Source organism: Sinohyriopsis cumingii, chromosome 4 (assembly GCF_028554795.1).
Source record: "Sinohyriopsis cumingii isolate HCF-2022 chromosome 4, ASM2855479v2, whole genome shotgun sequence".
In the NCBI taxonomy this organism is placed as follows: Eukaryota; Metazoa; Mollusca; class Bivalvia; order Unionida; family Unionidae; genus Sinohyriopsis; species Sinohyriopsis cumingii.
In genome coordinates, this window is record NC_142964.1 from 91376740 (window position 1) to 91520918 (window position 144179).

At 36.0% G+C, this 144179-nt stretch overlaps 1 protein-coding gene and 1 long non-coding RNA gene across 3 annotated transcripts; both read left to right on the forward strand.

Moving 5' to 3' along the window:
* Positions 1 to 464: 464 nt before the first annotated feature.
* Positions 465 to 83648, forward strand: LOC149801665 (tubulin polyglutamylase complex subunit 2-like). Of its 2 annotated transcripts, none has more exons than XM_089955942.1 (9): positions 465 to 651; positions 15105 to 15184; positions 26295 to 26382; positions 40380 to 40520; positions 47384 to 47485; positions 66012 to 66175; positions 67818 to 67957; positions 71696 to 71770; positions 83186 to 83648. In XM_089955942.1, the coding sequence occupies exons 1-9, from the start codon at positions 585 to 587 to the stop codon at positions 83253 to 83255; spliced, it is 927 nt and encodes a 308-aa protein (XP_089812068.1). In that variant the 5' UTR covers positions 465 to 584; the 3' UTR covers positions 83256 to 83648. The 2 variants fall into 2 exon arrangements, with proteins under 2 accessions (XP_089812068.1, XP_089812069.1); XM_089955943.1 differs by having other exon boundaries at positions 472 to 679.
* A 19262-nt stretch (positions 83649 to 102910) lies between these two features.
* On the forward strand, positions 102911 to 110596 carry LOC149801666 (uncharacterized). Its single transcript, XR_016420704.1, has 3 exons — positions 102911 to 102982; positions 105404 to 107684; positions 110472 to 110596. It is a non-coding gene; the product is annotated as an uncharacterized LOC149801666 (long non-coding RNA).
* The last annotated feature ends 33583 nt before the right edge of the window (positions 110597 to 144179 follow it).

Genomic DNA, 144179 nt, shown 5'->3' on the forward strand with positions numbered 1-144179 from the left:
TAACTTAAAATTTCTGGGTGCTGATGATGAGACCTATAATTCTCCATGCATATCTAACCTTGGTGCAAGCTTATGTGTGGAGAACACCATATCAGCCGCGGCAGTTTGTTTACATACATGTACATGAAACACATGTTATTGATTCTGTACCAAATGAATCAGGTGCTACTTTCATTATTGAGTACTCCTGAGTCAAGCCTGTAAGAATGCTAAAATTGCATCAGTAGAAATTTGTCTATATTTTTTTAAAATTACATATAGGATAAGCTCTTAAAAGATATTTTTACTAAAATTTTAATTTTGATTATTAACCAATTATGAACCACCAAACCCGTAAATACTCTAGTATTTGTTCACCCATTTCTAGACTGGTTCACAGTTCTTCCGTATAATTAGTACCGTGTGTCCTGAATGTGTCCTCGAGTTAAATGTATACAAGATTATGTCCCCTTTGTTATTGGCTCTCTTCATAAAAGGTGATGGCGATGGCAACAAAGAACGCTTCGTAAAATTGTGTTTGTCAGTTTATAAATAACATTGAAGAGTCTTTTTTTTTTTAAATGTAGATAAGGATATCATTCAGAATGGACGATGCATCAAGAACGAGAAGTTTGATTGAACAACTTAACATTGGAATCATTAAATACCTTGGTAAGAGATCACCACAAACACTTGGGTGGTAAGTGTTAACCTTAGTCCTACAATGTAAGATATAGCACATGTTGTTTTTATTTACCCCCAGAACAAAAATATCAGGTGGTCTATCTTACGTTGTATGACTAGTGTAAACCTCAGTCACAAATGTAGGGTCCTAAATTCGTGTGTGTTTGATGAAGCGTAAATGGTCACGGGGGGCTCATTTGTCCTACAATGTGAGTAATCGACCCTGATATTTATATTTTGAGGGTTCCCAAAACAAAAATATCAGGGTCGATATCTTACATCGCATGAATAGGGGGCGCATTTACTCAAATTAAATATTAAAATTGTTGTTCTAACATTTAATACTAATATAGTGTAACCAAAGTGTATTCAATCCGGAGTATTGAATACTCTGCACCATTACTGTTATTAAAAAACTTCAAGACGAAATTTTTTGATCCTTATGGGCTTTTGTAATGGTGGGCAGGTACTAAACTGGGGGAAGAAAATAGTACTTTGGGTCCACTCGTCACAGTATAGGGTAGTATGAATTTTGTTTTCAACATGCATATCTTTTTTTGTGACATCATAGCATGCAATATTCAGTCCAGTTTGTACTGGTTTACACCTTTAGGTTGACCTCGTCCAGATATGACTGTGTACATTAACACTGAGTTAAGCTGTGGGGGTTTTATTCAGGGCATGTAAATAGTGACCTTCAAAAGGAATATTGACACATAACAATCCAAAAAAAGTGAACAATTTTTAAACGTATATGTAATAATAATGTATAAAATAACACCTGTTACTGAAGTTGGCAGTACTAAATGCATAAATGATCTTATGACTTTTACTATGTTTGGGGACTTGGGGATTTTGATAATATATAGGAAGTTAGTTTGCATGTACATAATAAGAAACATTTGACAAATGAAGCAAATTTACCAGCTATAAACTATAAAATAAGAACGTAAACAATTGGAAATCATACATACCTACTAATGTAAGTAAATAAAGTAGTAGCAGATAAAATCTTCTGAATAGAGGCAATCACTGGAATGGATTAAAAATTTATAAAAGTGGACATTATTTATCTTTAAAGTAACTAAATTCACCTTTTAATTGACACACACACACATGCACGCACACACATATGTTTAATGTATGGCATGAATATTTAGAATATCAACACCATGTATTACCAGCTGATCTCATGGCATGTGTGAGAGTGAATCAATAATATTCCATCGAAAATATGCACACTGAAGTGTAATATTTAGTAATTTCATCACAGATAATTATGTATATGAATTCAAGGCAAATAAATTATAGAAAAATTATATTAGGAAAGGTGAAGCACAATTATAGTACTTTATGCTTGCAGATTAACATTGAAAGATCAATAAACAGAACTGTATAAATTTAATTCTGTTAGACTTTTTTCATAATGCACTTTCTAAGATTAGGATTACTTCTGTTGCTGATAATGGTTGATCATCAGGAGTGGCATCCTTGCTGTCTTCATCAGAAGCATCACCATTGGTTTTATTTATCATAACTTTCTGAATAATTTCTGCATTAGAAACACTGCCTACTACTGGATAGTCATTATCAAAAGTGAACCATTCATGCACACTGTTACATGACTATTAACATCCCAAATTTCCTCTTAGCCTCGGACACATCCTTCTCTGAAATTTTTTTTTTATAAAATAAGTTATTGACATTGCTGATGTTAATTTGACTAATAGAAAAGCCACCCACATGCCTTTCTCTTAGAATTTCTCAATGGCATCCCAAGATTTTCCCTAAGGTTCATTACCTCTTTTGAACTTAGACTTTGTGGCATTGCCTGAACTGAACTTTCATTAGAAACAATCTGTCTACAAGTTCTTTTCATTAGTTTATTTTAAGTACTGAAGTTATGCCCTGGTCCAGCGGCTGAATCTGGAAGTAGTATTTTTTTGTGAGAAAGCTGGCCTTTATCTTCCCATCCCACTAATAAGGCTGACTGTGGGTGGGTGAGCAGTGCAATTGTCCAACAATAACAACACCTTTGGCAACAACTGCACATTTCTTGGGTGAGATCGAACTGTGAATTCATACCCTATCTCTTCCTCCAAATGAAAAATTAATTTTGCACAAACATTTTCATACTTGGAACAAATAAATTTATTTTTTTGGTGTTTGGAAAAAATATATGAAATTTTGGGGAGCCACACCACAGTCATGTTATATCTGAATTGGTGCTCAAAAGTGATAGTGCAGTTTTTTTAGAGTGTGTGTGTCATATATATATATATATATATATATATATATATATATGTGTGTGTGTGTGTGTGTGTGTATGTGTGTGTGTATGTATATGTATTGTTATGTATATTTGAATTAATTATATCTGATTTAATATATGTTTATTTCAATTTAATTGTTTGTCAGTTTTAATTTTTTTATATTTTTCATTACATGATATTGTAATGTAAGTTTATTCACTAGAGATGATACTTTTTGCAGAAAATAGTTTGACCATGACTGTTTGTTTTATAAATACCAGGTGTTGATCTAAATTCTGACCTTGTTTCAGAATTTGTAGTAACCACGTAAACAAGTTCAATTTTTATTTTAAAATGATTGGTTGTTGTTGAGGTCATGATGGGACTGTGTTTAAGATGTAAACATTTTTTTTTATTTGTTTATTTCTTAAAGTAAAATGATTGGTTTTCATCAGGGTCACACTGAGTGTACGTGACCTTTAACAAATATCTAATTTTTACAGGTTTTTAGAACATGATCATGTGACCCCCTGTTTACATTTAGAAGATGCTATAGCCTCTGTTTTGGAAAATTATTCTCATCAGAAGTTGGGCTGCTACACTGGAAGTTGTATGTTGTGCTGTTTGGAGTTATTTCAGATTACTTGGATTGGAGTTATTATAAATTATTTGGATTCAAAATGATTTAATTCTTTTTTATTCTGGAAAATACATGTGCTCATGTGAGATTCTTAATCAAAGACGGTTCTTATAAGAAATTTATTTAGATTTCCAAAACCAGAGTGATAATTCTTGTTTCAACAAGGAACTATAGACTTCAAAACTACAGGTTACAGCATACGTCATTGTCTTCCCTCTTGGATTCTTTGTCAGGATTCGAACTTGAAATCAGTAGAACATTTTGTAATTAGGACTTCAAAATTTTTTATTTGTGGACTATTCTTGGATTATATTTGGATTTGATTCTTAAAACCATAAGTTCATAATTTTTTTATTTTTACAGAATTTTCCAGGGAAATAAATTTTTGTATTTTTAAAAGCTTATTGTTTTCACTCTTTCTTGTGTTACTGTTTATTCAAGCCTAAACATGTGACATAAGTATATATATATATATATATATATATATATATATATATATATATATATATATATATATATATATATATATATATATATAAAGGTTCCGGTGACCTATATTTTACTGGTTTATGTTAAGTTGTTGTATCCAGCTTATGACCACATATATTTTTTGCATGCTGTTTACATACTATCCTTTGTGAAATCATGAAACTTGAGAATGCATCATTGTGAGTATTTCTCCTTGATTTCAGTAATAGATCAATATTTTATGCTTCAGTGACTTGGGTAAATTTTTGTGTCTGATGTTGATTTGTCATCATTGTTCATGCTGTAATTGTGAATTTATCATGATATACATCATTGTTCATGCTGTAATTGTGAATTTATCATGATATACATCATTGTTCATGCTGTAATTGTGAATTTATCATGATATACATGTATGTCATTGTTCATGCTGTAATTGTGAATTTATCATGATATACATCATTGTTCATGCTGTAATTGTGAATTTATTATGATATACATCATTGTTCATGCTGTAATTGTGAATTTATCATGATATACATATACGTCATTGTTCATGCTGTAATTGTGAATTGATCATGATATACATGTACGTCATTGTTCATGCTGTAATTGTGAATTGATCATGATATACATCATTGTTCATGCTGTAATTGTGAATTGATCATGATATACATGTATGTCATTGTTCATGCTGTAATTGTGAATTGATCATGATATACATCATTGTTTCTTGTCACACTCTTACAACAAAAGAAGCTCATCATGACCTCATTTTTATCTTTTACTGCTTTTGGTTTTTGCTTTAGCTCATGACTATGTCAGTTATTTCATGTTATATGCATACAATCCTACCGAGAATCATGATACTTGATGGTTGGTTACATTTTGTTAAGTTCTACACAGTCAGTTTTGCCAAAAGAAATTTCTTTCATCTTTATTTTATGCACAGAGAATTAGTTAAAATTTTGTGTTAAAAGTTCATTTCTTTGGTGTTGTCATGAAACTTTATAATTGGATACATCTCTGTGACTACAGTGCCCAAAAAACCAGAGGTCACTGACTGTGACCTACAGTTTTGTGCTTTCCAAACATGATTTAAGTATTTGTTTTTATGGAGTCTGGGAGGCTGAGTGGTCCACAGTGCTTGCCTTTACAGATCACTCACACATCTCACTTCTGTTAGTGCATAAGAAAGCTTGCTAGTAGCTTCTTGTGTGTTGGTGGTTCTTTCTGGGTTCTTCTTTCACCAGAATATATGTATAGGCAGTTAAGTGCTGGCAAATGTCATTTAACCCCACAAAACAAAACCCAGCCAATTGATTTTATGATTACAATGATTCATCCATAGTAGACCTATATAAATTATACCCTCCTCAGATTTCCTTTCTAAGCAATGCAGCTGGATGTAGGAATAAAAATGCTGTATGTTGTTTATTCAGTGAAAAACTACTGATGCAAGAACTATGCACTGCTGGCTATCACTCCAAGGTTACTTAATGGCCATGATTTTAACCCAGTCATATCTGGCTTCTAGGGGTGGGCAATGATAATAACTTTTCAAACAGTTTTTAGCAACAGTGGTTTAAAAAAATTAATTAAAAATAACATTAATCTGTTTATTATCAACCTTCTACATACCTCTACTTTGATATGGTAGATAAGGGATGTTCTTTATTTTCTTTATTCTTTTATGTATTTTTTGCCCTGTCATTGTAAGTAGGGACAGGTAGGTAGGTTGGTGGGTGGGTTGGAAGGTAGGCAGATGTTGCTTACACAATTTAGTGTATGCAATTGTGTTATGTGTTTAGGCTGTCATAAACAGTAACAAGAAATAAGCGTAGACAACAAGGTTTGTAAAATATAATAAATAATTTATTTCCCTAGAAAAACAAGGTAAAAATGAGAAAAAGAACTTACAATTTTAAGAATCAAATCCAAAAATAATCCAAAAATAATCCAAGAATTAAAAATTAGAAGTCCTAGTAATAAAATGTTCTAATGAATCTAAGTTCGAGTCTGGTGAAAATTCAAAATGGAAGGTAATGATGTATGCTTAGTCAGTGTAGTACTGATGTGTCTACAGTTCTTTGTTGAACCATGGAAAGTAATATTCCAGTTTTGAATTCTGAATAAAATTTCAATAAATATCTTTGTCCAAGAATTTTGTATGAGCACTTAAATATTCCCAGAGAAAAGAATTAATCTCTTAGAATCCAAATAATTTGAAGAAAAATTAAAATTTAAAAATCCAACTGGTCACAACAGAATTAACAGCTTGATGTCTAAGTGTTTAAAAATCTGACTAAAATTATTTCTCAAAACATCACTATTAAATCTGGCTACTGTGCAAAACAGATTCATCTATGAGGGTCAAGTGATCACTTTCTATTACAAGATAGAAGCTTTACATCATGTACTCCCAGTATGGCCTTGACTAAAACCAATGATTTTACTCTGACAAAGAATAAAAATAGAAGTTGTTTATTGATTCTGAATCAAGGTCAGGAACTAGGTCAGCTTTTAGATACAAAGTTCTATTATTAGGTGTTTACAAAAAAAAACAGGTCAAACTAATTTCTGGAAAATGTCAAATTCCAGTAAATAAAATTACATTACAATAGCATGTAATGGAATAAAAAAAAATAAAACTAACAAACAAACAATTAAATTAAATCAAATATAAATTAAATCAATATACATAACAATTGTGTTGATATCATACCAACTAAAAGTTCAAATTTGAAATTTTAGAATGAATAAAATTTCATACAAGATGTCAAGATAAAAGATTATAACAAAATCTTTAGCTGGAAAAGGAGCCAAGACCACTTTAGTCTGAATTTATTTTCTGCATAATAATGGCTACTGGAGACTAGTGAAAGGACGGGTTTGCTGTGTACCTAATTGGGGAGTACAGTGTGGTTACTTAATGGAGAAATGCATAATGGTACATGGCAAAATATACAATTTTAAAATTAGACATCAGTGTGCGATGTCCTATATACAACCATATAGTTTCTCATTTTAGCTCTACTGTCTATAGATCAGAAAGAGCCTATGGGATGGTTTGTTGCCCATAATCTTTCATTTGTCCATCAGTCTGTTTGCACAAGTTTGTTATCATTACTCCTAAACTACTTAGAGGATTGCCTTAAAACTTTACTTACACATTCTTCCCATGATCTAATTGGTCCTAAATGAAAATGGTACTGCTCGAGCGTTCATTATGGCTGCCACTGTGGCCATCTTGAAAATCTTATTGCTACTCCTCCTGTACGGATTGTCATATCAACATGGGGTTTCACTAAAAGACTTCTTATAATGTCCAGTTGGTCCTAAACGAAAATGATGTCAATCTGAAATCTGATATGGCTGACACAGTGACCATCTTGAAAATCTTGTTATTGCTAATCCTTCTGAATTTAAAGTAATATTGCTATGGGATTTTTAAGAGATGACTTTTTATGATGTATAGTTGGTCCAGAATGAAAATCATGTTGATCTGATATGCAATATGGCCACAACATGACCAACATTAAACCATTGTAAATGAATTGGTCTGTGAAATGCTTGATGATATGGATTAAAAGAAAATGATAGAAGCTTAGTACTAGTCTATATTTATTTCTATTATAAATAGTTATTATTCATAAAATTAAATGTATAAATAGCATGATGTAAAAAACATACTTAATTTGCATAAATTAAAATATTTACTATACATTTAGCTGGAGTTTTATTTATTCCCATCCAACCCCTGACAACTATCAATCCTGCCTGTTGTGTTATATGTTTGACTGGTATTTGCTTTATTCACACACACACACATAAACATACATAAATTCACATTTTTTTAAATTTCAAAGAAGTACATGTCTTCCACAAGTAGATTGAATATTCTTATTTAAATAATTCCTCCCACATCTCTTTTCTTAGTCACCACAAGCTTATCTCCCCCATTTTGCATCTCCATAGCAGAGCCATTGATGGTTTCCGGTAGGTTGAAACAGTTACAGGTGAAGAATCGGAGCCCAGCAAATTACTCCAGGCTCTATTGCAAATATTCCTCACTTGGTTAAAAGTTGATGAGCCTTGTCATGACATCACTAGAACCAGTAACTTTGTGCTGTTTGAATAAATCTTAATATCTCAGATGCCATTGAAATGTCATTTTCATGTAGAGAAGAAGAGAATAAATAAGATTTAAAAATTGAGTAAGTCTCTGTCACTTATAGCTGGTTTTGAAAATGTCATATTAAGCAAGGTTATTGTTTGTCATTTTAATAGTTCTTAATAAATGTGACTTTAAAGGTGAATGAGCAAATCTATGACACTCATATAGCTAGTTTTAACTTATTTTTAGGAGAAGCTAGGAGAAGAAACAATTATTGTTAGTTTCTGTTAATAGTTCTTTAATTTATTTGAATTTTTTGTTTATAGCAAGTGTCAGTAAAGGTAATGGATGATATGTACAGTCATGCAGTAATTAGAAGAATGGAAGAGAAACTGGTTAAGATGGTAAACAAAAGCCTTTGGATTAATTTGGAAAGTTATTGAGAGAACATCTCTAAAACTCTAATATGTATGCTTGGAATGACTTGAAGGTGTCCACCAATAATATGTATACAATATTATGTCCCATTTGTTATTCACCCTCTTCAAAAAAATGATAAATAAATAAAATAGATATATATTAAGAGAAAACTGCTGTAGGTTTATGATAAACTTACCTTGTTACTAGATGTGTTTGAAGGGAAAAAAAAGATGGCAGCCATGTATGGATGTTTCTAACACAGCTCCACTCAATTCAATGAACTTGGTGTAAAAACTGGTGTTAAATATGCTAATACCTATTGCCATAATTTATACTGTGGATTTATGACAATATTAAGTTAATGTAATCTACGGAACACAAGTGAAAATTTTAATGTGCACGTTTTCATTCATTCAAGTGAATTTGGAAACCTGTTTAAAACAAAGAATTTTAGGTTATCCAAGATGGCTACCGAAGTGGATTAATTTGAAATTGAACTCCATCTATCATATCTATTCAGTTGATACCAAATCAAACACATTATGCAAGTTTCTTTCAAAAGTTTATGGATATGTGCTGATCATATATAAGGATTATATATACTTTCTATCACTGTTATGAACAAGCTGAAAATATCAGAATCAAGGAAACATATTTAAATACCAGCCTTGTAGGTTTCCTACTCAGCACACTAAGCTCAATCTTTCTGCATCATTCTCTGGCTTTAGTATGTCTGATATACCTGAAGATCAGAGCCACACAGATAATCCCATGCAGGAAAGTCATGTTCAGAGTGAAAATGAAAACAATGGTGCAGATGATGATTTGGAGTTATCCAATATGGCTGACATTTATCCAGAATTCCTGAGGGTCAAACATAATAAATACAGTTTCACTGTGCATATAGATCCACAAAAGTTTGAGTTTGTAAAACAGATTCTGGATTCAGATCCGTGCATGACTTCATGCAGTTCAAGTGTTCAGAATGGTACTATCTACAGAACACAAGAGAAAAACTCTGACAGCTACATTGTATAAAACAACAAGTGTCTTACATATACAGGGGCTGAACTGTTTCACATGGTTAGATCATATTATCTGTAAATGTAGACAGGATGAGAATACCCATGCTAAAGGCAGTTACATGCTGACATCTACACCAGTAACTAGATAAGTACCAAACATGAAACAGCTCCTAAAATCTTTGACCTAGATGACTCAGGCAATAAAATTAACACTCCTCCAGAGTGTCAGCCATAAGTCGTGACCACAGCAATGATGGCATAAACCATAATGAATTCTCCATCATGTGTGTACATTAAAAAACACTTAGGAACTAGGAGGCCCAAATTGAAGAGTTAAAACTACAGTTACATGCTATTAAGTCAGCACAGGGAAGGATTAAAGAGCAAGTAACCTCATGTGAAATAGCAATTCAGACAGACTCCCAAATAGCAACAATGTCATGCTCAGACACAGACAATCCCAATACCAGCAAGAGAAAATGTAAAATGACCATGCAGATAAAAAACTGATACCCAAAGTAATCCTGCATTGCAAACAACAGTAACCCCCTCTCAGTCATTTGTCACACCTGCAACAGCCATAAGTGTACACCCATGGCCCTCAGCTCAGATTAGACAGGTCTGTTGCCTGCACCAACAACTGCGTTTCTCAGTGCTCAGACAAATGTGTCAACATCAGCTTGATTAGCTCACTCAACTGAAACACCAATTTCAGCACTTGTTCCTCCAAGATATGTGTCTGAAATACAAACCAGAGTCCAACACATGAAATCACAAGCCAGAAAAGATAGGATATTGAAAACTATAATACCAAGGAGACTTTTTAAAACAGATGTACAGAATAATGAATACTGACCTAACCAAATACAACCAAATTATTATTTTGGTAGGTGGAAATGATGCCAGTGAAGGAAGGTCACTCAAATCAAAACAAATTTTGAAAGTTTACTGTATGCTGCTAGGTATTGCAGTCCAGATACATGTAAAATAATGATATCAGGACTACCTCCTCGTGTGGACACCAGGGTGAAAGAGATATCCTACAGTATATTCCACAATACACATCTTTCTTTCTTCAGAACCAGGATGTCAACCTAAGTCTCTATCCCAGATACAAAATTCATTTAAGCAGAGAAGGAACCTCTCAACTACAGAGAAATATTAACATGTATGCCCCCATTTTCAAGCACTATAATGAACAGTACTGTCTCTGCTGTGGAGACACTGGGTATATGACACTTGTATGCCACCATAGCAAACAGATTGAGTGCTTCAGATGCCATAAATTGGACAAAAACAAAGGCTCTGTCAATAAATGTATTATGCATATTAGGAAGCTTGCAAAGAGGAGAATGCCAATGCTTCATTTACAAAAAATCTAAATGTACCTAGTGAGTTGTTGTTGTTGTGGGGTTTAATGCCATTTTTCAGCACACGATAGGCCATATATGGCGGCCAGTATTAATGGTGGAGGAAGAAACCGGGAAAACCCCGGAAAGAACCACCGACCCACGAGAAGCTACTGGCATGCTTTCTCACATATCCACATTGGCTGAATCTGAGACTCGAACCGGCGCAGACAGAGGTGAGATGGCAGTGATCCGTAACGGCGAACGCTTTAGACCACTCGGCCACTCGGGGCCCCCTGTACCTAGTGAGACTCTTGACTCTAACTATTCAATGGACACTATTGTAAATGCAAAAGTTAACAGACTTTTAGGGTCTGTATATGACTTTGAAGATGCTAATATATATGAACATTTAAATATAGAAAGAGGATGTCAGAATGATAAAAGTAGTATATAGACAGTCTCACTGAGTACCCTTTTGCATGAAGACATACATATAATTGATATGAAACTAAATACAAAAGGTTTTAAAATAGGTCACTTAAATGTACAAGGTATAGTGGGAAACATAGATCAAATTAAGTTAATGTTGTCTTCCAAGGAAAATAATATACATGTTTTAGGACTCACTGAAACCAAGTTAAATGCTAACTACAATGATAATCTATATCACTGTCAAGGCTACAATAAACCATTACGCAGGGACAGAGAGACAGCAGGGGTATGTGTCTTGTTGTATACATTAGGGAAGATGTAAATGCAGAAAGGCAACTTGACCTGGAGTCACATGAAATTGAGAGTATCTGGGTGGAAATTTCTCAAAATAACGCAAAATCATTACTAGTTGGTTTCATTTATAAGCCACCTACCTCCAAAGCAATTTGGAATAATAACTTTTTGAAAGATATGGAGAATGTTCTTGCACATAAGAAAGAAACATATATACTTGGAGATATAAATAAGGACCTTCTCAGTACTCAAATAAGGAACAACTGGATGAAATTTATTGAATCATTAGGCCTAGTCCAGCTGGTAAATGAGCCCACAAGTGTAACAGAAAAATCAAGCATTCTTATTGATCACGTTTATACCAACCTTCCAGACAATGTGGTTTGTGTTAAGGTTCCGAATGGTGGTCTTAGTGACAACTATCTTACTTTTTTTACAAGAACAGTTAAATGCAAGAGAAATAAGAAAACTACACACAAAACTATACTTACAGATCGTTCAAATTTTTTAATGAAGAACAATTTCTCAATGACCTATATAAAGTTCCATGGAATATGAACCACAATTTGGATGACATAGATGAAGCTCTGAGGGTGTGGACTGACTTATTTATGGATGTAGTCTCTAAGCATGCACCACTGAAAGTACATCGAGTAAAGAATGAAATCTAACCTAATTGGCTTACTTCTGAAATCCTAGACGCTATGAAAACATGAGACCAATTCAAGGATAGGGGAAACCATGCACACTATAAAGTATGGAGAAATAAAATAACAAGTATGATTAAAAAAGCTAAAAAAACTTATTATCAATCATTGCTTGAAAACAAAAAGAGCAACACAAACTCCATTTGGAAAGTCTTCAGTGAACTCACTGAAGGAACACACAGAGATCAGACAAATAAAATTCACTCACTTCTGGTAAATGACACCATAGTCACTGATGACACTGATATTGCAAATGTTTTCAATGATTCTTTCACCAACATTACCACAAAGTTAAAAGAACCAGTGATAGAAAAGAACTTTAATGAACTGAAAAAGTTCTGCAGCAGCAAAATCTCTAAGGAGATATGTTTCTCTCTCCCACCAGTATCAAAAAACTTTGTTAAAAAATGTCTCAGTGAACTTGATACTAAGAGAGCTACAGGACTTGATCAGATTGGTCCATGACTCATTAACTATTCTGTCTCTGCTATAGAAGATAGCATAACATTCATAATTTAAGTATTGCAACCTCATCTGTCCCCAAAATATGGAAAACTGCAAAAGTAACTCCTATTAAAAAATTTGGTTCTAATGATGACGCTGATAACTACCGGCCCTTTATCAATACTACCAAACTTGTCAAAATTGATTAAAAAACATGTCCATGACTCATTCTTGTCATATTTAACCAAACGCTGTTACACCCTAATCAATCAGGCTTCATGTGAGACTGCTTTGATCTCTCTAACTGATAAATGGCTTCAAGCACGTGACCAAGGTAGAATAATAGGATCTGTATTTGTTGATTTCAGGAAAGCTTTTGACATGGTGGATCATAAAATCCTTTTGAAGAAACTGAAAATCTACCAATGTGATGAAAAAACAATTAGATGGTTTACTTCATACTTAAAGTGAGAGAACAGAACATGTTTACATGTATATAAATAATGTTCTGTCTGAACCTGGAACAATTAGATATGGAGTACCACAAGGCTCAATTCTGGGTCCATTGCTGTTTATTTTATTTATTAATGACCTACCACTTTTACTAAGAGACTCAATATCGTCTACAGATCTCTATGCAGATGACACAACATTGATAGACATCCAAAACCCAAAGCATGAACTCAAAATGTCTTTACAGGATGCCCTAAACAAACTGGAAAGCTAGTGCACATGCAATGGCATGGTGGTAAATACTGGTAAAACTAAAATATTACTTATCTCAACATGGCAAAAAAGGACAAATCTTGATAGTGATGAACTATGTCGTACATGGAAGGATACAAATTTGCAAATGGTCTGTCATGATAGACTACTTGGTGTTTTGGTAGATAATAACCTATCATGGACTGAACATATTAAACATATTAGTAAAACAAAGTCAATTTAAGTTTATGGCTTCTCAGTAGGATAAGACATTTTCTCCCTGCAAGGCACAGAAAACTATTTTATAACAGTTACATACAACCCTATTTAGACTACTGTAATACAGTATGGGGTAATTCAATGATAAAAACATAGCAAATCTGGTACACTTCAAAAAAAGAGCATTTGGGCTAATATCAATCCAGAAAGAAAGCAAGGAAAATGTAGCTGGGAAGTTAAAAATATTGCCTATTAAAGACCGAGTCTGTTTGAGAAAAGCCAAATTAATGCACAGGATTTCCAATAACAGTGCTCCTGAATATTTGCAATCACTATTCCAGTATAGGCTACTTGCGATCCATGTCTACTAAACAGTATAAAATTCCCAAACCAAATAAGGAATTATTTCAAAAAAGTTTCCAATACTCTGGAACTTTGCTCTGGAATAGTATTCCAGTTGATATTAGAAATGCTCATGCTATTTCCTTCTTCCAAACCCAATATATCCAGTGGCTTCAGAGATGCAGATAAAATAAATACATTCCTTTGTATAAGGGCCTCAAGGTAGATTAGTTTTTAGCTAGATGTGTTACCCTCTTTAAATAAGGTCATTATTATTTGATTTTTGGTTTGGTTTGGTGCTTATGGGACTGCAACACAAGTAGGTTATTTAGTGCTGAGGCAATTGGAGTAAAGTGCCTTGCCCAAGGAAACACCATGGTACCTGACCCAGGCTGGTCCCATGGTAGGATTTTATATATGTGTGTGTGTGTGTGTTTGTGTGTGTGTGTGTGTGTGTGCATGCATGTGTGTGTGTGTGTGTGTGTGTATTAGAACCATGACATGAGATTTAAATGCCCTTTAAGACAGTGTGATATCATGGTAGAAAAACTGACATCATATAAGGAAATTATATCATATGGTCTTCTTTTGCATTATTTATTCATTTGTATATCTGTTATTATTCATGATGTTTGTGCTACATGAATTTCATTGTTTTGAGGAAAAGAAACTTTTTAAAAAATAGAATGTTTGTATAAATGTCAGTTTTACGCTGAAAGGGACATTTTACTGCATAGCTGCTTGTGTGTTTGGATGTCTGTATATCACGTTTTTGCTGATTACTTACCATGTAAATGGTCAAATGTAGCAGTGCATGTACCTTCATCAGTAAAATTTACAACAGCATGTGTTGTCGTTGGTTGATTGCTATTTTACTATTACCATTTCAGTAAAATACAAAAATCAAAATTTAGTATCTGCATGATAGTAAATTTATGTACATTATCTGCATGATGGTAAATTTATGTACATTATCTTAAGATAAAATTATTGACTCTTAAGTTAATAGTTTATTTTGTTACAGAAAAGAAAACTGGCGTGACAAAAATTGAAATGGATCCTGGCAAGCCAGCAGATCGTCATGCAGTGCTGTCATGGGAACAGGTAAAATTTCACAGTAAATTAACAGGATATAAGATAATATTCATTATGAAGTCTATTATGAAAGATATGAATGATTCTTAACAGTTTTTTTTCAGTAAAAATAATATTTTTATTATGTTATTACAAAGACTTTCACATAAGTCCACAGTTTTCATTAAAATGTGTACGGTACCTCATGGACCAGGACTGATTGATATTTTCATTTATCAATTAGTAGTAAAATAATAATGATTCATTTAGATTTATTGTTTATGGTTTTCCACAAAACATTCAAAGCAACATATGAATTAGGTAGACATCCTGTCTGTCCTTTTATTGTGGGTAGACACAAAATAATGGTTTATTTTTTGTTTTGGAGAAAATGGGGCAAAAAAGTCACTTACACACATTTTTAATTTAAGATTTAATTTAATTTAAATAACAAGATACATAACACACAAATAAATTCCAAGTTCCACTTAATAGAAAATAAAGTCAACAAGATGTAATGAAATCAAATTCTGTTGTAGATACTGTTTTTTTAGACTCTTAAAATAACTATCCCAAAACTTGGAACTAATTATCGTTGTAGTTTTTATTAACTTATTGGGTTTTTTAAGGTTAAAAACGATTTTAGCTTTATTGCTCATAAACCTGGAGATCTTATGAGATGGCCTTTTGTTCATTGCCTGTCCATCAGTTTTTTCAAAGTTTGTTTTTGTTACTTCTTCTAAATGGCTTGGAAGAATACACTGGAACTTTACACATACATGCATCTAATTGGCCCAAATAGAAAATTTGTGCCAACTGGACATCAAGTATAGTCACAACAGCTGCCATTTTGAAATTATTGTTATTGCTCCTCCTCCAGAGTGGATGGACACATGAACATGGGAGTTGCACTAAGGTTCTGCTCTATAGTTTCACAGTTTGCATAGAGTTTAAATTTTTTATGAAAAAGAATTTTCCAGGTTTTCCTCACTGGTTATCCGAATTATATAAAACAGATCTTTTATATCTTGGGTATTGTTAAAATAACTTTTAATTCTCTTTGTTTTGGTGTATGATTGATTGGTATAATTTGGGTAATAGAGTTTACAGTTTTGCCTTACTTCATATATGCACCTCAGAAAAGACTGCAGGCTCTTCTTGGTCATTTTCACTTCCTGAACTTTAAAGGTAAATTGAAAAAAAGATGAGCGAGCCTGATAACTTTTTAAAATTTTATACAGTTTATAATTAATTCATAGCACTTTCAGAAGCTTTATTGTTTAATCTGGCAATTTTTCCTATTTTAATAACTGCTAAAATTAGTGTAATTTGGAAAAGTTTAGGCTGATTTTTTAAGCAGAAGAAAGCAGCCATCTTATTAGCTGTCTGCTTAGACAGTGCATAGTTCTGATAATTATCATATTTAAGGATATTACAGTCATAGTACATAAAAGTAGTTTAATGATTAGTGGTGTACTAAGTGGGGTGCGAGGAGGGTGGTCCTCCCTGGTGACAGCCAGAAGGAGATGGGTGCCATCTGGAGAGTTGAAATACCAGTACAAGTTTCGAAACCAAATGAAAAATTTGCCAAAATAAAAGTTATTTGCAATTTGCTTATGACAGCAATGTAATCTTTAAAAATCTGCTTGCAAACACAATATATTTTTCTGTGTGTTTACATTTTAAAATTATTTGTGGGTGTGCCAAAGGAAGGATCTGCCCTGGGTGCCAAATACCTTAGGTACACCCCTAATAATGATACACCAACATTCTCTCCACTGTGCATATTGCTGGTGCAGACAACTTCACCTTGCACTGGACCTTCTCTCATAAGTACATAGTATTGTAGAGTGCTACCAGAAAGACTTTTAATGATGTCTAATTGGTCATATATGAAAATAGTGCTGATCTGATGTCATGTCATCCATCTTGAAAATGTTATTATTGCTACTCCTTAGAGGTGTTGTCTAATGTTGTAAAGTGCTTAGAGCTTCTAAAGATTAGGCACTATACAAAGTCCTCATTATTATTATTATTATTAACAGTGTTTCTTGAATAAAAATTGTGCTGATCTCATGGGGGCCCCGAGTGGCCGAGTGGTCTAAAGCGCTCTCCGTTATGGATCACTGCCATCTCACCTCTGTCTGTGTGGGTTCGAGTCTCGGATTCAGCCTATGTGGGTATGTGAGAAAGCTTGCCAGTAGCTTCTCGTGGGTCAGTGGTTCTTTCCTGGGTTTTCCCGGGTTCTTCCTCCACCATTAATACTGGCTGCCATGTATAGCCTATCATGTGCTGAAAAATGGCATTAAACCCTTCAACAACAACAACAACAAGCTGATCTGATGTCCAATATGACTACCATGGCAGCCATGTTAAAAATCTTGTTCCTACTCCTCTTTGATAGATATGTACATTAGATTTTCACCAGGTGACTTCTTATGATGTCTAGTTCATACTAAATGAAAATGGTGTTGATCTGACAGCTTGTATGGTAACCATGGCAGTCATCTTGAAAATCTTGATACTGCTAGCACTCCTTCTAAGTTTAAAGTCATATCAACATGGTGTTTTCACCAGAAGACTACTTATGATATCTATCTGGTCTCAAATGAAAATACTGCTGATTTCAGATAAGGCTGTCACAATGTACATCTGGAAAATCTTGTATGTCACAATTTCTCTGGAAAGAATGGTCATATCATTATGAGGTTTTCACCAAAAGTCTTTTGATTGTGTCCACTTTGTCCTAAATGACAATGGTGCCAATCTTACATTCAATATGACTGACTCAGTCGCTTATTTGAGATCTTATCACTCAGAATATCAAAGATGTCTTTTACACTTAGCAGTTGGTTCCCCAGGTGGCTGCATGGTATAAAGCACTCATCTTTACCAATCACTGTCATATCACCTCTGTTTGCATTGGTTTGAGTCTCGGATTCAGCCAATGTGGGTATGTGAGAAAGCTGACAGTAACTTCCTGTGGGTTGGTCGTTCTTAACAGGGTTTCCAAGGTTCTTCCTCCAGTTATTCTGGTCACCATATATAGCTTATCATGCACTGAAAATGGCATAAAAACCCTGAATAAACAATGACAACAACAACAAAAAACAACTTGGCAGTTAAAAAGAAGAAATGGTCTTATCTTGAATTCCTGGAAATTCTTTTTAGGAAGTAGAACATCAGTCCCTTATTTCTTCAGCCCAAAATTCCTCTGAATGACACAAGAAAGCTTGTAGTTTAAGTTACATAAACCTATTTTCATTAGGATAAGGATAAATTAATTTGCAACTAATAAAATAATTATAATTGAAATTTGACAAATTTAAAACAATTAAAAATAATTATTTTTTAATTCTTCAAATTGTTATAAATTGCCTTTCTCAGATCATGATTTTTTTAATTTACTGGAAATAATTTTATCAAGGTCTCAAAATAGCTTGAAAATCCAAACATATAGGAGATCGATGTTCTTATGTGTCCCCTGATAATAAATGTACTACATTTTTTGGTCAGATCCAGACCAGCCAATCCTAACAATATTATTGCAACTCGTATGGAAATGACCCTCAAACTATCGATTTACTGAAAGGACGCCATATATACAAAAGTCTGATTGTGGCCATTAAAATCTGATATTGGCTTATGCAGGTTTGGTCTTGATCCAGGTTGTAGACTCAGTCGAACCTGGATAATTTTACAGGGTGTACCTTAGACACATTAATTCACCCATGTTGAAATAAGCTGCCTGCATGATCAAGATTTTGCATAGTCTGGAAATATCCAGCAAATGAAAACATTAAGGTGAAGGGGAAAGTCAGCTTTAAAATTGTCCAATGAATTATCTCAGAATCATGTTTTTTCATGCTTGTGGAAAAACAGGAAAGGTGACAGTTAAATTGTTGGACATAATGTCATGTTGACTTGAGTATTCCTTATGGCAAGAGAGGTGATCATCACCGACACATGAATTTGAAATAAAACATAAAGATTATGTCCTGCTGAGAGATCTGGCCTTCATGGGATTTGCAACAGTTACTGTAGTTGTGAACCTGAATTGGTGAGCATTAAGGCAAAAGTGTATTATATAGACTTTTTTGGTTTTCCAAGTTGATAATAGCTGTTCATGATGCTTTATTATGCCTTACTGAGGAGATCCTTGTAGGTTTAACAGGTTTGTTGATCAAATAATGATTATATTAACACACCAAACCAGTAATAATGATTAGGCTGACACACTGAACCAATGTCATGGTCATCCATACTTAAAAAAGCATTAATCAAATCATTTTAAAATTAATATTTAAATACCTTGAACATAATAAATAAGGAATGAGTATCAGGTTTGTGCTTTGTATGCTAAAGAAATTATGGTATCATTCTTAGTGAACTGGTTTCATTTGAGCAGAACCATCTGCATACTGGGTACAGTATTAGTTTCCTTTTGCAGAATCTGACATGATAACCAGAAATCAGTAAGGATGCTTATACAACTTGAGTAGTTTTGTTCTGAAGTAAATGTTATTTACAACTGCTTAGATGGCCTAGTGGTTAGAGCATATGCCTTGGATGTGGGAGGTTGTGGGTTCGAACCCCAGTCGAGTCATACCAAAACTTATAAAAATGGTACTAACACCTGCCTCTTTACTGGTTGGCCTGGTGTCAGGATAATGTGACTTGGTGGGACATCATGCTACATGTCTGCGGCATGATGCCCTAGTGTTAGACATCACTAAAACCTGCCACACTGCAGACATTGTAGTGATATGACTGAAAAATTATTAAAGCTATGTTAAAAATCCAAATCACATGCTCACACACAAATGTTATTAGTCAAATAATGATGTGTTGATCAAATCACATAGTCCTATGTCCTAGTAAATTCAGTTTTAAAGTCGGACATGTAGACCTTTCCAAGATGCTAGTCCAAAACAAGTAGTTTTCCTTTTAGAACTAGTGCAGATGTTCATGCTTTAATCATTTTTCAACTTTTGTCTGGGCATACTGAATGCTTAAATCTTTTATTCATTTGCATCCTGTGATATATCACACCTACCATAAGTGGTCATTTATAACTGTCACATGTGAATATTTGCTAAGTATCCTGTTACAGCTTGACTGCATACTGGGCAAATCAGTCAGAACTCTTCCAACAAAACAAATCCTGTATGGTTAATTAGCTGTGTATTAAATAGTCTTGTTGTTATGTTTACTGAACCTGGGTATGAGTAGATTGCCTATTGATGACAGTGAAGCAAGTCAGTGAAGTTAAATTAATGAAAGACACTTTACTGACATTAATTTTCATTTCCTTTAGAAAGGTACATCGCTCCCATTTTCTGTTGATGATATAAACAGTAATGTGTTAAAAGTGCCATTAAAAGCAAGAAAACAAACCTTTATGAACTGATTAAATGGCAGTAACATTGTTTGAATTGAATGGAAACAATTTTACTAGTTAGGGAGCTGTCTGTGGTTAAATTTAAATAACAGAATGTACATTACGATCACTTAAAAAGTAATTGCTGAGCAATCTGATCTGTACTAAGTTAATAAAATGAGTTTCCTAAATTATTTTTGCAAGGAAGTTAGTAAGGTAGATTCAGAGAAGAAACTTCACATAAAAGTGTAAATATAAAATGTATGACTGCCACTGATTCTGAGCTAACTATTTCTCTGGAGAGATTTAAGCCATATTTTGTGGCAGCAAACCTGTTAAATAAAACCAAAGAAGCCCCAAAACTAAGAACAGAAATTTTCATAACTACACATTGCTTGAATCCACTGACTCGGAAGTAAAGATGTTTACAGCTATTGCAAGCAATGTCACAGATACAGCTATCAACTGCTGGATTATTGTTATTAATGGCTCAGATGTGTACATGGATATTCATTCAAATCTGGCTTCCAAAACAAATATGAATAATGTAGCCAAATGCATAATATCAATCTATGTTTTTGAAAAATCACACCTTTGAAAAAATAAATATATTGTACATGTATTTGTTCTTTCAATGGATTAAAATGCATACGTCTATCAAATCTAGGCAGTGATTTCAAGTTTGGGACACGTGCAAATGTGTTTGGGATAAATTAATTGTCTGAAACTACTTGTCCTGGACAAGTGGATGGAAAAAAAAATGGATCGTCCATGCTGACACAGTGTTTTTTTAATTAATAATGTACCACAATCTAAATACAAATATATATTTATTTTATAGGTACTATCAGACTTTGACATTGTAGATTGCCCTCTACACCATACTGTTGCATTCTTGGACTCTTTCCTGGTCTTGGTGAAGACATATTTGATACACAACCTGTGCTATTATCTTTAAAATGTTATATAATGTGACAGGTTTGTCATCTAACAAAATAAGAATCTAGCATATTTGCAACAAATATTTATATTTGTAAAAAATGTTTTCAAGTTTGAGAAATATAGAAGAAATATAAGTTGATGTTGGAAAAATAAAGTTATTCTTCCAAATAAATTTTTTTGCTCAGAGTTTTAAAAGGACAAAATTTCTTACAGGTTTTACTATATCCATTTGATAACCAATAAGAGAAAAATAAGTACTTCACAAGATATACAACTATAGAGTTTACTCTAATTATTCCAATGTAATACATTATATTGTGTTTGTTACCAGTTTTTGTTTGACTTATGGCATTATTTAAACTTCCCCACTCCAGTATGCAATCTTGGGGTTTATAGCTAATGCTGTGTCCATCCATATCTCTGTGTTTGTCTGTCTGTCAGTAAACATTTTTGTTTTGAAGTATACTGGTAATTGACTGTGTTTTAGCTCAACTCATTACAGTAAATATGGCAAGCAAGTTCTATAGAGATGACTTTTAATATTTTTTGTGTTACCATAGAAACAAAGTGTAGCATTAGGCATATAAATTGAAAGTGCTGCAACATAGGGTACTGGCACGAGTAGTATAAAACTGAGAGGACTGGACATCGGGTATACTTGGTAGGAGTCCTTTCCTTAGGTAGGGAACTATAGTGACATGTCATCTGTAGATTTAAACATTATTTACAGAAGTCATAGTGGAAAGTACAGAAAAAGAGATGCAGAGGACTGAGCAACAAGCATAAGCTTTTTTCGAGTTATCTCCTCATTAACAATATTGTTGTGGCTGTTGTGAGTAATGAAGGCATAATATTGCAAACATTGAAAGATGCTAATGTGATATTAAAAGGAATTGTACATACAATATTGTAATAATGCCAAACAGTAACTTGTAAGTATTTACAGCAGAAACATAGTACAGTATACTTGCAAAATAACAAATGAAAAGAAACGAAAATAAAGAAAAATGCAAAAGAAAAGAAAAAAAAAATGTAAAAGAAAAGAAGGAAAAAATGTGAAGATATTGGCATTGGTTATGGTGGTGGTAGTAGATATAGGGCTTTGTGGTATTGGTATATACATGTATTATGAATAACAATATTTTTGCAGTTTAGAGTGAAGGTGTAAGTAGTGATCAAGCAAAAATCTTGTTTGTAATTCAGTATTTTTTTACCACCTTGAAGATCTCTTTCAAGTGGTTGCCTATTAATAACACAGCTATGTCTGTAATATTTGACAATTCTTATTGTTTAGTTTCTGAGGGTTTTTGTATGGTTTAAGAGAAAATGCTTTGCACTTTCTGGCTAATACATGAACATCCTGTTGAATTAAAGAAGTATAATTGGTGTAAAATGTTACTGAAAACAGTAATGTGATGTTTTCACTGATTTAAAATAGAAGAGTTTGTGATCCCTAATGGTATTCTAAAATATACCATGAATGAAAAGACTCCTTTTTTCTTGAGCCCATCTCTCTCTATTTTATATTCTGCTGTGTTTAAAGCCTCATGTTGAGTAAGGTTACGGGCTTTGTTCAGCGCAGAATCAATTATATGTGTAGGATAATTTCACAATACAATATAATCCTTCATTACCTAATATAGGTCATAAAATTAATAAATATTATAGTCTCCTAAATTTATCCAATAAAACCAGCATAAAATCACTTTACAAAATTAAACCAATTCTCACTTATAGAAGACCCAAGAATTTGCAAGATTTTTTAATTAGAACTAAACAGACAGAAAATAAAAAAAGACACTTTTTGTCATCTAAATATAACAGACACTGGTGTGCTCAATGTGCAAACATAAGTACTTCTTTCAGTAGTGCTAATACAAAAGATGTATTTTCTCTACGTGATAACACTAACTGCATATCAACTGATGTGATTTATTTCATAACCTGTAAAAAATGTAGCATGCAATATGTTGGACAAACACTTCAACAAGTTTCTAAGAGAATGAATAATCATCGCTTTCATAAAAAAAATTATAGAGATCCTCAGTTTCAACACACTTTAACACCAATAATCACTCTCTACTCGATTTTTCTTTCATGCCAATAGATATTGTGCATGGTGACATGAATAGACTCATAAAAGAAACTTACTGGATTCATAAGTTAGATACTTTGTATCCTAATGGACTTAATGCCAATGCACTATATAAAATTGTATAATTTAAATTGATATATTGTATATCCTTTATAACAATATAATTATATGTATGACTGTTTGTCTCTATTTTATTTATTATTTTACTAAGAAACTAAATAGATTCTCATCATGCTTGGCATGATTCATTATGAAGCCAGGACAAATAATTCTGTGACAAGCTTGCTTGCCCCTTTTACCTTGGGTCAAGGTCATAGTCATGAAATATTTGCATTAAGGTTTAGCTAAAGTTTATTTCATAAATTCCTTGGCCTTGATGGATTTTCTTCGCACTTGGAATAAATCACTATGAAGCTAAGACTATTCGTTTATTTGCCCCTTTAAGCTTGGATTAAGGTCATGGTCATAGACAATTTGTTTATTTGCCCCTTTAACATTGGATTAAGGTCATAGTCATAGAAAATGTACGTTAGGGTTTTGGTTTAAAGCTTTTTCATTGGCTTATATTTCCAAAACCATTTGATATATTTTGTTTTTTTCTTGGAACAAAGCAAAGACAATTCTTACTGCAGCATGTTTGCTTATGACTTTGACCTTTGGGTTAAGGTGCATTTCCTTATCCTCTAAATGAATTTTGTTCATACTTATGATGACTCATTATGAAGCTAAGACAATTCCCTCTGCAACATGATGGCTTGCAACTTTGATGCTGTTGTCAAGGCCATAGTCAGTATTGATTAATGTTTCATCTGCCTTCAGCCAAATCTGCTTTGATCTTCATATTGTAACAGCAAATATGAAAATTGTATTCTCCTTCCCTCATGGCAGTTTGTAACCCCCTATTGATTTTAGAAACAAAAAGCATCAGGGACAGAAAACATGCACAAAACTTAGTATTTTTATTGATAATTTTTTTCTAACCTTATTATTATTGGCAGGGAGGCTCTAACACTGTCATCTTGTTCATGTTTCAAACCAAACAGGAATTTCATTACTTACATGGCCACCATATTTGCATGAATGAGTCTATTTTTTCAGACAATAGGTTTGATGCAGTTCATAATCTCAGATAAGCTCTAAATCTGTAACTTGGGGCATTTCATCCATTTGAACCCTTGTACATAAGAGTTACACATACACTGCTTGCCTTTTGATAGAGACATTATTACTTACCAATACAAATATTGGATGCAGATGACACATACTTTACTTTCTGCGCATCACTGAAAATAGACATTTGCAGGAACCAGAAAAGGACAAAGAACAGGCTTTTTCTTTTTCCTAAAAACTTCTACATGGTTTGAAATGCATAAAGTGTGAAAGTGTTAGGACCTCCTGATGACAATCAGGTTAGAAATTATAAATTAATGAATGATATGACTAAGTTTTGTGCATGTTTTATATCCTTGATGTTTTTCATTATTAAAATTGCAAGTTTTGTTTTACCGAATTCCAGGGATATAGAAACACCAATAATTTAAAATATGAGTATGGCACATTATATTCCTGCTTCATGTTTAATAGTCCACCATGTAAGCACTAGCAGAGTATGGTTGACTCAGGAAATTATTGACCAATGAGTCTTAGTGACTTGGACATTTGGTCAAGGGGTTTTTAAAATAAACTTGCTGTGCATAAACTTTTATTGGACATTTGGTCAAGGGAGTCCTAAAATTAACTTGCTGTGCAGAAACTATTATTGGACATTTGGTCAAAGGGGTCTTAAAAGAAACTTGCTTTGCAGAAACTATTATTTTCTTATGAGGCTAAACATCATCATAAAATGTAACTATTAGAACATAGAATTGTTTGGCTTCATAATTACCCCAAGTGGTAAAAAAAATCTTTGGTCAAGAAACTTGTTCTAAAACAAAGGTTATTCTGCAAAACTAGTTTCTTTTTAAGCCACAGTGAGTTTGACCTTTTGACCCTAAACTCAGTAAGCCTTTTCCATACCTTAAGTATAAGATCTCCACAAACATTGGTCAAAGTGTGTTGTCTAGAACTAAAGTTATTCTAGTAAACACATTTTTCTTCTTTAAGTGACAGTGATCTTGACCTTGAATTTTGACTCCAAAATCAATATATTGCCATTTTACACAATGTGTAAGTCATCCACATGTTCTAGTGAAGGTATATCGTCAAGAACTAAAATTTCTTCACAGAAACCAGCTTACAAGCCATCCACTAAGTTTAAACCAGGTCCGTGCTATAGAACACATGCTATTATGTGGAAACCATTTTTATTCTTTCAGTCATGGTGTCATTAACCTTTGACCTTTTTTATCCCTAAATCAATATTGTTTTTTCTTTCCCCAAGTGCAAATTATCCACAAAGTTTGGCCCAGGTACGTTATGTAGAACTTATGTTATTTTGCAGAAACCATTTTTATTCATTCAGTCACTGTGACTTTGACATCTTTACCCCATACATCAAGGGCTTCTTTCTTTCATCAGAAGAAACTTAACCGTAAAGTTGGTCAGAGGTAAGTGCTATAGAACTTAGGTTATCAAGGAGAAATGGAAAAGTTAATGGACACACTGACAGATGGATGGATGGACAGATAGTAGACAGACAGGGTTGTGGCTTAATACACAAGCTCTACAACACAAGATAATATGTTGAGGGAAGTTTGTAATTTGATTTTCATTTTTTTTTCTAGAAAAATATGTGTCTACTTCCTGAGGATTTGAAACAGTTCTATCTGACTACTGATGGCTTGCAACTGACATGGTGCTCAAAGATAGAAAGTAAGTGTATTGGAGAGATTTCTGATAATGAAAAGATGTGAATTTATGTTTTCATTTCTCAGGAACAAATAGGTAACATATTAACCTGTTTGTAACATGTACCCTGAGACCATCATACAGAAACTCCCTACCTAGCCCACCAAATATCACCTTTGCTTTATTGACCTTATTGATCTGCCCTATTAATCTTATTGATCAACCCTATTGATGATTGGCAAATGAAGTTCCAGTGCACTGTAAGATTGTAAGATTGATTTGCTGAGTTGACCATTCATGGTACACATTTTGCAAACCGTACTGCTCCTAAATAAAATTCATCATTACATAGAAATAAAGGTATCTTTATTTTGGTAAAAGATGTGGGAATTATTTTTGTTGGAAAATTTAAGCAACATGTTGGAGAGAATGAGAGGTAAAAGCTGAATTCCGAATTTTCATAGAAAATCTACACCATGGCTTTTTGCATGTTACCATACTTTACAGAATTTGTATGCAGTATGTAACATTTACATTCATGTATTTTCAGAACATTAAAATTACTAATTTTAACTCGGTAACTTGTTGCATTTTACCCCTTTTGTATATTTTATAACTAAAAATCCAGGTTGACTTAACAATAGGAAAATAGAGATCACTTTTATTGACTTAAATTTTGTTGCTGTCATTCATAAAAGTACACAGAATATACTCTGTTTCAGAATGGAGTGGAAAAGTTAATTTTTCTCCCGATATTAATGTCTTAGTTTAAAATAGCAAATGTATTGAATATCAATTGTGTTCCAACAGAACACTGTCACCGCTAACTTCAGCCTGTTCAGTAGACAATCTCATCTTGGTGTCTAGCCCCAGAGCAGATTCACCACGTCTTTGAGCTTATTGCTCAATGAATCACTAGGAACCTCAGTTGCATATAAAAAAGGAATTGGTGATATCTGGCAACCTTCTAGAGTTCTTAATCTCTCTGGTATGTACTATATATAATTGTCAAAAAAACCCAGAACCAAACCAAACATTGTTTGAATGAAATCACTTGCAATAATGCAGATACACAGAATAGTGTACAATAAAGAACAGAGAACCTTGTTTATAAGGGATAGTCATGGCACATGGCATTTTTAGAATGGTCCCAGTAAGTACTTAATGCTTAACCTTTTAATAGCAGCAATATCTTACCAAGTGCTATTGCATAGATTGTATTTTTTATGCAGAAAACCCTCATCCATTTGATGTGAATGCATTGTCCCATAAAGTGGAGAATAGTCAATAAGACACAGTCTACTCAAGCACATTGCATGCCTATGCACATAACAGTTGTCTTTTCCAAGGATGCTATGTTAATGGACATGTGTTGAATCTGTGAGCAGAGAAAAACTTATAATGTTGTTAGTGTTTCACTGCAATGTGATCTTCCTTCAACAAATATTATGTTGATGTTACACTTGTCATCTCTGTATTCTGTTTATACACCATTAGTCCCAGCTTACATTCAGAATTTGGTTCTTTAAGGGACCTCCTGGGTTAACATTTTGTATCCCACCCCCTCAACAATACTTGTTATGGGTACATATTTTATGTTAATGAAATAATGCAGCAGAAGTCCATCTCTGATATACAGGAAGTATGTACTTGTTTTTAATTAATTGTCTAAACACCAAATTCAGTCTTTTTTCACTTTTGTGTAGTGATAATTGTTCTTGTGACTTGTGCCACGTTGTTTTAGTAGTGTGTGCTTGCAATTGCTCCTCAAAAACGGTTTAACAATTGAATATAAGAAAACACCGGTAACTTCCCATTGTTTATGCACTGGGATGTATATAGCACACACCATATAAAACAACAGTTAGTTCACTTGTGACATATATAACATATTTTCATTATTGATTGTTTTCTTCCAGGAATTTTTTTCTTCAGAGAACATTGTTGGTACAGTCTTTAGCAAAATGTGGCCACAAGGACACTCACCCAAAATACCTCACTTGTTCAATATGCTTTCAAAGAATTCCTGTGTGTTTTTGTAAATTATGATCAACTGAAATCTGGAATTTAGCCAATGCCAGGTGCTTATATAGAGGGTGGAGGAAATTGCACTACCCCTTTTCAGGTTTGTCTCACTGCAAGATAATACGCTGTAATGGTTGGAAGAACACTTCCAGGTCCCAGGAGATTATGAGACCATTCTTTTTAGAGGGAATACATGTTGGAGAATTAGGTTGCCTCTCTTACAAAGGAAGAACACACCTCACATTCTGGGTGGTGTGTTGTCACCTCTTGCAAGGGAGGAGATACACCACTTCTAACATTTCTATGGTAGTGTTTCATGTCCTCTTGAGTGGGAGGAGATACACCATTTCTAACACTTCTGTGGTAGTGTGTCAAGCCCTCTTGAGTGGGAGGAGATACACCACTTCTAACACTTCTATGGTAGTGTGTCATGCCCTCTTGAGTGGGAGGAGATACACCACTTCTAACACTTCTATGGTAGTGTGTCATGTCCTCTTGAGTGGGATGAGATACACCATTTCTAACACTTCTATGGTAGTGTGTCAAGCCCTCTTGAGTGGGAGGAGATACACCACTTCTAACACTTCTCTGGTAGTGTGTCATGCCCTCTTGACTGGGAGGAGATACACCACTTCTAACACTTCTATGGTAGTGTGTCATATCCTCTTGAGTGGGAGGAGATACACCACTTCTAACACTTCTGTGGTAGTGTGTCATGCCCTCTTGAGTGGGAGGAGATACACCACTTCTGACACTTCTATGGTAGTGTGTCATGCCCTCTTGAGTGGGAGGAGATACACCACTTCTGACACTTCTATGGTAGGTGTCATGCCCTCTTGAGTGGGAGGAGATACACCACTTCTAACACTTCTATGGTAGTGTGTCATGCCTTCTTGAGTGGGTGGAGATACACCACTTCTAACACTTCTATGGTAGTGTGTCATGTCCTCTTGAGTGGGATGAGATACACCATTTCTAACACTTCTGTGGGAGTGTGTCATGTCCTCTTGAGTGGGAGGAGATACACCACTTCTAACACTTATGTGGTAGTGTGTCATGCCCTCTTGAGTGGGAGGAGATACACCATTTCTAACACTTCTGTGGGAGTGTGTCATGCCCTCTTGAGTGGGAGGAGATACACCACTTCTAACACTTCTATGGTAGTGTGTCATGCCCTCTTGAGTGGGAGGAGATACACCACTTCTAACACTTCTATGGTAGTGTGTCATGCCCTCTTGAGTGGGAGGAGATACACCAATTCTGACACTTCTATGGTAGTGTGTCATGCCCTCTTGAGTGGGAGGAGATACACCACTTCTAACACTTCTATGGTAGTGTGTCATGCCCTCTTGAGTGGGAGGAGATACACCACTTCTAACACTTCTATGGTAGTGTGTCATGTCCTCTTGAGTGGGATGAGATACACCATTTCTAACACTTCTGTGGGAGTGTGTCATGTCCTCTTGAGTGGGAGGAGATACACCACTTCTAACACTTATGTGGTAGTGTGTCATGCCCTCTTGAGTGGGAGGAGATACACCATTTCTAACACTTCTGTGGGAGTGTGTCATGCCCTCTTGAGTGGAGGAGATACACCATTTCTAACACTTCTATGGTAGTGTGTCATGCCCTCTTGAGTGGGAGGAGATACACCACTTCTAACACTTCTATGGTAGTGTGTCATGCCCTCTTGAGTGGGAGGAGATACACCACTTCTAACACTTCTGTGGTAGTGTGTCATGCCCTCTTGAGTGGGAGGAGATACACCATTTCTAACACTTATGTGGGAGTGTGTCATGTCCTCTTGAGTGGGAGGAGATACACCATTTCTAACACTTCTATGGTAGTGTGTCATGCCCTCTTGAGTGGGAGGAGATACACCACTTCTGACACTTCTGTGGTAGTGTGTCATGCCCTCTTGAGTGGGAGGAGGTACACCACTTCTAACACTTCTATGGTAGTGTGTCATGCCCTCTTGAGTGGGAGGAGATACACCACTTCTAACACTTCTGTGGTAGTGTGTCATATCCTCTTGAGTGGGATGAGATACACCATTTCTAACACTTATGTGGGAGTGTGTCATGTCCTCTTGAGTGGGAGGAGATACACCACTTCTAACACTTCTATGGTAATGTGTCATGCCCTCTTGAGTGGGAGGAGATACACCACTTCTGACACTTCTATGGTAGTGTGTCATGCCCTCTTGAGTGGGAGGAGATACACCACTTCTAACACTTCTGTGGTAGTGTGTCATGCCCTCTTGAGTGGGAGGAGATACACCACTTCTAACACTTCTATGGTAGTGTGTCATATCCTCTTGAGTGGGATGAGATACACCATTTCTAACACTTCTGTGGGAGTGTGTCATGTCCTCTTGAGTGGGAGGAGATACACCACTTCTAACACTTCTCTGGTAGTGTGTCATGCCCTCTTGAGTGGGAGGAGATACACCATTTCTAACAGTTCTGTGGGAGTGTGTCATGTCCTCTTGAGTGGGAGGAGATACACCATTTCTAACACTTCTATGGTAGTGTGTCATGCCCTCTTGAGTGGGAGGAGATACACCACTTCTAACACTTCTATGGTAGTGTGTCATGCCCTCTTGAGTGGGACGAGATACACCACTTCTAACACTTCTGTGGTAGTGTGTCATGTCCTCTTGAGTGGGAGGAGATACACCATTTCTAACAGTTCTGTGGGAGTGTGTCATGTCCTCTTGAGTGGGAGGAGATACACCATTTCTAACACTTCTGTGGGAGTGTGTCATGTCCCCTTGAGTGGGAGGAGATAAACCACTTCTAACACTTCTATGGTAGTGTGTCATGTCCTCTTGAGTGGGAGGAGATACACCACCTCTAACAATTCTATGGTAGTGTGTCATGCCCTCTTGAGTGGAAGGAGATGCACCACTTCTAATACTTCTATGGTAGTGGGTCATGCCCTCTTGAGTGAAAGGAGCAGCAGCACACTGTATGGATTGATGAGTGAGATGAACCAGGCCCTGACATATCTATATTGCCTGAATTGTCACCAGTCAGTGCTCATTGGGCATCAAGTTCATCTAGATGATCAGTCACTTTATGGTAACTGGTCAATTTGTCTCAGTGACCAGTCACATAGTAACCATGCAGTGGTCATCTCATACCAGTCTATGACTATTCACTGGTCATCACTCAGAAACCTCATAATAGGGGGATATGGATCAGACTGAGTTGCCTTCTTTCCCCACTATACTGCCACATTTTTGGCAGGATTGGGAGTCTTCCCATCAGGTCCAGACTAGGTTAGGGGATTGGATTGGTATACCATCTTCCCTATTATCCCAGTGAATCCTTCTGAAATGTATGGCCCTCCACCTCAGGGTAATTGGTCTTTGATGCCACCATGGCTGAATGGACCCAGAGTAGGTGTTGTTTTGGCTCATGTACTGACATAATGTCATCTGGAGGCATCCTCCATGAAGGCTTTAGGCATTGTATCATCTTTGCCATCCAGGAAAGGCAATCTGTCTTGTCTTTCCACTGGAAACTTTTCTCATACACAGAGCCCCTACTCATCCTGATGAGCAACATGCATTGGTGCAGAGTGCTCCTGTGTCACCACTGGCCCTGTGGGAGGGACATAATAATGTCCAATGGGGGGACAGTGATGCCCAACAGGGAGGGACACAGTGATGCCCAGCCACTCTCCTATTTGGAGAGTATAAGCTGATGGTGATGCCCTGTCTGTACTCATTGACTCCAATGAATTTGATGTGGAAGCATCTCTATTGATACCTTCTATCAGGCGCACTGGTTCCATCCAAGCTGGATGAGGAGGAGGAGATCTGATCCTTTTGAAAGGGCAGTAAACAAAACTTTTACCACCTCTTACCATCAACTTGTGCCTGAAATCATCAGGTGCACAGTTCAGTAAGATTCTTTCCATTTTGGAAGATCTCAGGGGCTCAACCCAACCAGATCTTTAGCCATATCCTCTATCCCCCATGACAGAACATTCTCTTAGAGTCATCTACAGGTCAAGATATTGCCTAGCAACATAAAGGGTGGACCTTTCCTCCCTTTACTTTGAGACAGATGGTTTCTGCCTTCAGCTACTGGGTACATTCCCAAAGTGGCCTATTAAACCTATTATTGGCTGTTAAATTCGTATGTGTTTCTTCATCTCCTTGTTTTGGAGATGAGAACAATTAGACTTTTTCTCAGCTGTCTTGCTCCACTGTTTTTGAACAAACCGCCAACACATGATACTCGCCAGTCAACCCGTTTATGCTACGATGGACCCTCATTAATTCCTTGACTCTCCACACTACATTGTGCTCTAGACAATGAACTAGGAATACATTCATCATTACCTAAATATAAACGGAAACGAAAAAAAAAACGTTTCAAAGCTGGCCGGCGTAGAACAGGAAGAATAATTCCAGTTATCTCCCTTATTTTGGCTCAACAATTTAAAAAAAAAAAATTCGACCGTTAATTTAGATAACCTAATTCAAATCCCTATTAATTTGTCAACCTTTGTGTCAGCTATCCAAGAAATACCTCTGCACATTGCATTATTCAATGCCCAGTCAGTAGGACCACCGGAAAAGCACACAGAAATAGTTAATTTTATCAACGATCAGAATATTGACGTATTTTTCCTGACAGAAACATGGCTAAAAACATCAGGCGATGAGCCCAAGTGTGCAGATCTAACACCCACTGGTTACTCCATCAAGTCATTCCCATGTAATTCTTGTGGAGGTGGAATTGCTGTCATCACAAAGAACTCCATGATAAAATGTCTTAACCACACCACAATATTCAATTTCAACCACACATCGTTTGAACTAGTCCAAACCACACTCTCACTGGAGCAAAGGTCAGTCCATTTTTTCTGCCTATACCGCCCTCCTCCTAGTAGAAAAAACAAGCTGGCTGACTCTCTCTTCTTGGAGCAGTTTCCGAATCTCCTGGACTATGGAAATTCGATAGGTGGCAACCTGAATATTCTTGGAGATTTCAACTTACACTTTGACTGTTCCAGAAACTCAAATACATCAAAACTCCTAGATTCCATTAATGTTTTCAACCTCAAACAGTCAATTAACCAACCCACCCACAAACATGGTCACATTTTAGACTGGATTCTTCATAGACCTGATGATAACATTCTACGGTCCTCCCTGGTATCCCATGACCTTGCATCAGATAACCTCTGCATTATATGCCATCTTGACGTATCAGTCCCTAACCTGCCACCTTTATCTGCTACTAAGAGAAATCTCCTTATGATAAATAGAACCAAACTCATGCATGACATCCAAGCTAACCTAACCACTTGCTTACCTCCTACCACAGAACAACTCGATAACTGCCTGCGTTCATTGCTTGACAAACATGCCCCAGCTACCAAGTACAGAGTATCAATTCAAAAGTGTTCTCCATGGTATAGCAGTGTTAGAAACCAGCTTCGCACTGCTAAAAGAGATTGCCGTAAAGCTGAGAGGCTTTGGCTTTCCACCAGACTCATTATTTATAAGCAAATCTATGAAGCCGCTAAGAAGAATGTCACCAATATAGTCCATGCAGTGAAATCAGCCCACTACACTAATAAGATCATGGAAAGTTCCAGCTGCAAAGAGCTCTTCGAGATTACTAATAAGCTGATGTCAAGGAACAAATCTACACCACTTCCAACTACCTTCTCTCCAGTCGACCTTCCAGACATGTTTGTTGTTGTTGTTGTTGTTGTGGGGTTTAACGCCATTTTTCAGCACACGATAGTCTATGTATGGCGGCCAGTATTAATGGTGGAGGAAGAACCCGGGAAACCCCCGGGAAGAACCACCGACCCACGAGAAGCTACTGGCAAGCTTTCTCACATACCCACATTGGCCGAATCCTGGACTCGAACCCACGCAGACAGAGGTGAGCCGGACATGTTTGCAAATTTCTTCCGTGACAAAGTACAAACCATTAGAGATAAGCTTGACATGACAATTTCAATTGACTCATCGTCAACATACAGTTAGAATACAGAATTTGAGTGGCAACCATTAGCAGCATTTGAACATATCTCTATGGATTTCGTACATACAATCCTGATGAGGAGTGCACCAAAGTTATGTGAACTTGATCCAGTTCCAACATCACTGCTGCTTGAGTGCTTAGATCCAGTATTGCCTTCACTAACTGATGTTATTAATACCTCTCATCTGGGGAATTCCCATCATTTTTCAAAACTGCCATTGCAAACCTCTGCTGAAGAAACCAACACTAGACCATAACGATTTAAAGAACTACCGCCCAGTTTCTAATCTCCCATTCATATATAAAATCTCAGAAAAGTTTGTTCTATCTGAGCTTGTATCTCATCTAAATTCAAACAGTCTTTTTAGCAATGTACAATCTGCATATCGCCCTTGCCACAGTACTGAAACTAGTCTTCTAAAAGTAGTTAATGACATTCCCTCTGCATTGGATAGAGGAAAGATTACAGTCCTCACATTCTTTGATTTGTCAGCAGCATTTGACGCAATAGACCATGATATATTACTTCACCGTCTCCAGCATTTGGCATTCATGATACAGCCTTACTGTGGTTCAAGTCCTACTTGGTCAACAGGACACAAATGGTATCTGCAAATGGAATACACTCCAGCCCAGTTGATCTATGTTGTGGTGTTCCACAGGGGTCTGTTCTTGGACCTGGTCTCTTCATTCTGTACACTCAGCTGCTCTCAAGTGTCATAGATCATCATCCAGTGTCTCACCAATTGTATGCTGATGACACCCAAATATACAACTCTAGCCACCCAACTGAAGTTGATGCTACCATCCAAGTGTAGAGAGGTGCATTTCTGATGTGAAATCATGGATGACATGTAACAAGCTGCAGATGAATGATGATAAAACTGAGGCCATTCTGATCACAACACAAAGACTTTCTCATTCACATCCTTTACCTCAAACAATAAATATCAGCAACACCAACATTAAATTCACACAATCAGTACGAAACCTAGGTGTTACTCTGGACAGTACTCTCACATTGCACCAACATGTCATGAACATATGCAAGGCTGCATATCTTGAGCTGAGACGCATCAGCTCCATTTGCAAATATCTTTCATTTGATGCCACTAAAACACTTGTGTGTTCATTAGCACTTTCAAGACTGGACTATTGTAACTCAATTCTGTCTGGTTCATCTCAATATCTACTCCAGAAACTTCAAAAAGTTAAAAACACAGCTGCTCGGATCATACTTAGAGTACCACAATCAGAGCACATCTCCCCGCTGCTCTGTACCCTACACTGGCTATCCATTCAGTCCAGAATCAAACACAAAATTTGTTCTCTGTACTACGTTTCACTGACAGACTCTAGTCCAACATACCTATCCGACCTCACCCATGTGTACACACCAGCAAGATACTTACGCTCCCCTTCTGACAATCGTATACTCATTATTCCCACTATGAAAACAAAGTCATATGGACAGCATTCTTTGGCATACCAGGGCCCAGCAACGTGGAATGAATTGCCCATTGAACTTAGACACAAAGACACAGTGATCACATTCAAGAGGGCTCTCAAAACTCACTTATTTCGACTGCAAGAACAAACTTAAACACCTAATAATGTTTCCTACCTTAAATATTCTCAGCATGTTTTTTTAATGTTTTCTAATTTCATGGTGTTTGTTTTTGTAATCATATCATTATATGTTTTTTATAATCTCTAGGTGTTGTCTAATGTTGTAAAGCGCTTAGAGCTTCCAAAGATTAGGCGCTATACAAAGTCCTCATTATTGTTATTATTATTATTATTATTATTATTATTATTGTTATTATTATATTCGTCTGCATTGCAACACATCTGGTTTTGCTTGGACTAGGAATTCTTCCAATTCTGGGTTCAGCCATTCAAAATCATTTCTGATCTCCAAGTTTTAGCCAGAGTTGTATGGAAACAGTAGTGTCATACCTCAATTACTGCAACTCCAATTCACATTGATGATTGGCTATCCATAATGTTCAGGTACAGTACCTCCATCAGGATCTGTTGTGTTGCTAGTCTACTACTAACTTTGTTGGATCTTTACCCACCCTGAAGAAGTCAGAGCTCACTCCATCTCAGGACTTTATTTACATGGGAATGTATTTCTTCACAAACTAGAACTTAGTTCAGAGTCCATGGGACTGGATAGAATGAATCCAGACACTTCAGTAAGCCCTCATATTTAGGACATCCTCATCTTTATCTAGTATCCCTATTGGGAACCTTGATGCCACTGCAGATCTTGTTCCCTTCAGATGTATCCATATGCACCATCTGCTGTTGCTCCATCTTGCAAAGTGAAAACTGCACCACATTCATTGGTAGATGAATCAAGACAGATTTTTGATACGGGTCACCTTGCATACACCTGACCCCTACTTCTATGTTTACCAATGCATCGGATATTGGTTGGGGAACTCATTTAGATCCAGAAGGTTTGACCCTCCAGGGCCATTGGACCCTGGATAAATCATTCATTTACATCAATAATTTTGAAATGAAGGCCATATCGCTAGAATTGCAAGAGTGCACTGACAGTAAGGGGTCGATATGATCATGGTTCAGTGATCTTCAAGACCTGCTCACAAAACAGAAGTTCCCTTCTACATACAGACATCACCTTTGCCACCTTCACGTGTGGCTCATTTCATGTTTTCATGCTGGGTTACCAACTGCATCATCCAAGGTCTGTGATGCCAGGTAAAGAATCTCTGTGATTGGTGCAGTAGGAACATGTTGATCCTAGGTGCCCCTCTGTGATTCCCAGTACAGACTTTATTTTCTTTTCAAGAAGAAAGATGTTCAGTATTGACTATTAAGGAATATAGAGCTGCAATTTCGAACACATTTATGTTAAATTCTTGCAGGGTATGGCAGTTGGTCCATATTCACACCTTGCTGATCTCATTAGCATTTTGAGTGTCTGAAATCTGCCTTCTGCTCTCTTACACCAGATGAAATCTGTCTTTTGTATTGAGGTCTTTGACCAAGCACCGTATGAACCATTGATTGGGATTCCTTCCAGGGTTTACACTCAAGACTGTTTTTCTGGCTTTGCAGTCTTCAAGAAGACAGTTAGCCTCATGCTTTATCTTTGACTCTTGCCATTTCTGGTTATTGGCAACCAGGATTTTTATTTAAATCATCTACTCTGGTAGCTCCACTACCCAGAGAGATCCCTCGTCTCAATCAAATCTATGTTGGTGATGATCAAGATAGGATGATATGCCTTGTCAGGGCACAATGTTCCATCTCAATACTCCCATCAGAAAAGGAAGGGTTGAACATCTCTTTCTTCTAATGGTCTCCATTGATATTTGGATTCCACCATTTCATGGTGAACTGTCACTACCATCAAGACCATATAATTCCCTTACCTTTCTTCATGAAAATTAAAAGCCCAAGAAGTTCAAGCCATTGCTGCTTCATTGGCCTATTTAAATCATCTTTGGAGCATGTCATGAAGGCAGCTCTTTTGGGATCATGTACTACCTACTCCTCCTTCTACCTGTGCTCTCTAGCACAACAGAGTGCAGCTTATTTTCCTTTGGGACCCATAGCACAGCATGAGGCCCAGAGAGACACTAACATTTAGTAAAGTGGATCTCTATCTCAGATGTTGAGTACTTTACATTTTTTGTTGTTTTTTATCAGCTTTTTTTATACTCATCAGCTTAGAACCCACCTAATTGACAAATTCAGCTTTGCAATAGCAATTGGTACAGTTTTGCTGATATTAAAATGCAGGTTTTTGTGGTGGTGGTGGTGGTGGCAGGTAAAACCAGTTTTAGCTATGCAATACTTACACATTACTATTGCCAGATGACCTTTTCCCACCCAGCTTTGATGTGCTGGTGTAATCGTTGTCTATGAAGAAAATTACTGTTCTGCAGGACAGTTCTAAACTTTGTGGGAGGATGTATTCACGTCGAATGGACAACTTGAAGGTTCTTTGGCATGAAAAAGTAAAAGTGTCACAATAGTGATTGATAAGTATTGCATAATTAAAATTAGTTTTACCTCCCTCTCCCCCAAAACCTACATTTTCATAAAACTGTACACAAATGCAGATTCTGATTAGTGTTGTACACATTTGATCATTAGTGCCCATATAAACACAACTGAAAATGGCTGCAACAGTCTGTTAGCTCGATGCCATCAGCTGTTTACCATTTGCAACTTTATGAACAATAAGTAAAAGGGGTGGGTTGGGTAGCTTACGTGACATTCTTGATTTTTAGAAAAACTATATAGGGCCAATCCATCAAAACTAGTTATCCAGAAAGTTATGCAAAAATATCAAGCATTTTTTACTGTCCTTATTTTGTCAAAGCAACCTTTTTCACAACATCAGGTACATTTAATGTTCAGTTTTACCACAGTTATTGTCATTTAAATTTTCAGTTTTTTATATCTCCAGAAGAAAAAGTTTTAATTTCATCAGAATTTGTTGATTATTTTCATTTCTTTGCCACAGACTTATGTTGGTGACAAATATCATACCATTGCTGATTTTCTGAAGAATTATGTACTGTTCCCTTTCGTACGAATGAATAGCATTACTAGTTTCTTCTAAGTACATATCTACCAGTATTAAGACTCTATAGTCTTTAACTAAGTATCAGAAAAGAGCAAACACCAAATTTTTGGGGGGCAAAATTTAAAGTATAATTTATTTCTTTAAAATACAAAGTGAGAAATTAAATTAACTTACAGATGGTGAATGAAATCCTAAATAGTCCTAGAATTCTATCACAAATCAAAATGTATCGAGTATTTCAAATGAAATCCACTGGTATTCCAAATGAAGTTCATGCTGTTGTTCTGATGTGCCAATAGTCTTGATAAATCAAAATGATATAATCCAAAATGTCTTTAAATGAATTTACAGTATGTCCCAAACAGCTACAAAATCCTTCAGTTTGAACACTTAGTAATTCCAATGAATAATTAAAAAATATAAATTTGAAATTCTTGTGTTTGGAAAATATGAATACAAGTTCCAGTAATATCGATTTCAGTTTTGTGAAGCAGAATGCCAGTCACATGACAAGTGTAAATGTTATAACAAACATGTTAGATTGTTAAACCAAAATATCAGAAAATGTGAATTTGTTGTAATCAGTTTTCTTGATGACAAACACCCTCTTCCTTCTTACATTGTTTACATTTTTGCCCCAGTGGTTTTATGATAAAATAGTGTATTTATGTGATGATAAACTCATGCCTCATAATAAGCCCAAGCTTGATGACAAGCTTAATGATAAGCCCATGACTGATGATAAGTGCATGACTGATGACAAAACCATGACTAATGATAAGACCAGGCTTAGTGATTAGCCTATGCTTGAAGATAATCTCATGCCTGATGATAAGCCCATATTTGATTATAATCCCATGGCTGACGATAGGCCTATGCTTAGTGATTAGTCTATGCCTGATGATAAGCTCATGGCTGACGATAAGCCTATGCTTGCTTGATGATAAGTTAATTCCCCATTTTTACAAAATGTTGGCATATGTTTACCAATGATAGCTTAGTGTGAATATAAGCCTAGCCTTTTTTGAAACATTTATTACACTGGTTCACTGGTCTTTTCATGTGAGAATTGCTGAATATTGTTTGTTAGTGTATTCATGTATGTGAATAGTTTAAAGTTAGTGTTTTAGTTGCAGTTAAATACAGCATAAAATAAGTTCATCTTATTTTTCTTTTTTACAATTCTTTAATGAAAACTGTAATTATTGTGTACATAAGTTGTTTCCCATGTCATACTGGAAAAATGGACTGATTTACTAACATGGTACAACATGCATACAGCAACAGTTATAATTTTACATACAAAGGTGTATTATGATAAACCATATTTTCATATTACATGAATATTTTTCACACATTAGTGTCACTTTTGAATAATTTTCAAGTGATGTTTCTGTTATTTTCAGATGGGGCCATTCCACTGGGGAGGATATACATTAATTCAGTCAGCAACCTTTTGAGGATTGGGGGCAGCTCAACTACCAGTTATGTCAATCCAAGTCTGCATGACCTTGACCCTGATTCTGATGGGGAGGAGGAAAGATCAGGTCTGATACCAATTTATATCTTAGTGTGATAAAGTAATAAGGTTTGCAAATAATGTTTTTGAGCTGATAGACCAGAAATGCCTATGTCATGGCCTGTTGTCCATGCATCATCTGGTCATCGGCTATAGCTACTCATAAACTAGTTGGAGAATTGCACAAATCTCTAAACAGAACTCCTTCCCAAAATCTAGTATGTTCCAAATGAAAAAAATGCATTTTCTATAACAATTATGGCCACCAAGATGGCTATGTTGAAAATCTTCTAGCTATTCCTCCTGAATTTATGGTCATATCAACATGGGGTTTTTCAGCAAAAGGCTTCTTATGATGTCTGATTGGTCCTAAATGAAATGGTACCAATTGGGTCTCCAATATGGCCAGCATGGTGGTCTTTTGGAAACCTGGTTGTTGTTGCTGTTCTTTTTGTTGTAGGGTTTAATGCCATTTTTCAGCACAAGATAGGCTATACATGGCAGCCAGTATAATTGGTGCAGGAAGAACACTGGAAGATCCAGGAAATAACCATGACCCACGAGAATCTACTGGCAAGCTTTCTCATGTACCCATGTTAGCTGAGCCTGGGACTTGAACCGACGCAGACAGGTGAGATGGCAGTGATCCATAACAGTGAGCCTTTTAGACCACTCTGCCACATTGGGCCCCGGAAACCTGGTTATTGAATACTGCTTCTTAATGGATTATTCATTTCTACATGTTTTATTTTACTAAAAGACTTTCTTATGATGTTTACTTAGTTCAAAATGAAAAAGGTGTCCCTAAAATATTCAGTATGGGCAACTATTGTGGCCATCTTGAAAATAGTATCCATATTCCTCCTGAATGAATGGTCATATTGAAAAGGATTTTTCACTAAAAGACAGAAACGAAAGTTTTGTCACTTTGATATAAAATATGGCATTGGTGACCAGCTTGAAAATATTAACTCTACTTTTCTTCAGCGGATGGTGGTATTAACATAGGGTTTTCAGTGAAAGACTTCTTATTTCAAACCCCAGTTTCATAGCAGTTGTGTGCTATCAGTCTTAAATCTTTCTATCACTACTTCTCCAGAATTGATAGTCTTAGTACAAGGAACTTTCTCTGAAACACTTCTTAAATGTCAGTGGTTCCAAACCTATTTTAGCTGCAACCCTAAAAAAAAATAATTTCTGAGCCTCACGACCCCATTTGCACATTTTGATAAGTATTGCAACTCTCAAAAAATAATCCTGGTGACCCTCCGGAATGTTCTCACATTCCTGATTTGGGTCATGAATGACCTGGAGGATGGGAACCACTGTTATTTGTAATTGATTTAAACAGTATTTATTTCCGTTAGTTATAATGGAAGGTACATAAAATTGAACAAGAGGTATCAAGGATTGAGCAAAAAACTTGAGTTTATTTTTTAGCTCTCTCCTTATTAACAAAAATATTTGCTTTTATAATGTTGCTGATGTCAGTAATAATGGCATAATATTGAAAGATCACAGTGAGATAATAAAAGAGTAATTTACATACAATATTGTAATACATGTAATGGCAAACAGTAACATGTAAGCATTTACAGCAGAAACATGTTGCAGTATACTTACAAAACAAATAAAAAAGAAAGACTATATATATATATATACACACACACAAACACACACACAAACACACACACACACACACAGACACACACATATCAAAGATATAGCAACTTAGTTTGAAGACGTAACTAATGATCAAGCAAATAGTTGTAATTATGTACATTTAGAATGCCTTTAAGATCTTGCTGACATCAAGTGATTACAAGGGTTTACCTATTAATAATGAAGTTATATCAATAATGTGGGGTAAAATTCATATTGTTTGATTTTTGACAGTGTCATATTTTGTACAGTCTAAGAGAAAAAGCTTTGGCTCACTGCAGGAACATCTATTGCTAAATGACAACCAAGTTGAAGTCTTGTATTCATAATTTGTCTTTCTTCTTAATAGCAATAAATTTGGACCTTTTTCAGATTTATATTTAAGTGTGATTTGAAAGTATCATTTTTTTATAAGTAGCTGGTTCTAATGAAAATGGTGCTGCTTATACCTACTGCCATTGTAGCCATATTGTAAATTTTGTTCTAGCTACTTTTCCTATTGTCCTATAGAGATGGAGTTTTCACTAAGAAACTTTTTATGATATCTAGTTGGTCCACATTCAGTGGTGGCCATCTTGACAACCTTCTTATCACATCTCTTCTTGAAGAGACAGTCATCGACACGGTGTTTTCATTCAAGCACGTCATTGTATGTAGCTGGTTCTAAATGAAAATTATGCCAGTGTTACCTCCTAAAATGTGAAAAATCTCAAAATACCTACTTCTTGTACTTGGATGGACCAATCATAGCTTAAAGAACAAAATCTTTAGACAGAGGCCCAGGGCTGGTGACTATAATAAATCACTGGCTCTTGCTCAAATTCCACAAGCCTGGACTATAATTAAATGCCTCTCTCCAGTATGGGTGGTAATGTTTTATGAACACAATCATCTGTACAGAATGCAATTGAATGCTCCACCCCACTCCATGTTTTTCTTTTGCTGGCGTGTTTCACAAAGTAGAATTCCATCAACCAGAAGTTCCAAAATTTATTTTAATTGTTTGCTTGCTTTGCTTCCTCAATCACCTAAAAAATTTAATCATACCTGAAGACTATTCTGACAACTAAAATAATCATGGTTCCTGATTTTTATATGTATATGGGGTAAAATCTGACCACAAAGAAATGCTGCTGCTGTTCACAAACTTGTTAATAATCTTCAATAATAATAATAATAATAATAATGAGAACTTTGTATAGCACCTAATCTTTAGAAGCTCTAAGCGCTTTACAACATTAGACAACACCAATAAGATGAAAAAACATATAATGATATGATTACAGAAACAAACACCATGAAATTAGAAAACATTAAAAAACATGCTGAGAATATTTAAGGTAGGAAACATTATTAGGTCTTTAAGTTTGTTCTTGCAGTCGAAATAAGTGAGTTTTGAGAGCCCTCTTGAATGTGATCACTGTGTCTTTGTTGTCTAAGTTCAGTGGGCAATTCATTCCACATTGCAATACAGGTTGATGAATGGTGATAAATTAATGAAAAAATTTAACTTTTTTTTGTAATGGTTTTATATTATTCAGACAAAAGGATTATACATTTTGTGTTCATATGCTAAGCTCTTAAACACCAATGAAGTGAAGTGTGATTGTTTCATTCAATCACAAGCAGATGGTCAGCCTCAGATAACATTGAACCAATGCTGAATCACTGCCAAAAGTAAGGAGTTTTAAAAAAATTACAAAACAGAGCTTGCAGTTAGGATTTTTTAATTGATCCATAGGATTACCTTGTAACATTTTTACTAATCCTGTTTAACTTTCACTCATCCACACACTTTTGTATTTTTTCATATACTCGGTGAACATCTTCTTTTCTGGATCAAAGTTCAGCCTTTCGTAATTTATTTTTCCAGGATTTCTGGCACACTCTTTTTGATCACATTTACGATTGAGCTTCTCATGGAATATAATTTCTTTTCTTTCATTGCAGCTGCTCACTTTATAAGAATTTCCACATGTTTTTCATACTTTTTCATTACAATCTTGGTTGTGGTGAATGTTCATCAAGAACTTATCAAAAAATAAAACCTGTTTGTTGGTATACTTCTGCATTATTAATTGAGTCGGCTGATACAACCTTTTCTGATTAGCCAAATTTTGGCACAACTTTGTTCAGTAATATATTTTGTATTGTCATTATTGAAATAAGTGTACTGAATCTGGGTACAAGGCTAGTTTGGCTTGCACAGTCACTGTTTTGACAAATGGCACCATTACTTACTAAATGCACAGAAGAGCACATGGTCATTTCTACTGTGGGCATTTATCATGCTTCATCAAATGCATTGTTTTACCACAATAAACAAGTCCATTTAACCATGACAGGGGATGTCATCCCATGTTTATTCAGAACATCCAGCACATGCCCACTTGTGAATCTGTGATAACTACGGGCAAAAATATGTACCAATCAAATGGATTTGTGATGGCTGAAGTTTTAGTGATCCATTTAAAAATTAATTGATACCAAACCCAGAAAAAGCATCAGTCACCAAATTTATAAAAAAACTACATCCACTGGTCCATCTATGTGTTCATTAGTACATCTTTCAAATGGTGGCTACCAAAATATCCCAGCCCTGATTGTTGATCTGTCCTAACAAAAGGTCATCACGCCCTGATTGTTGATCTGTCCAACCAAAAAGTCATCAAGCCCTGATTCTTGATCTGCCCTAACAAAAGGCCATCAAGCCCTGATTCTTGATCTGTTCAACCAAAAAGGCATCAAGCCCTGATTGTTGATCTGTCCTAACAAAAGGTCATCAAGCCCTGATTGTTGATCTGTCCAACCAAAAATCATCAAGACCTGATTGTTGATCTGTCCTAACAAAAGGTCATCAAGCCCTGATTGTTGATCTGTCCAGAGAAAAGGTCATCAAGCTCTGATTGTTGATCTGTCCTAACAAAAGGTCTCCAAGCCCTGATTGTTGATCTGTCCTAACAAAAGGTCAAGCCCTGATTCTTGATCTGTCCAACCAAAAAAGACATCAAGCCCTGATTGTTGATCTGTCCTAACAAAAGGTCATCAAGCCCTGATTGTTGATCTGTCCAACCAAAAAGGCATCAAGCCCTGATTGTTAATTTGTCCTAACAAAAAAGGCATCAAGCCCTGATTGTTGATCTGTTCTAATAAAAGATCATCAAGCCCTGATTGTTGATCTGTCCAACCAAAATGTCATTAAGCCTTGATTCTTTATCTGTCCAACCAAAATGTCATTAAGCCCTGAATCTTGATCTGTCCAACCAAAATGTCATTAAGCCTTGATTCTTTATCTGTCCAACCAAAATGTCATTAAGCCCTGAATCTTGATCTGTCCAACCAAAATGTCATTAAGCCATGATTCTTGATCTGTCCATACAAAAGGTCACTGGCATTTATATCATTGGCATCAAGATCTTTTTATTACATAATTTTAATGTGAATGAAACTTGAGAAAAAATTAGTTCACTTGTTAGATTTATAATAGTTTGTATTCTCATTACTGTTTACAGTATTTCATGGGATTTATTGTGGGTTTTTTTAAAATCCCATATTTGTTGGTCCTTTGATTGATTTACATTTTCCTATTAGAAATAATATTTATGGCAAAGATGTTTTTATAGGGTATTTGAATTCATCTTCTACTGCAGTCATTAAATCCTTAAAAATTGTGTCTCATGAATATTTTCATGAATAAATGTAATCCAGACTGAATATTTTCATAAATAAATGTAATCCAGACTGAATATTTTCATAAATAAATGTAACCCAGACTGAATATTTTCATAAATAAATGTAATCCAGACTGAATATTTTCATAAATAAATGTAATCCAGACTGAATATTTTCATAAATAAATGTAATCCAGACTGAATATTTTCATAAATTAAAACTTGTAATTTGTTTTAGTAACTTTGAATTCAATGTTATTAGATTTATAATGACCAGGAAAACACCCATCCCATAAAAGCAACAAATATGTCATTTTGTAGACATTGTCATCATTGGCATCAGATTATTCAAGTTTCAATAGTATTGTTGATGTAACAATAATCATGCAAAGCTGATTTGTTGTATCTTGTTTACATGTACTTCAGAGTTTTATACAGATAGTTTAAAGAAATCTGAAGTAAACAGATTTACAAATTTCTTACTGGAAAATTGGTATCATAATTATTTGATATCACTGTCATGTTTTATTTTATATAATCTTGTTATTAATGAAGCAGTGTAAATACCATAGTGAATATTATCCACTATTTCCAATTTGATGAAAAACCTTATACCATATAATCTTTAGTTTAGCATGTCTGTGCATTCAGTAATTTAGCTTTAATTTGCAGTCATTAAAACTTCACAGCATAGTAAATATTTTGTATTTTCCATGGAAAAAGATCTGTCTCAAAATTAAAAATATAAAAGCAAGAAGGAATGTGAAAATCACAGAACACAACACTCCATTGGAGCCATCAAGTATTTTTGTGTCCTATATTAATATATATATTTCATGGTGTGGTCCAAAGAGAAAAATATTTAAAGAAAGGGTCAAAAACTAAATTTTCTTTTATACCACAGATGAAATATTTCTGGTATGCACTGGTACATAGGAAAAGAAAAGTTACTTTTATTATATATGAAACTTGCTTCAGAATCAAAGCTTAGAGGATTAAATTCACTCTGCAGTAACCCTCCTTAAGTTCACTTCAGCTTCAATGGTATACATATATTCCCATATATTGCTTTAGCTCATAAAATGCTTGTTTTTCTTGCTTCAGGTATAACTTCTGTAGGCACACACAATAAATTATTGCAAGGCATGATGGGAAATTTTATATTTTACATGTGAAAATATAAGGCTATAATTTTCACATATGAAAATATATTAGATAAACAACTATGAAAATATTTCATTGGTGATTTTCTGTATTTTATATTCAAGTATAAAATAGATTACATATTTTACTACATTTTAAAATGAGATTCATCACCATATCTACCTTAAAAAAAGGAACAATTATACAGAAGGGCTCAATAGTCAGGGAATACTGTACAAAAAGCCAGTTCAAGCAGTTGTAGTAATGGTGTCTTTTGCTATTAGCTGCAGATGGTAAATCTTTTCCTATAGAGAGAGTGAGGTTGAAATAGATTAATCTTCAGTAAAAATTAAATGTAATCAGAAAAAAATCAAACAAATAAATAAATGGTTTAATAAATGACATCTGTTTACAGGATTGGAGCGTCCAACTTTTGACAGTCGCTGTAAACTATTTGAGATAGATCCATGTGATGGCTATGGAAAAGTGTGTTTGGTGTACAGAGACGACAAAGGAGGTGTGTATTAATGTAACTAAATTTATTCTGTGCCATTTACAGTATTAAGTACTGTGTACTTAAGGAAGAAGAGGACAAAAGAGATGCTACTCATTTATCAACTCTTGCTTACAAAATTTATTTCAAACTTTTCTCTACCATTATGGCATAGTTTTTAATTAATTTTTGCAACATATACTGCATTGTTCTATAGAAGTGAAAGTCATTTGCTGTCACGATGACTACACTGTTTACCAATGAGCTCTCCAAAAGTAATAATAATTCATATACCTGTGATAACTCATATCATGTAACTGTTTCTGTGATCTCTCAGAGGCAATATTTTACACAATTTTTTCAGTCTTATAGTCTAATTTTTTTTATTTCTTATAAGAAAATATATTTCTTTATCTAAATTTTTGCTGCTTCCGTTTGATATATTTATGGTAAATTTAACTGATTCTGAGTAGAGACATCTGGGTCTTAATTCATCACTACACATAAAATCAATATACAGTGAAACCCCTCAAAACTGACAACTCTTAGGACCCAATTTTTTTTCAGTTTTGAGAAGTTTTTGTTTTATTGAGGCTTTTGCAGATGTGAAAAAAAAGCTTCTGAGCACTTATGCAGTGAGACAGACTCATATCATATGAGAGAATCTGACATTTAGAATACTGAATTGTTATTCTCCATCAGCAAAATATCAAAAGCAAGACCACATGGCTGGTTAACAAAGTGCTGATATTTAATTTAAAAAATAAGCTAACAATGTTCTGTTGATCTTGTATCCAAATGGAAAGCATGAATGACAGTTAGATAATTGGCAGACAAACATAGACTTTCTCAAATAGCTTACCCATTTAATTATTAATGCATTTAATTAGCCTTAAAAGTTGACTTTTTTGTGTGGTGCAAAGACTTCAGGTTAGCCTATTGTCAGCCCAGGTCTGTTGTTTTAACCTCACATTCCCTTGGGGCATTTTCTGGGTCCTTGTCTCATAGATCAGACTACTACAGTGCATCTTAACAGTAATTAATCTGAACAGAAGCCTTTGGGTACATATAATGTTAAGTTGTTGGCTGTTGTTCAATTTTGTTTCCTACAAGGATAGGTGGAAAGCTATCTCACACTACAAATCAAATGATGCAATAGGCTATCATAGGGTCGAGTGGAAGGAGAGTACTTTGTTGTTGTTGAGTTTAATTATAGTGGCGTGCACATAGTTGTGCATGTACCACTTTTTTCTGACTGGACTGCAACCTGCTAGTTGTTCCTGGGGAAGGGAATGGTGCCACCTCCCCAGGAGAGTACTTGGGAAATTTTAATCATTTGATTACTGAATTGTCATTAAATTGTTATTAGTTGACTTTCACTTTTTTTATATTCAATCATTTAACCATTGACTATCTTTCACTAATTTAACTTCCAACCAAAGTCGAGCCTGGGTGGAACTTCTATAATAATTTAAATAAATATTGGAAGCACCCCACCCCACACCTACCACAGTGTCGGCATAACAACCCCATTACGCCACACAGATGCACTGGAATATATTGTCCCATCCTTCTTCAGAGGGGAGACTCTGGAACCATCACATTTTTTACTTTTCATGAAAAGTATAATTTCATGCTGGTGTTTGGGTCACTGATCATATTGCTGACATACTCATTGTAAGCAATCAAGCAGACTGTTTGAATAATTATTTATATATGCCGATATTTATTCCAGTCCTTTGCATGGTTTGTCTGTCTTGCTCTCTTGTATGCCTTTCTCTTCCTCCTGGAGAGTCATCTACGTACCTTACAGTTACACCTCTATACATTTTTGTTTATAGATGTGGTTAAGTCATGGTCAAGATATAAATGAGAATTCTATGAGCTTTGTGTGCATGGCAGTGATATTTGCTTTCCTCCATAAGTACATGAGTCCCTAGACTAGCTTCTTTGTGTTTGGAATAACGTTAATGTCGAGCATTACTATGCAGTGCTCACTGATCCAAGGTATAGGAGAGCACTTGACTGCTGGTATAACAGTACCAATTGCGCAAGTCCAGGTGGGCGGAGCTTAAGGTGTATGGAACATTGTATTCAGAATTAAAGAACAACACTAGCTGTGATTGGTGCATTATGTAAGAGTTGTACTTTCTGTTTGGCTTAAAAACAAGTTGAGTCTCTTGGCAACATGTGAGTTTGTGTTAATTTCTATCTAGATCATATTTTGTATTTTTTATGATTTTTTTAAAATATGGTACACATGGCTGAAAATGTGCTTGTTGTGACTAGATAACTCTTACCCCTGTCTAGTTCCAGTAGAGTTATCTCTCTTAAATGCAATGGAGTACCTGGTTATGTCATTGTCAAATTGACAATCTAGCATTGTTCTATATGACAGTGTGTGACATGCATGCCCAAGTAGGACAGAAAGTATATTTATTTCACAAAACATTAGCATTGAGGTATATGGAAAAACAATTGGTACCGTGATACCTAAAGGAAAGAATAGCCTCACAGGGTATCCATAGAAACGCATACATGTGGGCGGCATTTATGAACTATACTAGTTTGATGTAGGAAAACAAATGTGTGCTGAACACTTTTGGTCAAATATTGAAAGTTCTTTAAGAATAAAATGTATGAAATCTTTAGAAAATAGCACAAGATGGCTTTGGATGGGGACTTTTGATAACTATAGCTATGATAGATATAGACTTGTGTTACCTGATGCCTTTATGTATGTGCTGTTACCTCCTAGATTGGAATGCATGCAACAAAATAAGTTATGTAAACATAATATAGTTGATTTTGGCCAAATATTGGCTATTTTACCTGCAAAAGATTAAAAATCATGTCTACAAAAACAGCTATCTTGTTCTTGTAAGGCATGCCATAAACCAGGATAGAGAACACTCTAAGTACACTTGTAGATAGATCACTTGTACCATGTAGGATGTTCTGGTATGAGTAATTTTAGGTAATTTATTAAGGATATGGTATTCCTTCCCACTTTGATTTGAATTGTCCTGCTCTAATTGTCCTTTTTTGTTTTTTTACATTCTCCTGCTTTGAAATTGTTCATGTAGCTAGTTCAGTTCTCTTGCATTCCCTTTTGTTGAAGTAGCAGTGAATACCAACAAACTAAAACAGTTTCCTTAAGTCAGCATTTCCCATTGGCACTTGTATAAGCCCAATTATAATCTACTATTGACTTTCAATTAATCCTATTTCTTTCTGTCAAGCTGCTCTTGTGGAATTTCCATGTTTGGTCCAACATTACAGAATGATAACCATTTTAGTCACACAGTGCGTATTCATTCCATTCAAATCCACACTGTTCTTGAAACTTTGCATCCCATCGCAAGAATCCAAATTGGCATGAGATGATATCTGCATGGTTATGGAAGGCTGCACTCTACATGCCGGCATTGTAGAAAATATGAACTATGTGATATGAAAGAGCTGCGTCATCTTAGAAATTAAAATTACATGACTCTTGAGGTCTCCACTAAATATAGGAGTCTAAATGTTAGGTTCTCACTTTATCAGTAATGTATTTTGAGATAATTTAATTGCAATGAAGTTAATACAGGTTGTTGATGAACTCATCTATATTACATGGATAATGTATTCGAGGTTACCACACCTTATGTATATCATTCAGTTATCTCCCTTACACCAGTCATAACATTTCAAGGAAATAAAATCTCACATTTTCAGTGACTGGTTATGAAAATAAAGAGAAGATTTGTGAAGTATTATATTAGCCCTCAATCTTGATACAAATGTAAGTAGAAGCAATTTAATAATTTCTCACAGTAAAGTTTACAAGTTTAAAAACTGATAAGGTATGTTCTGCTTGGATCTGAGATAAGTTTCTCTCTATCTTATGCCAATTATTATTAAATTCTTATGTAGAAGAAATATACTTTATATGTATCTATATTATCTAAATTATTCACCCTTTTATATTAGATGGAAATGAACACAACTTCACTTGAAATTTGGGTCCTGTAAGGGATGTTATAGCACAGTTGCCTTTGGGCTGTCCTTGGACCTGTTGGGCCCTGCCCCATATATTTGTCCAACGTAAGGTCATCAAACTTTCACTTTTCATTTTTCGCATTGCTGATTTTGCCTCCTTTAATTCCTTTATCATAAGCTACCTCTCCCTTTTAGATAAACACTTTCCTCCTGTTTTTAACTCCATTTGATGTGCTATACTTAGTGTTTATATTTGGCATTTTTCTGTATTTTATTCCCCTAATTTCACCCCCCAATCCAACATAACCACTTAGAAGCTGTGATTTATTATATTTGGTGACTGATTGGCTTAATGAAACAATTTTATTCACATTACAAAGGAGGAAAGCTTACTATTTGTGTTACAAAGAGGATGGGTAGGTGGACCTTTGTGTGAGGACTGGTGGTTAGTGACCTCTTGTATCTGCAGATAGTGTAAAGTGGTCAAAGCTTATACTTTATAATAAGATTGTGGGTCATGTCCACCTGTCTCTGATGTTAAGTTCTGCACCTACCAAACAAATATAAATTCCTTTCTTTTAGGTGAATTGTACATTTTGAAGTAGGACAGGTACATTACTATTTGGTACATTAACCTTTGACCTAGTTATTACATAATATGACATAATGTGATTTATCCCATATCACCTATGTGAAGTTCAATAAGTGCTGATATGAATAAGATACAACTCATAGTTGAAAGAATTCATTTTATTTCAAAAGATGATTTTGATGGTGAAGCAAAAGTATGAAAACAAGTGTTCAAACAGCTCAGTGACATTTCTATACACATTCATATAAGACATAGGTTAGTACCTCATCAAATTGTTTTTCACAAGTGAGACTAAGTACATTTGTTACTTATAAAGTCCCGAACTATTTCACAGATTATTGGAAAAATTAAGGTTTGCTATAGGTATAACGGTACCAATTGCGCAAGTCCAGGTGGGCGGAGCTTAAGGTATATGGAACATTGTATTCAGAATTAAAGAACAACACTAGCTGTGATTGGTGCATTATGTAAGAGTTGTACTTTCTGTTTGGCTTAAAAACAAGTTGAGTCTCTTGGCAACATGTGAGTTTGTGTTAATTTCTATATAGATCATATTTTGTATTTTTTATGATTTTTTTAAAATATGGTACACATGGCTGAAAATGTGCTTGTTGTGACTAGATAACTCTTACCCCTGTCTAGTTCCAGTAGAGTTATCTCTCTTAAATGCAATGGAGTACCTGGTTATGTCATTGTCAAATTGACAATCTAGCATTGTTCTATATGACAGTGTGTGACATGCATGCCCAAGTAGGACAGAAAGTATATTTATTTCACAAAACATTAGCATTGAGGTATATGGAAAAACAATTGGTACCGTGATACCTAAAGGAAAGAATAGCCTCACAGGGTATCCATAGAAACGCATACATGTGGGCGGCATTTATGAACTATACTAGTTTGATGTAGGAAAACAAATGTGTGCTGAACACTTTTGGTCAAATATTGAAAGTTCTTTAAGAATAAAATGTATGAAATCTTTAGAAAATAGCACAAGATGGCTTTGGATGGGGACTTTTGATAACTATAGCTATGATAGATATAGACTTGTGTTACCTGATGCCTTTATGTATGTGCTGTTACCTCCTAGATTGGAATGCATGCAACAAAATAAGTTATGTAAACATAATATAGTTGATTTTGGCCAAATATTGGCTATTTTACCTGCAAAAGATTAAAAATCATGTCTACAAAAACAGCTATCTTGTTCTTGTAAGGCATGCCATAAACCAGGATAGAGAACACTCTAAGTACACTTGTAGATAGATCACTTGTACCATGTAGGATGTTCTGGTATGAGTAATTTTAGGTAATTTATTAAGGATATGGTATTCCTTCCCACTTTGATTTGAATTGTCCTGCTCTAATTGTCCTTTTTTGTTTTTTTACATTCTCCTGCTTTGAAATTGTTCATGTAGCTAGTTCAGTTCTCTTGCATTCCCTTTTGTTGAAGTAGCAGTGAATACCAACAAACTAAAACAGTTTCCTTAAGTCAGCATTTCCCATTGGCACTTGTATAAGCCCAATTATAATCTACTATTGACTTTCAATTAATCCTATTTCTTTCTGTCAAGCTGCTCTTGTGGAATTTCCATGTTTGGTCCAACATTACAGAATGATAACCATTTTAGTCACACAGTGCGTATTCATTCCATTCAAATCCACACTGTTCTTGAAACTTTGCATCCCATCGCAAGAATCCAAATTGGCATGAGATGATATCTGCATGGTTATGGAAGGCTGCACTCTACATGCCGGCATTGTAGAAAATATGAACTATGTGATATGAAAGAGCTGCGTCATCTTAGAAATTAAAATTACATGACTCTTGAGGTCTCCACTAAATATAGGAGTCTAAATGTTAGGTTCTCACTTTATCAGTAATGTATTTTGAGATAATTTAATTGCAATGAAGTTAATACAGGTTGTTGATGAACTCATCTATATTACATGGATAATGTATTCGAGGTTACCACACCTTATGTATATCATTCAGTTATCTCCCTTACACCAGTCATAACATTTCAAGGAAATAAAATCTCACATTTTCAGTGACTGGTTATGAAAATAAAGAGAAGATTTGTGAAGTATTATATTAGCCCTCAATCTTGATACAAATGTAAGTAGAAGCAATTTAATAATTTCTCACAGTAAAGTTTACAAGTTTAAAAACTGATAAGGTATGTTCTGCTTGGATCTGAGATAAGTTTCTCTCTATCTTATGCCAATTATTATTAAATTCTTATGTAGAAGAAATATACTTTATATGTATCTATATTATCTAAATTATTCACCCTTTTATATTAGATGGAAATGAACACAACTTCACTTGAAATTTGGGTCCTGTAAGGGATGTTATAGCACAGTTGCCTTTGGGCTGTCCTTGGACCTGTTGGGCCCTGCCCCATATATTTGTCCAACGTAAGGTCATCAAACTTTCACTTTTCATTTTTCGCATTGCTGATTTTGCCTCCTTTAATTCCTTTATCATAAGCTACCTCTCCCTTTTAGATAAACACTTTCCTCCTGTTTTTAACTCCATTTGATGTGCTATACTTAGTGTTTATATTTGGCATTTTTCTGTATTTTATTCCCCTAATTTCACCCCCCAATCCAACATAACCACTTAGAAGCTGTGATTTATTATATTTGGTGACTGATTGGCTTAATGAAACAATTTTATTCACATTACAAAGGAGGAAAGCTTACTATTTGTGTTACAAAGAGGATGGGTAGGTGGACCTTTGTGTGAGGACTGGTGGTTAGTGACCTCTTGTATCTGCAGATAGTGTAAAGTGGTCAAAGCTTATACTTTATAATAAGATTGGGTCATGTCCACCTGTCTCTGATGTTAAGTTCTGCACCTACCAAACAAATATAAATTCCTTTCTTTTAGGTGAATTGTACATTTTGAAGTAGGACAGGTACATTACTATTTGGTACATTAACCTTTGACCTAGTTATTACATAATATGACATAATGTGATTTATCCCATATCACCTATGTGAAGTTCAATAAGTGCTGATATGAATAAGATACAACTCATAGTTGAAAGAATTCATTTTATTTCAAAAGATGATTTTGATGGTGAAGCAAAAGTATGAAAACAAGTGTTCAAACAGCTCAGTGACATTTCTATACACATTCATATAAGACATAGGTTAGTACCTCATCAAATTGTTTTTCACAAGTGAGACTAAGTACATTTGTTACTTATAAAGTCCCGAACTATTTCACAGATTATTGGAAAAATTAAGGTTTGCTATAGGTATAACGGTACCAATTGCGCAAGTCCAGGTGGGCGGAGCTTAAGGTATATGGAACATTGTATTCAGAATTAAAGAACAACACTAGCTGTGATTGGTGCATTATGTAAGAGTTGTACTTTCTGTTTGGCTTAAAAACAAGTTGAGTCTCTTGGCAACATGTGAGTTTGTGTTAATTTCTATATAGATCATATTTTGTATTTTTTATGATTTTTTTAAAATATGGTACACATGGCTGAAAATGTGCTTGTTGTGACTAGATAACTCTTACCCCTGTCTAGTTCCAGTAGAGTTATCTCTCTTAAATGCAATGGAGTACCTGGTTATGTCATTGTCAAATTGACAATCTAGCATTGTTCTATATGACAGTGTGTGACATGCATGCCCAAGTAGGACAGAAAGTATATTTATTTCACAAAACATTAGCATTGAGGTATATGGAAAAACAATTGGTACCGTGATACCTGCTAGGGATGGATAGTTGGTCAAAAAGATGTGTTGTTGTATCTTGTTGGAAGTCGATGCATCCAATGTTGTTCACCACATTAATGAAGACTTGGTTGATAGGTATTGAGTGATTGTAGCCTGATATGGAGTCATCTGCTGAGTTAATATCCAGTAGGTTTTCATCTCCCCCTATCCACAATGTGTGGTCCTTATACTGAGAGTGGAGGTCTGCAATTTCTTCACAGAGCTCTTCTGTATAGTCGATATTGTTATCAGTGGTTCTATAAATACTTTGGTTTGGGTGGCAATCTGATGCATTTAGGATAAGTAGGATAAGTAAAGAGAATAAATAAAGTAATTGACCAGTTATGCATCATTTAGTCACCAAATATTATGTGTGTTTCCTCTGTAAGTGCAAGCTGCTTGGGAACATACCAGAATAAATCTGGTGATGGATACTTTGTTTATGGAAAATATTAAAACCAACAAATGTTCTGGAGATATGTATGATGGGGAAAAAAGTTATGAGGACTTGAATAGTGCATAATAAAATTTTAGGACAAATCTATATTCTAATATTATTGTATTTTATCTTTGGAAATGTACCCTACATGATGATCATATATATCTCACACCCAATGGAAAATAGTGTAGATTCAGACATGTTATTCCATAAAATACTGCACATTTTTAGAACATTTGTTGGATTTAATATTTTTAGTAATGTCATATAACTGTCCATATTAAAGTTATAACCATATTCAGTCATTGTAATTACACAAGTTTGAATTAAACTCATTACTGATGTAACTATACATGTGTGTGTGTTACATTTGGCATTCCACACATGATTTTGAAAATAATCTTTATTTTACATGGATCAGGCACTACACTGCTTTAATAAAAAGCATTCTGAACAAGTGTTTTAGAGAAGAATGATACAATATTAGCAAAAAAGTTAATCTTCTTGCAAATACCAATTTGTTTTCAAATTAAAGATAGGTCTTGCAGATTTTACACATGAGAACAGCATGAATTAATGACACATTCATAAGAAAGCATTATCAATGGATTACCATACTGCATCCTTATTGTAACATAGTTTGATTTTGATTTTAAAACTATCTGTAAAAAAATTACAGAAACCCAAATTAAAGACCCCATCCACTATTATAATGTGTCCCTTTCATGACTGCAAACAATAAGTTCTGCTGAAAATGTTTGTGAAAATATCCATTTAATACATATAACAACCACTATTAACCCTCAAAACACTAGAGAGTATACCCAAAAAAATAATATCATTGCACATTTTCAAAGTATAGGATGGTAAAATAAAATGGAAAGTTTAGCATATTTACACTCGGTGGTTTAAGGCAAGAATGAATGCGAGGCAGAAGGTATCACAACATTTTTATGCTATTTTAAGAAGCATAACAGTAATATAAAAAGAAAACATTTTTTCCTTGTAGTACAAGTGCACTTGAAGAAATCTCACCTCTGACTGCTTGTCTTGTAAAGGTATTTGTTTCTGCCTTTACTTTTTCAAGACATTCTTTGCAATTTCATGATTTTCCAAGATAGTGAAACTGTTTTTTTTAAAAACTTGATGGGTTTAACACTTCTAACAATCATGCAGCAAATGTTAACATATAATGGCAATGATCAGCAACAGAATGAGAGTCTTTCTTAAACCATGATTTAATTTGCATTGAGCATTTCCAACATTTGCAAGTATAATCCCAAACTGGAACATATAGGTCTAAACCTAATTCTTTTTTCCATTTCTACAGAATCGGCATTAAAATCTGCATTTAGAGTAATGCATGAGTTCAGTCATTTTGTAAAATGTTCTACTGATTGGCATTTTCACACCTACCTTGCAGGTACAAGTTGTTGTTGTTGTAGGATTTAACACCATTTTTCAGCATACAATAGGCTATACATGGCAGCCAGTATTAATGGTGGAGGAAGAACCCAGAAAATCCCCGGAAAGAACCACCGACCCTCAAAAAGCTACTGGCAAGCTTTCTCACATACACACGTTGGGTGAATCCGACATTCGAACCCATGCAGACAGAGGTTAGATGGCAGTGATCCGTAATGGAGAGTGCTTTGGACCACTCAGCCACTCAGGGCCCCTGCAGGTACAAGTTCATGCATGGTAACTTAAGATCCATGGGTCATACAGAAACATGTAAATTATGACATTAACTTGAATAACAATTCCAACAAAGACCTGTCACTATAAAAATGTGTGTGCTGCTAAATGATTCATAAGCATTTATAAACTATGTAACATTTTGTATGTTGTTGTTGTTGTTGTTGTAGGGTTTAATGCCATTTTTCAGCACAAGATAGGCTATACATGGCGGCCAGTATTAATGGTGGAGGAAGAACCCAGGAAAACACCGGAAAGGACCACCGACCCACGAGAAGCTACCGGCAAGCTTTCTCACATATCCACATTGTCCGAGCCCGAGACGCGAACCCATGCAGACAGGTGAGATGGCAGTGATTCATGACGGAGAGCGCTTTAGACCACTTGGCCACTCGGGGCCCCCATTTTTAAAACAAAAACTTTTCATCTGTGTTGAAGGCAAAGTTCTCCTCTTTGCTGGCCAAAATCATGTATTTGGCTAGAACAATAGCCTAACATAAATTTGGAAGTAAAATAAAAACAAATAAATCTGGAAATAAAATAAAACAATCATATGGTTAATTCAATGGAACAATCTTTATTATTGAACAACAGTTAATAAGCATCTGTTAAATTGTACCAAATTAATTCATAATTTGTGTATTTGTATTTTTCTTTGCATATCTGAATTGAGTGTAATGCATTGTTTTTCTGCAATTACTGCCAAGGGATGTAGCTCTTTAAGTTTAATTCATTTCTGCTGCATGCAGAATCCAGATACAGGAGCTGGTGAAGATGGTATGAATTATTTTTTTCTAAGTGTGATCATCAGTTTTGTTTCAAAAGAGGGTGGGAATCAGGTTTGTTTTTGTATTAAAAATGATAGTATCTGGCATTGGCCTATGGTAATATTCTGTAAGGATCAACTGATATCAATGTTTAAAATAAAAAAATATTTATATAATTTATAATAATAAAATACTCATATATATATATATATATATATATATATATATATATATATATATATATATGTGTGTGTGTGTGTGTGTGTAAAATATAAATCACTATAAAAAAAGAAAATTTAATAATTTCATAATTTATTTATTGAATATAATACATAAAATATTTTATGGTTAATTTTCATAATTGGTTCATCATATGACATTCAGCAAAATAGGGTTTCATTTAATTTAAAAAAAATAAGAGGTGTTGAAATAATCAAGAATTGTTCAGGTCAGAAAAGATATTAGTGAAAACAAAATGATTTTCTAAGTCAAATTGTTGGACATTTAATTTTGAAATGTCAGTATTGAATAGGTGGATGAGGCATAATTAAAAAAGTCATGATCTGTACCAAAAGAAACAAATGACTCTGTCCCTTTTCTTTTTTTTTGATTCACATTTTGTACCCGATGTTTTATTTTTCCAGTGATAAGATTAATCATACACAAGCATCTCACCATTTTTTTCTGATGTTATTATATGGTATCACGGTACCAATTGTTTTTCCATATACCTCAATGCTAATGTTTTGTGAAATAAATATACTTTCTGTCCTACTTGGGCATGCATGTCACACACTGTCATATAGAACAATGCTAGATTGTCAATTTGACAATGACATAACCAGGTACTCCATTGCATTTAAGAGAGATAACTCTACTGGAACTAGACAGGGGTAAGAGTTATCTAGTCACAACAAGCACATTTTCAGCCATGTGTACCATATTTTAAAAAAATCATAAAAAATACAAAATATGATCTAGATAGAAATTAACACAAACTCACATGTTGCCAAGAGACTCAACTTGTTTTTAAGCCAAACAGAAAGTACAACTCTTACATAATGCACCAATCACAGCTAGTGTTGTTCTTTAATTCTGAATACAATGTTCCATACACCTTAAGCTCCGCCCACCTGGACTTGCGCAATTGGTACCGTTATACCTATAGCAAACCTTAATTTTTCCAATAATCTGTGAAATAGTTCGGGACTTTATAAGTAACAAATGTACTTAGTCTCACTTGTGAAAAACAATTTGATGAGGTACTAACCTATGTCTTATATGAATGTGTATAGAAATGTCACTGAGCTGTTTGAACACTTGTTTTCATACTTTTGCTTCACCATCAAAATCATCTTTTGAAATAAAATGAATTCTTTCAACTATGAGTTGTATCTTATTCATATCAGCACTTATTGAACTTCACATAGGTGATATGGGATAAATCACATTATGTCATATTATGTAATAACTAGGTCAAAGGTTAATGTACCAAATAGTATGTACCTGTCCTACTTCAAAATGTACAATTCACCTAAAAGAAAGGAATTTATATTTGTTTGGTAGGTGCAGAACTTAACATCAGAGACAGGTGGACATGACCCAATCTTATTATAAAGTATAAGCTTTGACCACTTTACACTATCTGCAGATACAAGAGGTCACTAACCACCAGTCCTCACACAAAGGTCCACCTACCCATCCTCTTTGTAACACAAATAGTAAGCTTTCCTCCTTTGTAATGTGAATAAAATTGTTTCATTAAGCCAATCAGTCACCAAATATAATAAATCACAGCTTCTAAGTGGTTATGTTGGATTGGGGGGTGAAATTAGGGGAATAAAATACAGAAAAATGCCAAATATAAACACTAAGTATAGCACATCAAATGGAGTTAAAAACAGGAGGAAAGTGTTTATCTAAAAGGGAGAGGTAGCTTATGATAAAGGAATTAAAGGAGGCAAAATCAGCAATGCGAAAAATGAAAAGTGAAAGTTTGATGACCTTACGTTGGACAAATATATGGGGCAGGACCCAACAGGTCCAAGGACAGCCCAAAGGCAACTGTGCTATAACATCCCTTACAGGACCCAAATTTCAAGTGAAGTTGTGTTCATTTCCATCTAATATAAAAGGGTGAATAATTTAGATAATATAGATACATATAAAGTATATTTCTTCTACATAAGAATTTAATAATAATTGGCATAAGATAGAGAGAAACTTATCTCAGATCCAAGCAGAACATACCTTATCAGTTTTTAAACTTGTAAACTTTACTGTGAGAAATTATTAAATTGCTTCTACTTACATTTGTATCAAGATTGAGGGCTAATATAATACTTCACAAATCTTCTCTTTATTTTCATAACCAGTCACTGAAAATGTGAGATTTTATTTCCTTGAAATGTTATGACTGGTGTAAGGGAGATAACTGAATGATATACATAAGGTGTGGTAACCTCGAATACATTATCCATGTAATATAGATGAGTTCATCAACAACCTGTATTAACTTCATTGCAATTAAATTATCTCAAAATACATTACTGATAAAGTGAGAACCTAACATTTAGACTCCTATATTTAGTGGAGACCTCAAGAGTCATGTAATTTTAATTTCTAAGATGACGCAGCTCTTTCATATCACATAGTTCATATTTTCTACAATGCCGGCATGTAGAGTGCAGCCTTCCATAACCATGCAGATATCATCTCATGCCAATTTGGATTCTTGCGATGGGATGCAAAGTTTCAAGAACAGTGTGGATTTGAATGGAATGAATACGCACTGTGTGACTAAAATGGTTATCATTCTGTAATGTTGGACCAAACATGGAAATTCCACAAGAGCAGCTTGACAGAAAGAAATAGGATTAATTGAAAGTCAATAGTAGATTATAATTGGGCTTATACAAGTGCCAATGGGAAATGCTGACTTAAGGAAACTGTTTTAGTTTGTTGGTATTCACTGCTACTTCAACAAAAGGGAATGCAAGAGAACTGAACTAGCTACATGAACAATTTCAAAGCAGGAGAATGTAAAAAAACAAAAAAGGACAATTAGAGCAGGACAATTCAAATCAAAGTGGGAAGGAATACCATATCCTTAATAAATTACCTAAAATTACTCATACCAGAACATCCTACATGGTACAAGTGATCTATCTACAAGTGTACTTAGAGTGTTCTCTATCCTGGTTTATGGCATGCCTTACAAGAACAAGATAGCTGTTTTTGTAGACATGATTTTTAATCTTTTGCAGGTAAAATAGCCAATATTTGGCCAAAATCAACTATATTATGTTTACATAACTTATTTTGTTGCATGCATTCCAATCTAGGAGGTAACAGCACATACATAAAGGCATCAGGTAACACAAGTCTATATCTATCATAGCTATAGTTATCAAAAGTCCCCATCCAAAGCCATCTTGTGCTATTTTCTAAAGATTTCATACATTTTATTCTTAAAGAACTTTCAATATTTGACCAAAAGTGTTCAGCACACATTTGTTTTCCTACATCAAACTAGTATAGTTCATAAATGCCGCCCACATGTATGCGTTTCTATGGATACCCTGTGAGGCTATTCTTTCCTTTAGGTATCACGGTACCAATTGTTTTTCCATATACCTCAATGCTAATGTTTTGTGAAATAAATATACTTTCTGTCCTACTTGGGCATGCATGTCACACACTGTCATATAGAACAATGCTAGATTGTCAATTTGACAATGACATAACCAGGTACTCCATTGCATTTAAGAGAGATAACTCTACTGGAACTAGACAGGGGTAAGAGTTATCTAGTCACAACAAGCACATTTTCAGCCATGTGTACCATATTTTAAAAAAATCATAAAAAATACAAAATATGATCTAGATAGAAATTAACACAAACTCACATGTTGCCAAGAGACTCAACTTGTTTTTAAGCCAAACAGAAAGTACAACTCTTACATAATGCACCAATCACAGCTAGTGTTGTTCTTTAATTCTGAATACAATGTTCCATACACCTTAAGCTCCGCCCACCTGGACTTGCGCAATTGGTACCGTTATACCATATAGGACTGAAAAGAAAGGGTGGGGGATGTGAGAGTCCCAAGCAGATTATCAAAATTTGGGAAGTCATTGGCACTTCCTATTGTATCAAAGAGAATTTAGCATTTGTTACCTTAGAAAGAAAATTATTTCAGAAAACATAGGTATGTTTTAAAAACAATATGTTGGTAGATAATGAGTGTACACCGAAGTTAAATGAGAGAGAAAGATCAAGAATGGAAAATTCCATGGTGCAGTTAATGTCTGGTTCACAAGATGTTTGTTTTCATGAATTACTTGAGCACAGGATAATATTTATATTGTAATAATGTGAGTATTTAAGGATAAAATGATAGTACAGTACATTGATGTAAATTTTATCTTCATTTATCCTTTTCGAATGATTGATGTCCCCCATATTTGGAGGAAGGGTGACACATACAGTGTCCATTGCCCTTTGGATCCTTATGTGCAGCACTGAAGTTATGAGTTCTTTAATGTGCAATATTTAGAATGATTTCCAAGAAAACCTTAAGTAGTCCCTGACATAAATATCACCTTTCTGATACCTTTATGCTTAGGAATTTGTTGACCTCTATTTTCAACATTGTGCTTGCTGTTTCAGTTTTATGTACTGGTATAATGTCTGACCCAGCTTTATGCAAATTTATGCTGCATCATGAAGCTAAATAAATGACCCATTTAATGCAGTGTAATACCATGTTTTGTTTCAGCAATATGCAGGGCTCTGTCTGAAGTACATGTGTACATAAGCATAACCAGTGCAAATCTGGCATTTGACACACATACAGAAAACCCATTTAGATCTATTCCTGATGATTCCAACATAAATATAGACATATGTACAGTCTGCTCAACTAGAAATCCAGTGCCAAAATATTATAAAAGATTATAGTGGATCAAGTCAGTCAAGGCACAGCGGACAGGATAATCAATTGATATGTCATGTCTGAAGTATGTGATCTATATGCATCCTAGTATACAAGTTGTAATATCTTGCTCAATATACAAGTTGTAATATCTTGCATAATATACCAGTTGTAATATCCTACTAAATAAACAAGTTGTGATATCCTGCTATTTATACAAGTTGTAATATCTTCCTAAATATACGAGTTGCAATATCTTGCTTTATATATAAGTTGCAATATCTTGCTAAATATACAAGTTGTAATATCCTGCCCAAAATTCAGGTTGTAATATCTTGCTAAATATACAAGTTGTAACATCTTGCTAAATATACAAGTTGTAATATCTTGCTAAATATACCAATTGTAAGATCTTATATACAAGATATAAAATCATGCTCAATATACTAAGTAAACAAGTTTTACTATATTGCTAAGTATACAAGTTGTAATTTCTTGCTAAATATAGAAGTTGTAGTACCCTGTTAAGTATACAAGGTTTATCAAAATCAGTTGTATGTACAGTCATGAAACTTGATTCATACTATAAGGTACTACTCACTACAGGTAAAGTAGCTCACAGTGACCTGAATTCAACTCTAGTTGCTATTGTAGGTTCTTGCATTCAACTCAGTATCTTGGACTCTGCTGTGTGTGCAGTCATGACATTTGATGGGTAGTTTCTATATTATGAATATTAATTACCTGAAGGACCTGAAGTTAAGGTCACAATGATCTACCTTTCTTGTTCTTGCAAGGATTTTAAGAGAGCTGGTGAGAAACAGCATTCTGTGCAATTCTTGTTGTATATTATCATGTATATTTGTGAGATGTTATCAGTTTCTTAGGCTTAAATCTTTCCTAAATCAGTCTATGTTCCTGTCACATCAGTGTATTAGAAATTTTGGGTTTTAGGAAAAAGTAGATTAACTAAATGCGCTTTTATCATTCGTATTACAGTTAAACTGCTGTCAGTGCTAGCTACACTTAAAAATATATCTCCATGTTAGGGACAAATTTATAAATGTCCTCAGCAAAAAAACAGCTTTCTGAGTTTATTATTTAACACTTATCATTATCCCAAACATCTATTTTCACAGAGCACTAGAGACTTTATATTTTGTATTTATCAGTTAATCATTATTGGTATGAATTTAATCCTAATGAGACTAAATGTAGATACCTTTCTGTACCTTTCAAGTTGTTTACTCCTGAACGTTTGACTTTTTCATGTCTTCATCAGGGGTCTTAATCCTAATTGAAGTTTTATTGTGATCTATTCTTTGCAATAAACATGTGCAAGAAATATTTTTAAATGTGCCAAAAACCATTTAATTGATCTTTTTTTTAAATATATGCTTTTTTCTGCAAAACCCAACTGGTTTTACACTGTGGATAATAAAATGCTTGTTCATGTATATATAAATATGGAAATTTTCCAGGGTACTCCTTTACAGAGGCATGCCTGTCCATTAAGAAGAGATTTTTTCTGTCCCATGACTGTCCTAGGTTTCACTGTTACCAGAATTAAATTTCTTCATATCTTTGTGACATGCTCAGCAAATACCATGTTTGCTAGAGATGATATTTTTTATTGGAGAGCTGCAGTAGTTCAGACTGATTGGTTAGCATGCTGAACTCCTGGTCGAAAGAGTGCAGGTTTTAATCCTACCTTCAGACCAGCCTGGCTCAGCTACCATAGAGTGTCCTAGGGCAAGACACTTTATGCCAATTGTCTCTGCACTAAATAACTTACTGTTGTTGTGTCGTAAAGCACTAGACACAAACTTTTTATAGTAACCATATGTTTCATGTAACCATGATTTTTATAAGCATGGAAACTTTAGACTAAGGAATGTTCCAACGATGATTGTCATAATTATGCATAAAAAACAAATATATCATACATAATGAACTGGAAATCACATTATAATTTATTGTCATCAATAAATAATTAAAGCAAGTACAATAATAAAAGGAGCATTGATACACCAAATTTCCAAATATTTTATGGGATCCAGGATCTTACCTGTGTTAAAAGAAAGACAATAATATATATGGAGGTGTTGTTATGAGAGACTGCTGTATAAGTGTTTACACATTTTGTATTCGTTTTTATATTGCATGCATCCTACTACAAACATCATGGATCCAGATCTGCCATAGCATTATGAACCAGAAGCAGGTTTGGGTTTACACTCTTGACTTGAAGTCATACAGAGAATGCATATCAGAGAGTCTGAATTAACTGCACATCATTAAATGGCATATATGGGTCTATGCTGTTTGCAAGTGTGTGTAGATTGTAACAAAATGTAATGATCAAATGCATTGAGTGTATGTATATATATTTCAGGTAGCAGTGATCCTAGAATTGAAATCTGGTTCCTTGACCGAGGTCTGCGCTGGCACTACCTCACAGACTCATTCACATCCTATTATAGAATGATGATAATGCATCTAGGCTTGCCACAGTGGCAGTACGCCTTTACAGACATTGGTCTCTCTCAACAAGCAAAGGTAATTACAATATTTTTCACATCATAAGGGCAGGCAGCTGGAATAATAAATTTGTCAGAATGTTGGAGTGAGCTCATTATCAGACCCAGATCTGCAATTTCATAATGTACCAGCCAGCAGATCTGAGTCTGTGCATTTTGCTAGGAGTAATCAGCAGGACTAACAGCATGGACCCTGAATTGCCAGTGTATTATGCAACAGCAGATCAGGTCTGTGTTGTTTGTGTTTGGACTCAACTTGTAGGCAAGTATATATGGTAGACATATCAATAAAAAGTAGAGTTACATGTAATTTACACTTTGTTTTTCTGAAATTCATCACTAAGCATAAATTTTTTTAATGGCCATAAAATGTTTATAGAAGGAAATAAGAACTATGATAAATTCTCACATATAGGTCAGGTCCAACTGCAAACTGATTAGACCCAGATATGTTATTGCATAATGTGCCAGCAGATCTGTGTCTGTACAGTTACTGATTAGACCCAGATATGTTATTGCATAATGTGCCAGCAGATCTGTGTCTGTGCAGTTACTGATTAGACCCAGATATGTCATTGCATAATGTGCCAGCAGATCTGTGTCTGTGCAGTTACTGATTAGACCCAGATATGTTATTGCATAATGTGCCAGCAGATCTGTTTGTCTGTACAGTTACTGATTAGACCCAAATATGTCATTGCATAATGTGCCAGCAGATCTGTGTCTGTACAGTTACTGATTAGACCCAGATATGTCATTGCATAATGTGCCAGCAGATCTGTGTCTGTGCAGTTACTGATTAGACCCAGATATGTCATTGCATAATGTGCCAGCAGATCTGTGTCTGTGCAGTTAGTGATTAGACCCAGATATGTCATCGCATAATGTGCCAGCAGATCTGTATCTGTACAGTTACTGATTAGACCCAGATATGTCATTGCATAATGTGCCAGCAGATCTATGTCTGTGCAGTTACTGATTAGACCCAGATATGTCATTGCCTAATGTGCCAGCAGATCTGTGTCTGTGCAGTTTTCTAGGAATAATCAGTTGAACAAACAGTGTAGACAAAGATCTGCTATTGCAGGTTGTGACGGCAAGTCAGGATCTGTGTTGTTTCCAGTTCAGCTTGACTTTAATGCAACTTATAAGCAAGTATATCCGGTAATTGCAAAAAATTTAAGAAATTTTAAGATAACAAATTAATTTTGATCTTGGCAAAATATCTTTGATTTGTGTCCATCCATCTGCATATTTAATTTTAAAATGGAAAGCTTGTATAATACGGAATTATATGTACTTTTGTCAGATCACTTTATATCGGTTTTTCTTTATCAAAAGATGTCAATGAATTTGATTATCTTATAATCATGTGCATTATAATGATAATAAAGCTTTTAAATATTTTTGCTTACATTTACCTTTACTTCTCTCATAATGGGGAGGGGTTGCAAATACATTTCCATCTTTTGCCACTGAACTTGTATTAAGGGGCTGTATCTTTGGATGAAGGTGTGGTAAACACCAAATTATTGTCATTGTCATTATTGAATATTATTTAAAAGATTCAGAATCATGCCGTGCTTGAAGTGGGTCTATTTTTATATCTCTGCACAAAATGACAGCTCAAGCTTTTCCTTTTATCTTTATTTTTTCTTCAGCAATGGTTCAACCTTTATGCCTTGGTGCGCTTAGAACTGGACACAGAGATACCTGTAGATGTTTCAGGTCAATTAGAATCAAGCTCCTCAACCTCACAGCTGGATGTTGGCAGAGTATTCAAAGGGAAATCTGACAAAAAGTTAGATCCTTTATGTACTAATTTATATCATTCAGTTTTTCTTTGATAATTAAATAATTATTAACAAAGTTATGAGTATGATAAGAATATATAATGTTTTGGCATATATCTATTACGGAAAACTTTATTTTAGGATAAAATTATTCATGCAGATCAAATTCAGGCAAGCAACCTTTGTGTGTACAGGTCCAGTTTTAGTTTTGACTACTTCTAATTCAGAAAGCTAAGTACACCACTCCCTCAATAACTCGCGCCCTGATAACTCACGAACCCGCTTATAATGCGGTGTCAGGCGTGGATCCCATTTTTTAAACCCGAAAATACCCCAAAAATGTATCCCTATTTGTTGAACTTGAAGAAAATCGCGATCAAAATTGGTAACAGAAACTTTGATGTATCGCTCGTTTTATCGTTGAAAACGGTAGATAGGACCTGGAAATTGTAATCAACACTATGAAATATCAAATTTTTTACATTTTCTTTCCAAACGACATTCATAGTACACCACAATTAACGATATGTAAGGAAATTTCGATCAATGAAAATGTCACTTACGCCAAGTGGAGGCAGTACTGTAATAAATAAATACAAATTAAATAATTTTTTTATCAATTGAAATTTGTGTTCTAGTTCCATCTTTTAGTTCCTTTTAAGTATAATTGTCATAAGTGTAATGTGTCCTCTTGTAATTAAACGTAAAATGCGTCAATCTACTGTAACAGCTATGTCTGCGAGCGTTTCTCTGTGAACCTAATTAAGTGCCGACTGTGTTTTGATAACTGACTTGCGGAAGTATTTGTTGTATTGTTGCACTGAATTAAAAGCTGGCCTCCTTTATATTATCACATTAATTATGTCTTTTGAATAAAAAAGAAGGTGAAATAAAAGAAAAGTTAAAAGGCATAAGAATCGGACTAACTTAAAATCTAGCGGCCTCAGTCGTATGTCGGGTGAATTCATTTGATCAATCAAACACTGTAATAAACGTTAATGTTTATGTAACAGAAACTACCTTAAATTAACCGACTCTTTCATAACTGTGATCAAAGATAACAAGGCAGCAAAGCGAAAAGAATACTTCGTAAAATAAAGAGCTTGATTTCACAGATACTGACCATTGTGGGCAAGCAAGTTTCAGAGAATTCTTGAACTGGCATTTAGAGATATCCTCAGGGATGATAAGAAATTTCATTATTACTTCCAATGAAATCACGACATTAACATTGTACTAATTGAACAATAAATAATTGAGTTTCGACGTAGACGTGTCACGAAATAAATGTTGCATGTTTTTGAAAAAAAGGAATCTTGTTTGGTGGTGTATCAACAGGTAGTCTAGTTCCCAAATTGTGGACTACTGATTTGGCAAGATACTATTAAATACCACTACGGGAACCAGACTCATCAAGAAAACAAAAAGCAGTGATGTAATACACAGATTTTTCGCATACACGTGATGGTTGTTCAAACCAGTTGGAATGATCTTTCATATGTTGGAGATTTTGAGAGAAAAAATATTATTTAAACAGAATAACGAACAACTTCATTGGAAAAAGTGCATTATTAAAAATTATTATCGACTTGATTGTAAAATGAGGATTCAGTCATTAAACAGCCCAGTTCCCCAACGCCGCGCCCCCCCCCCCGTTTTCTCGATGTCAGAGCAATTTCTTTCAATTTTTGGAGGTCCCTCGGTAACTCGCGCCTCACTTATAGTGCGGTCTATGTTTGTGGACCCCGTTGTGCGCGAGTTATTGAGGGAGAGGTGTATGTTACTCTCTCTCTCTCTCTCTCTCTCTCTATATATATGTGTGTGTGTGTGTGTTAACCTCTTGGCTAGGAAGGTTTTTCTCCCATGATGAGAGGTTTCTCCTGTCCCTTTTGTCACTCACTGAAATTTCCCATGTGCACAATGTTGTGATTGAAAATTAAATTTTTTCTATTTATTTTCAAACATTGTTTCCAGTGTTATAAATTTATAGTAACACTGGTTCTGATCACATGACTTCAAACTGACTTAAGAAGAGCAAGATAATTCAGTTGCTGATTTCAAGCAGCATAAAACAATTAACATTCTTTTGATTCTGTTGGCAGGTTCAGTTTGGCTTCAGTGTGTGAAGTTTGCTCCGATGGCTTATGTTACTGATATAAACACTTCTGAACTTGATTTAATCTTCTGTAAACACCAATGCTTAAGAAAGTATACAAAACAAACCAAGACCAACATGATTAAATTCCTTGAAATACAAAATCAGCTATTTGGAATAAAACCACACTTTTAAAAGTCCATGACCTTATCAGCTGGAACATAATAAAGGAATACATTCCAGGGCAAAATGACTACTCCGGTGGCCGAGTGGTTAGAGCATCTGCCTCAGATGCGGTAAGTCTTGGGTTCAATCCCCAGCCGAGTCATACCAAAGACTTACAAAAATGGTACTAACAGCTGCCTTGCTTGGTGCTCAGCATTGAGAGGTTAGTGTAAGGACCGGTTGGCCTGGTGTCAGGATAATGTGACTGAGTGGGACATCATGCTACATGTCTGTGGCATGATGCCCCAGTGCTAGATATCACTATAAACTGCCACATTGCAGACATCGTAGCGATATGACTGAAAAATTGTTAAAGCTACATTTAAAAAAAGGTTACCTCCATTAGTCACAATTTAGGCCATGCAGCAGGGTGTGCAGGGTCAATTCTGCATATCCAATGACCATGCAGCTTAATGTATAGGGTCTATTCTACATACCCATAGGTCACGCAGCAGGGTGTATTGGTCCTATCCTATATTCCTATAGGCCATGCAGCAGGATATGCAGAGCCTATTCAATATACTGACAGGCCATGCAGTGGTTGTGTTGGGCCTATTCTATATACCCATAGGCCATGCAGGGTGTAAAGGGCCTATTCTAAAAATACCATAGGCCAAGCAGCAGGGTGTATAGGGCCTATTTTACATAGTCCATAGGTCATGCACCAGGGTATATATACCCATAGGCCATGCAGCAGGGTATATAGGGCCTATTCTGCATATTCCATAGGTCATGCAGCAGGGTATACATACCCATAGGCCATGCAGCAGGATATATAGGGCCTGTTCTACATACCCATGGGCCATGCTAGCAGGGTGTAAAGGACCTATTCTACATACCTGAGCCCACAGGATTGAGAAATAAAGAAAGAAGAAAGAAAGAAAGAAAGAAAATACTTTAACCTAGAATAAACATGGAGATATAAATACACTTTTTGAAAAGCATACATTCAGGTAGAGTCTTACACAGCTTTGATTCCTTTTTAATTCTGTTATAATAAAGTTTTGAAAATTCATAGAAAGATGTATGATATTTTCTAAACAGATGGAGGTCTGGAATGTCACACAAAGCCTCATACATGTTTGCTAGTAATTACCTGAAACCAGACATGTACATGATTTCAGTGAGGGTCATTACCTAGGTTGTGGAACTATTCACTGTATCTACTTTGTAATGATCTTCATCACTCTCCTTTTCTTGTCATTCTTTTTCTTGGAGTTACATGTACTTTATATGTCTAGAAATATCAATCAGTTTGACTAGTTGGCTTTTTTGCTCAAGTGCTGTTGAATCTTAAGTGTTCAAATTTAGCCAAAGGAGTGCAAGCATATACTTCAATTTGTTGTATATAAACAATAATTAATTACATCATATAATGTATGGAAATATAACAATTAAACCATTTCTTTTTATCCATCTTTTGCAGAAAACCAGTACCATCACAGACCCAGTCTCAACAGTCACAGAGCATAAAAAGAAAGACTACAGTTTCTTCAGCTAAGTAAGGAATTTACTATCATCAGTATCCTTATGTCAGTTCCCTTTCAAATCAAGGATTACCTCATGATACTGGATGTTTTCTAAAGAATACATTATATAAACATGATACATTTATTAAGTTTTAGATGATAATATTTATGATTTAACATGATAGAGTGTATTATTTTAATTAAAGTACACAATTATGTTGATTTACAAAAGTTTCTTGAAAGTAATTTTAAACTTTGAAAATGCTCTTTCAGCTGGATACCCTATAGTACAATACCTACTATGGGAAGTAATACCTTTCTGGTAAGGGAAGTAATTTGTACCCTCCTTTTAAATCTGAAATGAATTTTCAAATATTTTTGGGTAAATACATAGTGAAAATGCATCTGTTAGGAAAATAGCTTCAATGTAATGGTAAATTTTCAAAATTTGTAGAAAAACTCAATAGAAGAAAAGTAGTTAGCAGTAATTTTCCTAGAAATATCATTAATTATTTTGGAGATACAGGTGTTTGCCTTAAAATTTTGAGTAAATTCACAGTTTCTGTCAAAGGCTGATGAAATCGAGGCCATGTCCTTTATTGTATGCCATGTCATTATTGTGCACATAAAACTGATATTAATTTATCTTTCCCTTTCTTTCAACAACTTCTTTACAATTATATCAGTTTACCTCAAGAGTATGAATTATAACAAAAAAATTTTTTACTCACAGGAAATCAAAGCTAGAGAAAGAGGGTGACCATTTTCTCTCTCTAGTTCTCTAACAAAGGATCCCTGTTGTGCAAAACAAATTTGCAGCCTCATTTTTTAGCAGACATCATCATATTGAAAATAATAACTCCTGTGCTGTAGCAAATTCAGAAAATAAACATGCAAATGTCCTTACTTAGAGTTTCTGTGCTGTGAAGAAGGATATAATGGCGCTTGTACTTTACCGCTTTGATACATCACACACAGTGACATCAGTTCCTAAAAATGGCCACCAACTCGCTTTTCGGACAGCTAGTAATCTTTTTCTGTGTTATTGTTCTTACTGAAAATGATGTTCCAGGTGCTAAATTTGTTCATTTGAAAATAGATGAGCATTTTAAGATTCAGTTACAGTGATGGTTAGCATGCTGATGCCAGTCCAAGAACAGAAAAGTTAGCGTACTGCTTTAAAGGTGAGTCAAAACAATGACTATACATGTCAGGATAATATAGCTTGACCATAGGTAGTGTTTTTATGTTCTCTAGATGTTGATCGTTGAATGAAACTTCTTGTAACCATGTATTTTGTAAATTTGAATTTCGTTGCTCTAAGTGTTATAAAGAACAGAACTGTCGATTTATCTTACTGTCTATAGTAGGTTTTATGTATGTATGCATTATACAAACCATAAATCACATTAGATCAGAAAATGTGATTTATAACTGTGTTCTTGTATGGTTTTGTAGTTTAAAACAATAAAGTACCACATAAACCATTACACTGATATTTAAATGTACACAAAGTGCAATTTATTATTCTTGTTTTTTTAAATTAATTTTATTATTATTATTATTATTATTATTATTGTTGTTGTTATTGTTTTTCCAGTGTTTTTATAATCCTTTCAGTATTATTATTATTATCACAAATAATATCTGTAATTTTATCATAAATGTAAGAGTATGTAAGTACCGTATTTTCCCGCATATATCCCGCAGACGCAGATAATCCGCACCCTCATATAGTCCGCGGGTTTTGGGGTTTTGTGTAAAAAATCGTTGGCATAACCTGCACCTTTGTATAACCCACAACCATAGATTGATGAACTTTTTTGTGTATGTACACTCACCTGCCCAACATGCAAATTTGTATTTACGCTATCAAGTCAGTCGGCCCCGGTCCATATTCATCCCTCTGCATCAGTTCAAGTTAGTCACCCTGCCTCCACTATATTCCAGCTGGCAGCCGGCAGATTTGAATTTTGAAGCCAGGTACTTGTGAGCCGGATATGCAATGGTGTGAGGTCCTGAGGCTGAATGCCACAATTGTCAATTTCGAATGTAGCTCGCATGACATCAATTAACTACCGGTATTCAGGCTCGGTACACAGTGCTTGTGCGCGTAGGCTGTCTATAGGAGCTGTACCTCAACTACAGGCTACATAAACGCGGACATTTCTAAATAATCTTGTATTCTTTTTAATTGTAGATTCGAGTTTAAATAATTTCTTTCTGTTTAATTTAAAAAATGCCGAAACGAAAGTCTTACACAGCCAACTTCAAGCTAACTGCCATTGCGTATGCTGAAGTGCATGGCAATAGAGCCACAGGCAGAAAATTTGATATTGATGAGAGTGTAATCCGAGGTTGGAGAAAAGAAAAAGGAACGTTGGAGAAGATGAATCCACGAAAATGTGCTCGTCGCGGACCTGAAGCAAAATGGCCTCACCTTGAAGCTGACCTGAAGCAGTGGATCTTGGCCCAGCGGGAAAACAACCGACCAGTCTCAACAGTTGCCATCAAACTGAAGGCCAAACTCATGGCAGCAGAGAAGCACATTGATGATTTTAAAGGAGGAGTGCATTGGGTATATAAATTTATGAAGAGGAACCAATTTCAGTCAGAACACGAACGACCGTCGTCCAACGTCTACCCGAGAATTGGGAGAAGAAGATGGATGATTTTCGTGAATTCGTCGCCAGGGAAATATATTGAAATATTATTATGTGTAAAAAATTTGTGATATAGCCCGCACCCTTATATAACCCACACACCCCCTGCGGAGTTTGTAAAATCTGGTATAACCCGCGGGATATATGCGGGAAAATACGGTAATACATGTTATTGGTATACATATTAATGATTGTTTTTTTTAATGTTATTCTTTTTCTTCTTCTTCTCATTATTATTATTATTATTATTATTATTATTTTTATTATTATCACCACAAATAATCTCTATAATTTTGTCATAATTGCAAGTAAATACAGTTATATGTGTTAATGATTGTTTTTGATAATGTTATTCTTTTTCTTCTCATCATCATTATTATTATTATTATTATTATTATTATTGCTGTTGTTGACAGAGTCCAAGACTGCATCAAAGCAGGGAGAGGCAAGTTGATGTAGATGGTGGTAAATTATGTGACAAAAAGTTTTACAAAATCAAAAGCAACATCATGGAAGGATAATGATCTAATCAAATCAATACCATTTATGCCTCTCACTGGATGGGGTACTTTCCATCAGCTTATATTCCAGAACATTTTCACAAAGGACCTTTTCATCATCATATCATAGAGTCGGTGCAGTTTTTGTCCCCAGACCCATCAGTTGATGACAGTGATGAAGATTGTGCACAAGATTTGCACACCTCCAAACCTTTAAGAAAAGGAAAGGTATTTGTTTGAGAGCTGATATCTACAGAACATGAAATACTGTAAACAAAATGCCTTCTACTTTGTGAAATCCAAAGTTATGTCATCATATAGAGTGAATGTATTACATGATGCCACAGTAACATTATCCTATGATTTTGGTGATGTTAAAGATGCTGCTTGTACATGTGTAGCAGATTCAACCATGTTGCTGATTTGCCTTTTGCTGTGCTAGACTATATTAAGGATGGAAATGAAAATACATATTGTACATGCTGCAAATGTACATAGAACATTGGAAGGAAACATGAGAAACAGCCAAAGAAAGCACAGAAATCTCTTCATTTTGGTGCCAAAAAAGATCCATCATGTTATTAACTTTGATTCAAAGTCACCATTGTTTCAGTTAGCAACAGAAGAAGCCAAAGCATATGGAGCATTTGATACCATAGTGAAAACACTGGTATATGGATGTAAAATGTCAAATTTTGAATTGTATTGAACCTTAAAGTTGAATGCAATGAGCATTAAAATTTTATCACGTTTAAGTCAGAAAAGTCTTTGTGAAGGATCACTTTGACCTTTCTTCTTTTCTCCCCTCCCCCCCCCCCCCCCCCGTATCAGTGTTAAAATTTGAAAGGCTAGCATTTATGACTCAATGAGATTTTGCAAGGGCATTACAATGCTGTCCTGAGAAAGTAAACGTTTGAGCTACCAACCATAACTGTTTGATAGGAATCCGTATCAAATTATCATTTTCAAAGGGAAATTGATATGCATCATAGTTCAGAGATTCTAGGCTGTCTAAATCTGATAATAATGACTGTCTTGGGATAATTTAGGAACAAATGCATAAGATTGGCCAGAGTAAATTAAGGCATATACTTTGAAAGTAATGTGTATTTAAAGTGATGACCTTGGTCAAAATTCTTTAGTCTTACATTTCCTGAGAGAGGAGAAGGTTGGCTCCAAGGAAGCCTAAAAAGAACAGTGCTTTCCTTGTTAAACAAGAAAAGGGGACAAGGTGGCTGTCTTGTAAGAGAAGACAGGGTTTAGTGCTAGGACACAATTTCTGAAAGAGAACAGCATTAAGGTATGCAATTCTAATTTTCACATAATTTTCTATTTTTAATTGTTTGTTTTATGCAAATATGTTTGATATGACTAGGATCCATATTATGTATAGTTTATTCAATTTCATGGAAGTATGTTGATGCTAGAGTTGTTATTTAATTTATCTCTTTAATTTTACAGTTACTAGTTCATCGATAGAATTGACAATTGCATGCTATCCAAATGTTCATATGTGTAGGATTTCATAGGATTATATGAAATAATTTTCTTTGTCTGTTTGGATGATACTGATTATCATGAGTTAATGATACTCATATATTTATATCTGATTTTGTAATGTTTGAATAATCTTTAAGTTAGGGATTACTGTGAGCTAGAATTTTGTGAATTTTGTGCAATAGTAATCCAGCATGTGGTAGCGTAGATAAAGAGATACGGTAATGTTAGATACACTGCTCACATGTTAATTTATGGCCAGTTGCTGTGTAACAAAGGTGATGTTCCATTGGATTAGTTCAGAATTTATGCAGTGTTTGGGTATTTATTTTTGTATGTTATTTTCTGAGTAATGTAAGTGAGGGAATTTTATGTACGTATAGAAAGTGAGACGTAATGAGATTTAAGGGTAATTTGGTTCTTTAAGGAACAGCTTTCTGGGAGAGAGATGTGACAGTCCGAAGATGGAAGTCCAAAAAAGAAGTGACAAGTTCAGGATAAAGGACTAGGAAGTCTAGGAAGGGGTCAAGGAAATAGGAAGACATTGATACACCGTCAAGGGAAGAAGGTGATGCAGCCAGTAATGGACATTGTGCTCTTTTCACCACTCGTTATTATGATGAAATAAATCCAAATTAGACACTGCTATTAAATTCTGTTGACATAACTTAAGTTGAATTTGAATTGCCGCTATTAATTTGTTTCATTAAATTTGTTATTTTTCTTGTCTAAGGTGGCTTGTATTGCATTATTTCTTCCCAATAATCTTGCTCAGTTCTCTGTTGATATTCTATCTTTCCACTCTCACTGGGCTATAAAATCGAGGAAGGTCATTCCCTAGATAACTCCAACCAAATCCAGTTAACCACCCCTCTTACTAAGAGGGCGATGTTACAATGGATGACTATGATAGTATATCACTACAAAGACTGTACTTTAAATGAGAACCAATTTGAATTTCTAAAGTGTTAGAGAAAAGCTGTGATGTGCAGTCCAGCTGTTCCTAATAAACATGGACCTTATTCAGATTGGTACAAGAGCAACATACAGACCAATGGTTTAGAGAGAATCACAATGCAAGAACATTTTTATTGCTAATACTATTGGGGCATTAACCACTGATTTGAAATTGCCAGTGTGGGAAAACATTATTTCAGCTTCCACCTTTCTGTATGGCACAAGGAATGAATCACCTTATAACTTACAAACTGTGGAGTGAAATTAATTAAAACAGGTGTGTGGTTAAATCCAACTGAACTTGCCTGTAGCCCAGATAGACTTCTTTTAGATGCAGCTGATTCATCCAAAAATGGCATTGTAGAAATTAAATGTCCCAAAATTTTGGAAAACATATGAATTAAAAAAAGACCAGTTAAACAGATTCTGTCTGCATTGCAATGACACAGTGACATTTGTTCTAAAGAAAAGCCATCAGTATTGCTGTCAAAAATAGATGCAAATGGCTATGATGAATGTTCCCTAGTGCGACCTTGTGGTTTAGTCAGATGTAGACTGTATAATTCTTAGAATTAGATCTGATGAATATTTTTAAAACAGTATAATACACAAATTGATTGAATTTCATCACCAGTACATATGCCCTGAATATTTTGAGATGAAAATTCAAGGGATCTGCCCCCAATTAAATTATCTGAATGAAGTGTTGTTATATGTGATTGATGTTAGAAACATGGAAAGAAAGAGGGATGTACATAGGAAAGTGACTATTTCTTATATGTTTCTTTATGCATAAATGTTCAATATGCTTTACTTGATGTAATGCATAGGTATAAAAGAGTTTTATTACTTATGGCTGATGCATCAACTTACAAACTTTGCATATATATATCATACAAATATCATTATCATACAACTTATAAATATGTACTCTACTGAGATTCGAACCTGGGTCCATGGGTAAACATCACCTATGGCCTTGCCTGTAAGTAATGACCCCTATACCATCATGACCATGACACATCACCTTAAAATGATGCTACAGTGTCAGTGGTATAGGCATCTGTGCATAGCAGACACACCCACATATTGACCTAGTAATCAATTCTCATCTGTACACAGTTATTCTGAATTCCTAAGTCTGAAATGGAAGTATATAGAAATAACTATAGAGGAATAAAAATATATACCAAACAGAACCAAAAGTGCTCTCCCTTGATTCTACAAGAGAATTCTTGATAATAGTAACATAATTTTTATAAATACAATACAGATATCATTATCATATAGGTTAGAGTGTGTTTAGATTTATTGCTCTCAAAAACTTGTGACTAGAGATATGAATGTATTCAATTATGTGATGTATAACTATAAATAGCATAGGTATAATTATAAAAGGTTAAATGCTGCAGTACAAATTTTCCATCAATACTTTATGCATACTCAGTATTCTACATACATACAAATATTTCATGCAAGACCTATGTTAATTTAATGTTTTTCAATTTTGATCCTTCATTTACATTCCAGTTACTGACTTCTACCATGTCTTATATCACTTCATTAAATGAACTTTGCAATTAAAGTTTCTCTTTCAAACTTATAGTCAACCCTTGGTTGTCATCTTTCGCATGCATTCTGGTCAGTTTGTGGTAGGTTTTCCATTGCACTGTTTTCCATATGGGAAAGCCATGTTAGATGGTAGGCTTTCCATTGCACTGTTTTCCATATGGGAAAACCATGTTAGATGGTAGGCTTTCCATTGTACTGTTTTCCATATGGGAAAGCCATGTTAGATGGTAGGCTTTCCATTGCACTGTTTTCCATATGGGAAAGCCATGTTAGATCAATAAATCTGGTGATTGTTAGGATTGGCATATGTAACATTGTCATCTTCATCAATATCATCATGATTACTTCGATACACATCCCTATTATTGTTGATATTGCTGTTCCTCCTGACTGAAATGCCATATTGACCTGCACTTTTGAAATAAATATTGTTATTTCTACCAATGGTGCCATGATGAATGTCTTGAAAATCTTACTTTTACTGATTGCCATAATGGATGGCCATATTTACAAAGGGCTCAACATCTAGTTATCAATGAAATATACTAGACTTATTTTCATTATGCAGCAGTTGAAAGGAAAAACCAATGGTTGTATCTTGCTTTCCTTGAAATTTGTTTCACCTAATAGGGCTTAGTCCCCATGGGGAGATCTTGTAATTTCTGTTGACCATTAAGCAATCTGATTCCAGTGTGAATGATAACATAACTCACACCTAGATTAATTAGTTTCTTAGACTTTTAGTCAATGTATTTCACTAATAGTTACCTAGGTACTTTTTGCAATTTAAGATGTATAAATTTGGGTTATTCTAACTTACCCATTTTCTTGGGTATCAGTTTTCTTGGTTTCGGAAAACTGCATTTCCTTTGGTACTCTAATTCATTGGTCAGCCTTTCTTTCCATAGAATGATCATTTCTTTATTTCTTTCATCTTCTTTAAATATTTGTGTTTTGTAACAACTTGAAAACAACAAATATGTGTACCCAGTGAAAATTAGTTAATCCACAGTAATTATCTTTCCTCCATTGTTCTTACAGTTTGCTTTCAAACAAAAATTACTCTGGTATGATACATTTTTTATAAGAAAATCTCTTTTGATCATAGAAAATATGCTATGCCAATGAACAGTGGTAATCTTTGCATCAGATTTTCTCCATTAGCAAATAAAAAGGCATGCAGCAAATCAGTATTTGTTATGTTGCTGTTCTAGGGTTTAACACCATTTTTCAGCACAAGATAGGCTATACATGGCGGCCAGAAAAACTGGTGGAGGAAGAACCCTGGAAAACCCAGGGAAGAACCACCGACCCACGAGAAGCTACTAGCAGGCTTTCCCACGTATTCACACTAGCTGAGCCTTGGACTCGAACCCACGCAGACAGAGGTGAGATGGCAGTGATCTGGAACGGTGAGCACTTTAGACCACTCGGCCACTCGGGGCCCCCAAATCAGTATCTAAGAAAATTTCAAAATTAGCCTCTTGACCCCATGAAGCAGCTATCAGTCATCTGTCGTGCATTTGAACTTTTGAGCTGCTGATAAGTCTAACTGCTTACTGGGTTTAAAGCATTACTACTTTTGAGGTGCTGATCAGTCTAACTGTTCATTGGACTTCAAACATTACTACTTTTGAGCCACTGATCAGTCTAACTGCTAACTGGGTTTAAAGCATTACTTCTTTTGAACTGCTGATTAGTCTAATGCTAACTGGGTTTAAAGCATTATTCCTTTGAGCTGCTGATCAGTCTAACTGCTAATTTATTCAAACCATTACTACTTTTGAGCTGCTGATAAGTCTAACTGCTTACTGGGTTTAAACCATTAGTACTTTTGAGCTGCCGATCAGTCTAACTGCTAACTGGATTTAAAGCATTACTACTTTTGAGCTGCTGATCAGTCTAACTGCTAACTGGATTTAAAGCATTGCTTCTTTTGAGCTGCTGATCAGTCTAACTGCTAACTGGGTTCAAAACATTTCTACTTTTGAGTCACTGGTCAGTCTAACTGCTAACTGGGCATAAAGTATTACTTCTTTTGAGCTAGCGATTAGTCTAACTGCTCATTGGACTTAAAACATTACTACTTTTGAGCTACTGATCAGTCTATCTGCTAAATGGGTTTAAAGCATTACTTCTTTTTAACTGCTGATTAATCTATCTGCTAATTGGGTTAGAAGCATTACTTTTGAGCTGCTGATCAGTCTAACTGCTAATTGGATTTAAAGCACTACTTCATTTGAACTGCTGATCAGTCTAACTGCTAATTGAATTTAAAGCATTACTTCTTTTGAGCTGCTGATCAGTCTAACTGCTAATTGAATTTAAAGCTTTACAACATTTGAGCTGCTGATCAGTCTAACTACTAATTGGATTTAAAGCATTATTTCTTTTGAGCTGCTGATTAGTCTAACTGCTAACTGGGTTTAAAGCATTACTTCCTTTGAGCTGCTGATCAGTCTAACTGCCAGCTGGGTTTAAAGCATTACTACTTTTGGGCTGGTGATTAGTCTAACTGCTAACTGGGTCTGAAGCATTACTTCTTTTGAGCTGCTGATCAGTCTAATTTCTGATTGGATTTAAAGAATTTTTACTTTTGAGCCATTGATCAGTCTAACTGCCAGCTGGGTTTAAAGCATTACTACTTTTGAGCTGCTGATTAGTCTGACTGCTGATTGGATTTGAAGCATTACAGTGTTTGAGCTGCTGATTAGTCTAACTGCTAAATGGGTTTAAAGCATTACTTCTTTTGAGCTGCTGATCAGTCTAATTGGAATTAAAGCATTACTTCTTTTGAGCCACTGATGAGGCTAACTGCCAGCTGGGTTTAAAGCATTACTACTTTTCAGCTGCTGATTAGTCTAACTGCTAACTGGGTTAGAAGCATTACTTCTTTTGAGCTGATTATCAGTCTAACTGCTAATTGGATTTAAAGCATTGCTACTTTTGAGTCACTGATCTATCTAACTGCTAACTGAGTCTGAAGCATTACTTCATTTCAGCTGCTGATTAGTCTAACTGCTAACTGGATTTAAAGCAGTACTACTTTTGTGCTGCTGATTAGTCTAACTGCTAATTGGATTTAAAGCAGTACTTCTTTTGAGCTGCTGATTAGTCTAACTGCTAATTGGATTTAAAGCATTAGTAGTTTTGAGATGTTGATCAGTCTAACTGCTAACTGGATTACTTCTTTTGAGCTGCTGATTAGTCTAACTGCTAACTGGGTTAGAATCATTACTTCATTTGAGCCACTGATCAGCCTAACTCCTTTAAATACTGGGTTTAAAGCATTACTTTTGGGCTGCTGATTAGTCTAACTGCTAATTGGATTTAAAGCATTACTACTTTTGAGCTGCTGATTAGTCTAACTGCTAACTGGGTTTGAATCATTACTTCTTTTGAGCTGTTGATCGGTCTAGCTGTTAATTGGATTTAAAGCATTATTACTTTTGAGCCACTGATCAGTCTAACTGCCAGCTTAGACTGCCAGCTGGGTTTAAAGCATTACTACTTTTGGGCTACTGATTAGTCTAACTGCTAAGTGAATTTAAAGCATTACTTCTTTTGAGCTGCTAATTAGTCTAACTGCTAACTGGGTCTGAAGCATTACTTCTTTTGAGCTGCTGATCAGTCTAACTGCCAGCTGGGTTTAAAGCATTACTATGTTTGGGCTACTGATTAGTCTAACTGCTAAGTGGATTTAAAGCATTACTTCTTTTGAGCTGCTAATTAGTCTAACTGCTAACTGGGTCTGAAGCATTACTTCTTTTGAGCTGCTGATTATAGTTATTTTTCAAGTGATTGCCAAGTTTTGTAAATAAATTCAGAGATTAAAAATTTACAAATAAATTACACATATCTAGATAAGCAAATGTGAATTGAATAAATCATTTATTGATTTTAAAATTTAATGCCAAAAGATAAAATTAGGTTTATCTGACAAAATAAGATTGGCAAAAATTACCACATATTTATCAGACACTTATTCTAAGTGATGAAAGTTTGAATTTTCATTTCTTTTCTTGTATAAAATTCAAAACTATTACCATTTAAGTGCTATACTTTTATATAAGTCCTCCAGTCACAACAAATATCATTGTCATTTTCCTGCCTGTTAATATATCCATTCAGTCACTCGGTTATATCTATCGGTCTATCTATCTATCTATCCATCCATCCATCATCCATCCATCCATCCATCCATCCATCTGACTTTGCACTGAATCTATATGAACTCTGATGATGTTTTGTTTTTCAGAAATGTACAGCAGACTGGTATAAAAAGCAGTGTGTCAGCATCACAGGTTACAAATAAGCTTGCTAAATAGTGCATGGATGACCTTACTGTAAATTTATTCATGGAACAGTCTACAAATTAGAGTTTATATGGTCCTTACTCTACAGAAGTCATTGCTATGGAGTGAGTGTCTTCAGACAGATTCAAAGAGTGGTGTGCTTAAAATGACAGACATTCTTTAAAACAATAATGAGGATTATGTTATTGAAATCAGGAATATCAATTTTTATGCAACTACAGTTCCTCATTTTTATTTGCTGACATAGCATGGCAGTGGCAAAGCCTTGTCTGTAATTTTATTGTCTGCATCATTGCAGGTATTACTTCTTAAAAATCTGTATTTTTTCATGTAAGGAGATGATTTACTCATTACTTTTCATTATGACTCCTTTAATTTCAATGAGCCATTAAATTTATAAAAGCATTTTTTTTTTATAAGCTTGCCGTAAGGTGGAGTGTAATATGTAATGATGCTGTCCATTTGTCAAATGCCAGTTTTGTTTCTACATGGTAACTTGAGTTCTCCACCATCTACCAGACATTCTGAATGTCTAGCATGTGGTGTGATGAAATCTGTTAATGTTGTGGTCAAAAGGTCAAAGATGGAGGTCACTGTGAAAGAAGAAAAATGGTTTCCATCCACGTTTTCTGCTGTTTACAGTAACCAATCTTTGTGGATAGTTTGTACATGGGGGAATAATATGGAATATAAATTTATGTTGAGTCAATAGGTCAAAATGGTTTCTGCACAAAGATTTAAGTCCTTTATGATACATTGCAACCATGCTTGTTCATGACTTGCAAGTTGGTTGACAAAGAATCTGATTGATCTTAGGATAAAAGATCAGTCTAACTGCCAGCTGGGTTTAAAGCATTACTACGTTTGGGCTACTGATTAGTCTAACTGCTAAGTGGATTTAAAGCATTACTACTGTTGAGCTGCTGATTAGTCTAACTGCTAACCGGGTTTAAAGCATTACTTCTTTTGAGCTGCTGATCAGTCTAACTGCCAGCTGGGTTTAAAGCATTACTATGTTTGGGCTACTGATTAGTCTAACTGCTAAGTGGATTTAAAGCATTACTACTGTTGAGCTGCTGATTAGTCTAACTGCTAACCGGGTTTAAAGCATTACTTCTTTTGAGCTGCTGATTATAATTATTTTGCAATTGATTGCCAAGTTTTGTAAATAAATTCAGAGATTAAAAATTTACAAATAAATTACACATATCTAGATAAGCAAATGTGAATTGAATAAATCATTTATTGATTTTAAAATTTAATGCCAAAGGATAAAATTAGGTTTATCTGACAAAATAAGATTGGCAAAAATTACCACATATTTATCAGACACTCATTCTAAGTGATGAAAGTTTGAATTTTCATTTCTTTTCTTGTATAAAATTCAAAACTATTACCATTTAAGTGCTATACTTTTATATGTATCCAGACCAGAGGTTGTGGAAGGCCAGCACTTAAATTATGGATGAGGCCTACTGATTTTAGTGTCAAAACACCCAAGTTCACTTTGCAAATGATGATGAAGGTCATTTTAACTGAAGAAGGTTACTGCACAAGAACTCAAGTTTTCTGCCATATTATCAAACTTTGTGGATGGCTTGCACTTTGAGTTAGGAAAAGACCTATCAATTTTGGAGTCAATAGCTCAAGATCAAGGCCACTGCAAGAAGAAAATTGGTTTCTGCACAAAATGTCAGTTCTTGACCATGTAGCTGACTAATATTTTGTGGCTGCATTGCACATTTAGTAAAAAATTTGAAAAAGTCAAAGTTCAAGGACAATTTGAATGAAACAAAATGTATTTGCATAATAACTGTAGTACTGGACCATGTATCCAGACCAGAGGTTGTGGAAGGCCAGCACTTGAATTATGGATGAGGCCTACTGATTTTAGTGTTAAAACACCCAAGGTCAGAGACATTGTGGCCGCAGAAAAACTATTGTTCTCAAGTAGGTTCCTTGACCAAACTTTGTGGATGGATATCAGTACTGGAGCCTAAAGGTGAAGGAAAGTATGAAAAGAAAATGAAGGTTTCTGCACCTAAAATTTAGTTCAAAACCACATACTTGGAGCAGATGTTCAGACCAATAAGACCTGTTGATGAATAAGCTCCAGAAATCAACCATACCCTTCAAATGCCTCCATAGAGGACCATTTAGCATGGGGTAGGTATAAGATGTAACATTCACAGTAATCTTACGTGTCTTGAAGAACTTGTGACATGGGAGGCAGCATACTTGTTTCCTTGTTGTTCAAAGCTTTACTTCAGAAGAGTAGAATTTTACCATGTCTTTTTTTAAATATTCTGACTTGAATTTGGCTTCTACTACATTTACATGTATGGATATATAATTAAAAACAAAATGAAAAAAAAACATACACCCTAACATTCACACTGTCACGCAACCAGGCTGGTATTAAATTACAAGATTTTATCTCAGAATGGTAACAATACAAATTATGAGCTAGTACATTCTATTTATGAGACAAACATGGATGATGTCTCCATGTTTTCTCTACATCTGTTCAGTTGTACAACTGACCTGTATAGTTTTTCAACCTTTTGTTGCATCAAAAAACTTCTGAAGTAAAATTTGGATATTTTGATGCCATATAAATTTGGCAAGCAAGAGTAGAAAATTATTGCTCATAAAAATCCAGCAGAAGAATATTTGTACAAGAAATTGTAAGTTTTGGAATATAAATTCTGATCCATACAACAGACGATTTCTAGAACTACTCATTAACTAGATGGTTATAAAACAAATGCTCACAATGATCTGTTCCATTTTTACCATAGTACACCTGTCATCATCAATAATGTGGATTTTGTTTATAATAAACAGATTTGTGGCAATCGAAAATTTAAAATGAAAACGAAGCAGTGTTGTACCTTTTGTACAGTGGTTTGCCATAATGAAGGATTCTTTCCAACTTTTTACAACGAATAATGCACACAAACTGATTGACCAAATGTTGCTTTTTCCATGAGCTTCTTATATCTTAGATTTGATTGAATCTTAAATCTTTCTTTTATTACAAAGAGTGAAGATTTGTCTAGAGCCATGAACATTATGTTTCCATTTCCAAAATGATGATATTGTTGAAGAAATATCAAAATACTATAGGAAATTGTTAGTATATTTTCTTTACTTTCAAACTTACTAATAATTCGTGTTCATCCGAAAATCTTTGAGGAAGTACATATCCATTTGATCATCATCTGAAGTTATTGTTGATGTGGTCATGTATGCACATTAACTCATCTTAAATGTTATTTGTTGTTCAGTATTTAATAGATGTAAAATAACTAAAATCTATTGAACCTTGATTATTGAATGCTCTGCCCCTTAACTGTGATAAGAAACGTCCAGACGAAAAATATCGATCGTTATGGACTTTTACAATGGTGACCAAGTACTAAGCTGGTCAAGAAAGGAGCATGTTGGGTCAAAGCATCAGGGTATATAATTTAAAAAATTCAGCATGTGCAGTTTTCATTGTGACACCACAGCGCACGACATTCAGTCCAGTTTGCATTGGATCACACCTTGTGATTGATCTAATCCAAAAATGTCCACATACTTTAAAATTGAGTTTTGCCGAATGTGTTTGTTGAGGCATATAAATAATGACATTGCACAGGAATATGGATATATGAGTCAAATAAAGTGAATAATTACCATTTGAAGTTATCTGTAATCAAATTCTTAAAAACTAAACCCATTACTTAATAGCCGGTATTTAATGCATGCAATATGCAATACATTATATGACTTTTACTATAGTAAATGATTGAAAACAATGTTAACCAGATTCAATATATCCTGTCAGAAATAGTCTTCAATCGATGAAAGTTCTTTTTTCCATAGGGATAAGGTATAAACAAGAACTTGCCAAAAGTTATTATAGATACATTTACTGATTTTTATCATTTTGATTTTCTTCTCACTTAAATATCTAAGAGCCTCTGATTGTTCTAATGTTTCTCCTATAAACCACATTTTGTCACAGGCATCATTTACTTTATCCAAGCAATTTTTATATAACAAATAATTGAATACAAATGATTCCTTTTAAAACTTTTTTCTCCCATAGATGTTACATGTGTCTTGCTTTTTACCAGCTCACTTTCACCACCCCAAATAAATTTAAAAACATAAATTGTTCAGTTTATTCTATTTATGTGGGAGGATCTTGTAGAGCTGAGAAATGAAGAATAAATTTAGGCAAAGTCAGTGATTTTATTAAAGTATTTTTTCCCAGTAAGTAATAAATTTCTCCTATCAAAGCAGTTTAACAGCTTTTTCGCTTCTTGTATAATAGAGTTGTTTGATAACCTTAAAATTTATGGAAAATTATTTCTAATAATCTAAAGGTAAAAGTAGACTAAGTAGTATGAATTTATGGATATATTTTTGCATCTGAGAAGTTTTTTAATTTCCTATCCATATGGCTTTAGAATTGGAGACAGCATATTGGATTCCTGAGATCAAGGAAGAGTCGTTAAAAGTCTTCATTGTGGACGAACATAAGAGAATGTAGTGAACCATCCAGTATTTGAAAAGCAAACGTGTATACGATCTAATCTAAATCCATTTCCTTATTTGAAAAAAATTATCTGATCTTTTTTATATTTTTTAAGATCCATTGAAGTTAAATTCTGATGATAAATAATAGAGGTCTCTCAGCACAGCAGCCATCTAGAAAATCTTTTTATTGCTACTAGTCCATTATGGAAAGTAACATCTTGAGATGAGTTTCGGAATATGTTCGCGTGGATCACTAAGGACCTGTACAGTATCCTCAGGAATGATTTGAGTGGACTCGTAGGGTATAGGTATCGCATGGGTCTGGACACAGTAATTTAAACGATTAGGAAAAATGTAAAGTAAAAATCTGCCAGTAATATATGGGGAGCAATGCCGCAAAGCTGCATGCGATCACCAGGAACGAATTCCTAATTTTATAGTTGGCCGCAAATGTGTCAAAAATATGTTACAGTCGAGACAAACTGCACGGGTATATCTCACAGAGGACTTGGAACAAACGTTTTTAAAACTGCTCAAGCCCATACGTGACACCGCGGAAGAGGTAACGAAAGTTGTGGAAACTACCACGGTGATGGTGGGTCTGGTTGCCAGGGTAGCCCAGGTAACTAAACAAGTGCCAGAACCGATGGAGAAATACCAATAAGGCACCTAGGGAATGGAGGAAGACGTCAAAGCTGCACTTGAGAATATTCAACCACCATTGCTTACACATGTTCCAGTCAATGTTAAAATCACTACAGCAACATTTTACTGAGCCAGATTGTCAGTGAATCTTTGAAAATCATAAAATGTCGTTACTAAGATACATTTCACGATTGAACAGGTCATACAGAAAAGCCATCAAATATCCAATATGTATGGACCAAATGAGTATAGATGGAAATTACTGGGTTGCCCGATGTTTGTTAATTATAATAGAATACTTGAAGCAGCTAAAATAAAGAAGTTGACGTCGATGAATGCAGTGCAGTATGTAGAATGTACGCAAGAAGTAGGTAAGTGAAGACTCAGAAATCGACCTTGCGCACATCAACATGAAACACAGATTTAATGTTTTCCACTCCGCTATTTCAACGAACAATTATAAATAGAAAACTAGTCTCTCTCTCTCTCTCTCTCTCTCTCTCTCTCTCTTACACACATACACATACACAAATCTAGCTTAAACTGTAAAATAACATCCATTGTGATTGCATTTGCTTATATAGTCTCTTTATGCGCACCAAATTAACAAAATCTGAATTGCTTAACGATTCTCGAACAATTTCAATCTTTATATTACAAAATGCATGAATGGTCTTAATTCTGACCTAATAATTTTATTGAGCCAATCAACAATTGGGGCCTGTATGATACCTCTTCGGGACAAACGAACTCCTAGTTTTACGTGATATTTTCGTGTCCTCCGTTCAATTTAAACACGTGACGTACTTGACCGAAATAGTTGATAACTTGACCTAAGCAATCAGCCTTGATTCATGAATGGAATTTTTCCAGCGAGCGGTACATATACTCTACACGTGCGACGTGACCTCAGCTTTGAAGTGCGTTATATAGTGTTAGAATTGCCAATCATAATAATAGTGTCATTAACCCAAATGACTTAAATAATAATATACTATAAATTTAATAGATGAAACATATCCGCAGCAATACACTCTTTGTTTTTATTTCGTCATTGACTAGTGTTATGTCTTTCTATATGGTTTGCTATAACCACTACTAAAAGCGGACGTTTATACATATATTCGAAGTACTACAGTAGTATAAGACCAAGTCTGCATCGTACTCTGTAAGTGTGCCGGTAGTAGTCATGCAACCCAGTTCCAGAAATGCCTTAGTTTTCTTGAAAACGCATATTATATTAATGACATAATGAAGCAAAGGGCATTATCAGCTTTAGAAATTAAACTCTGCTCTTACGTTAGCGTCTATAGCATATATCCCAATTTTTAAAAAGCAGTTGAGTTTGCAATAGATCTGTCATAAATCATTGACATTCAAACGTTTGTAAACCGATTATTCAAACTCCATTCAGCCATTATACAACTGACCATATCATAGTTCACGGGTTCCTGGCAGATAACATTAATACCGAAAAAATCTAGTGTTCATGGTCCAAAGTTTACAACTCTGGTTTACGGGTGATGCATAATTACATGCCCATTTTGAAAGTAACCCTAATAAAAATGTCGGATCCTTTCAGAAGGAAGATATTGATATACAAAATGAAACGGTACAGCCTTAAAGGCCGGAACCTGTGCAAAGCAAACCATGTATAGGGTCAGTAAATTCAGTTAACACTCTAACTTCGTACCCTGTATGTTTGCTTCCTGCACAATATAAGCTGTGTCTGTTCTATTTATAAATGAGTGAAAAGGTATAAAAGATGCATTATTTACATCCTACATTGCCAATGTCAAATCTGGTTGCTCCTGTGGACTTCCCATACGGTGTCTGAAAAGGCGCAACTGATTATGGTTTTAATTGTATACGGCGCAAATGTAACTAGATTAACATGATCTCGTCTGGGGGACTGAAAGCTACGAATGTATAAAGAAAGAAAATAAAGAAATACAAGTAGAATGTAAAGTTTCAAACTGGTTCGATACCGCTCCGGTGGTCTAGTGGTTAGAGCATCCGCTTCTAATGCGGGAGGTCGTGGGTTCGAACCCCGGTTGAGTCATACCAAAGACTTACAAAAATGGTACTAGCAGCTCTGCCTCGCTTGACGCTCTACATTAAAAGGTTAGTGTCAGGACTTGTCGGCCTGGTGTCATTATGATGTGACTGGGTGGGACGCGATGCTACATGTCTGCGGCATGATGCCCTAGTGATAGACATCAGTATAAACTGTCTCACTGCAGACATCGTAGCGATATGACTCTGCAAACATCGTAGCTATATGACTCAATAATTGTTAAAGCTACGTTAACCACCCACCCCCCCACACACACACACTGGCTCGAACCTGGCGCATAAAGATTTTCTGTGATATGGCAATAACAGCAACTTAATTGGGTGATGCAGGAAATGCAAGCGGTGTAGGTGTTACTTTGGTCATTAACGATTTTGTGGAATATTAATAGGATTTGATGTAAAAGCTTTGTGCTAAAAGTTGATATCCATCAAAGTTTTCCAAAATAAATGTATCTGCCATTCATAAGCTGTACAGTGTCGACGATATGGTAAGTGAAGCAATACATGACTATGAGGAGTTTATAGTAACTATGAACAAGTACGGGGGGGTTCATAGATATAAATGAAATTGGGGGAAAATAACATTTCAGCGAATTAATACGTCTGAGATAAAACAAAGCTGAACAACGAGGAAATCAAGAAAAACTATCTGAAGAAATGGATTAAATTGAAAGAGATATGAGAAAGAAGAGAAAAATACGTTGGAGAGAAGACCTAATTTGTAAAAGAGATCCATAAAAAAAAACATTGGAGAGAACACGTAATTTGGAAAAGAGATACAAACACATTAGAGAGAAACCTAATTTGGAACAGATATTTAAAAAAAAAACGTTGTAGAGAAGACCTAATTTGGAAACGATCAAGGCAAAGATACATATAATTATGATACAATCGATGGTGTGAAAGAGAACGAAGTCATTTTAACTAATACAATTTACGATGGAACAGATATGCTGTCTATATCTCTACAATATATTATGTTTACGTATATATATATATATATATATATATATATATATATATATATATATATATATATATATATATATATTAATTTCTGATTTTTGCAAAAGTTTAATATGGCTAAAATTGAATAAATAATTTGCTTTTTCGTGTTTTAACCATTCTTATAAAATGGAAATAACGCATTTTTAATGTGTCATAGGAATCAACAATATCCAGTCACAGGCACTTGATTCAGGGGGAAATTAGTGTGTACTCGCACAAGATAACTAACTCTCGTATGCCACTATCTGACCCATCGATTGCTCCGTTCTAATTCTTCGATATTATCTGCGCATTTAGTCACTTATAACTTATACTACATTAAAGAAGGCTTTCCACGTTAAGTACATTACTGATTCTGAACGGCCTGTTTTACGTAAAGTTTATCCGTTGCTTTGTGTCCTGTAAATCTTGGCACCGAGTGAATGCGGTTAGATCGTGATTACTTCAGTGATTAGTTATTTCTTTGAGTGTGTCATGTCAAATATCGGTGTCAATCACTACATCTCGGTCCAAGCCGTCAAAATATGCAATCGGAACATCCTTGGTCTTTTCCATCAAGTCGTTTCTTTTGTGCAAATATTTAAAGGTCACGACCACTACTATAAACATATAATATTGTAAATGAACATATTAGTTGAATAAATGTACGATATTTTATTTTTTAAATGATCATGGAAAAATAAAATTAATTTGAATTGTTCTTATTTATGGGTATACATTTTTATATATATAATGCCCAATAATCGCTCCGAAGAAGACGGGAAGTTTACTGGTGGATCTGTCTGGAATCTGATCTCAATTATTAGTTCCGGTTCAGTACACACGAATGTAGTCCCAGCCTATTTTTAGAACATTTTTCCTGTCTCCTTGTGGTGGTGATACAAGAGTTAAACTTATGCATTGTTAGTATTGATTTAAAGGTAAGTGTTTATTCTTTAGAATTTGAGCATCATGACGTGGTTCTCTGTGTGTTTTAGGCGGAAGTCCACATTGAGTAATGAGGCAATGATGATGGTCCGGCAGTGAAAAAAATCATAATTTTTTATTTAAAAAAACAGGTAAAGGGATCAAATATACTTTCCCCAGGTATATGTATCGTTGGATGTAAGAAAACAGCAAAATGAAGTAAGATGAACATGCACTTCATTTTATTGTTCGATTTGGTTAAGACATTGATTGACGTAGTGCGGCATTGTGGCCTAAGGTGATATTATAGGCATTCTAAGGTGATATTATAGGAATTCTAAGGAACCACTTGTCTGTATGCATTTTTAATAACTCATAATAAATATTAACTGACACTCTTAAGATTACACCAGAACTATTAACACAGATTATTTGAATTTAACTTTGTACAACTGATCTTAACATGCTTACATATCATACATGAGCAAATGTCCTTATATTTCAGAATGTTTGGGATCAGAAGTAACCTTGTGTTAATTGGTATGGGTAGCGCTAAATTCTCCCTGAATTAAGTGTCTCTGTATCCGGTTCATTCTTTCCGGTGACTCTTGAATTTATCATAGACGCTAGACATGCTTGTACAAGTTTACATATACAACTGAACGTTGCGTGCCCAAGTTTTTGATGTTAGAAAAATGTATAAGAAACCAGTGGAAATATACAAAACAAATAAAACCTCTGCCTCTTTGTTACTAGAAATATTTCAATTAAATACATTAGATTTGCAGCACATACATAGAATACTACACTTTAATGGTAGTGTATTCTGTCAAAGAAACAAATATGGATATTATTCTACATTGCTTCTCAGTTAGTCGAGTTGGTATATGTACGTCTGGTGGACTAAAGTCATGTTCATGAAATGAAAAGGAAAAACAAAATTATAAAAAAGAACTTTGGAAGAGTTTGTGTATATATGTTGAGATATTTTGTTTCGGACAAGTTCATATTTCCCAAGGTCAAGTTCAATTTTCTAGTCAGCTTGTCCTGGGCAAGTTGAATTTCATAAATCGTATGTATGTATGTATGTATGTATGTATGTATGCATGCATGCATGCATGAATGCATGCATGTATGTATGTATGTATGTATGTATGTATGTATGTATGTATGTATGTTTCTTGGCTGCATAGCGTCCAATAAGTATTCAGAAAACATAACAAAGATAAGGGCAACTTTCTATGTTGGAGTATACCTTCTATTGTGGAGTATACCTTCTGTGATGGAGTATAAAAACCTCAAGGTTGTCTTCATAAGTCGACTGTTGCGACATGTATGAGGGTGCATCACGCTTAGTTTGCATACCGAATCAAATAGATTGCATAATTGGTTCTTACATCATACATTTTTATAGATCAATTTCTTCGTCGTGTAGACGTGTCAGATCAGTCTTGTGGCGGTGTCGAAATAATGATAAAAACGAACATCCACAAAAGAACTAAATCAATTTCACAGATAGGAAAAAATTCGGAAGCAAAAGCGTTCAGATACAACTATTATATTGTACATGTACAATAATTACAATAGATATGGCATCGTTGAGGCACACGTTCCTCTAAGCAAATCTTGGTAATTGCAATTCGAACAGAATGATTGGCACCGTGCCTACGTTCTTCGATTGTTTGACAAATCATCGATAAATCAAATTGATCTGTTTGTCAACCATATTATTAATAATCCAAAAGAAACTTATTAATAAATAATATCATAGCGCTATATAAAATGACCGTTGAGTGGCAGTTTAGAGTGATGTCTAGCACTGGGGCTTCTTGACGCACACATATATCATAATGTCCCTCTCAGTCATTTTTATGTATATTTGATTTAATTTATATCTGATTTGATTGTTTGTAAAAATTCTTTAATAAATATTTTCTAATTTAATTATATGTCAAAATAATGAAGTTCTGTTTACTAGGAACTCGATACTTTTCCAGAAAATAGTTTGACCTTGTCTGTTCATTTTAGTAAACACATAAGGCTGACCTAGTTCCCGACCTTCATTCAAACTTAGTAACAGCCACGTGAACAATTAATTTTTAATTTATTTTTATTGTGGGAATAATAAGGTTCAGATTGAGGCTGTATTAAATACATTACCCTAGGCTTGTAAATAGTTTCAGTGAAGTAAACACCTTTTCTCGGAGTAAAATGATTGCTTTTTATCAAGATCATGATTTTTTTAATATGTAAACATGATCACGTGATCCTCTATTTCGCAATTAGGCATTTTCAAAATTGCGCATTACTTAGTTTTAATAGTGATGCTTAAAGAGAGATCTCACAGTCTGGGCTTTAAAACGCTTGATGTCTTGTCGTTTCCTTCTGTTGTAACCAATTTTCGAGTTATATGTTAATTTTTCTTCAGATTATTTGGATTCTAAAAGATTAATTCGTTTCTCTGGAAGTATTTTTGTGCTCATACATAATTCGTGAACAAAATTTTTTTATTTGGATTTCCAAAACCGGAGGATTATTTCTTGTGTTTCTACAAGGAACTGTAGACAACAACATTGAACAGGATACAGCATACGTCATCGCCTTCCATCTTTGATTCTTCGTCGGGACTCGAACTTTAATTCATTAGAACATTTTATTATTAGGACTTCTAACATTTTATTCGTGGATTATTCTTGGATTTTTTGGGGGGTGGGGATTTGATCCTTGAAACCGTAAGTTCTTATTTTTCATTTTTATCGTGTGTTTTTTTCCAGCTCTGAGGTCACGTTTTTATGTTAAGAGAACAAATTACATGTAGTTCCAAACACTTGGCCCCAGTACTTTGTTAATTTTCATAAATGACTGAAGTCAGTCTAATTGCATCTCTTGGAAGTAGTGTTAAACTAAGCACAATCCTTTCAAAAAAGTGTTAATATGTGTTCTTACAAAGTGTAAAATTGCCGATGCTTATTGGAGAACTACCGTTATCAAATCTTCATTTTCACAATTCCATAATGCTTAAGCAGCAGGGAGGGTGAACAGACCACTAAACAGAAGTGATCGTTTTTTTTTAAATAAAAAAAAGTTTAAATATAAAAAACCCGGAACTTGTGACGTTTGGCGACGCATGTGACTGATTTCCCATCAACAGCTGGCAATAAAATTTATTTTGTATAAGTCATGCCTTTGTGCGATTTCCAGTCAAATCGCAAGCTATAGTCATGAATTGCTACCGACTTTAAATTTAACAACTGGTTCAGATATCTTTCAGAGACATAAAGGTGCGCGGTTTTTCGGGTACACCGGTTGACCGAGGTATATGTTTTCCGGTGATACCTATCACGGTACTTTTTCATTGTCCCGTTTCGTTGGTAGTTTCCGTTAGTAAGGAATGTACGGAAATTTCTGACGAATCTTGTTACGACTTTAATGATATTAACAGCGTGTTTTTATTATTCATGATAAAGTAGTTCAAGGTATTATCTTTGATTTGTGTCCGTCACAAAGTATTTTTGAATATTACAAAGGATAATTATAATCATGATCCCTTCTTCATCCCTTCATCATAAGCTTGACGCCTGTCACTTTGTTATGCATATTTAGTTTGTATTGTGTACTTGACCTTGGTTCATTATTGAGGATGGAGCTTTTGTGCGCTGCTAGTATTTCTCCTGTCTATAAGTTAAAAATAAATATTTAGTTGGTTTTGAGTTCAAGATCTTGCTTTGATTGTGACCTTATAATTTTCTAGAAGCCAACGTCTTTTCAAATTTGATAGGAAAATGACCAACATCCTGGTCATCTTATTATGTTGTAGATTTTGCTGTAAGCGTGTTGGCAGGAAAATTATTCATTCCTATTTTTATTTCAGTCTGGATTCACTTTTATCTGTTTTCAGGTATAATTTGAGACCAATTATTTATTTAAATTATCGTTTGGCATTACAAAGTTCTCTTTGACATTTTGAACTAGAACAATACTTTTGGATTATTGAGGACTCATTCAAAGACATTCTGGATCATGTCATTGTGATACATCAAGACTATTGGTACATCAGCACACACAAAATTTTAATTAATTTTGTTGCAAAATTTTAATTCATTTGGAACACTCTATACCTTCGTCTTGCGATATAACCTTTAGGATTATTTGCAATTTAGTTCATACTACTGTTAGTGACTTAAATTTTCACTAGTATGTATTCTAGGGAAATATATTTGTTAATTTTTTGATAAACTTGTTAGTTTTGCTTTTCTGTTACTTAATTTAAGACCATAAAGTAGTAACATTTATGCCAACGCGGTGGCCAAATGTAATGTTGTGAAACATATTCGGAACAAATCAAATGTTAGGAAAAATTTAGGATTAAAGAAAACTGAAGAAAAACAAGCAACAACAAAAATTAATCCCAACCAGAATCACATTTCATGTTTGAACACGTTTATAGCGTATGCGAATGTGTTAAGTATATGTATTCCTTTTTAAGAGAGCAAATCACACTACGATTTTCAGGATCGCATTTGTTTTCAGTCTGAAATTTACGTAATTTCTCAAGTGCACGATATATTTATTCATTGTTGACTAAGTGTGCTTTATGTTTACTGGCCCTCTCTACAAATATTTTTCCCGGGTGTTGGCATCCCACTCCCACTGTTGGCGTCCGCCTCGGATGCGTGAGGTCGCGGGTTCAAATCACGGCCGAGTCATACCAAAGACCTTTTAAAATGGTACTATCATCTGTCTCGCTTGGCGCTCAGTGTTATTAAGAGGTAATGTCAGGACTAGTCTGCCTGGTGTCAGGACAGTGTGACTGGGTGGGACATGATGTCACATGTCTGTAGCATGATGCCCAAGTGCTAGACATCACTATAAACTGCAACACTACATGCATCGTAGCTATGACTAGAATTGTTCAATGCTACGTTAAAAATCCAACACACACACACACACACACCATGTACACTAATGAGGTAATCTTGCACCTGATTGGCTAAATTTTACCATTCTAGAGGCGGTATAAGGCTAATTTTTACCATCCTAGAAGCCGTATTTTGAATTTGATTGTGATAATATATAAAAATTGGAATATACGCTTATATCATTAACATTTCGATAAAATTCGTTGATGATCGAGATCCATGATTGCGAATATGGTGATCTTGCATCTAATTTGCTGAGCTTGTTACCCTTCTGGAAGCCATATTTGTGATCTGAGTTTCATCAAACTTGAAATATTGGCTCATATCGTGATCTTGGATGGGTTCGATAAAGGGTAAGATTCAGGTATAATCAAGCTGTAATCTTGCATTTGATTAGATGACCTTCTGAAGGACAGATATCTGATCCTATTTTAGACGTGGAATATATGCTTCTAAAGATCTCAGATAGCTGCGATAAAGATTGCAATCCAGTCATTGTTTTGAAGTTATTGTGAATCCGATTGGCTGAGTTTGTTACAATGGAATCCATAATTCTGAACCGAATTTGATTACAACTGGAATATGGGTTTCTATCATCGAGATCTAGAGTAATTTCGAAAATAATCTGGTCAACAGATATTAATGCGGTGATCTTATACTTAAGTGGCTGAGATAGATTTCACTTTTGAAAGCATATTTTTGAGTTGTTGGAATTAATATCAAGATCGAAGAAAATTGTATTATCTTTCGAAATAACTTTTATCAGAATATAGTAAATTGGTTTAATCGACATGATAGAAATGTTTGTAGGTTGTTGACATAGGCCAAATTCTTGCAGTACTACATAAGCCTGTTTTGTAAAACGGTCATCTGTTAAGTTATATAATAAGGTGAGAGATATCAGGGCCACTCTAGCCTCTTCTTTATTTTTTATAATCAGATTTTAGTTGTTATATAATTATCGAGTTTTGTCCACTTTGTGAGACTAGCTTCTACAAAATGACCAGCATTATGCAACATTATGTTAATAGTCACTCCAGGTCGCTTCTGATAATCATCAGATTGGCTGTATGTAATGGGATGAAGAGATACCAGGTAAGATGACTGATACAGATAAAGGTATTAGTGTACTAATTAAATTCTTTATATATTTTCTGCTTTTTCCACATTTGTGACGAAATACGGTGCATGAATCTAAAGTTCAGGTAACTAAGACTATTTTACTTATTTTAAGCACATATTTAAAATCAGCACAGGTTATGTTGAATTTTCTTGTAAAAAATATTTGCCTTTGAAAGAAACACTCAAACTTTAGTGCAAGTGAACTTTCAGGAATCACAATTACACCTGTGTGCTCTGTCGTCCAACGCAAAATCGCAGCTGAATACACATTATACTTTATGTTTTTGCTTCGTTGGTTCTTTCTATTGGACGCAAGTAATATTATTGCTGCTTAGCAAATCTCCAGAAACAATCACATTGACGAGATTAATGCTTTTTTTTTTTAAAAGGACTACAGGAAGAAACAATAACAGTTTATTGGATCAGTGTTTGTAGTGATACTTGGAGATGATCAATGATATAAGGTTGGGTAGAAGATGATTCGTTAATCTGGTCGATCTTGGGTAAGAGTTTCGGAGCCTGCCGCACCATAAGCCTTAAGGAAATATAACATGCTTTCCGGATAGAAAAGTATTCTGGTTATGTGCAGATTGTTGAGCTCTTTTCGCAGCGTAACTCGAACACAATTTACCCGAACATTTAAAACTATCAAGAAAGCTTAAACGAAATGAAGAAATATGACGTTAGCACTTCGACTTTGCTAAGTTCATGTTCGCTTAAGCTTGACACACTGAATTCGATTTTTCAAATAATATTTCTTACTTTCAACGTTTAAACCTAGAGCTGCCAAGTTGCCAAATGCTAACATGATATTATTATGGGCAGAGACGGATTACAATACATCTATATGTATCTAAGCACGCATATACATCAACATACATGATCTTTTCTTATCAGAAATGAGCAGGGACTTTTTAATTAGACCATAGCCCATTTGACTATCTTGATGCAATGTTAATTTCAAAGAAAAGGAAAAACAAACATACGTCATGCAGAACACTGAGTCTCGCGGTTTCGACATTATGGGTTTGCAAAAAAATAAAATAAAGCAAAGATGCCATTGAATTCACCCAGTCGCCAACCACAGACAAGACCTTTTGTCGTTGTCTGTATACAATGTACAATTGTCTCCAATATTAAGCACAATCATCTCAAACATATGAGCGTGAGGGGGTCTTAGAGTCATTAATGGATGTGTCGCTTACTCATTATGATTGGTTAGTCACTATTTACTTATGGTAACTCTTCAAATTATGTCAAATCACGTTTCATTGAAGAGAACCTGTCAAATGATACATTTCCGCATGTAAATTGCATTGCAAATCATAAATAACCCCACCCCCGCATTTCGCACGAATTTCTCTTTCTATCATCGTTACAATGGAAGAAGATGACTACTTCAATTATTGTAACTGTTTACAGAGCATATCATCAAATTCGTTGCAAAATAGACAAGAAAACGTACAGCATTAGTGCAACCAGATAAGACAATAACATGGATCATCCTTGATGTCTAAGATAAAACAATATCACGAAGCATGTCATCCTTAATGTCTAAGATAAGTCAACAGCATGGAGCATGTCATCCTTGATGTCATAGAGAAGGCAATAGTATGGAGCATGTCATCATTGATGTCACAGAGAAGACAGTAGCATGGAGCATGTCATCCTTGATGTCATAGAGAAGACAGTAGCATGTAGTATGTCATCCTTGATGTCATAGAGAAGACAATAGCATGAAGCATGTTATCCTTGATGTATAAGATAAGTCAGCAGCATGGAGCATGTCATCCTTGATGTCATAGAGAAGACAATAGCATGGACCATGTCATCTTGATGTCATAGAGAAGACAATAGCATGGAGCATGTCATCCTTGTTGTTTAAAATAAGACAATAGCATGGAGTGTGTCATCCTTGATGTCTAAGATAAGACAATAGCATGAAAGTATAACGTATCTGATATCTAAGATAAGACAATAGCATGAAACATGTCATCATTGATGTCTAAGATGGAATATGCATATCTCGCAGATTTTAAACATTTTACAACGATGACCATGCAGGTACAAGCCAATAAATAATTTTGTTTTCGCTGATGTCAGTTTCAACTTTTTGTCTTTCTCAGAGCATATTGTAGTTTCTTGTTTATGTATATGATTTGCTGAGAAATGTAACCCATAACTCCACGACATTGCTCCTTCTGGCTGGTTAACTCCTTATATCTTAACGGACGTAAATGAACATATTCTATTCCGATTTACTGACATAAGTGACTGTCATAAGATCGAATAACACTGCTTGTCTTTTTTATTTATGATGTAAAATATGTGGCTGTCATGAAGTCTATTTACACAGCTTGTTGTTCCGTACAAGATGTAACAGATTTGACAACCATGAAGTATATTTACACAGCTTGTTGTTCCATATCTGATGTAACAGATGTGACAGCCATGACGTATATTTACACAGTTTTGCCGGATGTGATGCATCATATGTAAGTTTCCACTCCGTGTAAACAGGTCACCGTTTTTATGCCAGAGTGATGTATCATATGCTATTTTCCACGCAGTGTAATGTCTCTCCGTTTTATGGGCACTTTTACAATGTTTGCAAAGCTTGATACACGCTCTATTTTATATCGAAATACCCAAGATCGTGGAGTGTTTGTACGGTGCAGATGTAAAAGTCTGCTTGCATGAGGTTTCAGAAGAAAGAATGTTGGTCTCTCAGTATAATAATAACAAAAATACAAAAGCTTTTTCTGCCCGAACTACGTAGCATTAACCGACGTGATACCACATCAGGTTTTGTATCAAAATAAACACTGGCGTAGATTCGCGTGCACAGAACATAGCGAACTCGAGAAAGGAGTAACTATACAATGCCGTACAGATAACAAAACTCACCAATCGACTTTGAGATTATGAGCTGACTTTTAAGTTTCCGAATTCTTTCAAGAGTACTAGTTATGTGCGTTTCAAGAGCCCCGTTTCAAGGTCCTTTCACCTGGAATGTTTAAGTTATGAGAAATGTAGTTTTAAACATAGATTGTCCAGCTTTCTGAATCATACATAAAAGATAATCTAAACCTCTGTGTACATTATTTTCAAATAAGTTTTTACAGGGATACATAATTGCGGGGACATGTAATTTTCACAAGCAAATCTTCTGCCATTTGTGGTACTCGTATACTTTGAGGCCATTTGGAATCGGTTCACAATTAATACTTCCAGTTCAGTACCAACGAATGTAGTTCTAGTCTATTTTTAGAACATTTTTTCGTCTCTCATTTTGGTGGTGATAGAAGAGTTTTATTTATGCATTTTTGGTAGGGATTTAAAGGTAACTGTTTATTCTTGATAATATGAGGTCAGGGTGTTGTTGTATGTGTGTATTTCGGCGACAGTGCACAGTGAGTAATAAGGCCTTGGTGATGATCCGGAAGTGAAATCTGTGTTCTGTTTACATGTTGATGTGTTGACAGTTCAGCATCTAAAAAAAGAGCAGGTCAACCTTTGACGAGAACTTCACCGTGAAGTCATCTTTGAAGGTATTTTAGATTAGCATATGATTTGTATTGATTGTCACACAGTGGAAAGGTCAGTACTGAGAAACCAATGTAGAGAACATATAGTAAAATTAATTGTGTCCTATGTCCATTTACGAGCATGCATTGCATTAATTTTTCTGACCTAGGGGAGGCAACTCGAAAAATACACATGCTAGAAACTTATTTAGATGGATCATTTGTTTTTCTGATACTGTAAATTCCACAGGCCAATAAATAAATTAGAAAACGCAATCACAGAATCTAAGACACTTTGGCCAATTATACTGTCATTAACTCATTGCCATTAACTCAGGTTTTTTTTTGTTTTACTTAGTGTGATCGATGATGTTCCACGCGTATGAACAACTTATCTTGTGACACAATCGATTTTTTCACCAACGCGATTTTTTGCAGATTCATATATACACCTATTTGTCTTGGTCAAATGAAATTTTATCTTTCAAAAAGTGAACTCTACTGGAAAAATCACCTTCATTTAATTAGTGAAAACTATTCAGGTCACTTGAAACTTGCATGTTTTACTCAGACAACAAAACTCATCACTTTCAACATTTAAAAAAAAATGATCGATCCCTCCAGGGATATATATTTTATGTGGGGGAAACAAACCAGAATAACATTGTCCATGAATATTACAGTATTATAAAACAGCAATAGTAATGCGACATTTTCAATTATATATATATAAACGATCATACTTAATTTCTAAAGGCGTTGAAGAGTGACTTCAGAAACTGTATTGACGGAGAGTGTAATTTGCATCTTTTTGTGAACTTCTCTTGTTAACTCACATTGATTAAACAAATTAAAAAGATCCTAAGGATTTAAACATGAAATTTGGTCTAAATGAAGACAGTAGAGCGTGACAGACAGTGCATGGCGTGCATTTCTAACATGGAAAGCGCAGCCATTGAATCATCGACGAACACACCGAGACCAAAGGGGGAATCGGCAAAAGGTAATTCATACGTTTGTGTTATGTACAGATCACCCAAGTGATTATAATGCTTAGAGTACCATTGCTATTGACAGTTTTTATTCACCATCTCTGTGCCTGTGTCTGTTCCTTTCGGTTTAATTGTCAGTTTTGCCGTCATCGAGAGAGAGAGAGAGAGAGAGAGAGAGAGAGAGAGTCTTCATACATCGATTATGTAAAACAATGCATCAAATAGATTACGATATGGCAACATCTGGTGTGTGCCACTTGGCCAAGGACTTTAAAGTACAGCTCTCTAGTCTCGCGAGGATATATTTGTTCATTTTTTCTCCGTTCACGTTACATTGTCAGAGCCGTGCATACATTTTCTATATTATACGGCTTTATACTACACGACACGTGTATCTAAAAATAGTAAAGTGTATTAGGAACTACTTTGTAAGCAAACAATGTAAGCTCATTTATTACATGCTTTAGATTTTGGTTTATTAGATTTGTCTGTGGATTAACTAAACAAGCTTGTTCTTCTTCATTAGCTGGTAATAAGAATGGCAATAAAATATACTTACATTTTTGCATCTTGAGTTTTCTCAAAATGTGCTAAGTTGCTTCTGAAAATTCGAATTACATGGCCCATGTCATGAAAAAGCTGTCGTGGGTTCCAAAACTTGATAAATACTGCAAAATTGTACTGTAATTTCGGCTACATTTCGAACAGAAGTCACATTCTCCTTACTGCCCTCAAAACGAAATGAATGTGATATTCATTAGCGTGTTTTGCTAATTTCAAATAAAAGAATTAACATTTTTCGCACATTATGATTCTAAGCAATCAGTGCTAGTCCACTGTTCAAATCACATGTACATCGTACGGAATTGGCTCAGCTAATAAATCCGGTCCATCAAAAGCCGAAAACAGAATTGAGTTGGATCAACAGAAAAACAAAATCCATAAATTCCAGACCAACAGGAAAAGTTTTTTCAATAGGCATTCATTCAAAATTTGACTCCAAATTTCAGGTTTAAGTAGATCAAACCAAGAAGTTTGTTTTTAAACTAATGACAAGCACGCTACAAAGTTCAAAGGTCACTGTGCGGTGCTATATGCACATTAATATTGCTACTGTGTATTGACGAATCTTCGATTGTGCATTTATTTTGAAATGAACCATAAATTCAATTACTTTGCTTCTTGTAGTATATTATTTTATTATTGTGAAGGAGAAAATTTCTGGCGATCTATGAAGTACACATTAACTTGGTCAGAGACCAATTAAGTAGATTTATGGGGACATGCGTGTATCAAATTGCCATACTGCCATGATCGGTAATGTCTTTTCGAGGGTAGAATTGTATTCTTCATTAAGCATTCGTTTATTTAGCCAACAGAAGGCTAGTGGAGACAAAAGCTAACTTCGATTATATAGTGTAAATGTCAGAATTGAAAGATTTCAGAACACTGTTACTCAAACTACAAGATCAAGTTAACCACGACTTTGGCGCTTCGGGTAAAAGGCGGCAGATATATTTGATTCTGGCTGGTTACGCTAAATTAAGGGTGCGTCTTTCACACGAAACTCTTTGGGCAGTAAATATTGTCTTAATCGAAATTGACATTAGTCTAAGCTTTTCTGCAAGGGAAAACAAGTGTGAGAGGACTCCAAGAATAAATTTGAGAGAAATTCTTTCGTAAAACTGTTGTCCAAGAGGACTGTTGTCGAGGAAAACCGACGAACAAATTTGGCGGTAGAAGCGAGGAACGCTTGAAAGCTCAAAGGTATTTGTCACAATTTCATGTAATTTGTTGATGCCCATATATAATGCTTTGCTGAATTTATTTACTTATATTTTCATGAATCTATTTGCTACATTCGTATATAAATTTGCTTTATGAAGTAACACTGTGTTGAGTTTATGCATAGGAAGTCGTACCTTAATCTTCTTTAGATAAGTTTGACGAATTGTTTGATTTTGTCGTCTTGCATAAGAATTAGGTTCTAAGAATTTCATGCATTACATTAGTTAATATGAGTTACGAGAATCGGTGTGAATTCACCGAATTTAGAAGATTTCACGTATAATTAAGGTTAAGTGTGTATTGACTGAAATTAACGTTGTTACGCCATGAAGCGTGATTTCATGTATGTATAGACTTGAATGTGTGTATTCGCTGAACATGACGTAGTAATTATATAATGTATTTCATTAATTCACTTGTGTAAATTGAGGCTGGCTTGGAACCGTTACGCCTCGTTTGGTGTTAATGCATGATGAATTGGTCATTAAACTAACTAGGATCATTATAGGACATGTGGGGCCGACTGATAGCCTTGGCATCTGTTTAGCACCGATAGGAAGATCTGATAACGAGAGGGGATAATGCAAACCCCTGTATCATAAACAACAGAAAATTTAGGTTGTCTCTATTTATATTTTTTAAAGGGAGAAAATAGCTCCTGTGACGTATTATCTCTGAGACGTATTCTGACACCTATCCTGTGGCGTATTATTTCTGAGACGTATTCTGAGACGTATCCAGTGACGTATTATCTCTGAGACGTATTCTGAGACGTATTATCCTGAGATCCAGGTATCTGTGAATCTACGTGCTACGCACAGAGTTGAGGGCCGAAAGTGGCAAGACAGAGGGAAGTCGAAGGAACAGCTGGTATAACGGTACCAATTGTGCAAGCCCAGGTGGACGGAGCTTAAGGTGTATGGAACATTGTATTCAGAATTAAAGAACAACACTAGCTGTGATTGGTGCATTATGTAAGAGTTGTACTTTCTGTTTGGCTTAAAAAAATGTTGAGCCTCTTGGCAACATGTGAGTTTGTGTTAATTTCTATCTAGATCATATTTTGTATTTTTTATGATTTTTTAAAAATATGGTACACATGGCTGAAAATGTGCTTGTTGTGACTAGATAACTCTTACCCCTGTCTAGTTCCAGTAGAGTTATCTCTCTTAAATGCAATGGAGTACCTGGTTATGTCATTGTCAAATTGACAATCTAGCATTGTTCTATATGACAGTGTGTGACATGCATGCCCAAGTAGGACAGAAAGTATATTTATTTCACAAAACATTAGCATTGAGGTATATGGAAAAACAATTGGTACCGTGATACCTAAAGGAAAGAATAGCCTCACAGTGTATCCATAGAAACGCATACATGTGGGCGGCATTTATGAACTATACTAGTTTGATGTAGGAAAACAAATGTGTACTGAACAGTTTTGGTCAAATATTGAAAGTTCTTTAAGAATAAAATGTATGAAATCTTCAGAAAATAGCACAAGTTGGCTTTGGATGGGGACTTTTGATAACTATAGCTATGATAGATATAGGCTTGTGTTACCTGATGCCTTTATGTATGTGCTGTTACCTCCTAGATTGGAATGCATGCAACAAAATAAGTTATGTAAACATAATATAATTGATTTTGGCCAAATATTGGCTATTTTACCTGCAAAAGATGAAAAATCATGTGTACAAAAACAGCTATCTTGTTCTTGTAAGGCATGCCATAAACCAGGATAGAGAACACTCTAAGTACACTTGTAGATAGATCACTTGTACCATGTGGGATGTTCTGGCATCAGTAATTTTTAGGTAATTTATTAAGGATATGGTATTTCTTCCCACTTTGATTTGAATTGTCCTGCTCTAATTGTCCTTTTTTTTTACACTTTCCTGCTTTGAAATTGTTCATGTAGTTAGTTCAGTTCTCTTGCATTCCCTTTTGTTGAAGTAGCAGTGAATACCAACAAACAAGAACAGTTTCCTTAAGTCAGCATTTCCCATTGGCACTTGTATAAGCCCAATTATAATCTACTATTGACTTTCAATTAATCCTATTTCTTTGTGTCAAGCTGCTCTTGTGGAATTTCCATGTTTGGTCCAACATTACAGAATGATAACCATTTTAGTCACACAGTGCGTATTCATTCCATTCAAATCCACACTGTTCTTGAAACTTTGCATCTCATCGCAAGAATCCAAATTGGCATAAGATGATATCTGCATGGTTATGGAAGGCTGCACTCTACATGCTGGCATTGTAGAAAATATGAACTATGTGATATGAAAGAGCTGCGTCATCTTAGAAATTAAAATTACATGACTCTTGAGGTCTCCACTAAATATAGGAGTCTAAATGTTAGGTTCTCACTTTATCAGTAATGTGTTTTGAGATAATTTAATTGCAATGAAGTTAATACAGGTTGTTGATGAACTCATCTATATTACATGGATACTGTATTAGAGGTTACCACACCTTATGTATATCATTCAGTTATCTCCCTTACACCAGTCATAACATTTTAAGGAAATAAAATCTCACATTTTCAGTAACTGGTTATGAAAATAAAGAGAAGATTTGTGAAGTATTATATTAGCCCTCTATCTTGATGCAAATGTAAGTAGAAGCAATTTAATAATTTCTGACAGTAAAGTTTACAAGTTTGAAAACTGATAAGGTATCTTCTGTTTGGATCTGAGATAAGTTTCTCTCTATCTTATGCCAATTATTATTAAATTCTTATGTAGAAGAAATATACTTTATATGTATCTATATTATCTAAATTATTCACCCTTTCATATTAGATGGAAATGAACACAACTTCACTTGAAATTTGGGTACCTGTAAGGGATGTTATAGCACAGTTGCCATTGGGCTGTCCTTGGACCTGTTGGGCCCTGCCCCATATATTTGTCCAAGGTAAGGTCATCAAACTTTCACTTCTCATTTTCAGCATTGCTGATTTTGCCTCCTTTAATTCCTTTATCATAAGCTACCTCTCCCTTTTAGATAAACACTTTCCTCCTGTTTTTAACTCCATTTGATGTGCTATACTTAGTGTTTATATTTGGCATTTTTCTGTATTTTATTCCCCTAAGTTCACCCCCCAATCCAACATAACCATTTAGAGGCTGTGATTTACTATATTTGGTGACTGATTGGCTTATTGAAACAATTTTGTTCACATTACAAAGGAGGAAAGCTTACTATTTGTGTTACAAAGAGGATGGGTAGGTGGACCTTTGTGTGAGGACTAGTGGTTAGTGACTTCTTGTATCTGCAGATAGTGTAATGTGGTCAAAGCTTATACTTTATAATAAGATTGGGTCATGTCCACCTGTCTCTGATGTTAAGTTCTGCACCTACCAAACAAATATAAATTCCTTTCTTTTAGGTGAATTGTACATTTTGAAATAGGACAGGTACATACTATTTGGTACATTGACCTTTGACCTAGTTATTACATAATATGACATAATATGATTTATCCCATATCACCTATGTGAAGTTCAATAAGTGCTGATAGGAATAAGATACAAGTCATAGTTGAAAGAATTCATTTTATTTCAAAAGATGATTTTGATGGTGAAGCAAAAGTATGAAAACAATAGTTCAAACAGCTCAATGACATTTCTATACACATTCATATAAAACATAGGTTAGTACCTCATCAAATTGTTTTTCACAAGTGAGACTAAGTATATTTGTTACTTATACAGTCCCGAACTATTTCACAGATTATTGGAAAAATTAAGGTTTGCTATAGGTATAACGGTACCAATTGCGCAAGTCCAGGTGGGCGGAGCTTAAGGTGTATGGAACATTGTATTCAGAATTAAAGAACAACACTAGCTGTGATTGGTGCATTATGTAAGAGTTGTACTTTCTGTTTGGCTTAAAAAAATGTTGAGCCTCTTGGCAACATGTGAGTTTGTGTTAATTTCTATCTAGATCATATTTTGTATTTTTTATGATTTTTTAAAAATATGGTACACATGGCTGAAAATGTGCTTGTTGTGACTAGATAACTCTTACCCCTGTCTAGTTCCAGTAGAGTTATCTCTCTTAAATGCAATGGAGTACCTGGTTATGTCATTGTCAAATTGACAATCTAGCATTGTTCTATATGACAGTGTGTGACATGCATGCCCAAGTAGGACAGAAAGTATATTTATTTCACAAAACATTAGCATTGAGGTATATGGAAAAACAATTGGTACCGTGATACCTAAAGGAAAGAATAGCCTCACAGTGTATCCATAGAAACGCATACATGTGGGCGGCATTTATGAACTATACTAGTTTGATGTAGGAAAACAAATGTGTACTGAACAGTTTTGGTCAAATATTGAAAGTTCTTTAAGAATAAAATGTATGAAATCTTCAGAAAATAGCACAAGTTGGCTTTGGATGGGGACTTTTGATAACTATAGCTATGATAGATATAGGCTTGTGTTACCTGATGCCTTTATGTATGTGCTGTTACCTCCTAGATTGGAATGCATGCAACAAAATAAGTTATGTAAACATAATATAATTGATTTTGGCCAAATATTGGCTATTTTACCTGCAAAAGATGAAAAATCATGTGTACAAAAACAGCTATCTTGTTCTTGTAAGGCATGCCATAAACCAGGATAGAGAACACTCTAAGTACACTTGTAGATAGATCACTTGTACCATGTGGGATGTTCTGGCATCAGTAATTTTTAGGTAATTTATTAAGGATATGGTATTTCTTCCCACTTTGATTTGAATTGTCCTGCTCTAATTGTCCTTTTTTTTTACACTTTCCTGCTTTGAAATTGTTCATGTAGTTAGTTCAGTTCTCTTGCATTCCCTTTTGTTGAAGTAGCAGTGAATACCAACAAACAAGAACAGTTTCCTTAAGTCAGCATTTCCCATTGGCACTTGTATAAGCCCAATTATAATCTACTATTGACTTTCAATTAATCCTATTTCTTTGTGTCAAGCTGCTCTTGTGGAATTTCCATGTTTGGTCCAACATTACAGAATGATAACCATTTTAGTCACACAGTGCGTATTCATTCCATTCAAATCCACACTGTTCTTGAAACTTTGCATCTCATCGCAAGAATCCAAATTGGCATAAGATGATATCTGCATGGTTATGGAAGGCTGCACTCTACATGCTGGCATTGTAGAAAATATGAACTATGTGATATGAAAGAGCTGCGTCATCTTAGAAATTAAAATTACATGACTCTTGAGGTCTCCACTAAATATAGGAGTCTAAATGTTAGGTTCTCACTTTATCAGTAATGTGTTTTGAGATAATTTAATTGCAATGAAGTTAATACAGGTTGTTGATGAACTCATCTATATTACATGGATACTGTATTAGAGGTTACCACACCTTATGTATATCATTCAGTTATCTCCCTTACACCAGTCATAACATTTTAAGGAAATAAAATCTCACATTTTCAGTAACTGGTTATGAAAATAAAGAGAAGATTTGTGAAGTATTATATTAGCCCTCTATCTTGATGCAAATGTAAGTAGAAGCAATTTAATAATTTCTGACAGTAAAGTTTACAAGTTTGAAAACTGATAAGGTATCTTCTGTTTGGATCTGAGATAAGTTTCTCTCTATCTTATGCCAATTATTATTAAATTCTTATGTAGAAGAAATATACTTTATATGTATCTATATTATCTAAATTATTCACCCTTTCATATTAGATGGAAATGAACACAACTTCACTTGAAATTTGGGTACCTGTAAGGGATGTTATAGCACAGTTGCCATTGGGCTGTCCTTGGACCTGTTGGGCCCTGCCCCATATATTTGTCCAAGGTAAGGTCATCAAACTTTCACTTTTCATTTTCAGCATTGCTGATTTTGCCTCCTTTAATTCCTTTATCATAAGCTACCTCTCCCTTTTAGATAAACACTTTCCTCCTGTTTTTAACTCCATTTGATGTGCTATACTTAGTGTTTATATTTGGCATTTTTCTGTATTTTATTCCCCTAAGTTCACCCCCCAATCCAACATAACCACTTAGAGGCTGTGATTTACTATATTTGGTGACTGATTGGCTTATTGAAACAATTTTGTTCACATTACAAAGGAGGAAAGCTTACTATTTGTGTTACAAAGAGGATGGGTAGGTGGACCTTTGTGTGAGGACTAGTGGTTAGTGACTTCTTGTATCTGCAGATAGTGTAATGTGGTCAAAGCTTATACTTTATAATAAGATTGGGTCATGTCCACCTGTCTCTGATGTTAAGTTCTGCACCTACCAAACAAATATAAATTCCTTTCTTTTAGGTGAATCGTACATTTTGAAATAGGACAGGTACATACTATTTGGTACATTTACCTTTGACCTAGTTATTACATAATATGACATAATGTGATTTATCCCATATCACCTATGTGAAGTTCAATAAGTGCTGATAGGAATAAGATACAAGTCATAGTTGAAAGAATTCATTTTATTTCAAAAGATGATTTTGATGGTGAAGCAAAAGTATGAAAACAATAGTTCAAACAGCTCAATGACATTTCTATACACATTCATATAAAACATAGGTTAGTACCTCATCAAATTGTTTTTCACAAGTGAGACTAAGTATATTTGTTACTTATACAGTCCCGAACTATTTCACAGATTATTGGAAAAATTAAGGTTTGCTATAGGTATAACGGTACCAATTGCGCAAGTCCAGGTGGGCGGAGCTTAAGGTGTATGGAACATTGTATTCAGAATTAAAGAACAACACTAGCTGTGATTGGTGCATTATGTAAGAGTTGTACTTTCTGTTTGGCTTAAAATAATGTTGAGCCTCTTGGCAACATGTGAGTTTGTGTTAATTTCTATCTAGATCATATTTTGTATTTTTTATGATTTTTTTAAAATATGGTACACATGGCTGAAAATGTGCTTGTTGTGACTAGATAACTCTTACCCCTGTCTAGTTCCAGTAGAGTTATCTCTCTTAAATGCAATGGAGTACCTGGTTATGTCATTGTCAAATTGACAATCTAGCATTGTTCTATATGACAGTGTGTGACATGCATGCCCAAGTAGGACAGAAAGTATATTTATTTCACAAAACATTAGCATTGAGGTATATGGAAAAACAATTGGTACCGTGATACCAGCTACAGTGGAAGTGGAGTGAACCGGAGAAGCAGGTTATGCAATTGTGACTTCGATTGTTCACTCGATCCTATGATGAACTAATTTTATAAGTAAAACATATCGGCTACTTTATTGAAATATATCTGTGTTTTTGTCATTGGGTGAAAGTTTTATTTCTAGAAGTATTGTATATTTCTGATATAATGAATTCTCACAGTTGTTTTATGTAATTGATTAAATTGTTGTTTACATGTACCGGGGCTAGTGTTGTTCTGTTCTGTATATCTGCTGAGATCTCTATTCCACCTATAAGTTTCACCACTTATATTGATATTTACTCGAACCGGGCAATAACATCGAGGGCGGTCAACCTCTAGACAACGAGAACCAAATTAAGCGGACACCTTGAAAGAAGGTACAATCCGCCAACCCACAAACCTCTTGCAAGAAGAGGGGACTTTGTATAAGGTTTCTGCAAACTGGACTGTGGGTCGCATACAATTATTAAGCCTTAGGTAGGAAAACGAAATGAATATATAACGAAAAGTTTACTGCAATTTGTACGGGAAAATATGAACTCGTTTTTCGAAGTAATATTGCACTTTCAAGCCGTGTAGTATTACTTAGAAAATCTCGGTCATATATTCCCATATAAATATAATAACCAATTATTTCTGCAGAAACATCCAACGCAACCTGTATACGTACCATGAGAACGAATTGGGTTCATGTTGGTTACTTAGTTCAACATATCCAATAATGATTTGTATTTTCTTGTTATGTTATTGTTTAATAAATCACTTAATGTAAAAATATACGTCGGCAATTCGATGATGATGCTCACGCGTTTCGTGTTCGAGGGCGAGTCATCTGAACCATTCCCAATCACCAGTAAGGTCAAACAACGACGTGTATTGGTCGAAACTCTCTTCAATATCATATCCTCTGCCATGGTTACTGATGCCTCCCGTGGCTATGACAATTGATTGATATCAGATACCGGATTGACGGGAAGCTACTCAGTCTCAGGAGACTGCAGGCGAAGACGAAGTTGCAAGAAGTGACTGTTCGCGATCTCTTATTTGCTGAATGCCAAATCTGAGTGTGACATTCAACCCTTTTTTGACCATTTCCCTTAAAATTATGACAATTTCGGTCTCACAATCAATATTAAGAACACAGAGGTGATGCACCAACCTGCAACAGGAAAGCCTTACGTAGAGCCTACCATCACAATAATTGGTTAAATATTCCTGGCAGTGGACACGTACATTTACTGCGGCAGCACACTGTCATGTTCAGTCCATATCAGTGATGAAATCAAAGCCAGAAAAGCTAAAGCAATTGTGTCATTTGACAGACTGTCTTCAAAGATACCATTCTACAGACAAAACTGAAGGTTTACAAAGCCACTATGTTAATAACCCTGCTGTTTGCATGCGAAACCTGAACGCTGTATAGATGCTATGCCAAGAAACTGAACAATTTTCATACGGACTATCTGAGGAAACAGATTAAGATAAGATGGCAGGAGAGAGTCGCAGACACTGAGGTTCTCACACGGGCCGGCATTTCAAGCATCCACATTCTGCTGATGAATCATAGATGAGATGGGCATGCCACGTCGCAAGGATGTCAGAAGAGCGACTACCAAAGAAAAAGTTCTACGGCGAGCTAAAGGTTGAAAAGCGACCTCAGTGTGGTGAGAAGAAATAGTTCAAAGATTCTATGAAGTCACCCTTGAAACACTTCAATATTAACCCTGAGCCTTTGGAAGAGCTCTCACAGGATCGCTCCACCTGGCGCATATTCGTCCAGTCTGGAGCTAACGACTACGACTTTGAACTGAGAATTGGAGAGGCAGTACATCAATACATGAGAACTGCAGCACGTCTTCTACGGATCAAGCAAACCAAAGCGGCGTATCCTAAGTGTGATACAGTCAGTACAGAGGACAAATTGGTCTGATCATCCACTCAGGTACTCACAGAAACCAAACCAGATAGTGATAATATGGCCATCTTCGTGCTCAGAGGACGAAGAACGACATGCGAAGCGTATCCACAACATTGTGTACATAACTGATTAAAACATGATTTAAGCGTGGTACATTGAGTTACTGAAGAAATGTGGACCCACGCAGTGTTCCTCAAATCAAACTATGTAATACATTTTCCCAGGTAATATATGTGTTGTCTCGCCTTTGTTCAGAGAAAAATGCGAGACAAAAGTTTTACTGGTGTCGTCGGCATTGGTGTAAACACAATGTTGGAGAGTTTGCGCAAGCCCATAATTCAGAGTATTGTGCAGGAAACCGCATGTCGCTGAATCCTTGTCTGCACGATAGCATACAGCGGCGTGATTAACAAGAATTTGTACATAATCTTGTACAATTCTTAAGGCACAAATTTTGTTCAGTTGCTCTATTTTTGTCCATTTCATTTTAATTATCAAATTTTAGCCTCTTCTATATTATTTTTAAGATATTAAAACTGTTTCTCTGTAACTTAAATTTCGATCCATATTCTCTGATTATAGAGTTTACACCACACAAAACTATTCTCTTTTAATTATTGGACTCCTTGTTTGCAATTTCTCTCTTCGGCCTTTTTTCCTGGGTTAATATTTAAAATATAGCCATGTTGTCGCAGAATGGTTCTGAAATTGGAAATGTATGACATCTCTTAATATAGGTTATTTGACTTTAATCTGTTAGTAGGTTATATTGGCATGCATTTCTCGAGTGGAAACCATATACTAAAGTTGGCAGTGGTTAGAAAAAAGTATGGTTATATGGACATCCAGCTTTATACAGTTTATAAGTTATTGAAAATATGAGTGAGCCAGTTTTTTGTGTGCAGACTTTCAAAGTAGTATTCCTGCTACTAGACTAGTCTTTTTTGAACTTGAGATTTTCAAAAGTTTGAATTAAAGTGGTTTATTGAGCTGGGATGTTAAGACAACTTTAAAAAAAAAAAGTTAAAATGGTTAATGATCATATGGTGGTGAGTTAGCGTTTTTTGAACTGGTTATGAGTATTTTTAACAGGTGTAAATTGAATGATCAAGTCAGGTACAGCATTTTCTATATACCATGATCTTTTTCAAAGTAAGTTTTAATAACATTGAAAATAAAAATTACAAAATAACAAAATATTATTGTAACTGTCATAAACGTTGGACTCATTTAAATTTCTCTAAAATCAGTCTCCAAGTCGTTTAGTAATAATTCTATTTTAGTTTTGCTTATTCATAAGTCTTGATTCTTTTCTTACTTGACAGTGTACAAATAGTGCAGGTGCCCCGAGTGGTCTAAAGCGCTCTCCGTTACGGATTACTGCCATCTCACATCTGTCTGCTTGGGTTCGAGTCTCGGATTCGGCCAATGTGGGTATGTGAGAAAGCTTGCCAGTAGTTTCTCGTGGGTAGGTGGTTCTTTTTGGGGTTTTCCTGGGTTCTTCCTCCACCATTAATACTGACCGCCATGTATAGCCCATCGTGTGCTAAAAATGGCGTTAAACCCTACTACTACAACAACAAAAAGTTCTCATAATTGTTGGTGACTTCTGAATCAGTGAACCCAAAAGTTTTTATTTACCTAAACATAATTCAATATATATATTTCATCATCAATTGCTTACCGGTGTATGAAAATAATATCTATAATTTTTATCACATATTTATGCACAACACCTTCCTCATTCAGCAAATCTAAACTTCACTGACCTCCTCCAGGCGGGATGCCACATTTTCCATAGCAGATCCTTTTTCTGCAATCCGGGATTGGAATAGTATAGCTCCGTATATTGCGTATATTAGAGCTTTGATCATTCTTCTTGTATATTATCCACTGAATTATTTTTTGTTTTACTGTTTAATTAATTTTTTGTTATTTACATATGTTTCAATTATACCACTGACTTTATCAGATTTCTTGTTCATCAGCCATTGGGTTAATTTTGTTTTGTTTATATATTGATTTATTTATTGCCACGCCATGTGTTTTGCCAGATTAGACTTATGTTTTTCGACCGCTATACTTTGATACTCCTTATATGTTGCCTACTTTATATTCTGAGGAGATTCACAGTTTATATAGAACATTATTTTTTCCGGAGCAAGAATCAAACTAGAAATATCTCGATCTGAAATACAACTAACTCTATGATTAGTTACTTCCTTACTAACAATGTTATGGTTACTCTATGATAGCATGCTAACAGACATGCACTGAGCGTTCCGTTATTGATTACATGTCGGTGTGTCTTTGTTTTATTATCTCTGCACTTTGAGACCAACATTAGCTGTTACAAGGACGATTTCAATTTATCATTGTATGTTTGTGCTGTAGTAGTAAATAAAGATTGCGGTGAAAATAATTTACCAGTGATTTCTGTTTCAGTTATTGTGAGTGTTATATTTCTGTGCAAAATATAAGCTAATAAATTTTTGTAAATTGTTACTCTAATAGTAGACAATATTTCATACTGGACTGTAGGAAAGTATTTATCACGCTTCCGTTATAACATACAGCAAGAGATGATTTTAAGTAGTACAGGCTCTCATTTGAATAACTACAAAACTTTATTTCATTATTCTCAACACTTTTAACACCCTGGATAATATTCCATAATCAAGGTCTCTAGCCTAAAACTAAGTGGTTTCTTTTAAACAAAACTTTATGAAACTTTATCTGACCCAAAATGTTTGTACACGGTTCTTCACAACAATCTTTTCTGATTTAATAATGGCTACAAATGTTATAAATTTAAATCGATAAAAGATTTTAGCGTGTTCTGATTCTGTTAATATTGGTCAATCTACTAGAAAATAGACATTAGAAACACCAATTTAGAGAAGTTTTATATATATCATCCAAGAGAGTAAAATCTGTAGCCGTTTCAAAGTTCTATATTTTTTTGGATCATTACCGTCTCCGGAGAGACTTAAAAAGGGCTATTAAATATTTAAAACTCTCGACTATTAATATAACCGTTATCACCAGATGATAATTACTTGATTCATGTCCTTATAACATTTGCATGAAATTGTTTAGTTTAAAGTGATTGATTCAGTTTGGATAATAAGCCAAGTATTTAACGAAAACAAATGTTGGCTGGTCGTTTCAGTTCAAATGGCACTCATAGGTTTGAAAAAGCAGTCATCATGATGAATATTATTTGGTATAAAAAAAAAACTTTTACAGAGGTTAAAAATGGAGGTGAGCCAGCTTTTTAAAATGCTTAAAAGTATAAGTCATACCTATAGAAGAGAGCTTTAAACAAATATATGTCGGTGAACCAGGGTATTTTTATATTTAAACCCCCAACAAGAATGTATCCCTAAAGAATAGAATATGGATATATACATTAGTTTCTTTAATAAAAATCCGGTTAAAATTGGTAATAATCCAAAGAGCTCAAAATGAATTTGAAATCTCTATAAAAGTGCTTGAAATATTGGAAAGGGGATACAGCGGAATGGACGTCCATGTCGGGGAGCGAAGCGCACACGAGAGATATTACATTAAACAAATTCGAGCAACAGAGTAATGGAGTCAGACATGCTGACATTATCATATTTGTTTCAAGTCGATCAGTGAAACACCTTACCTCCTGGGTTGACAACATATGTGGAAGGCACAATTACGTTGGAATAATGGTTTATCAAAATTTGACCCGAGACAAATAAAAAAAAACATCACTGACAGAAATGTAGCTGTAAAAATACTAAGTGTTTTTCCTTTTTTGAATAGTGCATAGGCAGGAGTAATGAATAGGGATACCCTAGCGTCAATGGGAATTAGCATTACAGAGATCCCTGGGACACTCTAGCGTCAATGGAAAATTAACATGGAGAAAAATCGTGGGACAATCTAGCGTCAAGGGGAATTTAACATGGGAATAAATCGTGGGACTGTCTAGCGTCAAGGGGAATTGAATATGGAGAAAAATCGTGGGACTGTCTAGCGTCAAGGGAAATTGAATATGGGATTTTTTTTTTATTTAAAAAAAAAAATAAAATTTTTTTAAAAAAAAAGGGTAGGCAATTGAAAGTCATTCTCTTTTCGAGAAATGTGGGTGGCCCTGAAAAGGGCCTTTGGGTTTATGTTAATGTATCCATTAACATAAAGGGCACCGCATTGGTCTTCTTCTTGTCCTTAGGCTGCGTTTCACTGTTGGCCCGTAAATCAGCACTCTTTTGAGGCATCCTTGTCTTTCTACGTAGATCCTACGTATCCACAGACTGGTGTCTGTCCTGTGGACAACAGTCCACTTAGACCGGACATACATGAGCATGTCCGTCCTAAACATCACTGAAGACACAAGGGTGGATGATTCGACTGTGGTCCAAATCTTGAAGCGACGAGAACAGGTGAATCAATGCAGTGAACTGCGCTTATTTATAGGTAGAGGAAGGACTGAAACGGATTGAGTTCATTCACCAATCCGAACACGCGTTACAAAATTCAGTCAGCCCGCATCCAATCCGAAGAGAGCAGTCTGTGACGTCACGTGGTCTATATAGATTCGCTAGCGCTTGTGTGCAGTCAATCTATGCGACAGTGATTCAACATGACGGAAACTCAGAAAACGATCCATTGGGGTGCACCAGCAGGGGAGACCGCCCAAGGGAACCCGGACTTACTTTCAGAAGAGGTGAATTGGGATTTTGTAGATTTTCTTACCTCGCAAGAATTTGTTCCGGAACCTTCGTTACCTTCTTCATTACCGCAAGTGGAGAATTTTAGACAGAGACAGAAAGAAGAATTGGAGAAATTTATGCAACGACAAAAGGAAGCGGAACAAGCTTTTCTCTTACAGCAGCAGCAGCAAGAAGAAGAGGTAAGAAAAAAACAACAGCAACAACAGCAGGAAGAAGTAGCAGCAAAGAAACAATAGGGTGAAAATCAAACGGTCACGGTACTGTTGGACATTTTAGCGGAGTTAAGAAGTCTGAAACAAATGTATCAGACTTCTTTATTACGACCGAAGAGAATACGACCTTCCCGAGCTAAACACGTTAACCCTGTGACTAAGCCTACCGTACCACCCTTAGTGATTTCAACCCAATCATCATCAACATTACGCAGTCCAGAAGTAGGCCTTGGCCGTGGCAAAGGCTTAAGGCAGTTAAAGTTGATTGCTTAAACTCACCCCTACACCAAAAAAAGGCCCTTTTCAGGGCCACCCACATTTCTCGAAAAGAGATAGCCTTTCAATTTGCCAATAACTCAAAAAAAACCCAAAAAGAAACAACCCATTTTACCCCCTATAGTACGTGTCTTTGTATGAGTGCGTGAGTGTACGTTCTTATTTTAAAATCAAAACTCAAAGACACTTACCTTATATAATTAATTTATTCTTTTATCCATTGTTACAATCCAATTCACAATTCACAACAGAACACTTTAATTAAAAGTTCATTTACTTCTTCTTTCTCCTTGTTTAGTCTCTTTGTTTTTTAAATTTCTTCACCGTCTTTTCCTCTTCTTCCTCCTCACTTTCTTCCCTTCTTTTCTTCTCCTGTTTCTTTTTCTTTGCCTCTTGTAAATAGAATTGTCTTCTTTCTTCGTCTTCTTCCTCTGAAGAATCCCTCTCTTCCTCTGAAGAATCCCTCTCTTCTTCTGAAGAATCCCTCTTTTCTTCTGACTCCTGTTGTTTCTTTTTTGGGCAATCTGGAGACCAATGTCCTTTTTCTTGACAATAATAGCAGGTATCTTTACTTTTGTCTTTTCTAGCCCCTTTTTTTCTTTTTTGACGGTCTGGACACTCTGAAGACCAATGCCCTTTCTTCTGACAGATATTGCAAGTATCTTGACTTTTATCTCGAAAGGAAGGAGAGTAGTCCGTAGGCTGGTCTGAAGAGAATTTTCTAATGACCCCTCGCAAAGCTCTGATGAAACGTTCGATTTGGCTAGTCTCTTCCATCGTTGTGCTCGGTTTGAGAGTGAAATGAATAGTGAAAGGACAAGACACACACCCTTTTTATATACGCTGGTCTGCCATGACTATAAATTAGTCTATGGTGTCTAACTTGAGTCATTTGACGTTTTGCACTCAAGATGAAACGATCCTATTCATTTGAGAAGAAAGAAGAAGAAAGTAAGAGGCAGAAACGTGATCTATCGCCTCGTACCAGGGCTGAAATCTTGGCAAAAATTCATGCCAGTGATTTTGAAGAGGACATGAGTGAACCAGAATCCGAACCCTCTAAACCAAGTTCGTCACCCTTAGTCAACCCTGAAAAATACTATTCCATTCGAGAGACGGAAAAGCGCTCCTCTAGAAAATTTAGAACCACGGCTTACAAATACACAGTGAAGTTTAAAGATTTCAAGGCTGAAGTGCCGTTAGAGAAAGCAGAAGTGTTCATCACTGGGGTGTGGGATTCTTTGCTCACCACACTCAAGCGACAATGTCAACCCAAAGAAGACGATCGCTTGAGACTTTCCATACAACACGACGGTTTGAAATCCCCTGTTTGGATCGAGTTTAGTACCCCTGCAGAATTGACCGCTTCCAAAGTCATGGACAAGATTCAACACGTACAACAATCTAATGACCAGTTTGACATCACCGATGGAAAAGCCACACTGGACATGACCCATGTCTCTCCTCCTCAAGGGACTGGACGCAAAAAGATGTTATTGGTGGACGACCTTCGCAACACCAAAACAAGTCTCGTCCGAATTAACAACCCTCATGACCAGATGTGTTTAGCCCGTGCCATCGTGGTGGGACGAACCTATGCGAACAAGAACGACACGGTAGAATGGAAAAGAACCTGGAGAACTATTCAACAATCCGACCGAGCCAAACAACGAAACGAAGCAGAACTCCTGTTACAACAAGCCGGACTGTCCAAAAACATACCCTGTGGCATTCCTGAGATGCAAAAATTGCAAGATGCCCTAGCTCCACGATACACCTTGAAAGTGCACCCTCAAGAAATGCGCGGGCCTCTGTTGATTCGAGGCCAAGATTTTAAGGACGGAAAATACATTCATGTTTATTATCACGGTGACCATTTCGATACTATTACCAGTATCACTGCATTCCTGCGATACGGTTATTACTGTGAGAAATGTGATTATGGTTATAATAATAGAGAGCAACACAAGCATTGTGGATGGAAATGCTCAGGATGTTTGGCCTCTCCACCCTGTCTGAGCGAAGAACCAGTGCCTTGTTCAACTTGTCTGCGCACGTTTGTCAGCCCTACCTGTTACCAACAACATTTGAAGACGCAAGGTTCACAGAAGAAATGTGCTTGTCAACTCCTGAGATTGTGCCCTACGTGTGGACAAGGCATATGTACCAATACTGCCAAGGCACACGTATGTCGAGGAAAGAAAAAAATGTCACATTTGTCACCACATCGTGGACTTGGAACACCAATAATACGTGCAAAAATACCAACCTCCACCAGAGAAAGAGGACGGTCACAAGAAGAAAGGCAATTTCATCTTTTTCGATTTCGAATGCATGCAAGAGACCGGTATTAACATTCCTAATTTCTGCGTGGCTCATCGAGCGTGCGAGAAGTGCATTCAAGAACCTATCTTCAGTCATTGCCCTCACTGCAGCAAGATTCCTGGAGGGCGTGAAAAAATCTTTCGGGGACCGAACACGTTAGCCGATTTTGCCCAATGGGTTTTAGACCCCGTCGACAAGACGTGGATCCAAGAGGACATCGAACGTTACGGAGATTGTCATCGTCATGCCACGGTGATGGCTCACAATTTCTCCGGATACGATGGACAGTTTCTTCTCAGATACTATACGGAACATGGCACCGAGCGTCCTAAAGTGACTTTGAACGGAGCCAAAATCATTTTCATGCAAGTGGGACAAGTACAGTTTAAAGATTCGATGAGCTATTTGGCCATGCCTTTGAGCCGAATGCCTAAAACGTTTGGAATGACAGAAATGGCTAAAGGGTACTTTCCACACTTTTTCAATACGGAAGCCAATCAACACGCCGTTCTACCCCATTTACCTGAGGCTCACTATTACGACCCCGACAACATGCGTACCGAACAACGAGAAGCTTTCTACGCTTGGTACCAGGCTCACGCCTCGGACCCTTTCGACTTTCAGGAAGAAATGCTAAAGTATTGTCGTTCCGACGTGGACATTTTACGGCGTTGCTGTGGAAAATTTCGAGAACTGTTCATGGAACACGGAGGGGTCGATCCTTTGAAAGAAGCTTGCACCATTGCCAAAGCGTGTTCCTTAGTGTATCGACAACGATTCATGCCTGAAAACACCGTGGCTGTCATTAGTCCTCAAACGACCCACTATGTCAAACGTCAATACTCGGTCAAAGCCCTACGCTGGTTACATTACTTGTGCGACAAGGAAGACAAGTGGATTCAGCATGCTCGCAACGGAGGGGGTGAAAAGACCATCGGAACGTATTCGGTAGATGGCTGGGACTTAGAAAACCCCAAGATCGTGTACGAGTTTAACGGTTGCTTATTTCACGGATGTCCCGTCTGTTACCCTGACCGTGGCACTAAAAATCAGTTTTTGCAACGAACCATGGAAGACTTGTACCAGGACACTTGTCAGCGACGCCTAAAGTTAGAACAGGAAGGATACCAAGTGGTGGAAATGTGGGAACACGAGTACGATCACCGTATGAAAACCGATCCCGAGTTTAAACGCCTCGTGGAAAGTCACCAGTTCATGGACCCGCTGAACCCAAGGGATAGTTTGTACGGAGGAAGGACCAATGCCACCTGTTTGCTGTACCAAGCCGACGAAGAGAAAGGAGAAGAAATCAAATACTTGGACGTGTGTTCGCTGTATCCCTACGTGTGCAAATATTGTCGCTTTCCTGTAGGGCACCCGCAATTGTTAACGGAACACATCGACCTGAAAAACATTCGACAATACGAAGGCTTGATCAAGTGTAAAGTTTTGCCTCCCACGAACCTATAACATCCCGTCTTACCTCACCATTGTCAAGGCAAACTGATGTTTCCATTGTGCCGTACTTGTGCCGAAACGTGCAACCAAGACCAACCTTGTCAGCACACCCAGGAAGAACGTGCCTTGACGGGAACCTGGGTCAGCGTAGAATTGTTCAAAACTCTGGACATGGAATACCAACTGTTAGAAGTGTACGAAATTTGCCACTTTCCCAAGACACAACAATACCACAAGGGTGATCCCAGTCAGAAAGGCATTTTCGCTGACTACGTGGATGCCTTTTTGAAACTGAAGCAAGAAGCCAGCGGCTATCCGTCCTGGTGTCACACTCCCGAAGACCAAAAGACATTCAAAGAGAAATACTATGAACAAGAAGGCATCACTTTAGACCACATCGAGAAAAACGACGGCAGGCGATCGTTTGCCAAAGTGATGTTAAATTGCTTGTGGGGTAAAATGGCACAACGACCGTGTTTACCCAAAACGGAATATTTGACAGAACCTTCCCGCTACTTTCAGATGATTCACGACAAAATCAAATACATGAAACACGTGGACGTCGTTCGCGAGTATTTGATCTTGGTCAATTACGAAGAAGATCTGGACTTTGTACAAGACGACCCTTTTGGAAATGTCATCATTGCGGCTTACGTGACAGCTCATGCTCGCTTAAAATTGTACGAAGCTTTAGAACTGTTAGGGGAACGCGTCCTGTACTTTGACACGGACAGTTGCATTTACATCCATCACCCGAGTCAACAGCACCCTGACATCGAAGGAGACCGTTTAGGAGCCTGGACAGACGAGCATCCCGACGACAAGATTCTAAGTTTCGTCAGTGGCGGTCCCAAAAATTACGGCTACGAATACCGGGACCCAGAAGGAGAAGTGCACACGACGTGCAAAGTGAAAGGACTGACTCTGAATTATCGTACCAGTCGAGTGGTGAACTTTGGGGTATTGAAAGAAGCCTTGCAATCGGGAGAGGATGCAAACTTTAAAGTGACCACCTATCAACCGAACAAGATTGTACGTTTACCCACTCACCACATCGTCAGTCGGCCCTTGGAAAAAGTCTATCAAATCGTGTACCAGACGCGAGTTCGACTTCCCAATCATTTCACCTTACCGTATGGACACGTCGGTATTGGTCTGTATATAAAAAGGAACCCTAGGCAAGATCGATAGTTCATTGTGACTACCAAGACCAAGCGAACAAGATGAATACTTTGAAAGAGACATCGTTCCAGTTTGGGGAATGTAAAAATGTTGTATCTTCCTTTAGTGTGACTAATATTGGATGGATAAGACCCATACATTGCGACGGATAATGTCCGGAGGGAAACTGCGATTGTCCATGTTGTTACCATTGTAACTGCGTAACGGAGTTTGCAGACGAGTGCGATTGTGAGCCTTGCGATGGGAACGATGCTGTACGCTGTGACCTTAGCGATGCAGTAAAGCATCATGGGAACTTTGTTCTCACTACCCCTATCATGGAAAGTGATGCTGTGCGTGTCAAACCTGAGGGATGCGAAAGCGATGCCACTCGTCCTCTTGGACATTTTACTGGGTTCGTTTTAAAGGGGGATGTTCACCTTCACGTCTACCCCCCTACGAATGTCATCCAGCCCTGAGCAAACTCCTACCCATGTCACTCAACCCTCATCTAAACGAACCTGTGAAAGACGAATATTCGTTCCCTGTGCGTTTGTCGGAATACTGTGACTTTGAAAATCGTCTTCAATCGTTCAAAGGAAAATGGCCTAAGTATCTGGGAGGCCCGACCCCGGAAGAATTAGCCAGAGCCGGATTTTTCTACTTGGGCGAAGGAGATAAAGTCAAGTGCTTCAGTTGCGGTGTGTCACTTCACCACTGGGAACCGCAAGATTCGGCCTACGTAGAACATGCTCGATGGTCACCGAATTGTCATTACTTACCCTTAGTGGGACCGAGACATTGAAGTAACTCACCATAATCTGTTCATGGATACTTTACAAGAGAACATTCGTGCTTTGCCTGTGGAGTTGAGAGAACGCATTTACCGAGAGCTGGTCAAAATACAAGTGAAACGTAAAGAACAATTGCATCCGTTACGTCACCGGTGTTTGAACCACTGGTACCTGAAGGCTATACAAGGACTGATTCAATTGAAAGTGTTCCATTGGACAGACATTGATCAACGATCCCCTAGTTTTAAAAAGGATTGGTTTGTTATGGACGATTCTATCTACTACATCATTGTAAACTTAATGCATCGAATTCCAGAGGAAGAGTTAACGAATTACCAACATCTTGAACACAATGTCAACTTAGTGAAAGAGGAAACTTCTGAACGAATTGTAATGTGTAAATTAGTGACTAAACGATTTAAATTCGACACTGAAGTAAAACCATGTCCGTGCAAAGAGTACATTTCTTGTGTCAGACCAAAGAGGATTTAGTATGACCTATTCATGGATACTTTGCTAGAGAACATTCGTGCTTTGCCTGTGGAGTTGAGAGAACGCATTTACCGAGAACTGATCAAAATACAAGTGAAACGCAAACGCAAAGTTATTGAACCGTTTTTAAATTATGCTCTGTTCCAAAGTATAAGAAGACTGATTATGAGTGGATATTACATCAGGCACAAAGGTAAACGAGGCTATTGGCCACCACCCAAGGATTCCAAAAACAGTGTATATACTTATGGATATTTTACAAGAGAACATTTTGGGCTTGCCTGAGGAGTTGAGAGAAAGGATTTACCGAGAGCTGGTCAAAATACAAGTCAAACGTAAAGAACAATTGCATCCGTTACGTCACCAGATCTTTAACCACTGGTACCTGAATGGTATAAGAGGACTGATTGGTCAGAAATTGTTTCAGTGGTCAGACCTTGTTAGTGAGTTAGTGAATGAACGAAATGTTCATCATTTTGGTTACTTCGAGATTCATCTAGAGCAACGCATTGAGGAAGACGAGTTAAAGGATTACCAACATATCTTACATGGAATCTACTTAGTGGAAGAGAAAACTTCTAATCGAAGTTTGAACTGTAGGTTACAGTATTCTAGATTTCCTTCTGGAGAACGAAGATGTCTGGGTAGAATGTACGTGTATTGCTTCCGAAAAAAAGAGAGTACAAAAACAGGAATCCATGCCACGGCGTATGTCACATATCATTGAACAGATTCCGTGGAAGGAACTCAATGACCATATTCAAACCGTGGATCATTACCATCGATTATTACAAGAACTGTATCCATTCAATTTGGGTCGACAAGTGGTGTGTGTCTTAGTGACTTGTTTTCTGGGATTTCGTTTACCAGCCGATTCTTTGTGGACTCTTTACGATCAGTACTTACCACCTCAATGGCCTTAAATGGTCACGAAAAACTCCTTTTGCTCAAAGCCTTGCGGTTTCATCTGGATACTTCTCGACCTCAGCAGGAAAAAAAGATTCGTCAACTTTTAGCTACCCAAGACGTGTATGACGATGTGTGTGTGTAGCTTGTGACTTACACCCCCATTGGACAGATGTCCGTGCCTGGAAAGAATGGGATTTTGAGGCTTGGACCCAAGAAGTGGCCCAGTATGCACGAGAGTTGTTCAAGGAAAAAAGTTACTTTTCAACTCGTGTTAGTGACGGTGCCAGAAGAACCCGTCACCCAGGACAGGACTGTCGTGGACAGGCCTGAAAGACCCTTTCGGGAGGATACATGTGTGACCTTACCCCCTACTATAGAACTGGTTAGAACATTACCCAAAACATGTTGTACAGACACTTGTTTTCATTCCACGTTAATGGTTATCATGTGCCTTTTATCCTTGTACTTAAGACTTTTATGTATTTTTGTCTTTCGTATTCATGTTTGAAACATTCAATAAACGTGTTCTGAAAAAAGTATATAAACTCTTGTCTTGTTTGTTTTCGTGTCACAAGTGACATTTCTCACACTATGGCTACCTCTGCTGTCTCTGCTCCCTCTTCCTCTACTGTCAACGTCATCGACGAACACTTAGATCGTGCCAGTTGGGAGGCTTTGTATCTTCGCCATCCTTTTAACATGCTCATTGCTGGACCTAGCGGTTCAGGCAAAACCGAATTCGTCAAACGTTTGATCGAACATAAACATCATTTGATCGATCGGCCACCTCAGCGGATCGTGTGGTGTTACAAAGAGTGGCAATCGGCGTACAGCCTCTTGCGAGAAAGTCAAGGCGATTCCATCGTGTTTGTGGAAGGCATTCCTAAAGAAGACGACGGAATCGTCTCTGACTCCCGTCAAACCCATTTGGTCATTTTCGACGACATGTTAGGAGAAGACGAAGAAGAAATTAAACTGTGGTTCACGCGGAAAGGGCATCACCGTAATGCCAGTGTCGTTTACATCACCCAAAATTTGTTTCAACAAAGTAAAGCCCATCGCACCATCAGTCCCAATGCGCATTACGTGGTCTTGTTTAAAAGCCCTCGAGATAAATCGCAAGTGCAAGTTTTAGCCAAACAGTTAGGAACGCCTTGGCTGACTCAGGCGTACGACGATGCCACTCAAACGCCACACGCCTATTTACTCGTCGATTTAAAACCTACGACCCCCGATGATTTGCGATTTCGTACCCACTTGTTTCACCACTGGTGCCAAGACGGAGGGCCTGTCCTGTACACGTCTCCGTCCTCGACTTAATTTCACTCCACATAAAAAATCTATAAAAACCTCAGACCCTTTTCGTCTGTCTCACACACATTTTGAACATGACGTCCCTTCAGTCGCATCTTCCCGTCAAATTGATTCGTGCCTTGTATGGCATCAGTCGAGAAAAAAATCCACAAATACGAGCTCGTGTCTTAGAAGCTAGTCTCAAAGAAGTCTTACGATGGTTCACGGTGACGGCACGTCAATTGCTCCAAGGAATCATTCAGATTCCTCATCAAACCAAACGCTTTTTGATCGAAACAAAGTCGCTTTGGTCCAACTGGCCGATCCCCGCATCGACACTCAAACTAAAAAACAAATCATTTTGAAACCTGGAGGGAGCGGTACTTTAGGAGGGGTCATCAATCGCTCTCTCTTAAGATGGGATCCTAATGCCCCCAAACTTCTCCCCAAGAAAAAAGTCCAACAAAGCCCCAAGAAGAAGAAAAAGACCAGGTCCCCAAGGAGAACTTCTCCAGTGGCGGGACCCTCCTCTTACCAGACACCACCACCACGGAAAAAGAAAAGAAGCCCCCAGAAAAAGAAACGGAGAAAAAGTCCCCAGAAAAAGAAAAGCCCACAGAAGAAAACTAGTCGCAAAAGAGGCACTTCGGCCAGGACGCAACCTTACAATCGCAAACCACGACCTGCCACGGCGGTGACTGCGTCTCCGGCAGCCTCACGTTCATCCACTTCTCCGTTGATGACACCAAGAACTGAAGAGTACTTGGAGACGTTGATCACACCAAGAACTTCTCCGTTGATGACCCCAAAAAGAACTTCCCCAGTGGCAGGACCCTCCAATTTAGTGGCAGTGGCTGCTGCTCACAAAGTACCTTCTCCCAAAATCAAAGTCCAAGAAAGATCAGGCATGTTACAAAGTTTACTGGATTTGTCCAAGCAAGAACTGGCTCGATTTAGTCCGTTACGTACCCCTGCACGACGTGTCATGCCTGTCCTCAAACTGATACGACGTAAAGACAATCAGTGGCGACGCGTTCCAGTATAAAAAAGGCCATGTGACCAAGTCGGGGTATCAGTGTTTTGGTGCTCCTGAAGATGTCACCCTCCAGAAAACCCCAAGGAAAGAAAAGGAAAGGACTACCACCACGTTTAGTCAAACATGGAGACATGTTATCTGTCCTGTCCAAAGCTTCTCCACCTCTACGAAAAGAACTCATTCAATCGGCCTCCAAAGAGGTCATCGATACCGTGTGCGAATGCTGTTTGAACGTCTTGAAAGGCACGATCCCTTTGTCCAAACACCAGAAACAATGCTTAGGCAAACATCGTCACGTTCTTCGCCAAATGGTTCAAAAGAAAATTCCCATTCGTCAAAAAAAGAAGATGTTGGTCCATCGTGGAGGCATTTTACCCCTCTTGTTAGGTCCATTGCTGAAAGGAGTCTTGGGAACCATGTTGGGAGGACTGGTGGGAGCAAGATAAAAGGGCCCTCTGAAGTCCCAAAATCTCAGAATCGACCCCTGACAACCCCATGGAAGAACGAAAACTAGCTTTAGTGCCTTACAAACGATGGATGGAATACCATCGTTGGCAAGAACAACGCACCCGCATTTACCTCCCAATCCCAATTTGAGCGAGATGTCCCAGTTACAACACGAATTGCAGTCCTTGATGGATCGCCAAGATTTGTCCGAAACAGAAAAATCGCAAAAGTACGGTCAACTCTTGCAACGACTGCAACTCTTTCACCAAAAAGCTTTAGACGAAACAGCTCTTCCCACTCTGAAAGATTTTAAGACCTTGATGAAAAGTCCAGCACCATCACCAGTACAAGTACCAGTACCAGTACCAGTGACCAAGACAGAAAAAGGAGAAGAAGAAGAAGGGTTTCAAACTCCACCAGAAAAAGTACGCAAGTTAACAACACCACCTACCTCCAGAATTGGATGGATTAAAAAGATGATGGCCACCCCTTCTTCATCACAAGAAAAAAAGAAAGTGAAGACAGAAGTGAAGACAGAAGTGAAACAAGAACCGATATCCCCCGCTCAGACATCCTATTCTTCAACACCTATTGCTGGTCGCACACGCAAAGCATTGCAATCCAAGAAAGTACCCCAAGAGAAAAAGAGTAGCATCCTCCAAGAGTGGGTGTCTTTTTAACACACCACCCAACACAAAAAAATGGAAAAAGTCTTAGCCAGCATTTACTACGATCCCTCGCATCCTGCAGGTTACGCAGGAGTTCAAAACTTGTATCGTGCTGCCAAAACTCGACTGAAAAGTCTCCGTTTACCTCAAGTGCAACGATGGTTACAAGAACAAGCTACCTACACTTTACACAAACCCATTCGACGCAAGTTTGCCAGAAGTCGCACCCGAGTGTAAGGCATCGATCATCAATGGCAAGCCGATTTAGCCGATGTCTCTCATTTGGCCAGCTACAATCGTGGCTACAAATATTTGTTTTGTGTCATCGACGTCTTTTCCAAATTTGCCTGGGTCGTGCCCTTGACTTCCAAATCGAGTAGCGAGTTAGTGCGAGCCCTGTAACGGGTGTTGAAACAAAGCGGTCTTCACCCTCTTCGATGGCAAACGGACAAAGGCACCGAATTTCTGAACCAAGCTTTCCAAAAAGAACTAAAGAAACGTGACATTCATTTTTTTACCACCGAGAATCCAGAAACCAAAGCCAGCATCGTGGAACGTTTTCAACGCACTTTGAAAGAACGCATGTGGAAATATTTTACGCATCACCACACTCTGAAGTACATCGACATCTTACCGCACCTGGTGCAAGCGTACAACCAATCTTACCATCGAAGCATCGGACGTGCCCCGCAAGACGTGACTCCCGAGAACGAAGTGTTGGTGTTTGAGCGCCTGTTTGGTACGTCCCCGACGAGGGCTGTCCCCAAGAAAAGTGGAGAGTTGGCCGTAGGAGATTGGGTGCGCATTGGTAAAACCAAACGCACTTTCGACAAAGGTTACTTACCTAACTGGACGACCGAATTGTTTCGCGTCACTGGACGAGTGCATGGCCGTCATCCTACCGTCTATAAATTGGAAGACATGAACGGAGAAGTGCTCAAAGGAACGTTTTATTTGCCCGAGTTACAACGTGTCACCAAAAAAGAAGACAAAGTAGGCAAACGACGTGTCAAAGAAGTCAAAGTACGTTGGAAAGGATACCCGCCCAGTTTTGATTCTTGGATCGACGCTTCGCAAGTCATCGACTATAAAAAGAAGTGACCATCATGCCCTTTCACACAGACGCAGCTACGTCGACCACTCCTTCACCTAGTTCTTCTGTGCAAGATTTACAAAAACAACCTTTGTCGGTGTGGTGTGGAGAACGCGTGCCTAAAACGCAAATCGTCTTTTCCTGCCAAATCTTCGTGGTGTATTGTGTCATCGGGGCAGCCATTGCCAATTTGAGTTTGCAACAAGGAGACAAACAATTGTGGACCATTTTATTGAGTAGTTGCATCGGTTACCTGCTTCCTAATCCCTCCCTGAAATTCTCCTCGAACGGGAACCACGGGAACCTTGTGTCCAGTGCCAGTGCCAGTCACCACTCCAACCACAACCAGAACCCCAATTTAGGCGGAGACACGCCTCTGACGTCCAGTAACCCCTCGGACAGCCACAGAACTGTGGAATTATGAGTCACCAAAACCAATTTTACTTAACCTTACCCAGTGACAGTTCCATGGAGGTGTTTCCCAAGAACACGTTGTGCTGTTACACGGCCAAATTACCTCAGGCCATCCCCTTCGATCACGAAGCCCATTGGGAAGTGGCTTTAGTGGAAATCATTCACCCGACCCAAGTCCTCAATGTCCTTCCCAATCAAAACTTTTTTGAGGTGGAAGTTTATGACGAGCAAATGCAACAGTACTTGGATACCCATGGCAAATATGACAAGAAAACCCCTAGCACAAGAAATCAAAAGTACACCACCTATCACTTGTTCATTCCCCCAGGCTATTATTTTAGTGGTCAAGATTTGGTCAGCACCATAGCCTCCAGGTTTAATGTCGTGTTTCTGAAAGCTTTGGAAAGTGTCAAAAAAAGTGTCACCCTGGAATACCACAAAGCAGCTCGTCGCTTCTCGATGAAATTTGACGGGAGTAAAATCCTGTCCATTTTATTTTCTCCTGAATTGTTTGACATGTTGTGTGGAGACATGAACATGAGAATGGTCATGACGAAGAAAAACAAATTACCAATCGTTTACGACAACGAGTCTTTTAGCAAGTTATTTCGTGCCCCGGTAGAACTGAACCAAGGACTGAATTTGATGTTTGTGTACTCCGATGTGGTGGAGTACAACGTGGTGTTACACACCTCCGTACCGTTACTGCGTGTCATTCCTTTCAAAGTGGATTCTGCCACGAACGCTGACGAGGAAGGTGGAAACACTTACCACGTTCACCGCGAATTTGTCCATCCTCACTATTTGCCTGTCAGTAAGTCTTATTTGGACACGGTCAACATTGCTATAAAAGGAGATCTGGGACAAAATATTCCATTCACCAAAGGAAAAGTCACGGTGAAACTCCATTTTCGAAAACGGTTCTCTCACGACTCTTAAGTCATGTATCCAGTGTACCGAGGGGTTGCTCGACAGCAAGGACACGGTTTAGGAGATATGCTGAAATCGGCCTTTCGTTCGGTGGCCCCAGTCTTGAAACCGATGGTGACACGCGGATTGCACGCCTTGAAAGATGCGGACCTGACACAAGGCAAAGAATTTCTCCAAAATGTCATCATCGACAAACAAAACCCTAAAGAAGCCTTCATGAGGGCAGGCAAAAATGTCTTGCTGCAAACGGGCAAAGACCTTTTGGGCCGACGAGACACACCTATAAATGCCATGCACGCTACCGAGTCACGCATTCAGCAAGGACAAGGCAGAAAGAGACGACGAAGAAAACACCCTTTCACCAGACTTCAAGCTAGAAAGGCCAAGAAAAGAAGAACCGTTCGAGACTTAGACGTTTTCGATTATTGAGAAAGAACAAAAAAACAGAAAAAAAAAATGATGCATCGAGAGTCTTGCGCTTGTTCCAAGTCGGAACTGGATCTGTTTGCCATGCCCCCCACCATGATGACCATGCAAGAATCCCAGTGGGTGGAATTTCACCCCGTCTCCTCTTTGACAGCCTCAGCTCCCATCGAGTTTGAAATCAAAGGACAGCCCGAAGATTACATCGACCTGAATAGCAGTTACTTGTACCTGAAAGTCAAAGTTGTCGATGAGGATAATACGCCCCTAGATGGTGATGAGGTAATAGCTCCCGTCAACAATTTCATGCATTCCTTGTTCAGTGGAGTGGACTTGTACTTGAATAACAAACTAGTCAGTAGCAGCATGGATACTTACCCTTATCGAGCGTACCTGGAAAATCTCTTGACGTACGGAATAGACGCCAAGAACACTCATCTCAATGCCTGTGTGGTATGGGAAGCTGACGATGCAGGCCAGTTTGAAGAATTCGAAATTGATACAAAGAAAGAACACAATGCGGGATTTGTAGAACGAAGAGACAGAATCATGGGAGCCAACAAAAGTTTAGAACTGATGGATCGTTTGCATTTGGACATGTGGTTGCAAGAAAAGTATTTGCTGAACGGAGTGAATCTCCGCCTGAGACTGAATCGTAGTAGTGCCGTTTTCCATTTGATAGGTACTAGTGCTTGCAAAACTGTCATCGAGGAAGCCAGGCTCTACGTACGACGCGTGGAAGTGTTACCTAAAGTGGGTAACGACATCAGTCAGACGTTGAGCAGAACGACCGCCAAGTATCCCATACGACGCGTGGAAGTGAAAACCTTCACCATTCCTACGGGGCTGCGATCCATGATCGAAGATCATCTGTTCCAAGGACAGTTACCCAAACGTTTGATCCTTGATATCGTCGAGAATGCAGCCTTCAACGGAGCTTTGGCTAAAAATCCTTTCCACTTTCAACGCTTTGACGTGTCCAAGATCGAAGTCAGTCGCGATGGCAAGACCTTATGTACCCGACCTTTCGAACCTAACTTTGACAAGAAGAATTACTTGAGGTCGTACTTGTCCCTGTACGAAGCCACTGGTCAGTTAGGAACCAACACCAGTCACGGCATTACGTACGAGGATTACACAGGAGGCTACGCTTTGTGGGCTTTCGATTTCACTCCAGACCAAGGCAGCGACGAGGGACATTTCCACCCTATAAAATCAGGCCAGATTCGTGTGGAAATTCAGTTTACTACAAATCTAACAGAGACGGTGAACGTCATCCTGTATGCAGAATTCGATAATACCATAGAAATCAACAGTTTGAGAGAAGTCATTCTAGACTATTAGAAGCCATGGAAGACTGTTATCCCTCTTTACCTAGTGGAGAAACTTTGGAGATGGAATGTGAGGAGACCATGGAAAAAGAAGTGATCATGATGAAGTCAAGATGGCCAGAACAAGAAGCCCATTTAGTCTCCTGTTTTGACAAACACTTGGTCGAAAAAATGACGGAATTGATCAAGAAAAATTGCTATGGATGTCAAAACGATCATCCCAGTCAAATTCAACACGATAAATGCCTGATGCTGAGTCAAGAAGAAAAATTAGACGAGTATCTGGACAATGCTTGGAGTCTCATCTCGGACGAAGTCGTGTTGCATCAGTGGTATAAAGACTTGCGTGAACATTCTTGTCCACCATTAACCACTCAAGAGATCGATCGTATCGAAGCTCTCCTGAATCAAAGTGAGGAGACGAAACGAAGAAACGGTTATTTGTCAGACATTTTCAAGCAAAAAGTCAGGATCGAATTGATGACTTATTATTACCTGTGAAGAAGAAGAAAACGCACAAAACAATGGATACCTGGGAACTTTATTACCTTTTGAACCACAGTTCGTACACGGCTTCTTGGAATCCTGTCGTCTGTGCTAAAGATGAACTCCCTCATCGCAAACCTCAAGACCATCTAGCTTATGTCATCAACACGGACGACAGTCATCTCCCAGGAACCCACTGGGTAGCCGTTTACTTTCCTCAAGAAGGATGTGTGGAATATTTCGATTCGTACGGATTGCCCCCTTTGGAAGACGATATCATCGACTTTATGAGAAGAAATGCTCAGACCACCCGATTCAATAATGTGAAATTACAAAGCACAGATTCCTTGGTGTATGGACAATATTGTGTGTATTTTCTGCATCATCGCAGCCTGGGCTATTCCTTAGAACATTTAGTGACTCATTTTGATCCTCGTTCTTCTTCTAGAAATGATGTGAAAGTAGATCGATGGTTTTGTGACCATTATGCTTATCTTTTGTCTCAAGCTAGGAAACGTAGTGTCCATCAATGGCCTAATGATTTCCAACAGTGGAAATCACAATTTCATTCACAACGTTGCCAACCCTGTTTAAAGTAGAGTGTGAATTGAGAAAAAAATGTTTGTGATTTGAAAAAAAATGTTTGATGTTATAGTGTTGGATTATTGTTAAAAAATGTTAGAGTTGTTGTTTAGTGTTAAGTGATTTTTGAATAAAAATGTTGTGTTTTGAAAAAAAAATGCCTTTGTCTTTTGTTTGGCTATAAGAATGTTTGATTGATGCTCTTTGACTTCTCTCTATCCCTCTCATGTCACTCATTGAACGTTCCGGCTCGAAAACCGTGGAGGGATGTTTTCCTTCACGTCCGCGCTTTGACTTTAAGAACCAGGGTAGTTTCCAGTCTAACTATCCATTGTCGACTCATCCTCCTACGAAGATGTGCTCCAAACTAGCTAAGCTAAACGAAGGCTACGTGAATTTGCATAGGGTCAGACACAGTCTGATACCGAAAGCTGAAGAGATAGAGAATGTGAGAATGTTAAAAGTCACTGAAGACCTGATAGAAGAGCTCTTCAGAGAAGAAGTGAACAGGGAGAAAGAAGAATGGACAGAGAAGTACAGACTTCAGAGACAGCAGCAGCAACAGCAACAACAACAACAGCAGCAGCAGCAGGAACCTGAACCTGACAAAGGCTTTGTCGATTGTCGTATCGACACCAAAGAGTTCTTCTTCTCTTTCCGAAGAAGCAGACCTATCGTCAGAAAGTCTATCCTCAGAGGACGACGCATTCTTAGAAACTAAAAGATTGCCATAGCAAACAAAAAAACAAAAAAACAGCCCTTTTCAGGGCTACCCCAATACTCTAGAAAAGAAATAACCATCAATTTGCCAATGTGTGTAGGTAGAGTAGTGTGAATATAAACACTAACTCTTTTTTTTAATAGTACGAGTGTATGTGTTTGTGTGTTTGTGTTTGTAACCGCTCACGTACGTTGGTGTGGATAGTAGATTAAGATGATGTTTTTTTTTGGTGTTTGAGGTGTGGGGAGAGTAGATTTGGGGGTTTGATTGAATTGCTTTGCGTATGTGGATAGTATATTGAAGTGATTAATGAAAAATTTTTTTAGAATAATGATGGGTAGTATAATAAAGTGATTGAGTGAGTGTTTCTTTTAGGTCCGCGCGTTGTTTGGTCATGTTCTAGGTAAGATCAATTTTATGTTTTTAGGGGGATGTTTTCCTTCACGTCCGCGCTTTCACTATAAATTGAAACTCGCTGGGCAGTCTAGCTACCCTTGTTGATTGATCAACACCAGAATGAACACCAGACTAGCGAAACTGTTGGAACTTCATGTGCATCTGGAATATGCCAGGTGCCTGTTGAACGAACTGGCCGCGGAGGCCATTGTCGAAGAGGGAAGAATGAGAGAGGAGGAGGAAAGAAGAAACAAAGAAGAGGAGGAGAGAAGATACAAAGAAGAGGAGGAGGAGAGAAGAAACAAAGAAGAGGAGGAAAAAGAGAGAAGAAGAAGAAATTTCAGAATCCCAGAGACAGAAAATTGGGATTCTGAAGCTATTTATCCTCCCTCTGCTCTCTCCACAAAAAAGTAAAGAGCAACTGGGGAACAAGATGTGTATGTGGCGCCAGGCCTGGAAGGTGCCATCATTAACCAGGTGTCCATGAAGTTCCAAAAAAAACAGCCCTTTTCAGGGTTACCCAATACTCTAGAAAAGAAATAACCATCAATTTGCCAATGTGTGTAGGTAGAGTAGTGTGAATATAAACACTGACTCTTTTTTCATTGTGAGAGTGTATGTGTGTTTGTGTTTGTAACCGCTCACGTAAGTTTGTGTGAATAGTAGATTATGGGTTTGTTTATTGTTTCTTAGGGTATGTGGAGAGTATAGTTTGGGTTTTATTATACGAAATGAGAAAGTAGGGGGATGTTTTCCTTCACGTCCGCGCGTTGTTTGGTCATGATCTAGGTAATATCAATTTTATGTCTTAGGGGGATGTTTTCCATCACGTCCGCGCTTTAACTATAAAACTAACAGTGTTTGCCATTGGAACCCATTCTACGGAATAAGCAAACAAGAAGATGCCAGCAGCTTCAGCTTTGTATAACAACCTTATGGGAAGTTGGTATTGGATGGTGGATGGATTGAATGTAGCAGAAAGGCTTGAACAGGAATGGAGGCATGCAGTGACAAAAGACTTCGTCTCAAGACAAGTAACCAGCCTCCACTTAGCCATCGATATTGTAAAAGAAATGATAGAGGATGAGGAGAAGAGAATCAGAGGTTTAATTAACCCTCCGTATGTGAAAGTGGGCAAGTTGAAAGAAGCCATAGTTTATGTGACGAGTGTAAGGTGTTTTTTAGAAGACATTGTAGAATGGACAGATTGGTCTTTTGTGAAGTGGGGCTTAGACAAGCTTAAGAAAGCGGAAGAAGTAATGAGGAATGTGCTGACCGAAGAGGTCAAGAAGATCAAAGAAAAGTGGTCAAAGGAAAGAAAAGAAGAAGAAAATAGAAAGAAAAAGGAAGAACTAGAGAAACTAAATGCTAACTGGATGAAAATCCAAGAGAAGTTCCGAGCCATGGGTCACCCGGACTGGATGCCGGAAACAGAAAAGAAGAAAGGAATGATGGAAAAAATAAGAGGATGGTAGAATGACTTTCAATTGCCTACCCTTTTTTAAAAAAAAATTTTATTTTTTTTTTAAATAAAAAAAAAATCCCATATTCAATTTCCCTTGACGCTAGACAGTGCCACGATTTTTCTCCATATTCAATTCCCCTTGACGCTAGACAGTCCCACGATTTATTCCCATGTTAAATTCCCCTTGACGCTAGATTGTCCCACGATTTTTCTCCATGTTAATTTTCCATTGACGCTAGAGTGTCCCAGGGGTCTCTGTAATGCTAATTCCCATTGACGCTAGGGTATCCCTATTCACTACTGGCAGGTAATGTTCATTACATAAATTACTATGTAATAGTGTAGCACATTTCTCAAATTTAGAACTTATATTCAATATTTAAAAAAAGATTCAATATTTAAAAAAAGTTTCATATGTTGTTTATTGTGAATATGAATGAATCGTAATATCACAAAATGTGTGTTCTGCTACAAGAAAAAAAATGTCCTGGACATCGGAGACTCGCTAACGCGGGGACATTTTAACGTTTAAGCTTATCATATCAAGGTCTTAGTGCAGTTCAGGTCAAGTAATAAATGTTACAGACCACTTATGTACAAGGATAATTGTTGCATGCATGCGGTTTACAAATGGTTTGGTAGAGTCGCCAAAATATTAAGTGTTGTATTAAATCGAAAAATGCGAAACCTACAACATTCAGAGGATGACAAAATGCATTATAATTAAACAAATGCGTGTCAAATGTGCGAGAAACAAATCTACAGAAAGGATTAGACACAATGATCTTTTAGCCTGTTAATACAGAGCAGCTGCTCAAAACGATTGCAATTAGAATTTCTGATACCCAACATATATCAGCCTATTTAATCATAACTTTTCCAGTTATGTCTGTCAACTATTTAGGTCTCACTGGACAGTTTTTCTGGTGAATTTTCATCCAACAATGACCTATTGCAGAAAAATGAGAATAATTTTACACTGAAGATAAAAATAAAAACAAACTAATGATTTTTGTAGAAAGCATACATGTGAAATTTATACTGCAGAAATCAGGTTAATTCCTGATGCAACTGGTGGTTTTTATACTGAACCAACACTGCCACCAACCCGTAAATTTTACATTCATTTTTTCACAGGAAATAGCTATTTTGAATATTTTCCTGTGATAATGCAGCTAAAAGAATCACTATGTGCCTTATGCATGAATAAAGTTCACTAGTACTATAACAAATTAGCATACTTTTCATCACCCCTCAACCATCTAGGTTGTTAGATATTTACCTACGTAGCAGACACACGTAAATACCTAAGCCAAGTCGGCTGCTCATTTCAGCCCAAGTTACGCATTTGATCTCCAATGCTCGTCTAACTGTAACAGGCAGTCACTAACAAGCCAACACACTTCCAAGCCTAACTCAAAGTAAATCTAAACCACATTACAGATTTAGCTTATGTGTGAATTTATAAATGCTAGGCTTGTGATAATTAGGTGCATGCCTTCTACCTTAAAAATTGGGGGTGGGGGGTGGGGGGGTGGGGGGGTGGGTCAACATACGAAACTATCCAGTGAGACCTTATAAAGATGCTGTAAAATCTAGCCCTGATGAAGAGGTAAAATTCATGTCTAACACGATGCGAGATGTATTTCAATGAGCAAGGATTTCAAAATTTACAGGTTTATGGAGGATGGTAAGGAAATGACCGTAAAACGGACCAAATTAAATTTGTCTAATCCTTAGAGCAGCTAGCTAAATGATGACAAGTTTGTTGAAACATATGGTTTCAAAGTAAGAAACATGATTTTATGAGAAAGGACTTTTACCAATACGAATGCATGGATAGTTTCGATGATTCGATAAAACATTTATGGGACCCAAGGAAAAGTTGCAGTCATCACTTAACTAGTCAAACGTGTGAAATGACTATTGCCACGATGTGCATGATGTGATGTCACACTTCATTCTGAAGGCGCTGGAATATCTACATGACCATTACGTAAAGAAAGATAATGAATTGCTGTGTAACAATTTTTGACAGAGATTATGAATTAACTTTTGGCAAAGTTTATGTTAAACCCATTGCACCAGGGTGCTTTCTACAGAGTTCCTAAATTTAACAACTTTGATTTCTTTGCGCGGAATGCAAATTTCAGCTACCTCCATTTAAAGCAGGGTCTTTTATTTGAATGCAATGTTACAATGATAAAAAGAGATGTCTAGAATCGTGGTAAAATTGTGTACTGTATTATGCTCACGATAAATGGGTTGTAGCCGAGCTACTTATGTGAAGGTCAAACGTTAGGATAAAATTCAAAGGTCAAATAACCCAGTAGTAAGAAAAAATGAGCTCGTACAGTCAAACGTCAAGTGGTCCTATAATAAGGTAAAGTGAGCTCGTGCGAGATTTTATAAAATACTCACTAATATAGTCGACTAGGACTAGCTCATTATGCGAGATGAAAGATATTACTGGTCGCACTTGAACATTTAACAGACTGCGACATGTTTCTGATGATTAGAAGTTAAAATCATTGGAATTTCGTTTTATGACACTGGATTTTACGAATTATATGCAGCCAAAATGGCAAGGGAACATTACCGAGAGTTTAATGAGACAAAACCAAAATCATACACCAGGTATCTACTAGAGTCTACGTATCTTTACTAATGAGGAATGAGCAACTACATACCTGTACAGGTGCAAATGATGAATACATTAGAATGTAAATATGAAAAACCTGACAATAGTGACTCTACTTGCATATTCGATGTAGAATTGGTGATTTTGTTACAACTTCACGATCATTTTGAGGGGTTCCATTTGGTATCAGATAACCCTGTACCAGACAAAAATGAATTATCTTCCTTATATATTAAATTGATTTATGACTTGAAGGGTTGCACAAAAAATTTCCCAAAGCTATTTTGTAAATATAAAAGTGATAAAGACACGGAGTTTGTTAGACTTCTTCATAGAACTAAACAGACGCCTAAGACAAAAAAATCTGCCAATTATTTTGATACGAACTTTTTAAACTAACGTTGTATTCGATAAACTGATTCTAAATTCGAGTAAAAGAACATATAAAATATGTGCAGACAAAAATAAATGATTCAAATGCCAAAAAGATATATAATTTCCTAGGGGACAATTATTTACGAAGACTGGGCTCTATTCAACATGAAAAAATAGTATTATGTCACGTGTTTAGGATCGAATAAACAGTAACACAAGATCGAGTGAAAACAACAAGCTTTGAAAAATACAATAATAATTTGTTTCCCTGGAAAATTCTGAAAAAATTAAAAAATTATGAACTTACGGTTTTAAGAATCAAATCCAAAAATAATCCAAGAATAATCCACGAATAATTTTTTTTAAAAGTCCTAATAACAAAATGTTCTAATGATTTCAAGTTCGAATCCCGACGAAGAATCCAAGATGGAAGCGATAACGTATGCTGCAATATGTAGTATCGAAGTCTACAGTTCCTTGTAGAAACAAGAATTATCATTTCGGTTTCGGATATTTGAATAAATGTTTATTTAAAAAAAACTGTCCTTGTTCAACAATTTCACATGAGCACGCGTATTTTCCTGAAAAATAACAGAATTAATCCTTTTGAATCCGAGTAATTTGAAATAACTCCAAACAGCACAACATACAACTTCCAGTATAAGAGAACACCCAGATGCAACTGAAAATAATTTCCAAAATAGAGGTTATATCGTCTTCTAAAACGTAAACAAGGGGTCACGTTATCATGTTCTCGAATGTCGTAGAAATTAGGTACTTGTTAAAGATCACGTCCATCCAGTGTGGCCCTGACGAAAACCAATCATTTTATTCTAAGAAATAAAAAAAATAAAAAAAATTATTTACGTCTTAAACATTTACGTCCCATCTTGACCTCGACAACAACCAATCATTTTAAAATAAAAATAGAACTTGTTTACGTGGTTGCTACAAATTTTGAATCAAGGTCAGGATCTAGATTAACACCTGGCGTTTATAAAACGAACAGTCAAAGTCAAACCATTTTCTGAAAAAAGTGTCATCCCTTGTGAATGAATTTACACTACAATACCATGTAATGAAAAAGATATAAAAAAATAAAACTGATAAACAATTAAATTGAAAGAAATATATATTAAATTAGATATAATTAAATCAAATATACATACCAATATTAACAAAGCCGATCTACGATGGGTTTCATGGTTATAATTAAAGAAGCGGTGAATATATAATTTATTCTATAAGTTGAAAAACCAGTACTGTGATATCATGAGACTACTCGCGGGAGATACATATTTTATTACACATTCATGTTAACACATACTATTTTCACAGTGATATTAAACACAACATTGTATGATACTAGTGAATATCCAACTCACACTATTTGATTTACCGCTGATGAGTTAAAATGATACCAGGCGTTTTCACAGATGAACTATCTAGTACACCAATTTAAAAATGTTGGTTAAGATCAAAACCCTATTCATTTAATATGGATCAGGACTAAAATAAAGTCGGTAGAGGAATACAAAATGCATTTTTAAAAAAAAATAAAACACAAATTTATATGTAGAAAGTTTGCTTACTTAATCACAAGGCAATTATCTATAATCGTACATTCCCGATACGTATAGCATAAAGTGAGAAAAAAAATGTAGCATTATATAAACACATTACCTTGCGGTAACCTCATTACCTTCTAATGTAAGGGAAATTCATATTTCATTAAAAGTGTGTTTCTTTTGTTTTGTTTGAAAGTAGCTATAATTTCTCCTTCCATTTCATCTGGGATATATAATTTTCAGTGAAGATAGTTTCCATTAAATCTTGTTCCTTGTAGTAAAAAACGATGTAATTTTTCAAGTAGTTTGATATCTTTAGATTCATGTTGCATTATGTCATTGCTATCTCCTATTTATGTAGCATGGAAATTTGCTTTTTGTCTTTGGTATCTCCTATTTATGTAGCATGAAAATTTGTCTCTTGTTTTTGCTATTTCCTATTTATGTAGCATGGAAGTTTGCTTTTTGTCTTTGCTATCTCCTATTTATGTAGGATCGAAATTTGCTTTATGTCTTTGCTATCTCCTATTTATTTGGCATGGAAATTTGCTTTTTTATCTTTACTATCTTCTATTTATCCGGCATAGAAATTTGCTTTTTGTCTTTACTATCTCCTATTTATCTGGCATTGAAATTTGTTGGACGGATAGCAACAACAGCTGAAAATGATCAAGGGTAATTACTAGATCGTTTGCAATATTAATTACAAACGGTTTAAATAATCTGAAATCTAATTGTGTAAAAAGAAGTATTGATTTTATGAATTTCCTTTCTGTAGGGAATTAAAAGCAGAAATTGTTTTTACAGAACTTTCATTGTGGCAAACAATGTGAAAAGGTATACTAGAGAAAAAAATTTCCTTCAAAAGTGTTAAGGATTTCAGCTTTTTGTTTTCTATGTATATTTCATTTGTATTGTGTATTGGCTTTTCTCCATGCTTATATGTTATCTATATCTATATTGTGTGACTGACCTTGGTCAGTAATTGAGTTTAGGGCCTACCTGACTAGTGTCTTGTTATTTTGTAAACAACATATTGCTTAGCAAATATTTCTCTGTGATTTTAAATTTATATATTATATATTTTGTAAACAACATATTGCTTAGCAAATATTTCTCTGTGATTTTAAATTTATATATTAAGATCATTATTAATTCAAGGTAAACATGTTTGTAGATGTTGAGTTTAGGGTTTATTTTCTGAAGTTAAGAATGTTCTAAGGGCAAGTTGTTTACGAATTTGAATGGAAAATGACCCTCATCCTTGTTGTCTCATTGTATCTTATCCTTTTACGTTAATGGTGTTTACTTCAAAATTTCTGATTCCTATCTCAACTTTGAAAGTGGGATCCGTCTTACTGCTGTATTCAGTCATATTACACTGGACAACAAATTTTTACAAAAGTCATGTTACTGAAATAAAATTAGTCAATTCTTATCAATTTTTATGTGCTGAACACGAATATGACAGTCAAATTGGAAAATTGGCTCTAGTTTTTTTGTAATCTGCAAGAAATTAATGTTTACATAACGAAATGCATTCCAATAGTAAAAGGTCAACTGTAATAGCCTACCTATAAAAAATCAAGTCATTGACTACATCTTAGATTTCTTCGCCTGTCTCTTGTACAGCTGTTCGGGAGCATCTCTGAGGAGTGTCCAGCAGTAGTCAGCCAGCATTGTAGTGGACCATTTTCCCTGGTATCTTTGTTCCATTGTTGCGATATCTTGATGAAAACGTTCGCCGTGTTCATCACTAACAATACCACAGTTGCTAGGAAAGAAATCCAAATGGGAATGAAGGAAGTGAATCTTTAGAGACATATTGCAGCCAAGTTTCTTATACTTCATCAACATGTCTTCTACTAGTTCCTTATAGTTTTCTGCCCTAACATTTCCTAGGAAGTTTGTAGAAACTAGGCGAAAAGCATTCCATGCTTGTTTCGCGTCACCTTCCAGCAAGTTGTTGAACCGGTCATCTTTGAAAAGCTCTCGAATCTGAGGACCCACAAAAACTCCCTCTTTAATCTTTGCTTCGCTGAGTCGAGGGAATTTTTCATGCAGGTATCGGAATGCTGGCAAAGTCCGGTCAATGGCTTTCACGAAGTTCTTCATCAAACCTAGTTTGATGTGAAGGGGT

Bases quoted from the DNA above. Each gene is read 5' to 3' on its own strand.
- LOC149801665 (XM_089955942.1), top strand. From the start codon at position 585: ATGGACGATGCATCAAGAACGAGAAGTTTGATTGAACAACTTAACATT. The intron at 26,383-40,379 runs GTAAGTGTATTG...TGTTATTTTCAG, and splicing joins ATGGTGCTCAAAGATAGAAA to ATGGGGCCATTCCACTGGGG. The intron at 71,771-83,185 runs GTAAGGAATTTA...TTTGTTTTTCAG, and splicing joins ACTACAGTTTCTTCAGCTAA to AAATGTACAGCAGACTGGTA.